At 45.0% G+C, this 144,179-nt stretch overlaps 3 protein-coding genes across 10 annotated transcripts; 2 read left to right on the top strand and 1 right to left on the bottom strand.

Moving 5' to 3' along the window:
* Positions 1–25,020: 25,020 nt before the first annotated feature.
* Positions 25,021–80,281, top strand: HAO2 (hydroxyacid oxidase 2). The gene is made up of 8 exons (XM_084832191.1): positions 25,021–25,069; positions 39,468–39,620; positions 44,476–44,627; positions 47,815–48,098; positions 56,458–56,673; positions 68,090–68,248; positions 75,930–75,999; positions 79,062–80,281. The coding sequence occupies exons 2-8, from the start codon at positions 39,490–39,492 to the stop codon at positions 79,115–79,117; spliced, it is 1,068 nt and encodes a 355-aa protein (XP_084688317.1). The 5' UTR covers positions 25,021–25,069; positions 39,468–39,489; the 3' UTR covers positions 79,118–80,281.
* Positions 80,282–106,814: 26,533 nt separating this feature from the next.
* Positions 106,815–123,665, top strand: LOC146352957 (3 beta-hydroxysteroid dehydrogenase/Delta 5-->4-isomerase-like). The gene is made up of 4 exons (XM_084835252.1): positions 106,815–106,887; positions 107,085–107,278; positions 111,767–111,931; positions 118,196–123,665. The coding sequence occupies exons 2-4, from the start codon at positions 107,125–107,127 to the stop codon at positions 119,008–119,010; spliced, it is 1,134 nt and encodes a 377-aa protein (XP_084691378.1). The 5' UTR covers positions 106,815–106,887; positions 107,085–107,124; the 3' UTR covers positions 119,011–123,665.
* Positions 122,467–143,925, bottom strand: ZNF697 (zinc finger protein 697). Of its 8 annotated transcripts, XM_084835256.1 has the most exons (5): positions 143,819–143,925; positions 138,958–139,047; positions 126,759–126,937; positions 126,030–126,129; positions 122,467–124,352 (listed from the first exon to the last, which is right to left on the bottom strand). In XM_084835256.1, the coding sequence occupies exons 4-5, from the start codon at positions 126,103–126,105 to the stop codon at positions 123,511–123,513; spliced, it is 918 nt and encodes a 305-aa protein (XP_084691382.1). In that variant the 5' UTR covers positions 126,106–126,129; positions 126,759–126,937; positions 138,958–139,047; positions 143,819–143,925; the 3' UTR covers positions 122,467–123,510. The 8 variants fall into 8 exon arrangements, with proteins under 8 accessions (XP_084691382.1, XP_084691380.1, XP_084691379.1 ...); XM_084835254.1 differs by lacking the exon at positions 138,958–139,047 and having other exon boundaries at positions 143,579–143,925; XM_084835253.1 differs by lacking the exon at positions 138,958–139,047.
* Between the last annotated feature and the right edge of the window lie 254 nt (positions 143,926–144,179).

Genomic DNA, 144,179 nt, shown 5'->3' with positions numbered 1-144,179 from the left:
CCCAAACAATACAAAGAAACTACAGAGGAGATTGATTCCTTATAGTAGCATAAACAATGGGTCGGGATGTACATCTTCTTTAGGTATATCATTCCAAAAAGTAATAAAAATTGACCACTTTCTTATGAATTGATATTCATACATTTGATTTTCATGAGTCTAAACATAGGATGTATGTTTATGCATTATAGCTATAGCCCAAATCCTAGGGAGCCCTTCTGAGAGAGCTGCTGCCACTTTCTTTTTCCAATACTTCGCAATTGACATTTTACCTGCTGTTAATAAGTTTGTAATCATCTCAACATCAGCTGTATCAATGTATCCTTCCAAATAATTTAGTAATACTCTTAATGGTTCCTTTGGAATATTATAGCTTGTAATTTGTTCAATATAATACAATGCTAAATGCCAAAGAAAAGAAAATCCGATGCTGTAAAGAACAATATTGTTTAGGAACCTGGAATGTCAGATCAATGAATCAAGGTAAGCTAGAGGTGGTCAAACATGAGATGGCAAGATTGAACATCGACATCTTGGGAATCAGCGAACTAAAATGGACAGGCATGGGCGAATTTAATTCAGGTGACCATCATATCTACTACTGTGGGCAAGAATCCCTTAGAAGAAATGGAGTAGCACTCATAGTCAACAAAAGGGTGGGAAAAGCAGTACTGGGGTACAATCTTAAAAACAATAGAATGATCTCAGTACGAATCCAAGGCAAACCATTCAACATCACAGTAATTCAAGTCTATGCCCCAACCACTGAGGCCGAAGAAGCTGAGGTTGATCGGTTCTATGAAGACCTACAACACCTTCTAGAACTAACACCAAAAAAAGATGTCCTCTTCATCATAGGGGATTGGAATGCTAAAGTAGGAAGTCACAAAATTACCGGGATAACAGGCAGGCATGGCCTTGGTGTACAAAATGAAGCAGGACAAAAGCTAATAGAGTTTTGCCAAGAGAACACGCTGATCATAGCAAACACTCTTTTCCAACAGCACAAGAGGCGACTCTACACATGGACGTCACCAGATGGTCAATATCGAAATCAGATTGATTATGTCCTTTGCAGCCAAAGATGGAGAAGCTCTATACAGTCAGTCAAAACAAGACCTGGAGCTGACTGTGGCTCAGATCATGAGCTTCTTGTTGCAAAATTTCAGCTTAAATTGAAGAACGTCGGGAAAACCACTAAACCATTCCGGTATGACCTAAATCATATCCCTGATGAATATACAGTGGAGGGAGGAATAGATTTCAGGGATTAGACCTGATAGACAGAGTGCCTGAGGAACTATGGACGGAGGTCCGTAACATTGTTCAGGAGGCAGCAACTCAATCCATCCCAAAGAAAAAGAAATGCAAGAAAGCCAAGTGTCTGTCTGATGAGGCTTTACAAGTAGCTCACGAAAGAAGGGAAGCGAAAAGCAAGGGAGAAAGGGGAAGATATACCCAACTGAATGCAGAGTTCCAGAGAATAGCAAGGAGAGACAAGAAGGCCTTCTTAAATGAACAATGCAAAGAAATCGAGGAAAACAACAGAATGGGAAAGACTAGAGATCTCTTCAAGAAAATTGGAGATCTCAAGGGAACGTTTTGTGCAAAGACGGGCATGATAAAGGACAAAGAAGGCAGGGACCTAACAGAAGCAGATGAGATTAAGAAGAGGAGGCAAGAATACACAGAAGAACTATACAGAAAAGAGCTTAATGTCCCTGATAGCCATGATAGTGCGGTCACTGAACTTGAGCCGGACATCCTCGAGAGTGAAGTCAAGTGGGCCTTAGGAAGCATTAGTAACAACAAAGCTAGCGGAGATGACAGTATTCCAGCTGAGCTATTTAAAATCCTAAAAGATGATGCTGTTAAAGTGCTGCATTCAATATGCCAACAAATTTGGAACACTCAACAATGGCCGCAAGACTGGAAAAGGTCAGTTTACATTCCAATTCCAAAGAAGGGCAATGCCAAAGAGTGTTCAAACTACCGCACAATTGCGCTCATTTCACATGCCAGCAAGGTTATGCTCAAAATCCTACAAGCTAGGCTTCAGCAGTATGCGAACCAAGAACTACCGGAAGTACAAGCTGGGTTTCGAAGAGGCAGAGGAACTAGAGATCAAATCGCCAATGTTCGCTGGATCATGGAGAAAGCAAGAGAATTCCAGAAAAACGTCTCTTTCTGCTTCATTGACTATGCGAAAGCCTTTGATTGTGTGGATCACAACAAACTGTGGCAAATTCTTAAAGTGATGGGAGTACCAGACCACCTTACCTGTCTCCTGAGAAACCTGTACGAGGGTCAAGAAGCAACAGTAAGAACCAGACATGGAACAACCGATTGGTTCAAAATTGGGAAAGGAGTACGACAAGGCTGCATATTGTCACCCTGCTTATTTAACTTATATGCAGAGTACATCATGAGAAACGCTGGGTTGGATGAATCAGAGGTCGGAATTAAGATTGCTGGGAGAATTATCAACAACCTCCGATATGCAGATGATACCACCCTAATGGCAGAAAGCGAAGAGGATCTAAAGAGCCTCTTGTTGAGGGTGAAAGAGGAGAGTGCAAAAGCTGGTTTGAAACTCAACATTAAAAAATCGAAGATCATGGCATCTGGCCCCATCACTTCCTGGCATATAGAATGGGAAGAAATGGAAGCAGTGACAGATTTTACTTTCTTGGGCTCCAAGATCACCGCAGACGGTGACTGTAGCCATGAAATTAAAAGACGCTTGCTCCTTGGGAGGAAAGCTATGGCAAACCTAGACAGCATAGTAAGAAGCAGAGACATCACCTTGCCGACAAAGGTCCGTCTAATCAAAGCTATGGTTTTCCCAGTAGTAATGTATGGCTGTGAGAGCTGGACTATAAGGAAGGCTGAGCGCCGAAGAATTGATGCTTTCGAACTGTGGTGCTGGAGAAGACTCTTACGAGTCCCCTGGACTGCAAGGAGGTCAAATCAGTCAATCCTAGAGGAAATAAACCCTGAGTGCTCATTGGAAGGACAGATACTGAAGCTCAAATATTTTGGCCACCTAATGCGAAGAGAAATCTCCCTGGAAAAGACCCTGATGCTGGGAAAGATTGAAGGCAAAAGGAGAAGGGGACGACAGAGGATGAGATGGCTAGATAGCATCACCGATGCAATGAATATGAACTTGAGCACACTCCGGGAGAGAGCGCAGGACAGGAAGGCCTGGCGTGCTATGGTCCATGGGGTCACGAAGAGTCAGACACGACTGAACGACTGAACAACAACAAAATGCCAAAAGCTTTTAATTTTATCTCAGCTCCAAAATATATGCATATACTTTGCATGAGCTTTTCTACATCTCCAGCAATTATCTTGGCATAAATTGTAAATCATCTTCAGTTTGGCAAGACAGAAGCCCTGTGGGTGAGTGGTTCCTGAGTCCAGGAAATAGGCTCTTTTCCTGTTCTGGATGGGGTTGCACTCCCCATAGTCTGGGGGTACTCCTAAATCCATCACTGTCACTGTGGAGGCCCAAGTGGCCATGGCAGCTCAGAGTGCCTTTACCAGCTTTGGCTGGTTTGCCAGCTATGGCCTTTCCTGGACAGGGACAGTTTGGCCACAGTGGTACAGGCACTAGGTCCACATGGACCTATGGCCTGATTGGAGTCCACCAGGAGAAAAGCTTTAGTGTGGTGGTGCCCTTCCTATGGAATTCTCTGCTTCTGGAGGTCAGGCTGGCGCCAATGTTATATTGCTTCTGGCGCCTCCTTGGAAACATTATTATTTAAGGAAGCCTTCTTTGAGTGACCAGTATCAGAACTCTTTTTCTTCTTAAAAATAGTAATAATTTTAACATAGTGTTTTAATTCTTTTATCCTATCTGCTATTCACCACTCCAAAATCTTTGAATGTACAGTGGTATACAAATATTGTAAATAAAATAAATAATACCATATTGGATTCTGGGCTTTCCCAGGAAACACTTTAAATGGTGGAACCACCAGCTTCCCTACTCTAAAGTAAATGAATCTCAAAATAGCCCATATTTTCTTCTGCACTGTTGTTTTAATGTTCTGGAGTTGAGTCTTCCAAAAACCTGTCTTTTCTAGGTATATACCAAGTCCCAGATATTTGAAGGAATAGACTTGCTCTATCGTATTTCCACCTAGCCTCCATATATACCTGCAGGGATGTCTACCAAAGACCATAATCTTTGGTCTGGCATAGTTGATTGTAAGCTGTTCCGCTTGACAAAAGTTGCATTAATATTGCAATTTTACAGTAGCCTATTGCAGGACTAAAGTTTTCTAGACAGGTTAACTCATTAACCATATTATTAATGTATAGACTGAACAAAAGGGGAGCTAACAAACAATCTTTTTTAACTCATCTGGTGATACAAATTTTCTTTGAGAATCTGTACTAACTCTGACTCTCATTTGTATTTGTATACAATTCCCAAATCAAAAATAGCAATCTCTTATTAATATTAGTCCCTGAAAACATGTCCCACAATTGGTTCCTGTTAATTGAATCAAAGACTGAAGATAAATTAATAAAAGCAGCAAATAACTGCTTAGAATGCCCAGTAGTATGTTTATGAATCAGATGGTGCATTACAAAAACCTGGTCCACCACTCTATAGCCTTTCCTAAACACAGCTTGCTCTTGATACAAGAAGTTATTTTCCTCCACTTCAGAGGCGTTGCTAGGTTCTTAAAAGATCCGGGGCACAGGCCCATGACACAAATTTGCATACACACACACCCACACACAAGTCTAAGCACACAACATATATATATGTGTGTGTGTGTGTGTGTTTGGTGTGTATGTGTGTGCGTGGTGTGTGTATAGATTACATACATACATACATACATACATAAAAAGTGTGCACTGACCCCCCACCCCACCCCACTTCAACTCAGACCCCAATTCAGCATTTTGGAAAACATCCCACTTCTGGTCTGGCCAATTTGTAGTTGGACCACTTCGGCTCAGCACCAAACTTGACTCAATGTTTGGAAAAATGAGTCTCTATGCTTCCTGTTAACTACCATGGGAAATTAGAAAAACAAAAACCAACTGTGACTTTTTTCCCTTGGTCAGAACTGGATGATAATTTCAGGCATAGTAGCCCCCTAGAAGGGGATTAAAAAGGTAAAGGTGTCCCCAACCAGTCGTGTCCGACTCTAGGGTGCGGTGCTCATCCCCATTTCTAAGCCGAAGAGCCAGCGCTGTCCGAAGACGCTTCCGTGGTCATGTGGCCGGCATGACTGAACACCGAGGTGCACGGAACGCTGTTACCTTTCCCGCCAAGGCGGTACCTATTTATCTACTTGCAATTTCTTGCTTTCGAACTGCTAGGTTGGCAGGAGCTGGGACTGAAGACGGGAGCTCACTCCGTCACGCGGCACTCGGGTCTTGAATTGCTGTCCTGCCGACCTTCCGGTCTGCAGTTCAGCATCTTAACCACTAAGCCACCGCGGCCCTTAGAAGGGGATTCAGGCATGTTCTTTGAAGCTTTGAAGTTGTGAAGCTTCACAACTTCGAATCTTCGAAGATCATGCCTCAATTAGAAAAAAAAACATCGCGGAGAAGCCCTGATTCTGCAAGGATAACGCCTTAATTTTTAAAAAAACATCCTGAGCGGGGGATAGGAGGGGGTAAAACTTAGTCTCATTTGAAGGGATACAACAACCCCCTGCTCAGTGCAGGAAGCCTGATTCCCAGACGGTTGCCCATCCAACTACTGACTGGGGCCGACCCCACTTAGCATCTGAGATCAGACAAGCACGCGCAGGAAAACAGCACAGCGCTCGAGTGTGAACCGAGCTCGCGCATTCAATGAAGCACTGCAACGGGGAAAATGGGTGAGTGTGAATAACCACGTTTTAATGCAAGAGTGTTTAACCCGACAGGACACCGAATTCATTGCGATGGCAAGCGCAATGTAGATCGGCCCTAAGTCTCTTTTCAAAACTAGAGCTAAATTATGGAGAAACTCTGAGCATGCACTAAGTGCCTTTCCCTCACCACTGAAGCTAGAGTTCATGCAACCCCCCCTCCCCCAAATGACAAAACATGCATAGGAGCTAAAAGGGTAGTCACTTCATTAGATGGAATTGGGTAGGCACTGTATTAAGCCTGCAGTACCATGCTCACAACTCCGGACTTATTTCTGAGTAAACATGCAGAACATCAGGGTGTAAACCCCCCTGCAAAAGTAACTTGTGCTGGAATCCTATGCACACTTTCCTGAGGGTAAGCTTCATTAAACATAACGGGACTTCTCAGTAGGCATACATAGGATTGCATAAATTAGCAATATTTATCTCTCCTCCACTTAAAAAACAAACCCCAAACTCCTACTTTTTTTAATTAAAGCTTTCTGTTCAGAGGAACATAGGAAGCTGCCGTGTACTGAGTCAGACCCTGGGTCCATCTAGCGCAGAATTGTTGACACTGACTGGCAGCAGCGGCTCTCCAGGGTTTCAGGCCAGATTCTTTCCTAGCCCTCCCTGGAGATGCCGGGGATCAAACCTGGGACCTTCTGCATGCAAAGCAGGGGCTCTACCACTGAGCTGCAGCCCTTCCTATTGCTGGATAATGGCAACTGACAAACAAAACAGCCCCAGATTTGTTTCTCTGCAACCATGTGAACCCACTCTTCTCAAAGACTTGTGTGAGGAGAAGGAGAAAAACCAACCCTTTTGTCTGTTTGTATAAAGTCAAATACAGTTCAGAACTTCTCTTGCCCACTGAAGAGAATTCTCTTTAAGAATCACCCAAGATATGCTCTGGGTGGAATAAAGAAGAGAAAGGAAGAAAGAACAGGATAGGGGAGGGAAGAAGAAAAGAAGAATGATGATTGGAAATGTGCACGAGGTGGGGGGTAGAGAGAATTCCCTAAGCCAAGTGGCTCCTTTCAGAGAGGTAGTACTTCAGAGGAATTTAGGAGGCTGTGCAGAGTTTGCAAGGATTGCACGTACTTAAATGAACTTTATGAGGTGAGGTGGCTGAGGGCTTTTTCTAGCTTTTTTAAAACTTCAGAACCTATTTAAAAGCCCCAGCAGTTTCTTGATAATGATGCCACATAGTCCTAACCCTCCCTTCGGGATTATTTGAGTCCTACAGCTATTTTGGAGAAATTAAAGTGGAGGGGGACAAAGAAGTTTGTGGAAGCTGACTGGATCCTTTGCTGTACTGAAGCTACTAAACGTCTGCAGAAGCCAAAGTTTCAAGTTCGGGGCAGTAAAATCAGATGCGGTGTGAAATACCAGTATTTCACATGGAGCTCTTTCTTCCCTTCCTTCTCCCTCTTCAAAATTTCATTGCAGGCAAGCTCCCAACAGTGGGCATGTAAGAGCAGAAAAGAAAAGTAGGGGGGGAGAGATTTTTTGCACCTCAAAAAAATCCTACACCAGAGATTAGGGATAGTGACCTCCTAATGGTCACCTTAAACACCTTCTGATTAAGATCTCTAATCCCCTGGGTGACTCGACAGTTTTTACTGTTTGTTTTAGACTTTGAGAAAAGGAAAATTTATGCATGGCTAGCGCAAAAGCCACTGGACCTAACTGTCTGAAATTTGGTAGGTTCAGTCAGCTCTATAGGGCCTGCTAGGTCCCCAAATTCCATGAATTTATGTGGAAGTCCCCCCAAATTACAGCTCTTTACTTTGACAGATTTTCTTGGAAAAAAGCAAATTTTACTTGTGGCTAGCACAAAAGCCATTAGACCTAACTGTCTGAACTTTGGCAGGCGCAGTCATCTTTATAGGGGCTGCCAGGTCCCCAAATTCCATGCACATATGTGGAAACACAAAATATATATATAGCTCTTTGCTCTGACGCATCTTCTTGAAAAAAGCAAACTTTTCCTGTGACTAGCACAAAAGTCACTGGACATAACTGCCTGAAATTTGGCAGGTTCCATCAGCTCCATGGGGGCTACCAGATTTCCAAATTCCATACACTTCTGTGGAAGAACAAAGAAAGTATAGCTCTTTGCTTTGACACATTTTCTTGAAAAAAGCAAATTTTACCTGTGGCTAGCACAAAAGTCACTAGGCCTACCTGTCTGAAATTTGGCAGGCTCAGTGAGCTCTATGGGTGCTGCCAGATCCCCAAATTCCATGCACATATGTGGAAGCACAAAAAAAATAGCTCTTTGCTTTGACAGATTTTCTTGAAAATAGCAAATGTTACCTGTGACTAGTACAAAAGCCACCGGACCTAACTGCCTGAAATTGGGCATATTCAATCAGCTCCATGGGGCTACCAAGCCTCCAAAGGTCATGTATGATTTGTAAATCATACAAATTAAAAAAAGTTATGGCCATTTTTGTTTTCCAATGCAAGTCAATGGGAAAATGTTAAAAAAAAAAAAAAAAAGGCAATTGGGACAGCTCAAAAGATCCGGGGCACAGCTCAAAAAAAGATCCGGGGCCCATGCCCACGTGGGCTGTGCTGTAACTATGCCCCTGCTCCACCTAATTAGACCTGAAGGAGAAAAAGCTAGAAATCTTAGTGCTGATATCCAATAGACTGATTGGCTGATAATTCTGAGACACAGATTTATCTCCCTTCTTATAAATTGGAAATATTATACTCAGCTTCTGTAAAAATACCACTATTATTGATATGAGTAAATAATTTTGCTTAAAAAGGTGCCTACCATTCTACTCTTAAAATCTTCCAGCAGAATCAAATCCTCCCCAGGTGCTTTACACACTGCTAAGAGATAGACAAGCTTACCCACTTCTTGTTCTGTAACTGGGGGCCATTCTGGCTGTGCCACCAGAACCTGGATGGAGATTGAACCTCTACTGGCGGGACTTGTCCCACTTCCAAAAAATGTTACTGAAGTAAGTATATCAAGTACTAGCTGGAATACGTGCCTCTAATGCAGGATTACTGTCTTTCACAGTAATCGTCCCAAAACATTCTCTCGTTCCATTCCATTGCTGCAAGACGCAGCTCCTTCCAGTGAGCCATAACAGACATTGCTTTTCTTCTTCCTGAGCAGACAGTGCTTTCCAATCCACTACCTTATCCTCCTACTGGTTAATTGAGCCAAGTTCTTTTTTTGCTTGTCTGTATTCTCTATCATACCACCTGACTTTGTGAAAATCCAAGCCACGTTTGTGACATCTGCTTGTTAGAAATGACCTTCAGACAGGAATGGGCAGAACGTACATCTCCAGATATTTGGGACTTCAAGTCCCAGAAGCCCCTGCCAACATTGCCAGTGGTGAGGAATGCTGGGGTCTGAAGTCCAAAACATCTGGAGATCTATTTTTTTTGCCCCTGCCTTAAGACATTGGGTATAATCAAGCAACTATCATTATGATCTAAGTGACTTTCAACAATAATTTGATGTCCCTAAAAGACTATTCAAATGATCCTGGATTCACCAGCTAGCCATCTTAAATGTTTACTGTTTATATGGGTGGGCCATCATTCAGAGCAAGGGGAAGAACCCCACTAGTATCCTCACGTCAAAAACTGCCCAGCCAGACCTCCAAACTGATGGGGGAGGGGCTAAAACAGACAAACAAACTGCTCCACTCTTCTTTCTTTGCACCACTGTACGTCAGCAGTTAGTGACTGCTCCATCTGAGTTGCCTTCTGGAACATGCGCAAAACAAACTGTGATAAGCTATTAAAAACAACGCCTCTTAGAGTTAGTTTAGTCTCTCTACCATCTTTGAGAAAGCTACATATTTTCCAGCTTGGCTTTAAACAACAGATAGCTGGCTCACCATAGAGGCCGGCACTTTTCTCATATATAGACCCAGGGCCAATTAGTCCGTCTCTAATTATAACCACCTCCTGCAATCTTTCAAAACAAAACTTGCCTGCTTGTTGTGCGGCTTCACACACAGGACTCCTTGTCTTCTCCTCCATTCACCACCACCTTCCTTATGCCCTTGGTCAGTTTATATTTTTCTCTTTGGGACTTGGGCTCATTAGCTGTATGTGACAACCGGCTCCAACCTCCTTCAGGAATGCCACGAAGGCAGAGTAGCGATGCTAGCCAAATTTCTATCAATGCACAGCCTCTCGCACAAACTTCCTCCTCCTCCACTCACTTTGGCAATTCTGGCAGTTCATTGGGTCCTCCCACACTGCCTGGATGCCATATACAGGCATATACTGCCCCCTCCGACACCCACAAGAGACCATAGAATTCAGGGAGGAAATAGGTAGGGGTGTACAAAACCCACTTACTGTTCCATCCGGGCGTTGGCAGGGCAGGGGGAGGCAATCCATCCCTCCCCCCGGAATCCTGCCCGGCCGGCTCTGCTCTGCAGTGAGTCTGCAGAGCCACAGGCCGGGCTGCCCACAGCCGGACTTCTGTCCGCTGCCGGGCTGTGGCCGCAAATGGCGTCCAGCGTAGAGGACACCATTTGCGTCCCTGCCCTTGGCCATGATTGGCTACGTAAATATTTACATAGCCTATCACGGCAAAGAGCAGGGACGCAAATGGCATAGCGGACACTGGACAGCATTTTGTTCCGCAGCCTGGCAGTGGATGGCTGCGGAACGAAGACAGCGACCTGGACCAGCCGCCACCAGGTAGGTTTTGTCCCGGGGGGATTTCAGGAGGTGGCGGGGGGGTAGTCCATTCCGCCATGGACTCTGAGGGGCCGGATTCTAAAGGACTTATTGGAGTCTGTGGCAGATTTCTCCACCATCCCTAGGAATAGGCCTCAAGAAGGATGCCCCCCAGCAAATCAGAAACAGGCAACTGGGTAGTGTTCTTCTTTTCCTCTTCCATGAACAGAATGAGCACAGGCAGAGCGCCACCCATTTTTTCTGAGCAGCAGTAGCATTTTGGTGGAGGAAAGGCATTTGCGTTTCTTCCCCTCTCTCTCTCTCTCTTACAATTTGCAGCAGGCTAGCAGCAGAATGTGTGAAAGGTATGTGTGAGAGAGAGACTGTGTGTGTGTGTGATTAATTGATTAAATGTGTGTGTGTGTGTATGTGTGAGCGAGAGAGCAAGGGGGAGAGAGAGAGAGAGAGGGAGGGAGAGGGAGAGAGAAACTTAGACTGCCAATGTAGCAGCCAGGCACCAGCTCTAGATACTGGAGGAACAAAGAAGATAGACTTTTAAATATTGTTTTGGTTATTGGAGTGAAGTGGTTATTTTAATCTTTTGGGATTTTTTTTTTTTTTTAAATCTCTGTGTGGCTTTGGTGTGTGTGCATGCATGTGTTTGTGATGTTAACGTTTGTCGCTAGTATGAGAGTGTGTGGTTCGTGGATTTCTGCCTGCACTGAGTGTGGGTTGTATGGATTTCTGCCCCACTGTATTGCACTCATGAACATAAACTCAATTAATTAAGTTTCCTTCTAAAGGAGTGTGTTTGTGTGGCTGTGTAGATGATGATGATATCATTATTATTGATGTTGTTGTTGTTGTTGTTGTTATATGCAAAGGGTGGATTTTGGATGCTCTCAGAACATGCTGCTGGGTTCCAAAGACTGGTTTTCTGTGTGGCCTTGAGAATGTTGTTGGTATTGTTGTGTGGCTTCGTGGATCATTTATTATTAATATTATTATCAATTTTGTGTGGCTGTGTGGATCATTGTTGCGGTTGTTGTCATTACTACAACTACATAAAAAGCATGAATTTTGGATGCTCAGCTGAGTAATCTGGTGTTTCTTACTTCTGAATAGACATGCATATGCTGTATTTTTGTACTGTGCTGTTTCTTACTGTTACTTCTGATGCAGAGGCCTGGTTGGGGGGATGCTTTTTGGTGGACATGCAAAGAGGTGGATTTTGGATGCTCTCAGAACTTGCTGCTGGCTTCTAAAGACTGATTTTCTGTGTGGGTCTGATCATCGTCATTGAGAATAATAATAATAATAATAATAATAATAATAATAATAATAATATCATCATCATCTTCATCCCATCCAATCATACTTAGCTTTGCAGGCATGATCTCTTAGTGTTCCCTTTTGCAATGGGTTGCAATGGGTTGTTGTTGTTCTTGTTGTTTTGTGACTATGTAGATTTTCTCTCCACCCCCCCCCCGCACTGTTTTACCCTCATGATTTTAAAGCCACTTGATTCTCTGTGCTGGAACTTGAGAATGTGGTTCCAAAGAAATCTTTTTGTGTGGTTGTGTGGATCCACACACACACACACTGCTTTGCACTCATGATCTTAAAGTTCATGTGCCTCGGTTTCTCCTTTCTGTGATATGGACTACTGGGATTCAAAAGACTACTCCACTTCTGGTGATCCCTTGATTCCTCTTCTGGTGACCTACCCTCTGCCCCAACAGCCCTCAGGGATACCAGCTGCCACAGACTGCTTACAATTGTTCTCTCTGTTATGTCCATCAAGTAAGGGACTCAAAGCTGTCTAAAGATGGACAAAAGTGTAAGTAGATTATCACTTTCTGGATAGTTTATAACATTAGCTCACTTCATGGGTGATCAAAATATATTATCAATAACACTACTTGATCTGCTATTAAGAAACATAAAATTCCCATTAAGACATATTCTGCCATGTCATGCAGACATATCAGCTGGAAACAAGACATTAACAGTGCAATTCAGTTGGAGTTACTCAGAAGTAACTCTAATGGAATTCAATGGCGTTTTCTCCCATGTATGTAGGTATAGGATTACAGCCTAACTCAAATAATCTCTGTCCATGTTCTTTAGTTGTTATATCCTATGGAAAGTGATCAAATGGGGAAACATTGCTAGAATTTTGAATAATGAAACATTTTCATTAGCTCCTGAGCCAAACCCAACACTTAAGTCAGCACAGACCACAGTGCTTGCTTCAGGGAACTGTGCTTCACAAAGATTCAATATCTCCACCAGTTCTTCCCATAAAACCTTTGCGTTCGATGAAGGTTTATCAGGTGGAAAATATATGTTAGGATCTTCCTTTCTCATAGCATTTCATTGCAGGAAGTAGAAAAGAACTGAACGTCTGCAGCAGAGGAGCTGAGATTTCTATTAATCAAGTTTGTTGAAAGCAAAGAATATCATGAGACAGAAGAAATTTACTAAACTCTTGGTCTATTAGCTTATTCTGCCACCCAGCAATACTCCACAATAAGATAGAAAAGGGAGGATATGCACCCAAGCCATCTAGTCAAGGTAGTGCCTGAAAATAATGCTGAGCTTCAGATGTAGTAAATTGTATTTTCTCCTTTTTTCTGGGCCAATGCCTGTCTCCCAAATTTACTTAATTATTTAATCTCTTACATGTATTTCTGTCCACATCATGCTTTACCTAGGTTCCTCTAACATAATTTCTGGGAGGAGCAGATACATTATGCGTAGCAAACAGAGGAGATAAACCTCCCCAATACTTAGAACAAGAACTTTGCCTGTGTTGTGAAATGGGGATGCTATTAGGGTATGTTACATACATGGGCATAGCTTCCTCTGTATCCTCCCACCCACTCCCTATTATATCTCAAGGATATCATTCTTCCAAATAATCTCTATTATCCAGATTTGAGCAGTGGAGGCAGGTGGCTCCAGTTTCAGAGGGGCGGTGATTCCATTCTGTATTTTACTTAGAACCACGAGAACTCTAACGGTGCTATCCAAGGTTCTGCACCCTATCCCCAAAATGGGTTCAGCACTGTGAATAGAACCTTTGGTGCTCTGGCTGGCTCTTAGTAAAAGCCAGAATGGAATCACTGCCCCTCCAAAACTGGAGCCACCTGCCTCCACTGGATTTGGGGGATGACTAATGGCCTTCTTTTGTTGTGCCACTTCTCAGCATGAATACATAAAGTTAGTGTCAGGGGCCAGCTTCAGCACTTCAGTGGGCCTTGTAAGTTATAGCTAATATTTGATTAGAAGTAGCCTGGAAGGATCTGGGCCTATTCAGCCTCTGGAATGTGAGAATCTGTGTGAGCTTATCCCTGTCAGTGTTCTCAGATCAGAGCCAGGGGGAGTCACCCAGCTGCCTGTCCACCTGCTGGTCTGACCTTGGCAGGCAGGGAGGCTGGAAGCTGTCCAGGACAGCCTGACAGAGGTGGGGTGGAGTTTGCAGAAGGGTTGCCCAGACTGAAGCATCAGTGCTGGAGAGCTGAGCAGTGGCATCCTGCTCAGACACGGGCCTTGCTGAAAGGCTCAAAGCCCTTGTCTGTCAAGGGATCCAGAGAGGGTGTCTTATAGTCACGCCTTCCCTTTTAAACTGATGCAAAGACAAAGAGCCTTTGCTAGGAACATCTTGTCATTATTGCCCAAAGCCTTCTCTGTTTGGATCCACCACCCTCTGGGCTTTTGGAGGCACTCTGCACATGGACTCTCCCGTAACTGGAACGTTGGATTGCTAAAGACTTGCCAAGAAAAGTACTGTGGGGCTTTTCATTGACTTGAACTCTCGTTTGCTGTGGACCGTGGGTCTTTGTTTGTCCTCAGCTCAGTGTACCGGCAGGCTGGGTTTTATCTATGACTTTTGGACTTTCTTCTGCCTGGACTCATGCAGCATGGAGTTACCACTGCAAAAGTGGTGGCACGGAACTCCCTGCGTGTCTGGGTTTACCCTTCCCTTGATCTTGATAGGCCTCAACCATATAGCCTGGAGTTGTCAACAAAAGATTCAAAGCTGGACTAACACTCTATGGGTGTGGCTTTGTTTAGGCCTTTCAAGAATTTATCCCTTGATTGCCTGAGGGATCATTCCAGGAATCATCCCCATTCCCTGTCCAGGGTTCAGAACTCTGGATATAGAGGGCTCCAAACCCTAGATATGCCAGGAATCCCAAGTCCCTTCCCTTGGAGATGGCAGTGGGGAAACCATGTTGATGAGGACCTCAGTCACAATGATAGTGTTTAGCTTTGGACTGTTCTGGAATTACACAGAGCCTATAGCTACTGAACATCAGGTATTTGATTTCTGAAGAGTGTAACCATCAAGCTTTTCCTGCAATAAAGAAATCTCACTGATTCAAAGTGTCCAGTGTCAGAATGCCTGAGCATGTGTGCTGGGGAGATTGGATAACCTGACAGTTAGGTCTCTGTGTCCATATCTGCTTACCCCATTTTAAGGATACTGTATGGTTCTCAAAATGGGAAAGCAAATCCAGAAAATTTGACAGTAGGGATATTGGTTGCCGGGAAATCCAGCCCTTTTTGGACTCGCAGGACTTCCGTGATGCCCCTGACTCAGCTTGCATTTGCAAGTCAAGCCACGATTTCCCCCCAAATTCTGGGGACTTTTTCCATCTTTTATATGGGTGAAAATAAACATTTGCATAATTTGCAGCTGCAATTTATGTAATTTGTGCAAATTGCAGTTGCAGTTTGCATAAATTATGCAAATTAGGGCCAAAATCGGCACAAATTATAGAAATTGTGGCCACAATTTGCGCGAATATCTATTTCCACAATTTAAAAAAAACAACGGAAAATCTGCTAGCTGGTCTGATTTGCTGTGAACTGAGTCGGGATGAAGTCTGGGGGGCTGAGCTGACAAAAACTTGTTGAGCTCCACTCTGCAACCGGATTCCTGCAACATCCCTACTTGCAAATAAGCAAATAAGCAAGTAAGACAGCAAATAAGTAAAAGTCAGTTCAATTATAGCTCTTGTTTTCTTATATCCCAAGGAGTATAAATACGTGCAGGTCAAATTCCCTTTATCCTCCCACAAAGACCCAACTGTGAATAGTAAATCTGGTAACACCTCCGCACCTTCTTTCCATGAACCATCTAGCCATTGCAATGCTAATTATATATGGAGCTGCAGAAATCAGAGCTCCCTAGAGAATGCACTATCTGGAGTGCCCTTTCCAAGTCTAATACATTATCTACATCTTTCAATTCCATCCCTGTTTTCCCTGCTCCCCTTCTAATCTTTTCAACCCCATAATGTTATTTGACACACTAATTTCTATAATTTAGGCCTCTTGCCATTCATCTAATATAATTCGGTCAGGGTCAGAAAAAGTAAGATTAGATATTACAGTAATATTCTCCTGGGTCTCTTTTTCTCCTGCACATCTGGCTGCTCCTCACACTGTTCTTCCCAGTCCAACAGAAAATCATTCATATAGCCCCTAAAATCCTGTCTAATGGTGAGAAGGACATCAGCCTGCATCTGTCCCAAGTCAGAAAAAACATTGGTTGTTCCTGACAAAATAGTTCTGGAGCAGGAGCTACTGTCAAAATCCCAGTCTCAGTTAGGGTCACTATGACTTGCACATTGGTCCTAAGACCAGAAAGCTCCTTTCTTGATAAATCTAGACTATTAAAAAAATCCTCATTAACTTGGGCTGTGTGAGGAGGAGGCACCGATCTCTAAAAAATGTACATACTTTTCTACTTGTTTGTCCATTGAATTATCATACTGTGCTTAAATATTCCTCCAAGAACAGCAAGAAAGATATTTCACAAAAAACTAAAAAGCATGTTAAAAATATAAAACTCTTACATTAACAACAAAAGCATGCATTGTAAACTAAACCAACAATGTAAACTAAGCCACCCAAACATTATAAACCAAGTCCAATAGACTCTTCAGCAGTCACCACCAGCCTTGATCCTTTGGCTGGGAGCTGCAGGATGAGTGATATTTTGCTCTTGCCCTATGGCTCAGCTCCTGCCAAAGCTCACATCTGTAGATTACTCTAGCCTGATATACTTGCAGGGGGGTGGGGCTAAACCCATTATGGTAATCATCACTGTCTTTACTGTTTGCATTTCAATTCTCTCTCACAACACAGTTTACATCTCCCCCCTCCCTGCCCTCGCATGTGTGTATAAAGTTTGAGGCTGACACTTCATGCATCTGATGAAGTGGATATTGTCCATGAAAGGTTATGCGAGAATAAATTTGTTAGTATTTAAGGTGCTGCAAGATTCATTGTTGTTTTTTCCTTCTGATAAGGGGAAAATCAGATTATCCCAACAGTGATAATAAGTGAGGGACTTATATGATCTGTTCCCAATCTCCTCCCATCCAGTAAATTAAGAACTAGGTTAGAGGCACATAGTGACAATTTCCATAGGTATAATTTATTTATTTATTTAAAATATTTCTTGGCCACCTTTCAGGAAAGGAGCCCTCCCAAGGCAGCATGACAATAAAAACGTAATAAAAACAGATATGGTAGGAAAAGCAGTAAAAACACAATAAAAACAGCAACAGCAGCAAACACTCTAAAAAACAGCAAACACCAGCATTAAAAAAAACCCTTACAACAGACAACTGGAGCTACAACCCAGTCTGATAAAACATCATCAAGGGAAGGCCAGAGTAAAATAGTAACTTTTCAGGGCCTTCGTAAAAGCCTGCAATGATGGACCCTGGTGGACCACCAATGGCAATTTATTCCAGAGATGTGGGGCCACTGCAGAAAAGCCCCTCTCTTGTGTAGTCACCCACCTAACTGTACTCACCAATGGGCAAATGAAAAGGGCTTCTCTTGCTGATCCTAAAGTGTAGGCAGGCTGCTATGGGCAAAGGCAATCTTTTGTAACTTGGTCCCAATCTGTTTAAGGCTCTGAAGGTCAAAACTAGCACTTTAAATTTGGCTTAGAAACACACTGGTAATCAGTGCAACATTATATGATCTAATCACCCTGCCCCCCAACACTTGGGTGGCCTTATTCTGCACCAGTTAAAGTTTCTGGACTGCCTTCAAAAGCAGCCCCACATACAGCACATTACAGTAGTCCAGACATCGCTAGTGCCTAGATAACCGAAGCAAGGTCCATCGTCTCCAACTAGGGCCGCAGCTGGCATACCGGCCTAAGCTGGTAAAATGCACCTCTGGACACCACAGCCACCTGGGCTTCCCCAGTTAGCAAAGAGTCCAGGAGGACTCCTAGACTGCGCGCCTGGTCTTTCACGGGGAGTGCATGTAAACCTCCTAAGACCAGCTGTAAACCTCCATCCAGAGTGGTTGGTTTCTCAGCCCACAGCCCTTCTGTCTTATGTGGATTAAGTTTCAACTTCTTTACCCTCATCCATCCCAAAACTGCCTCCAGACACTGGTTTGACAGCCTCCCTGGGATGTGTAGACATATACAAAAGGTATAGCTGAGTATCTCCCACATACTGATGACACTTCAGCCCAAACCTCCTGATGATTTCCACCAGCAATTTCATGTAGATGTTAAAAAGCATGGGGGACAGGATGGAGCCTTGGAGCACCCCATAGGCCATGGGGTGGAACACATGTCCCCCAGCACCACCTTCTGAGACATCTCCTCCAGGAAGGACAGGAACCAGTTTAAAACAATGCCTACCAAGCCCAAGCCAGATGAATGATCCAGAAAGATACAACGCTTGATGGAATCAAAAGCTGCTGAGAGGTCCAGAAGAACCAAGAGGGTTGCTCTCCCCCCATCCATTCCCCGGCGTAAGTCATCAGTCAGGGCGACCAAGGCTGTTTCCATCCCATGACCAGGCCTGAAACCTGATTGGAATGGATCTAAATAACCAGTATCATCCAGTACTGCTTGGAGTTGTGAGGCTTCGATATTAAGAGTCGTCCTGTTAGCTTCCGCAGGTACCCCCAGAACAAGGAGCGTTGTACCATGTGCTGTGCCTGCTGCGCTGCTGCTGCTGCTGCTGCACCAAAGGATTTGTGGGGCAATGCCGACATCTAGTGGGGAGGGAATGTCAACACTGAATTTTCCTAATCTTTCCTCTTTAACGATGTGGGAAATTAAACAAAGCTCTATCACAGACAAAAAGGCATGGACATCTGTGTGCGCCTCAAGCCAGGGCAAGAAAGAAAAACGCTGCAATTCCCTGAATGGTCGTCTTTGCAGCCACACAATATGGGTTCTGTGCCTGTGCAGGGCAGCACCTGGAAACCTCTGGAGTTCAGAAGAGCTTGCAGTTGCAGCCCTTTCCCTTGAGCAGGGAAATCCTATGCCACCACCTGCCTCAAGAGCCGAGGCTCTCTCCTCGTTACTTAGAGACTGCCGCAAGTCTAAGGGCTCTACACAAGGGTTTTGTGGTGCGGTTTTTATTCTTTAGTCACGGTATTTTCTGGGTGCTTTACACAACGTCGTTCTCCTCGAGCATTCATCCTGTGCCTCCTAACTGCTTTTCCTGAGTTTTCTCTGAATGGGGAAAGTGTGGTATTTTCTGCAGTTCTGGGATGATATTGTGACTGCCTGCCCGTGTGCTTCTGCCATTGCGTTATATCCGCTCTGTGATGTCAGCAATGAGGAGGCAGTGGGAGTCTCTCCCGCTGCCGCCTCCCCCATCAACCACTTCAGCTGCAGCTGCCTCTGCTTCACAGTAGCATTTGGAGATCGCTCCACTCTGCAGTTGCTTCTGAGAAAAGTTTTAACCCCTTTCCGCTCAGTCCCCACCTAGTCCCCATGTACACACAAATGAGCAAAGTGTAACTTGTTTGCTTGGGGAGGGGCAGACTTCTGAAGTTGTGAAAGTACTGTAGATACATGCAACCCCTTTCAGCTGCTTCCTCCTCCTTTCAGGGCTTTATAATGGGATGGTGGGGGCGTGAGATCATAGCTGGTGCTTCGTTCCACTCTGCATTTGCTGTCCAGAAAAGTTATAACCCTTTTCCACTCAGTCCCCGTGTACACACAAATGAGAAAAAGGTAATCACAGAATCATAGAATAGTAGGGTTGGAAGGGGCCTACAAGGCCATCGAGTCCAACCCCCTGCTCAGTGCAGGAATCCAAGTCAGCAATTGCTTGCTTTGTGGGAGGGGGGAGAGAGCAGACTTCTGAAGTTGCAGAAGTACTGTGGATTCTATGTGAAAGTGGTCAAGGTAGGGATTGGAGGCAGCAGAAATGAAAAGGGGAGGCAAGGAAGTTGAAATGGAAAAGTTCATGCCAAGAGGGGGGAGGAGCTACCCCAGAAGGGGTGGACAGATGGTGTACAATGCTGCTGACATCCAATAACATCCTGCCAATCTCCACCTGCCAGTGTAAATGGCAGGTAGCGTTATGCATATAAAGAAAATATGGCTGTGTAAAGAACTGAGCTTAATCCCGCAAAGAATCCAGAAGCAGAAGCTCCAGTAAGTTGCGGGAGAAAAAGCCTGGTGTGGAGAAGCCCCAAGTAAAAACTAGACTTGCAGCAGGGAAGGTGGGCAGGTCATGTGATTGCACAGATAACTACTCAAAGAACCACGGTTACAGGCAAGGAATGTGCACTTTTTTGTTGTCACTGTTGTAACATCTATGTGAGAATAGCAAGCTGGCCAACTTGGAGGTGGAACAGGCATCTCCCCCAAAGGTTCTGTGACAGGCAACATATCCATGAGATGGCCACTTTGTGCCCCCTGTATAGGGGCATCAAATTGCACAGGCCCAAGGGAGGAGACTGTCATGCAAACCAGGCAATGAGACCGTTTTCAAGAGTGATTGCAGAGAGCGACTGGCAGAGTGAGGCTCCAGAGAGACCAGATTTAGTGTGCCTGCAAATTAAGAAGGGACATCCAGCAGGCAAAGGCTATGAGGAGAGCCCCAGAATCCGAAGTGGGAGGGTCTTTTTGTATTCTCCCTAACTGCCATACAGGTGGAGGGGGGTTCAGGGAGCCATGGCTGGAGAGGGAAGGATTAAACCTCCCCTTCCCATGTGCTGTAGCCCCAATCTGAATTGACCCGTGCTTTTAAATAAGAACCCCATTTGGAACTGCACACTATGTATTAAACTTACCAGCCTCCAAGGGCATATCCATTGAGACAGGCATTGACTGAGCCAAGGGTAAAAGCTCACTGCTGAAGTTTACTTGAAGGTGGATTTAAAAAGTGTTTGGGAGAAGAGGGAAGGTGCAACTAGTGGTGGTGCCCCACAAATCTCATGGCCCCTCCACAAGCCCTCATGGCTCCCCCTTTACTCTCCCTCCATATCAGTGCCGTGATCCATTACTATGGCACATTTGACTGTTGCCGCAAGCTTGTTTTCTTTGCAGAGCTCTCTGGTGGCGGGCCTGGTGGGCCAGCACTCCACTTTGCAAATGGTGCACATGCAATCAGGCAACACTTGGCATGCGAAGTACCAGGGATGTGAACAGCCCCCCTGCTTCAACCCAAACGCAGAGTCAGTGCTTCAGAAAATGGCGCGCTTCTGCTTGGACCGATTCCGAGTTGGTCCACTTTAGCTTGGTACTGAACCCAAGCCGAGCTTTGGAAATTCAGTGCTTTGTGATTCCCATGAATCATGGGGAATCCAAAAATGACTATAACTTTTCATTCTCTTTTGCAGAACTGGATGATGTCTGCAGGCATTATAGCCCCTTTGGAGTTTGGAAGGAGAGATGCAGCTGTTCATGTGGAAGGGGAGCACTCCAATTTGGGGGGAGGAGATCGATTCACTTCTCTTTCCTTTCCTTTTTTGGAGGGAATTTATATGAAAAGGGCACATATCCTAGAGGTGCCCTCAGGCAAGAAACCAGCAAAGTGTCAGAAGAATGGGTGCAGGGGCTAGGGAGTTATGATGCTTGAAAACCACGTTGAGGCCTTTTTCATAATGAAGTTTAGTGGTGTTGGAAGAATGGCCATATGATCCCAGCCTTGCCCTCTTGCAAAGCACAGTGATTGGATTCCCTGGTAAACATGCCCTATGATTAGAAGGTGGACATGTCAGTCATCCAACTGCCCTCTGTCTGCCCTCCTCCTGCAGTGTTCAGAAAAATGAAAGCAAAAGATGCTGTTTGGAGACATAAAGTCAGGCACATCTCCAAAACATGAAATGGTGACAAAACTTCATTTGGGGGCAGCTTAGGGGTGTACGAAATACTCACCCCATTCTGTTTTCTGGTGTCCGCTGGGGAGGGGAGGCGATCGGTCCCTCCCCCCCAGAATCCTGGCTGGCCGGCTCCACTCCACAGCGATTCCATGGAGCTGCTGGCCAGCTCCAAAGCCCCAGTGATACGGCTGCCATTGCTGTATCACTGGCTGGACCAATGGACTGCGGACGCAAATGGCGTCCAGCGTAGCGGATGCCATTTGCGTTCCTGTTCTTTGATGTGATACGTCTTTACGTAGCCTATTGTGCGAAGGAACAGGGACGCAAATATGCCATTTGCATCCCTGTTTTTTCATGCAATGGACTACGTAAAGATTTACATAGCTTATCATATCAAAGAGCAGGGACGCAAATGGCGTAGCGGACGCCATTTGCGTCCGCAGTCCATCAGTCCAGCCAGCAATACGGCAATGGCGGCTGTATCGCTGGGGCTTTGGAGCTGGTGGCAGGCAGGATCCGGCCGGCGAGGGACTTCGCGGGGGGGCGGTGGTAGGAGATCCGATCCTCCACGGACTTCAGGGGGCCAGATTCTCATTGGGGTCCTTGGAGGATTTCTCCAACATCCCTAGGGCAGCTTCAATGCTGTTGGCTCTGGAGAGAAGCCCACTTCACCCTGGGGACCAACAGAACTGCAATGAAGCAGCCTGCTTCTGCTCAGGCTTCAAACTTCATCTAAATCTAATGCACATCCCTACTAGGTACTGAGGTTGGAACCAAGAACCTAAACTGTCAGTACTGAGGAACGGTAGGTACTGAAGCCTTAACTAGGTATCAAGACTGTCAGTTCCAAGAAATGCACTCGGTACGCAAACTGGAGCCAATATCAAGGAACTCTAGGTACCAAGACTTGAGCTGGGTCTCAAAGCCATTTGTACCAAGGAACTGTAGGTAGGCTTGAGATGGATATTGAAGGACTCTGCTACTGTGCAAGGAACTATGAGATTGGAATTGCATCTTGTGTCTGCATTATTAACATTTATCTGTTGATAACTTGCAGTAGGGGAAAACCATTCAAGGGATAGAAGGATAGTGATATTTGATGTCCAGAACTCCACAACAGCAATTTAGGAATTGTGTTTCTGTGTCCTTGCCTATACTTCCTTTACAGATAAAAGGCTTCCTACGCCTGGTGCATGCTCTAGACTTGGAAAAGTGGCACTTCTCCCACAGGATGGTGAAGAAGATCCTGTACACTCATTTTTTAAAAGACCAGACTATTGTTTTATCTATCTTCGGTCCTTACAGTAAGCAAGGTTCTACAGAAGAGAACAAGTTGTAGACTGAACTTCATAATTGTGTAACCGTTTGCTTGATGACCAGTCAATGGAAATCTGTGTTAATAAGTGTGTGAAACTTGGGGCCAAGTTTCCAGAGGCCAGAGCAACAAGTTACAGGAGAGTAGTGGTGCAATCACACTGCCTCATCTCGAGCAGCTTCGAGATGAGGCTTTTATTGTGCAATCACACTGCCTCATTCACAGAATTTTATGGGAGGGTTCAAACAGTGTTATCTTCCATTTGTATCCCTCCTGTGTTTTCCCACTGCTTCTTCCATCTTTTTATTACCACAAAAGATCCACCAAGGAGGAAAAAACAGAATAACTGCATAATGCCTTCTCCTTGGTAGCACTAGGAGCCATCAGTCTGGAAGCACCCCTCCTCTGCAAGAGCCCAAGGATCTATTTGTATGTTAATTGATGGACTCACAGAGACACAGTTATTTGTTCTGCAAACAAACATACTTGCAAAAAAAATATTTATAGACATAGCCCATATGTAATGAGAACTGAATCTCTGCCTAACAAGTATCTTAGGAAAAATAAGCTAATGCTTTATGACAAGTCTATGCACATCAATTTAAGAATTATCTTCCTACAATAATAGTGTTATAAGCATGCGCCCCACTTCCAAGTGGTGAGAAGTTTCAGTGTTTCCTGCACTTTCCCAGAATTCCATTTCTGTAGAATCCATACAGGCAAGCTTCATAGGATGTGGATTCACAGCATTTGCACTCCAGCAGATTCCTGTTCCCCATCCAGGAGAACCCATCGTGCCATAGGATTTCCTGCAGAGAGCAAAGCCAGTTCTCTGCCTCCTTTTCACATCCAGTTCTAGTACAGACTGCCTTCCTGCTACACAAGACACATCACTCACCTCCTTCCCTTTTCTAATGGTGTGAAAAAAGATGAATCATCTCCGTCCATCAGCTATGCCTTCTTGGGCCATGCTAGCTCCCATTGAAAAACATCTCCAGCGTATTACCCCTGCCACGTAAGAGGCATTGACCTGGTCTGCACGATCACCACAGCCACGGTGGGTTGCAGCACCTGCAGGCACAAAGTTACCAGTTCATGCCCCTGCTGCAGCTTTTCGTGTCATCTGAACCTGGCAAGGGTGGCTTTTTGGAGAGGTTAACAAACCACCCCACAAACCTACAACAAGCCATGGGTTCTGGGTGGTTTGTTAACGACACGAGCTGTGCCTGGCGAGGGTAATTGGGGAAATGAGCTGGTACATGTGGGGGTGGTTAACAAGCCACCCTGGCTTATTAACCACCCTCATGTCATGCAAACTGGGCCATTACTTCAAGGCACCCACACTGATAGCTCTACTTACAGAAATCTTATGGATTACATGGTTGGAAGGGATCTGGATCTCTTTGTATTACAGGCACTGGGCTGAAAAGGACCCCTGAAAAGTCATTTAGACCAACCCCCAAACACATAACAATCAAGCTGTTATGGAGCTGATCCTACAGTGATGCTTGCATATAAACAAGAGCTGTGTTTTGAAAACCAATTTCATATAGAACAATTTCATGTAAAAATAGTCTTCCTTTTGACTATTTGCCGTTTATCTTCTAAGAAAGTAGATTTACCAGATGCTAATAAATTTGCTTTACGGTGAATTTTGGAGAAATCCTACCCAGCTCCTAATGGATACTACTGTGGTTTTAAAGACTGTCATAAGGCACAAGATACCTGCCCAGGCCCCTTCAGACTGCTTTCTGACATGTTGATTTTATGTTCCCTGCTATGCTAAACCTTTCAGAGCTATGGAATGTGCAACTAGTGCATTGATTGGCAGGACTGTTTCATCATCAGACGACATTCAGAACAGCACAAACAGTACAAAGTTTACTGGAAAGTTAAGCTTTAATCTCTTGCAGTAATTTGTTACATTTCTAACAGTCATCTTCTCCCCCCCCCCGCCACCACCACCACCCCACCCACAACGCTAATTAAGGAGCAGAAGTTCTTACCAAGGGCTTGCCCTGCATTCATTTTGAAATCCACACTGAAGCAAAGTGTTTTAGCTGATGTTGCTCACTCTTCAGTACTAAAAGTAAGTTTGGATCCATTTGTTTTGTGGTGGCAGGGGTGGGCAGGTTAGGTGTTTGAAGTGGGTAAGTGCTAGTTGGGAAAGAGAGGAGTTAGAGTAGAGCATCATGTACCTGCCAAGGGCGGCATGGGGACATGCCTGGTGATTATGTGGCACTAATCACCTTAGAGGGCAGAGGAAGGGGGGAAGGCTGTGCTGAAGGCTGCAGTGGGGGGCGTGAGGTATGTGTTGAGCGGGCACACACCGACTCAGTCAGAGCTGCTTGCTGCTGTGAGTGCCTCTTCGTGATCACTTGTAACATCCCTAATAGAACATCTCAGTCAATAGAGAGTCCATGCACAGTATACATTTGGGCTGCTATCCTACAAGGCAAAAAGGGGTCATGAGTGTTTGCCCAGCGCAGGGTCATTGGGATGGATCCAGACTTAGTCATACTTCGAGCAGACCCACTGAAATCAATGGGACTTAAGTTTTATCATGATTAATTTAAGGTTGGGTCCAGCACAATAGTTGATCTGGAGTGCTTGTTGCTGACCCACGAAGGTGGCTGTGTTCCCTGTTGCATTCAGCAGTGCAGGATGAGAGTGTACCTGAATGTGAGGGTTCCTGGCCAATGGGGGCTTGTTCTGCACAGTGCATACTTATCATATAATAGCCGCTCCTCCTTCCAGTTCTCCTCTTAGCCCATTGCTTCCTTCATCCACAAGTATGAACTAACAATAGAGCTTAATTTGGGATTAGCTGAGCCAAAATTTCTGAGAGATTTTTCTTTGTTGAGTTTCCCAAAACTGTTGGAGAATTCCTCCTTCCCATGGTGAATATTTGTTGAAATGGTCCCCCAAATATGCACCTGTAATTAGACTGGAGAATTTCGGGAGGGCAAATTCACACAGCCCTATTTGACCCAGCATACAACTGGCAATAGTGCAATCTGGTGGGGGGAGACATGAGAGACATTTGTGGCAGTCATACTTAAAGCATGGCTTCCCACCTGCTTCAGTTGCCTGTGTGGGGTGCTTGGGGGTGCATTGGGATTCCTGTGTGGTGTTTGGTGTGGGGGTTGCCTGTAAAGTGTTTGAGGAGACAAGTGTAAGCAATCTGCTGAACGCTTCTGTATTTGTTCTGAGGCTATTCTGTGCAAAAGGGCACCCTTTGTGCCAAGTGCCCTTTCACCATGGGCCAATCTTCACATGCAATTTAACATGGAAGGGAAACAGATTGAGGTTGTTTGTGACACATGACATCGTCATCAATCCACAGCAACACCACTGCTTTCCTCTGTAAATTCCGCATTTTCACAGAGTAGTTTTACTTCATTTTTTAAAAATGAGGGCTCCCAAGCAGTTCAACTGCACTGAGCCTCATTGCTCTGGATTAAATCCAGTCTGATGGGCATGCCAGGGGTGTGTCTTCCACCTGGCTGTGACCTTGGTCAAGGGGTCCTTTCCCACTATTGTTTTGGTTTGCCACTGTTTCACAGTAGCGTGTGGAGGACACAGGTCTTGTTCCTTGCCCTGTAGTAATTATTTTCCCTACTGGTGTTTCTGCCTCTCAGTAGTGCTCTATGCTTTGCCATTCACTGTACTTCATGTCTTCTTTCTTCGGTAGTAGACCACAGTCCCAAGATAGTGTGGCTATCTTGGGACCCCTTTACTCTTTTTCTCCACTATCTTGCTATATCGCACCTCCGGCAGCTCATTTTGGAGGCTTCATTCTCTGCACCTTCCTTAAACTATTCCGTGCACACACACACACACACACACACACACTGGTTGATCCTTTTTTTTACCCCGTAATCCCCCGAAATACCAGAAAACCGCTAAATTGCTATTGCAACATGTTGCAAGGGCGAAATTGCTCTACCACAGCTTCTCCTTACTGGGAACTTGCCAACTGTATTCCCTCTTTCCCTTTTCTCCTTTTTGGGCTGTGGTGTGTCCTTTGGGGATCAAGGACAGTGGGATTTTCTCCTGCAGCTCTCTTCTCTGCTGTTCCCTTCTGTCTTGCAGTTTTTCCCATCTTAATCCCGCCCCCCCTCCAATCTCCTGAAAGCACTGAACCAGTAAATCACCCTTGAGCCATAGGGCAATGAAATCACACTACTTATCATTATAATTATAATGATAAAGGGTCATTATTATAAATATAAAGGGTCTCATTATAGTGTGCTTTGGGGAATCAGGGCTGCTGGTCCTTTCTCCATCTCACCACCTTGTCATTTCAGGGACATAAGAAGGCAGAGAAACAAAGGTCAAGAAAGATGGGAAACACTTAAGTACAACTGTAGAAAATACTAATGAAACCCTAAAGACAACCAAATTCACAGTTCCAAAGCCCTGTGATAGTGATTTCACGTACAGGGAATAGCTCTAAATCGCTATACCACTATAGCAATTTAGAGCTATTCCGTATAGGTGATATTGCGGTATTATTTTATTATTTATTTTATTTAAAACATTTCTATCCCACCCTATATCATTAAGATCTCAGGACAGCATACAAATAAAATCAATTTTAAAAGTATAAAACAGTAAATAATGTAAACACCTAAAAACATATTAAACTATTAAACAAACTAATACCAGTTAAAATCTAAAACAATAAAACAGTTAAAACAATGTGCTAGGGAATGCATTTAGCCATCAAAGGCTTTGGTAAAAAGCCATGTTTTTGCTTGGCGCCAAAACAAGTCCAATGTCTCTGCTCACAACCTCCTGCTTGTCTCTGCGCCTGCGCCTCACATCTAGAACCTTAAGTTGTCCCTCCCTCTCCATGCCAGGGTCACCGTCGCTCCCAGGAATGTGAGGGGGGGGCTCTCCCTCCAGCTGCACCTCTGAAAAGCGACCGGGTTCCTCTCCCACAAATTGTATCTCTTCCTCAGAATCAGAGCTGCTTTGGGACTCAGATCCAACCCTGACAGGTGCTCCCTCAAATATTGAGGTCCCAAGCCCCTTAGGGCTTTAAATGTCATTACCAAAACCTTGAATTCTGACCAGAAGCGTATCGGCAGCCAGTCCAATTCCTTCAAAACTGGTGTTATATGGTTTTTATGAGGTGTTCCAGTCAGCAGTGTAGCTGCTGCATTTTGCACTAGCTGCAGCTTCCGAGTCATCTTCAAGGGCAGCCTCATGTAAAGTGCATTGCAGTAGACTAATCAGGAAGTTACTAGCACATGCACTACTGTGGCTAGGTTATCCCTTTCCAGGAAAGGCCATAGCTGGCAGATCAGTCGAAGCTGGCCCCAAGTACTCTGGGCCACGGACTCCACCTGGGGCTCCAGTGACAGGGATGGATCTAGGAGTACTCCCAAGCTACGCACCTGCTCCTTCAGGGGGAGTGCAACCCCATCCAGGACAGGTCGCTTACCCAATTCCCAGACTCGGGAACCACCAATCCACAGAGCTTCCATCTTGTCAGGATTTAGCTTCAGTTTATTGGCCCTCATCCAGGCACTGCTCCAGCACCTTCACTGCCTCAGCCATCTCTGACAACAAGGAGAAATAGAGCTGAGTATCATCAGCGTACTGGTGACACCCCACCCCAAAATGACCTCTCCCAACAGCTTCATATAGATGTTGAACAGCATGGGGGATAGAATAGAACCCTGCGGTGCCCCACAGCTTAATCGTCATGTGGTAGAACAGGAATCCCCTAATACCACTCTCTGGAATTGGCCCTGCAGGTAGGAGTGTAGCACAGTGTTGCACAAAATGCTAGTTTCGCCCCCTGGAGGCTAGTCCAATTTGCCCCAAAGAGGAGAGTCAACTTCAGGCTGGGTCCAACTCGATTTTATTGTTTGCAAACAGTTCGACAAAGGAGCTCACGCTCAAAGCAGAGTCGACCCTGGGCAACCTCCGTGCTACAGCTTTATCACTTAGCTTGCATTCCTCAGCCAGCGTGTTACTTTTGATTGGTTGCCAGCGGTTTGCTTAGCAACCTTATCTTAGGGTTACTGTCTGCTCATTCCAGGCATGCGCAGCTCTTACAGTACTATGTGCTGCTTAAGACACATACAATGGCTTTTAGGTTACATTTTTACTACAATTCCCCCCTCAAAAGGCTTTTCTCAAATTTATACTCTCTTTGGTCCCGCGGTGGACTATGCACTTAAAGGCGCAAACTATTATTGCTGTGGCATTGATGGTTTTCTCTAAACAGCAAGTGAGGCCTAGGACGCCTTTGTTCTAGCTACTAGAATGTTGACAACAAAAACACTTTTTTTTTAACTTTTGGAACTCAGTTTTGTTCCGTTCATCAGGAACCCTTGAAACGAGAGCATCCTCTTTCTGTAGAGCTACTTGAGTCCTTTCAGGGGTTCATTATTCCAACGGTGACCTTCAGGTGGGTCAGCTTCCGGTGTGACCCTCTCTGGTGCAGGTGATGCCTTTATTCAGTGTGATGAATCCACTTCTTTTTTTTGGCGACTTTCATAGCAATGGGAGTGGTAAGTAGGATCTGAAACAGACCCTTCTGCTTCTTGGTAGGTGGTTCATCTTTCTAGGACTGGATTAGCACCCAATCGCTGGGATTGAGATTATGCACTGGAGCATCTAAAGGCCAGGATTGGTGCGGTGTCGCAAACCTGTGAAAACAAAACAGACTGCAAAGCAGTAACATAGCCCTGAATCTTAAAACTTTTACTTTTAAATTCACATTTAAGCTATCAGCCATAGGTAATATCCGAGGTGGGCACTTATGGAACGTTTAAAAGGTGTCAATTTAATACTTCCCTTGGGGGTGCACCATACTTGAGTCAAGGTGATTGGCAAGGCCTGTGGCCTTTCAACTTAATCTTTAAACAAATTTTAATGAGCATTGTCTTTAAGGTGCGGTTCATCTTCTCAACTTGACTTGTAGATTGAGGTTTCCAAGGGGGGTGTAGCTTCTAGTTAGTTTGTTATGCCTGGGCCACTACTTGCGTCACTTGTCCAACAAAATGGGGCCCCTGATTTGATTCACTCTCTTTAGGTAACAAGAGCTTAGGGATTACTTTTTAACAGGATCTGGGCTACTGTCTGAGCGGTGCAGTCAATTGCTTTTATCATTACTAGCAGGTACTGATAGCCATGAGTCTGGGGCAACTCTGAAAAGTCAATTTGAAATCTCTGAAAAGGATAGTAAGCGCATGGGCGACTTCTCATTTGAGCTGGGGGCTCAAACATCTTTGAATCATTTTTGAGGCACAAAGGGCAGTCAGCCACTGTTCTCAGGTCTTGGTCTAACCTGAAGGAGGTGCTATCTGCCTCGGGCGCACTCAAAATCGGGGTGTTAAAGGGGGATGATCCCTTTATTAACTAACCATAATTTTTGCACTTCTCAATGAGCGGCTTCAAGCCTGCACAGGTGGCTTTTTTCAGAGGATACTGCCTTACGCACACAGGGCTCTCCCTTTTTAAAGAAGATTTTAATTTGTGTTATGCATTTGGTCGGGCAAGGGTTCTGTCTGCCCACACACATGGATTAACATTCTCTAAAATCTCAGTCCCTTTGGCCTCTGACACAATCTTGATTGCTTGAAGGGCCATTCGATAATTTGAGCCCTGCATTGCTGGCAGCTGTACTACAATCTGATTATCACTGAAGAAGATTTTAGCTTGCAGTTTTGTTAACAAGTCCCGCCCCAAGAGGGCAACCAGGTATGCAGATGAAACTACAAAGGCATGTTCCAGTATGTTATTTCCAGTCTTCGTGAGGAGGGGCTTACACATGGGCAATTTAGTTTGTTTTTTTTCCCTTTAATTTCTTTTATAGTTACATGCTTTCCACTTTCTCTTGCCGGGGGGCTTCACAGGGATCATAGAAAATGTGGCTCCAGTATCTACTAGGGCTTTACAGTCCTCGCCACCAACCCTTACTTTTACCTTGGGATTCTCCCGAGCGTTTGTTCGTAGGGTGGTGGCCCTTCAGCTAGACTCCCCCCCACTGGAGGACCCTGCCAGCATTTGGCAGCCTTCAGGGTGAGTCTCTTTTCTCTTTTCTTTCAGCTCTGGACAATCTTTCTTCCAATGTCTCTTCTCTCGGCAATACGCACATTTATTGAGCCCGGTCGGACCTTTCCTTTTCTGCCCCCCCCCCCGGTTGCTTCTGTGCTCTCAAGCTGCTGTTTATATCTCCGCCCATGGTGGCTGCCAGCATTGCCTTTTCCTTTTTCCAGGAATGGCACTTTTTTATGTGCTCTCATGTGCACCATAGCTCTAAAAACTTCATGATCTGGGGTCTGATAAGGCTAAAGCAGGCGGTGATATTAAGGCTTGCTTCAATTTAAGAAAAGCCTTTTTTATTTTAATTGTCCACTTCTAGTGGGTAATATTTTTGTTAAAGCTTCATACGGGGGCTTCACCCCTTTTTATGGCTACTATAGCCTCCCTCTTGTAACAGGCACACTTATCTTTTGGCTTGCCTGTTCTGCAAATCATGTTTCAAATTCTCTGTGCCATGCACCAGTTTTAACTCTTTGTTTTCTCTGCAAGTTAGGCTGTTTGCCATTGCTTCGACAGAGACTCGCTTGCTTAGATCTTCTTACTAATCTCAACGACACACATTTGGGATAAGCTTTCTTTCTTTTTTTAAGCCTTTTTGTCTGCTACTTTCTTCTGCCTTCTTTTATACCTTTTTCATATCATTAAAATCTAACACCATGACTGGAAAACATTTGTTTTGTACAGTAGGGCATGGTGGAGCAGATCTAACCATTATACTGCTCCTCTGACTGCATGGTCAGGGCCCATCAAAATCAAGGGAAGGGCGTTCTCATATGTGGAAAGAGTTCCAAGCCACCATTTTTGCATCGGCAACTCCACACTGCATGAGTTTTGGCAGAGTGTCAGGTTTGCCTCTGAGCAAATGGAACGTCAGAACAGTTCAGATTTTGAGAAAGAGCTGGAACACATGGGGCAGGAACTTTCTTAGGCTTCAGAAACACAGCTGGGCTTAGAAGTATCACGGGAGAGTGGGGGACTCTCTCTCTCTCACCTCTTAAGTTAAGAGAATTTGCTGCCCCCCTTTTTAAAGGGAAACTAACTTTCATAGTTTCTCTTTGAACTTTTTGAAGGCTGTTTCCTTTGTAGTCTATGAATCTCTAGCAATTTGTATCTGTATGCTTCATTAGGGTAAATGAAATCAAAGCCTTGGAAATCATAGAATCATAGAATAGTAGGGTTGGAAGGGGCTTACAAGGCCATCGAGTCCAACCCCTTGCCCAGTGCAGGAATCTAAATCAGAGCATCCCTGACAGATGGCTGTCCAGCCTCGTCTTGAATGCCTCCAGGGTGGGAGAGCCCACCACCTCCCCAGGTAATTGGTTCCATTGTCGTATTGCTCTAACAGTTAGGACGTTTCTCCTGATGTTCAGCTGGAATCCAGCTTCCTGTCACTTGAGCCCATTATTCCGTGTCCTGCACTCTGGGATGATTGAGAAGAGATCCTGGCCTTCCTCTCTGGGACAACCTTTTAAGTACTTGAAGAGTGCTATCAGATCTCCTCTCAGTCTTCTCTTCTCAAGGCTAAATATACCCAGTTCTTTCAGTCAAATGCAGCTTTTTATCTGAGTGTTGAAATCACAAATCAAACTGTACACTGAGCTGATCACAAACAAACACACAATCTACAACAACGGGAGTTTAAGGCTATGACAAGCCTCACAGTACTTTTTATGGCAAGTCTTTAACTGTCTAAAGTTCCAGTCCATGTGCAGAGTGCCTCTAACAAAGAAGGCTTTGGGCCATAAAGAAGGGATGTTTTTAACAAAAGCTCTGTGTCTCTTCATCAGTTCTAATGGGGAAGGTGTAACCTTACACCTCTTCTAGATTCCTCCACAGATAAGAACAGAGCAGTGCTGCTCAGCTTTCCAGCTGTGATGCTTTTCTTGTGTGTGGTTTTTTTTTTTTTTTGCAAATCTCACTCTTTTGTCAGGTCCTCACAGACACCTTCCAGCCTCTCTGCTTGCTAAGGCTAAACCAGCCACGGCGAAGGGGGGTTAGGCAAGTCCCCCTTGGCTCTGCTCTGAGCAGGCTGACAGAGATAAGCTTACACAGACCCTGATATTTTAAGAACTTGCTCTGTCTTTGTTTCTTGATTTTGCCACAGTCTTTAAGTCGTCAAACAAATCTCTTTCTTCAGAAGTTGCAACTTTTTTAACTGCTTTTGCTTCTTCTAACAAACTTGGATACGGTGGCAGACAAACTGTCTCTGGAGGGCCCCCTCCCTCCCCCAACAACCTCTCCTCCCAACCTAACAGACCAAATCAGACCGGGGGGAGCTCAGGGCACCTTGGGCAGGGTCTCCCAGTCTTCAAGCTCCTTCTGTGGGGCTTGAATCAGGGAGAACAGGGGCTTTGGGCTTCACCTCAGAGCATACCATCATGACTTTACAATATTGAACTTTATATTCAACCTTTTCTCACCTTCAGTGGATTTTGGTTGGCACTCATCCAAATGCTGATAACCTCACCTTCCCTGAGGCAAATTTATCTCTTACTACTTGATTCAGACACCACCCGGGGTCTCTTGCCCCTGTGGTCCTTTGCCAGTAACACATTTACACATTTACACTTCTGTAACTAAGGGGGATTCTTTCCGCACCAATTCAACCAACCATCAATATAGGTGAATTGATCCCATTGCCCATTATTCACCACATTTTTATATACAGCATTTACAAGATTTACACCAAAGGATCCTATGTCTGGCCAACTAATTCCAAATGCTGGCCATTCCAATTGACAGAGTGTAACCAGCTTGCCTTTCGACATCTTAGTACACGAAGTCTGACAAACCTCAGACGCTTGACTTTGCTAAAGTTCTTTAGCATGCATCCCAAGGGAGTGGCAGAGCTTTCTAAACGGGAGCTACCCGCCCCCATTGTGCCTACCTCTATTTGAAACCATACACGGAGCCTGACAAACCTCCGACACTGACACGGAGTCTGACAAACCTCAGACGTTTACACAGAGTCTGACAAACCTCAGACGCTCCGAAGGCAACTCAAACAGAAAGACAGAAGGGAAATCAAGTACTTACTCTGCCCAACACCCTAGTGCCGTCTCTTCAGACCCATTCAGCCTGGTTGACTCAATCAATGGAGTCCACGCCTTTAACCTCCTGGGTGTCCCGACCCCCGTTCTCTGGTGCCATGGCAGACCTCAAAGGCGGTCCGGCGCGCCCCACAGGCACCTTTGCCGGTTCTGTCGTTTGACCCCAGGGTGGTCCAAGGGACTCCTGGCTGGCTCGCCAGTTTGTTGCACAAAATGCTAGTTTCGCCCCCTGGAGGCTAGTCCAATTTGCCCCAAAGAGGAGAGTCAACTTCAGGCTGGGTCCAACTCAATTTTATTGTTTGCAAACAGTTCGACAAAGGAGCTCACGCTCAAAGCAGAGTCGACCCTGGGCAACCTCCGCGCTACAGTTTTATCACTTAGCTTGCATTCCTCAGCCAGCGTGTTACTTTTGATTGGTTGCCAGCGGTTTGCTTAGCAATCTTATCTTAGGGTTACTGTCTGCTCATTCCAGGCATGCGCAGCTCTTACAGTACTATGTGCTGCTTAAGACACATACAATGGCTTTTAGGTTACATTTTTACTACAACAGTGCCCCCAACTCCCATCCTGCAGAGCCGATACAGTAAGATACCATGATCAATGGTGTCAAAAGCTGCTGAGAGATCCAGGAAGATCAACAGGGTAGCACTCCCCCATCTTTCACCCAGAGTAGGTCATCAGTCAGAGCAACCAAGGCCATTTCAGTGCCTGAAACCTTGGCCTGAAACCAAGACTTTGGCCTGAAACCAGACTGAAATGGTTTCAACCTAGAGGCAGACAAGTAGGCCTCTTGGTGACACACTTACACTGGATGGGAATGTAGGAAGTTTTGGGATCAGAATATTCTGCTGCTTTTTCTGGATGCACCCAGGGAGCAAGGGGGGGCAGGTAATATGCCTCTCACAGGTGGTTGTTGACATCATTTCAACTGGTGGGATTCTGCCCAACTGACCTCAAAGTAAGGCAGATAAAAGTGCAGTGTGACCTATGAAACCGGTTTGTTTGGGAAGTGTATAGTCCACTTTTTCTTGCTTCGTGTGCCCTTGATGGAGCTAAGCTGATTTCAGGAGAAAGTGGATACAAGCTGAAAACACATCTCAATGCATTGCCATGAAGACTGGCCCCATGGCGCCTCTTACAACCATCCCCACTTCTGTGCTCAAAGTGTGCATGCCATGAGGCCCAAGCTTATCATCTGAGTAATGGGCTTCCTGACAGGAGTCTACATAGTGATGCTCATCTGTATTGATATGACTGCACAGGGAGCTCTCTGATGAGGTGAGACTTAAAAGGTCATGTATAGGAGATGGAAAGAGGGACATATTGCCACAGAGGAGTACACTAGAGTTGCCCAAACTTGTAAGGATGGGATCAGGAGAGCAAAGGCCAAGCTGAGGCTGGCAAGGGATGCTAAAAACAACAAAAAAGTCTTCTTTAGCTATGTTAGGAGCAAGAAGAACAAGGAAGGGGTAGGTCATCTGCTTCGGGAATATGGTGAATTGTTAACAGGTGGTAACAGGGGGGATGATTTCACCAGATTTCTCCAGTGAGAGGAGAAATTCTCAAACAGTTTCTCGCAGGTAGGGCTTAATATTGGCAGGCATTGTAGTATAGCTGCAAGCAACAACTGTGTTACCAGCCTAGCCCAAATTTTGCATCCTCCATAACGTACCCTACAACACTAGGTATTTGGGGGAGGGGAGGACGCCATCCGCCCCAAAAAATGGTGAAGAAAATTTTGAGAGAATTCTGCAAAGTGGCTTTTTAAAGTGTAATAAAAAAGCTTACTATCTCAGAACATTTCTATGAAAAATGTATTCTGAGAAATTTTCACTTGGCCCTAGTTGTCAGCATCTTCTCCAGTGTCTTCCAGACATTAAGGGCATCTCCACATGGGGCTTTTATCCTGTGATTGAGATTGGTTACTCATGGAAGTTTGCAGGTGCTTTACATGATGTTGTCAGCCTCCAGGGCCTCTCCCATGGTTTCCGACCATTTCCATGGCTTAATTTGGAATGGAAATAATGAGCTAATAACAAGAATTGGTTTGAATTTCTCCATGTAAAGACGAAGTGGCACTATAACAACAGCACCATCTATTTGCTGTATAACTAAACATATAGAACTCACACATAAAGTGGGGGAAAGGGAGGAAGGGAAGTGCATGTAAATGGCCAAACTTAATCCTGCAAAGAATCCAGAACCTGAAGACCTGGTAAAATCACGGGATAAGCCTCAGTGTGGAGAAGCCCTAAATTTCTGAGAGATGAATGTGGATACACCTTGTCTCTAATGCAGATGCTTATAATACCACTACTTCCCTGAGAGACCTGTGTTGTGTCCAGCTCCAGGGAAGAGGTGTTCCAAAATCTGTCTTCCGATTTTCTGAATGTTTTCTTCCCCCATGAAAGAAGCTTCCATTTTTCTGCCTTATTCTCAGGGTGTTTTATAATTTATATTGACCTTACCTAATCATTGCTATGTGGCCAAAGGTGTGTGTGTATGTTTTCTTGCTATTACACATCTCTCCACTGCTCTGCAGCCTCCCAGGCTGCCTACGCTTCCTGATCTGAAAGAGCCCTAGGGGGGGGATTGCCTCATGATGTTTTCCTCTGGGCTTTAATTGAAGTGCTGGAAGCTGCTGGAGAGATGATTGTACAATGAAAGACAGGACTCCCGCACATGCCCCTCAGCTATCTGATAAGTAAAGTAAGCACAAGAAATCTGAACCCAACCCATGAGAATTTCTCTGAAATGTTCTTCTCCTTTGGATTTATTTTGGGAAGCAATTTCTTTGCTACGAAACTGAACTGAAAAAAAAGTGGAAGAAATTTTGGCACAGCACTAGTTTAAATTGCTATGCGCTGTGAAATTATCAATTTTTTCAGGATCTTTCCAGATGATTTAAAAACAACAGCTGCTGCAGTTTTGCTCTAAACATTGCATTCATACCAGCCCTAACAGCATGATGTCCTATCCCATGTAAAAGATGGAGGGTAGAAGAAAAGGAGGGGAAGGACAGAAAAGCCAAAAAAATCCACCCCACCTTATGCCTTATGAAGCATCAGCCTTACTGCTAGAGGAAGACTCACTGGCAGCTCATCCTGACTTATCCGGAGAGCTACTGATGTAAGCAACAAACTGGCATGAAGGATGCAAGAAACTCACAGGATGATTCGTCTACCAAAACAGTAAGGGCTCCTTCACACGGAGTTTTATCCTGCTACTGAGGTTGCTCACTCATGGAAGTTTGCAGGTCCTTTTCATGATGTCATCAACCTTCCAGGGCACATTCTGGTATTTCCTGGTTATTCCATCTAAAAAAGATCCAGAAATAATGAACTATTTATTTAAGTTGGATTGTTATGCTATTAAAACAGCCACTAGATGGTGCTGTTTCACTGAGTTCTATGGAACCTTGCAAATTAAAAGCTTCCCCTCTCAGCAATTATGTGGTTGCTGTCTGGGAGCCCACTGTAAACACGGAAAGGCTCGGCAATGGGAGGACTGTGCATTTTTACTTTAATGTAAAGGCAGCCTAAGGCTCAGATGTTTCATAAGGCAATACAGGATGAGGACAAAGTGGGGCTCTTTGCTGGTCCCAGGCACTCCATCCTCCCCACCTGGATTTGATCCTTAAAGACCAAGGAAAAGTGTGGGAGCATGACGGGTAAGTTGCAAGCAAGCACAGTTTGGGACATTGCACAACTTCATCACCTGATCATGGGGCACATCAGTTAAAGCTTCAGCCTTAGCTTCCAATTTCCTAGCTTTGTGGTGCTTGAGCCAACATGATCTTGAACTGTCAGGCCTTTTTAAATCATTGAATTATATTATATTTAACTAAGACGTTTTTGGCCATTAGAGTTATCAGTTGAAAACTTAAGTATCTCTGTGGAGCTCTTAGTGTAATGAACTTCATAGGTGAAATACAGTCATATTTTGGACAGGACATAGGAGGGAATCTCTCTGAAATTCATTTCATTTTTGCATTTTCAGCAAACTGTCCTGCATCATTCAACTTAGCTTTTATTATTTCTGATGCAAGAGTGCACTCCCATTGACAATGAACTCTTGCCATCAGAGGATAGCAACTTTACATACGTAACATCAGGGCCTTCCCATATATTTTCTCTTCTCCATCACTGCTCCTTATCAAATGGTTATTTCTTTGCCTCTGCCACTTTTGCAGTAAGACCTCTGTCCTTCCAACGACCGTAGAGATTCACAGGGTAGCTTGCCGCAAATTATTATTCTTAAAGAAAAGCCCTGCCTGCAACATTAGCAGGGAGAGTTTCCTCTAGCGTTCATTATGGAAGCAGTCTGCTGCTGGAGCAACCTAACTCCAGAGAAATTAGTGGAAAGCCTTTAAATAAGCTCTCTTGAACACAGTGGAACTTTCTTCTGAGTAAATAGGATATGATTATATCACTTACAATGCAATTCTATAAATTTCTACTTGGAAGAAAGTCCCATTAATTTCAATGGGCTTACTTACTCCCAGGTAAATGAAGATAGGACTGCAGCCTTCATATGTTTATCTGTGGGGTGGGAAGTAATATACATGACCAACTAAAGGGGGGCCCTCATAGGACCAGTAGGTCCAGGGTCTAAAATGACCTAGCTGCACCACTGGTAACACCATGCAATCCAGAAAGATAACCCTGGTCACTGGTATTGAAAGCTGGTCCTGAAGAACTGACAGAGTTGCATGTCCCCTGTCCACAACGTAGGTCCTCCACCAGGGCGCCCAAGGCTCCCTTTGTCCCAAAACCAAGTCTGAAATTGGATTAGAATGGATGTAAATGACTGTGAAAGCTAAAAGGTAATCTGCATATACTGGGTCAGCAAATTCTGTCCTTGGGATACAGCCTGCACAAAGGGATGCAAATAAGAAATCAAGGAGGTGATACTGAAGAAAATACTCCTCATGCTCTATATGAGGTATGAAACATAGCACCTATTAAAGTTGAGCATACATTTTCCACATGTCAGATATCATGCTGGAACAGGGGGCTTTTTCATATCTGGTGGTGGTTGGGTTGTGATCGTTTTACTTTTCTTGAAACCATTTTTGGGTGAAAAGTGGTATATAAATCTGTATAAGAATAACTATTCCAGGTAACTCTAGGAATTGTAGAGCTGAGTTCTGTTTAACTGACATTTCTGAAACGATCCGCATGAAATCCAAATGGTTTTGAGATGATCCTGTTTGATATGAAATATCTCGTTCAGCCCTTGGATGTTAGACTCCTGAGGAATCCCCTTCATTGCTGTAAAAACATTTCTCCATCAAGTCTTCTTCAGGACTCTCATCTGAAGTCTGCACTTGCCATGTTTAACCTGTCTCTCTCTATATATTCTTCCCAGGTTTCTTTCACTTTGCTCTGAAATGTCCCTGGTCTGTTTGTCAGACTTCGAGGCTTATGCTAAAAATCATCTTCCCAAGGCTATCTGGGATTATTTTGCAGCTGGTGCTGATGAAGGCTGTACCCGGGATGACAACCTCATGGCATATAAAAGGTATTATAGTCTTTGGAGCACAGATGGTTGGCATTCCTCTTAGGGTGGGCATTCACAATGTACTATAAGTTGGTCGAGTTGGGCCACATTGGAATAGAACATCAAGACCCTGGAAGTGGCGTCTACCAGGACAGAAATCTGATCTGGAAAAAGAAATATATTATAATAATGTGGGATAGGGCCTCTGTATCCCAAGAGTTTTGGTAGATGCTATCTGCCACTTCTCGCAGAAGCGTGACACAGTTCAACTATTACAACAGTGAGCAAAGTGTTGCTGCTGTGTGGGCACTCGCAGTTTTATCACAGTTGTTGCAGGCTCCAGTTCATGGCTAGCCAGGTTCAGATCCTCCTTCTACTACAACAAAAAGTGTCAACCTTTTAAAAATTCAGTTATCAAAAACCTGTCAGTTTAAGACTATCATTAAGGCTATGTTGTGTTGGTTCAAGCTCCAGAAAGCCAGGAAATGGGAAGCGTAGGCTGATGCCTTAAGAAGTGGCAGGGAGAAGGAGGAAATCCCAAGCTGGGGAAGGTGAGGGGAGAGTGGGAGGGACCACGAGGAGGACTGGCAGGCACACTCAGGGGCCCTGGTGGGCATCCATGTGCTTGCAGGCATCGCATTGCTGGTGTGGAGGATCAGGATTTATGTTTGAAAACCAAGACCATGTCTTCACGACAACGGAAGGAGAAGAGAATGGAGGAGTACCAGATTTTTTAAAAGGAATCAGCTTTGCTGCACTTTGATCCATGCAGGGCTCCATGAGCAAGTGCTCCGCACCAGTAAAAATCGCTTCACAGAACATACTTCCCGGTGGGGGAGGGGGTTGGAGTGGACATCATCTGGCTTTCCATCCCTCTCCTCTTTCCCCTGAAGGTCCAGATGCACCTGCATTTCAGGAACAAGCATCATTGACCACAATGGGAGTTACTTCCAAGTAGACACACATATGCTTGTGCTGGGAAAGAGGGGTGGGGGAGAACATAGGCATGGGAAACCAGCCCCCTTTCTAACCAAACCGATATTGCGCAGGATCTCTGTAATGAAGCTGTGAAGTAGTGACTTCCTCAGGCAATAAACCAAATAATGGAGAATTGGAGCCTCACACTTTAGAGCATTTAGGGAATGCACTTTAAACTGTGCCATTTCAATTGATGGGGACCTCTGTAAATTCTGATGTGGGCATTCAGGGGACAAGCCTCACTGAGCACAATGGGAGTTACTTCCGAGTAGACATTAATTGGTTTGTGCAAGGACAGGAAACACACAGGAAACACCCCTTGCCTGGGGTCACAGTGAAAGGCACACCCCTGGGCAGGGCTAGGACACCCGAGGTCAAAGTGGGGGTTGGGGCACTCAGCAACTGTACCGGGGAGAACCCAACTTGAGGAAAAGAATCGGACCTTAAGCAGTCTTGGGAAATCCAGTTTTTCTGTGATAAGCTCCATGGTGGCTGCTGGATGGCCACAACATCATGTATCCCTAACGACCTCAACAAGCAGCCGGCTCGGAGTAAATCTCTGGTGCAGACCCCCTCCCCCAAGTTAAGGCTTTTTCCATAGTGAAGCCTAATGGAACTGGGAGAATGGCCACCTCACAGCCCCATCCATCAAAGCACATGCCCTAGGATTAGGAAGTGGACCTGTCAGTCACTCAACCACACTCCCTCCCGCTGCTTGTACTCAGCATTTAGAAAAACAAAACTAAAAGACACTATCAGTAAGAGACAAAGTCTCAGTATTCGCCACTTCTCTGGAACATGAGTTGTTAACGAAGCCTCATTCAGCTCCAGCTTTGCTTCTGTTGGCTTTGGAGGTAAGCCCACTTCTCCACAGAAAGCAACAGAACCACGGTGAAGCAGCCCAATTCTGCTCAGGCTTTGGGCCTCATCCAAAACTGATGCACATCCCTACTATCCTGTACGTCTCTGCCACAAAATCACACCTGGCTCTTTCTAACTCTGTTACCAACTATTTCTCTTTCTCCACCCACACTGCCCATTAACCTCTTCTGCTCTCCAGCTCTTTGCACTTCTGTTCCAGCTCACGTTCCCTTTTGCACAGGCTCTCACATTTCTGCTTGCACTTGCTCAACTTTTCGTTCATATCAATGTATGTGTACCATGAAGCCCATGCTCCACACACATATCTTTCTTGCTTCCACATGGCTTTAGCATCCAGGGTACTAGGCCAAAGTGTATTGTAGGTCCCTGTCCCCGAATAGCTTAGTAACATTACCTAGTACAGTTTTCAATAGACCTCAGAGTGGCCAAAGGGGAGGGTGGACATAGTGCTATGAGGATAGCCTGCTATAACGGGGTAGGCAATGTGGTGCCTGCATGCTCCAGTGCACCCTCAGACACCTTTCTTCGTTCCTGCCAAGGTGCCCTATCCCTCCTGCTTAAAAAAAAGAAGAATTTTTCTTACTGTCAGCTGGGATCACTTCACAGCAAAGCGAGGGCTTCAGCTGCTCCCATCTTCATCCCCATGAATGCCGCTGGCCCACACATGGGGCTCAGAAACATCCTTAGGGAATGAAGGTGGTGGGCGGCTGCAGGCAGATTCTCTCCTCTGCAATGCGCCTATTGTGTGGGGTGCCCAGGACAGTTTCTCAAATTGGCAGATGCGCCCACAGGCCCCAAAAGACTCCACTACCATGACCAATGCACCAAATGTGAGCAGACTAACACATGTTTGCCCACATTCTCCACCAGAACTGTTAACGTACCTCCTCTCCTGATATGCGTGTATGCATACACACTATCAGAGATACACATGTAAAAGAGAGTTTTTATCCTGGACTGTAGCATGTCTTAGCCGTTCATCCCAGTGATATACACATGCAGAGATTCTGTTCCCAAGGGGCTTGGTTTATTAGTTACACAAGAATTAAAACGCACACAATGATCACATTGGGAATTCACTCATTGGTAGTAGGCACTGTATGAATTCTAATAGGGAATTAATTAGTTCAGGTATTACTGATAATCCTATGCACACTAAACCTATGTGGCAGAAGTTCAAATAAAAACCTGTTCTGCCTGGGCTGGACTATAGCTCTGGAGTGCTGTTGGGGTTGGAGCTAAGCAAATGCGGCTTCTAGGGCTTCTGGGAGAGTGAGAGAAAGACCATTATAAGATCAAGGGGAGGGAGTTCTGGATAACAAAGGTCTCTTCATGCACTCACAATAGAAAAGCAGGCACAGAGGGAGAGGCTACAATTTGTAGGTGAAAGAACTCCAGGGGATAAGACAGAATTCAAAAGATACCTTTCCAGAGATCCCAGTGAATCATCCTGAAGGCAAAGCTGTGGTGTGAAGTAGTTTCTGTGGAAGGGGCCTTGGGGAAGGCTCCTAGCTCCTTCATATTGGGCCTTTACTTTGGCAGAAGCCAGGCTCAGGTGGCCAGAACTGCGTGTTCCAGGGGAACGGAACCAGCGAGGCTCTCTGGCAAAAAGTGATCTCAACAAAAGTGATTTCAGCAATGAAGCAAGGGTCCAAAATGCCATAACCACCAGAACATAATGGAATGCCAGAACCAGCAGAACTGAGTGATGGAACAATGAGCCCTGAGTTTATATAGGAATTTTAGGCAAAGCCAAACAAAATGGACAAATACCATGGCCAGGATGGATACCAGCTGTAACAGGGTGGATTCCTGTACCAAATCTAATCGAAATGAGCTCATCCTGGAGTGCTGCACCTGAGGGTCGAGGATTTCCACCTGGTCATCACACTGAGTGATGTTCCTGCAACCCATTGGGGGCATGCAGTTCTTTGACTGGGGACAGTCGCCTGGTTAAGGTTCTTCCATTCCCACTGAGGGGCAGTCGTTTTAGTGTGGCTAACTGGGTTATATCACTGGATCTTGTCCTGTGTATGTGAACTGAAGTTCACAGCCTATGAAGCAATCGCTGTGTGGAACTTCTCACTCATTCCAGCAGAACTGCCGGCTCCCGTAGGGGGCCAGGCGAGCTTCTTGCAGCAGCCTTGTACAGTATCACAAAATACTGGAGCGAAGAGCCTCTCCCGCTCAGCAGTCTGCCAGCGCTGGGCCACCTCCTGCAGGGCACCGCGGATCCTCCCTAGCAGCATACTTGTGCATTGCAGGTTATTGTGGCATTTATACCATTGCCATATGTTGACCGGCAACTTTCATATGTGGCTACTGTAGGGATGTCATCAGTGTGCAATGCTGCTATTTGTCGGTGGCAGCAGAGTTGCCGGGGATTCTGTGGGAGTGGCTGCCAGTGTTACTACTTTGTATCTTGCTTCCACAGCTATTCTTGGCCTTTCTGTTTTGCTACTGAGAGTGCATTGCATTGGCATCACATTATGCCAGCCTAGTTTAGCAGCGGCTTTCAAAGTCAGGGGACCATGGGATTGGCCTGCTTTAGAAAAGGCTTTAGAAAAAAAAATCAAAGGCTTTAGAAAAAAATATATACAAGAAGTGGGTCCACTTCACATAACCTTATTAAAGCAAAGCACATTGTCAAAAGGTGCAGAAGTCATATTCTACATACCCTGGTGTTTTCCTTTAAACTTTCTGCTTTTAAATACTATACTATAATTACATATTATATTCTTCTGTCTTAGAAGTAATCAGAACTCCTAATGAGGTTGCTTTGGTGCTAGGCTTTTTTTTTATTATACAGAGAGAAAAAGAGAGATTGGTTTGAACTCTGTCTTTTTCCTTCAATCGGCTTAAAAAAAACCACCCAAATATAGTATGTTCCCCAGAAAAAGGCATCCCTGAGGAGGAGTCATAGATGAGTTTCCTTTGGAGCTTCATTGTGTTTTCAACAGAAATAGTGGCTACTGCCAGCAGCCCTGCTGTTTCAGCCATCTATTTCTTCCCACAGAATCTATTTCCGGCCACGCATGCTGCGGGATATGTCTGCAATGGATACAAAGACCACAATCCTTGGCACTGAGATCAGCTTCCCTGTGGGAATTGCTCCCACTGGCTTCCACAAGTTGGCTTGGCCTGATGGAGAGCAGAGCACAGCAAGAGGTATGCCAGAATCAATTTGCCATGAAAGAAACAAACAAAAAATAACATTTTAATGTATAGAAGAAACTTCAGGCAGTGACTGTGCAGGTTCGTGGGAAAATGAGGGTTTGAAATGAATACAGAATTGCTATAAATAGAGAACGAGATTTTTTGCACATGCACACACAACCCCTGCCACTTTCTCTTTCTCCTATGAAACCAACTCAACTGCCTGCCCATTCAGATTACTGCAATGTGTTATACATGGAGTTGCCTTTGAAAATGGTCCAGGAACTTAAACTAGTCAAAAACAGGGCACCAAGATTGTTAATGGCCATATACCAGATGCCAATACTTCACCATCTGCGCTGGCTACCAATCCATTTCTGGTCCCAGTTCAAAGTGCTGGTTTCAACTTTTAAAGCCAATTTACCTGAAGGAACACCTGCTCTCATATTTACCTACCTGGACCCTAAATCATTAACTGAAGCCCTTCTCCTGGAGCCCCTACGAAAGAGGGAGAGGTGGGTGGCTATGGGAGAGAGGGACTTCTCAGTGGTGGCACTCCATCAGTAGAATCTCCTCCCCAGAGAGGCTCACCTGGCACCTACATTATGCTCTTTTTGGACTTTTGATTTCCCAAGGAATTTTAGAAACTGTTTTTAGTGTTTTTACATCTTTGCTTCATTTTACCCATGTTGCTGGTTTAATTTTTGGCTGCTGCTGTCTATATACTCTTTTTATCTGGCTTGTTTTAGTATCGTTGTTCTACTGTTTCTTTGCATTTTTTTATGTCTTGAAGTTGTACAGCACCCAGACAACTTAGGTTATTGGGTGGTTTAAAAATGCAATAAGTAAATTAGCAAACAGAATCAGTCAGTCCTGTACCATTAGATGTCACTTCTCCCTCAGGGGTATCTCAGGACTCCTCCTAGTCTTTTCTAGTGAAAGACTATATCCATTCAGGGCTTGAAGTTGAAAATTCCTGCATGTACAACCTCTGACATTCCAAAGGAAAAGGGCTCACTATTTGATCCTGGGTACATAGCTAGGAGCTACCTTTATCTTTTACATAGCTAGGAGCTGGGGAATAACAAATGTCATGACGTGTCCTTCTTTGGACTGCTGCTGTAGCTGCTTTTTGGAGTGTGAAGTGTAAGTTCTAGTTCTGTCTTTTCTCTCTGCCACTTAGGTTGCTTGGTAGGCATGCAAAAGATGAGTTTGGCCTTAATTCTACCATTCCTCCTGACAAAGCTCAAACCTGCATTGCCTGTTTCCCATCCAAGTGCTTGATTTATCTATTCTAGAATGAAAAACAACAACAACCCTTTTGGTTTAAGAGGAGAGTTAAGGCACTTATAATTTTCACTCATGCTCCAAAAAGCATCAGGGACACATCTTAACATCCACTCCATGTAAGCAGTATGGACCACAGATTGCCTTGAACTTTGCAACAAAGATGATCAGGGGACTGGAACCAAAGCCCTATGAAGAGAGATGGAAAGAACTGGGCATGTTTAGCCTTGAGAAGAGAAGACTGAGGGGAGATATGATAGTGCTTTTCAAGTACTTGAAAGGATGTCACAGAGAGGAAGGCCAGGATCTCTTCTCGCTCATCCCAGAGTGCAGGACACGGAATAATGGGCTGAAGTGACAGGAAGCCAGATTCCAGCTGAACATCAGGAAAAACTTCCTGACTGTTAGAGCAATACGACGATGGAACCAATTTCCTAGGGCTCCCCCACACTGGAGGCGTTCAAGGCGAGGCTGGACAGCCATCTGTCAGGGGTGCTCTGACTTGGATTCCTGCATTGAGCAGGGGGTTGGACTTGATGGCCTTGTAGGCCCCTTCCAGCCCTACTATTCTATGATTCTATGAACTCATCGTTAGGCGCAAAGGGAGACATTCTACAGAAGCAGCTTTCTCAATCATGTGCTACAGCTACAACTAAGGAATTTCTGCTTGATGCATCTGCACAAGGCACAGTGCTCCTCCCACACATCAATAAGGGTACTTACTGCCTGTCCAGGCATACTGACATCACAGGGCACTCTCAAACTAAGTAGAAAAGATTAAGGAACTGGTGGTACAAGATGGCATTGAGTTGTATCCAGCTGCCCATCAGGCATACCCATGAATACCAAACATGTGAAGGGGGAAATGAGAGCATGTGGGACTAATCCTGCCCCCTTGATGTTACACACTCCCCAGCGATGCATTATCACCTCAGTTTGAAGAGGGCTGCCCCTACATGCATAGGGTCTCCAACATGGGGACAGGAGCCCTGGTCACTCAGGGTTCCCATCCCTGTGGAGGAATCCCTGTGCATGTCGAAAGCGGGCCCCCTTTAGACAGAGCTCATCACACGTCAGCCAGGAAGTGTGGCCAAGCATGCACAGCATCGCGGGGGGGGGGGGGGGCTAGCCCCCTGAAATTCCACTTGCCCCTTCACACATTCAGACTAAACACCTGAAGAGGGCCTGCCTTACCATAACAAGGGGCATGCAGGTCAGCAGAGCTCTGGCTGCTCTAATTATGTATATGTGTAGTATTCTAATCTCCCTTCCCCTTTACTCTGTCTAGGGCATGAAAGGCCCTGTTCTGTAAAGCAGGGGTTGGTAACCCAGTGCCCGCCAGGACCCCTGAGTGCATCCACCAGCCCCCCATTGTCTTCCCCCTACTCACCCCCACCCCAGCTTCCGCCTGTTTCTGTTTCTGTTTCACCCCTGTTTCCTAGCAGTAGCTAGGAAACAGGAAGTCAGCTGATTGTGAGACTTATCAGCCAGTCTGCTGACTTCCTGCTTCCTTGCTGCTGAGGTGAGCACGGAGGGAGGCAGAAGCAGTGGCAGAAGTGGCGGGGGGGGGCAGTGCGGGTGAACACGGAAGTAGCAGGGACAGGTATAAGAAAAGAGAGGAGGCAGGGGAAGGAAACCCTGAGCAGGAAGGAGAGTGAGGAGGTGGAAAAAAGCGGGGGCAAGGAGAGTGAGAATCCTTTAAGGGGAGGCAAGAAAATGTGCCCATGTGCCCCCCCCCAAATGTAAATAGTGCCCGCAACCCCAAAGAAACTGGTCACATCTGCCTGCAGGCTTGAAAAGGGTGCCTACCCCTGCTGTAAAGAAATAACAGGAATTAGCTATAGGCCCGAAACAGGCTTATGCCAGCGTATTGGGCTCAGACTTTTCTCCCCCCACCCCATATTTTCTGAAGCGGCAGAAGCCATGAACACCTGCTACATTGCCAGCACGTACTCCAATTGCTCTGTGGAAGAAATTGTTGCTGCTGCACCTTCTGGTTTCCGATGGTTCCAACTCTACATTCACCGGAAGAGGACATTCTCAGAGCAGCTGGTGCAACGGGTGGAATCACTGGGGTTCCAGGCCCTGGTGCTCACAGCTGATCTGCCATACAGTGGTAAGAGACGTGATGACATCCGCAACAACTTCCAATTCTTGTCTTCCATTACACTCAAGAACTTCGAAGGTGTCTTTGAGGTTAGTAAATTTTTAACAGTATTCCATACAAAAGTGTATGAGAGAATGGATGGAGTTACCATGGGCTGACTTGCCAAAATTTGCAACAGGAAACCACGATTTAGAGTTGCATGCCTATTTTCAGTGTTTGTCCTCTCAGCTTTCAGCTTTATAAGTTCACTCCCATCTCCATGGTGCATGCTGTCTGAAGGCTGAATGATGACCATAAATAACTATGGTTAGATAATTCAGACATCACACCAAGACACAGTTAGCACAAACCATGATTTGGAAACCCACATAGTTTCTGATTCTAGTTTGCCAGACAGTTGCAAACCATGGTTTATCATTTCAGACATCACACCAAATCATAGTTAAGCTTCTTTAAGTGTGGTTTGGTATAATGTCTGAACTGACCCAGTATATTTGTTCAGCACCATGTTCATACATGGCAGAGTTACCTTTTGGGAAACCATGCGTTGGATCATTGAAACAAAGTGTCAACAGTGGAGATGAGCCCAAGGCTAGGAAGGAAGAAGACATGACTGAATATCATCATCGTCATCATCATCACCACCATCATTATAATTAATTCAATTTATAAACTGCCTATATACAAGATACTTTAGGTAGTGTAAAAAGTTAAAAACAATTTAACAAGAAACTCAACAATAAAAACAATCCAGCATAAAAACAGTATGTAACAATCAACAAAGAAGGACAAGAATTCTAAAAAAGGAAGGCCTGCCAGAATAATAGAGTCTTTAATTCCCACTTAAAAACATTCAAAGAAGTCAGCAGGCGCATTTCAACTGGCAGCTCGTTCCACAACTGAGGGGCAACAAAGGAAAAGATCCTCCTGTGTGTGGCTGCTAATCTCACATTAGGCAGCCGCAGCAGATAGCCCTCAGAGGACTTTAAGTGGCGCACTGGGACATAGGCAAGAAGGCACTCCCTAAGGTACCTTGGACCTAGACCACGTAAGGCCTTAAAGGTAAGAACCAGCACTTTTTATGTTGCCCAGAAACACATTGGCAGCCAGTGTAAAGATTTTAAAACCAGTATAATATGGTCTCCACACAGTGTCCTGGAGACCAGCCTGGCTGCTATATTTTGTACCAGTCGGAGTTTCCAGAGTAGATGTACAGGCAGCCCCAAGTAAAGCATGTTACAGAAATCAAGCCTAGCGGTTACCAGCGCGTGCACCACCGTTACCAGGTCCACATGTTCCAGGAATGGGCGTAGCTGGCATATCAGCCGAAGCTGATAACAGGCACTTCTCACCGTTGCCTCCACCTGGGGTGCCAGGAGCAGGGCTGGGTCAAGATGCACCCCCAAACTACAAACTTGCTCCTTCAGGGGGAGTGCAACCCCATCCAGAACTGGTTGGCATACCTCAATACCTGAATTAGGACCCTTCACGATGAGCACTTCTGTCTTGCCTGGATTCAACTTCAGCTTGTTCTCCCTCATCCAGCCCATTGCCGACTTCAGTCAGTCATTCAGAGGAGTCATACCTTCCTTGAATAAAGATGTTAAGGAGAAATCGATTTGGGTGTCATCAGCATACTGATAACACCTGGCCCCAAATCTCCTGATGATCTCTCCCAGCGGTTTCATGCAGATATTAAAAAGCATTGGAGATAGGATGGAGCCCGAGGGATTCCACATAACTGCTCCTTTTTCAAGGAGCAATTCCCCCCAAGCAACACCATCTGGAACTGTCTAGAGAGGAAGGAGAGGAACCACTGCAGAGCAGTGCCCCCAACTCCCTCAGGCAATCCAAAAGGATACTATGGTGGATGGTACTGAATGCTGCTGAGAGGTCCAAAAGTACCAATAGGGATGCACTCTCCCTATCGATTGCCAGGCAAAGATCATCCATCAGGGCGACCATGGCAGTCTCAACTCTGTATCCTGCTCTGAAGCCAGTTTGAAATGGGTCCAGGTAATCAATTTCATCCAAGATTGCTTGGAGCTGAATGGACACTGCCTTCTTGATTTTTGTTGTTTATTTGTTCGATCGCTTCTGACTCTTCGTGACTTCATGGACCAGCCCATGCCAGAGCTTCCTGTCGGCCGTCGCCACCCCCAGCTCCCCCAGAGTCGAGTCCGTCACCTCCAGAATATCATCCATCCATCTTGCCCTTGGTCGGCCCCTCTTCCTTTTGCCTTTCACTTTCCCTAGCATCAGCATCTTCTCCAGGGTCTCCTGTCTTCTCATTATGTGGCCAAAGTACGTCAGTTTTGCCTTTAATATCACTCCCTCAAGTGAGCGGTCTGGCTTTATTGCCTGGAGGATGGACTGGTTTGATCTTCTTGCAGTCCAAGGCACTCTCAGAATTTTCCTCCAACACCACAGTTTAAAAGCATCTATCTTCCTTCACTCAGCCTTCCTTGTGGTCCAGCTCTCGCAGCCATAGGTTACTCCGGGGAATACCACTGCTTTCACTATGCGGACCTTTGTTGTCAGTGTGATGTCTCTGCTCTTAACTATTTTATCAAGATTTGTCATTGCTCTCCTCCCAAGAAGTAAACGTCTTCTGATTTCCTGGCTGCAGTCAGCGTCTGCAGTAATCTTTGTGCCTAGAAAGACAAAGTCTGTCACTGCCTCCACGTTTTCTCCCTCTATTTGCCAGTTATCAATCAAGCTGGTTGCCATAATCTTGGGGTTTTTTTAAGGTTTAACTGCAACCCAGCTTTTGCACTTTCTTCTTTCACCTTCATCATGAGGTTCCTCAGCTCCTCCTCGCTTTCAGCCATCAAAGTGGTATCATCTGCATATCTGAGACTGTTAATGTTTCTTCCAGAGATTTTAACTCCAGCCTTGGATTCATCAAACCCAGCATGTCGCATGATGTGTTCTGCGTACAGGTTGAATAGGTAGGGTGAGAGTATACAACCCTGCCGTACTCCTTTCCCAATCTTAAACCAGTCCGTTGTTCTGTGGTCTGTTCTTACCGTTGCTACTTGGTCGTTATACAGATTCCTCAGGAGGCAGACAAGATGACTTGGTATCCCCTTACCACCAAGAACTTGCCACAAGTTCTTGATTACCTTCTTGATTACCTTCTTGATTACCTTGCCCCAAAATGGTAAATTACTTACTGGCCTACAATTATTGAAGTTCAGGGGATCAAGGGAGGGCTTCTTCAGAAACAGTCTGATAATTGCTTCTTTCAGACAAGATGTAAAACTACCTTCCCTTAAGGAGGCATTAATAATATTCAGCAAAAATTGCTTTACCATCTCCCCTCCCTGGACTACAAGCCAGGATGGGCAAGGATTGAGAGGCCAAGTTGTCTTTTTGACCAAACCAAGCAGCTTGTCCACTTCTAGGGATGGACAGGTGCCCCCCTGTCTGGGTTCTCCCAGCACCTGTCCAGTCCCTGCCCCTGCTTGCACATCCCTGGACCCACGCTCAAACACACACACCCCGCTGCACTCACCAAGCCGCCCTCACTCATCTGGGCCCCGTCCTCTGGTGTCACGATCTTCATTTTGCAAAAAAATGGCAATCACGAATATACGCACATATAGCTATATGCAAAATGGTGCCGTGAATTGCGATACACGCAAGATTACAGGTGTAAATGGGCTATTTGCGCCTGTAATCTTGCATACAAGGGTGATTCACAGCACCATTTTGCGTATAGTTCTATGTGCATTTATGCACAATTGCCTTTTTTTTGGTAAAGTGGCAATCGCGACACTGGAGGACGGGGCCTGGGTCAGTGCAGGCAGCTCAGTGAGCATGGGGGGTGGGGCAGACAGGGGCTTGGCAGGAATGGCTTGGGGGTGTGGGCAGGGGGGAATCCACCAGACTCCCAGACCGAATTGGGCACCCGCACCATCCCTATCCACATCATCAGGAGTCACAAGCTGCAAATGATCTAATTTAATCATGCAGGCAGAGTTGCTGGACACTCCACTGTTGATCTCTATCCCCATGACAGCATCCAAGTTGGCTCATATCCGAGATATTTTATCTACAAAAAACTCATTAAAGGCATCACAGCAAGCTACTGAAAGATCTAAAATCGGATTCTGTGTGTGTGTGTGTGTGGGCGGCTGACTCAGCTCCCTAACCACCCTGAACAGCTGAGCTGAATGCGAGCTCGCGGATGCAATATGTGTATAGTGGAAAGCTCTCTTCACTGCACATATCGCCACCCTGTAGGCCTTCAAATGATCCCTATTGTCTTGTTGGATTCAAGTTGGGTTTTCCACCATCGGCGCTCTAGTTGTTGTCCTCGCTGCTTCAACTCCCTCAGTTCTTCGGTACACCATGGAGCTTGTTTGGGATCGGGTAGGAAAGGACATCTAGGAGCAACCGTGTCGATAACCCTGGTCAGATCTTCATTCCACACAGAGACAAGGGACTCGACAGGGGCAGATGCGGCACCAGCCGAGAAACCCCCTACGGCATTTTGGAATCACAATGGATCCATTAGCCTTTGGGGACAGATCATCTTAATTGGTGCACCACCCCTGCAGAGGTGGGTAGTAGCCATGATACTAGCCCTGACTAGACAGTGACCCATCCATGACAACATGGAGACAGATAAAACCCCCACCCACAGTTCATTCTCCTGATTGGAACATAAGATCAAATCGAGCATGTGACCAGCTTCATGTGTTGGCCCCTTGACCACCTGGGACAGGCCCATGGTTGTCATGGCCGTCATAAACTCCTGACTGACAAGCCAGACCCGAGGGGGATGTTGAAGTCACCCAAAACTAAAAGACTTGGCGACTCCAGCACCAGCTCTGAGACCAGCTCTGTGAGCTCAGTTAGAGACTCCATTAGGTAGTGGGGTGGCTGGTACACTAACAGAATTCTGTCCCTAGTCCTGAGGCTGTAGTATACACACTCAGTGTGAGCTAGTTCCTTCACAGTGAGTTTGGTCAGGGGGATGTTATCTTTATGGACCACCACTACATCGCCTCCCCATTCACTTCTCCTTAACCATTCTACCACAGAGTACTTGACACGGAGAAGCTGCGCCCATACAGGCCCATTTATCTCCCCCAGCCAAGTCTCCATAATGCATCTTTTTTACCCAAGATTAAATCATGGATAGTTTCGATCTTATTCCGGACTGACCTGGCATAGAAGCAGGCAAAGATTCTGCAGGTGGCTTCGCCCACTCCCCAAGGTACCTGGGCTGACAGGGCAACCAGAAGACCAGATAGGTGTCAGATACCTGCCCTCCCTTCTCCTATGGGTTTTTGCTCTGTCAGTGCCATATCTCCCCGTACCCCCACCACTGTTATTGCTGCCCCTATACACATAATGTTGACTTAGTCTCAAAAAGAATGTCAGACTGAACGACATTAGGCAGAATAACAGCACAGTCAAGCCCAACATCCTATCTCTCACCTGGAATGCACACCCGAACACTCCCCTCCCATCTCTCACCCAGGAGGGGCACAATTCAACACCAGCAGGCTCTCACCCTGGGGTATAAAATCACCTCCCTTTCACCTTCAATACTTAACCCATAAAAAATAATAAAGAGCCTAATTGGAAAAACAAACACATGAAATACATTCAAAAGGCCACAGACACCCAACCTCAGGACAGCCCTAGCCCACCCCCTCACTCCTCACAAGCAGAAGAGAAAGAAGGGGAAAACAGAGAGAAGAAAAACAAGGGATATGGCCCTCACTGTCCCCTGAAGCAGCTCCCCCAAAGGGACGACCCCCCCCCTTTGTTGTCGCCCATTTTGGAGCCACCACCATGCACATCAGCTTCCCTTAAGTCCAGGCTTCCTGGGGAGACAACCAATGACTGGATGCCAAACACTCCCAGGGAACCAGGCCCTCCGCTGTTTCAGAGAGCTGGAGATAACAGCCCTTCCCAAGGCCAGCGGACTACTGTAGCAGCAGTGAAGGAGCAGAGAGTTGATGCTGGTCAGGAGAAACTGACTCCCACCTGCCCCTTCACTGATTCTCCTGCTGCCACAGTACTTGCTCTGCTGGGATGTTGCTGATTCTGGAGGACTCACATCAGCTATCATTGACCAGAAACAAGTTTTCTTCCAAGTTCTCAAATTTCTACATAAATGTTGGAGCTAAGTATTCACCAGATACTCCTTACACATTTACCTGAATATTCACCAGATATCTGACATTCAATAGGTATTTGACATTCAATGATATTTGAATTTCACATTAGATATATCACATTTCCTATTTATTATTTGATAGTATGAGATAGCTAATATTCAGCAGTATTTAGTCTATGAAAGGTGATATGCAATGGTTTTAGAATCTGATTATATTTAAAAGATTGCATGCAATGATATTTAATATATAATTTTAGATTTCTTTATTATTACATTTATATCCCACCTTTTTTCCTCCAAGGAACCCAAGGTGACTTACATAACCTGCCTCCTCTCCATTTTCTCCTCACAACAACCCTGTGAGGTAGGTTAGGTTGAGAGGCAGTGACTGGCCAAAGTCACTCAGTGAGCTTCATGGCTAAGTGGGGACTAGAACCTGGATCTCCTGAGTCCCAGTCCAACACTCTAACCACTACACCACACTGGCTCTCTAATGAGATTTCATATATGACACCTGCCAACATTAAAACACTTAAGATATGATTTATTTATTTTTACACAAACAGCAAATCAGGCTTTGCCGAGGGCTGCCACCTTTTCCACTTAAGGACTGTTCCGGCATTCAAGAGCATGTGTAAGAGCTCACAGAGGGTACTGGGATGGGGCCTACACTTCTGGATGCTCTGGCCCCAGCCTCCCCAGTTCAGACTTTGCTGTGCTGAACTGGCAAGGTCTGAAAGGGAGTCCTACTCGCATCCACTAGTAACCCTGGTAAGGCAGTGTGTAGAGGCGTTTGTACCTGAGCCGAAATCCCACTGAAATTGCTTTTTCGGCGGGGCAAAAATCGGACTGACAATTAACGGGCATGCTTACTACACATCCCTAGAAGCTATTGATTTTAAGGGCCAACAATGCCCCTAAAGCTTTGGCTGCCTCACGGAGGGAACTTCATATCCATATCCATGGTTGCAGTACTGTTTTTCTTCTTCCACACCATGGTCTGAGGTGGCAGACAGAAAATCCCCCCCAAAGTCTAACACACCCTTACACATCGGATGGGCATCTTCCCCCTACTTGAGACCCTGCATTGGGAGATTCAAAATAAAATGTCCTCAGAATAAGTGTCAGGCAAGATTTCCAGAGTGCCAGTGAAAGCCAGAAGTGTGGATGTGGGGGAAGGTGCCTGTAGCCATACCCTTTCTGAGCTCAGGGTGCGAGAAGAGCCAGAGCATGGGGAACAAGGGCTTGTGAGTGCCCATTACTGGGTTCCTGACTCCCAGTAGCGAGAGCCTTTGCTGGGCCCTTCCTTAACAGAACTTTAAAGGTAAGGAAAAAAACAGTGGGTCAAGCAGTGGGAAAACATAGGATAGGTACAAACTGAAGACAACATCATCTAGACCCCATTTTGCTACTGGAAGCACCAGTAGCAAAATCAGGGCTTGCAGTTACTGCACTCCCATCAGTGTCCACTAGAGGACAAAGATGACAAAAACAAAGTGAGTCCTCTTTAATGGAGGAAAAAGGATCTGGAAAGACTGCTCTCCTAGGTCACAATCCTGCCCCTCTTCAACTCTCACCTCCACACCTTCCCACTTCCTTCCCAGTTTGGGCAGCTGCTAAAGACTGTCTCTGCTGCCCGGCACTCTCTGCCTACTCCTTCCACACACCCACAAAGAGAGTATGTTTAAATAGCTTTTTGTCCCCCCACCCATGCCCCACTTCTGACTGCAGCTGACTTTTTCCAGGTGAGAGTGTTGCCCAGGGAGGGGGTACTCTGTTCAGGAGCCTGAGGCAGGTCTGGAGGCCTTGCCTTACAGTGCCTACTGACACAACCTTCGGGATCTTTTCAGTGGTATTCAGACTGTGTTCTGCAGAGCCTTTGGGTTCCTTCAAGGTGTGTGAGGAGTTCCTCATGACAGAATCAGTCATGGCGAGCAGGTGCCCTTGAAAGACAGCTTGCCTGCCACTAGTCACTCCGCAACATGAATAGGCGAGTTCATGCACATTCCCAGTTCATGAGTCCTGGCCATCACTCCATCAAGTGGACCAATGGATGTGCAAAGCATCCCTGAAAGTAGCAGGTCTGGAAACCACTTCCCTGAGGGAGATGGAATTACTGTAATAATAGAGAAAAACAAATGAAGCCCCAAGAGGAAATAGAGAATTTATCCAAACCTGCCCTCACTACAGGAGAGATGATAGAGGGCAATGCAGAGAAAAGTTCCTTGCAGGTCCAATATACCAAACTTTAATGTTTAAGAGACATACTGTAAGCAGCAATACGTTCTCCTTTCACGCCTTTGCTTCAGGTTGAAGACTGCACAGAATATGGGTTGCCTTCTGGCTCCATAGACCCCTCTGTCAATTGGAATGATATCTCCTGGCTACAGAGCTTGACACGCCTGCCTCTCATCATCAAGGGTATTCTGACAAAGGAAGATGCTGAGCTGGCTGTGAGACATGGTGTTCAAGGGATTATAGTATCCAACCACGGAGGGAGACAGCTCGATGGGGTACCTGCCAGTGTAAGTGATGGGCCATTGTCTATCGTGCCTGCATGCATAGAAGTGGCCATGGCCACAGCTGTGGTTTATTTCCTTATGTGTGCACAAGCCGCTATAAAGAAGGCAAACTCCATGTTAGGCATAATTAGAAAAAAGAATTGAGAATAATACTGCCAACATCATACTGACCTCATACAAATCTATGGTGCAACCTTACTTGGAATACTGTGTCCAATTCTGGTCACCACACCTATTGTAGAGCTGGAAAAAGTGCAGAAAGGGGCAACTAAAATGATCAAGGGGCTGGAGCCCTAACAGAAGGTTACAACAACTGGGCTTGTTTAGCTTGGGAAAAAGGAGGGTAAGGGGAGACATGATAGAGGTCTACAAAATTATGCATGGTGTGCAGAATGTGGATAGGGAGACATTTTTCTCCCTCTCTCAAAATACTAGAACCTGGGGTCATCCCATGGAGCTGATTGGTGGGAGATCCAAGGCAGATAAAAGGAAGTACTTCTTCACACAGCACATAGTTAAACTATGGAATACACTACCACAGGATGTAGTGATGGCCACCAATTTGGATGGCTTTAAAAGGAGTTTGGACAAATTCCTGGAGGAAAAGGCTATCAATGGCTACTAGTCTTGATAGCTATGTGCTACCTCCAGTACCAGAGGCAGTGAGCTTATGTACACCAGTTATTGGGGAACATGGGCGGGAGGGTGCTGTTGCGCTCATGCCTTGCTTGGGGTTCCCTGTCGACAGCTGGTTGGCCACCGTGTGAACGGAGTGCTGGACTAGATGGACCCCTGGTCTGATCCAGCAGGGCCCTTCTTATGTTCTTAAAAGTCAGAATAGCTGCACAAAGCTTTTTGATTGTTAATGCTAGGAACTGTCCTTCGGGAAGCACCAATGGTGCATTTCCACTACTTTAAGGTATCTTCCTGCTTCCATTGTGTGTTCTGAGGTGTCTTTTTCAAAGGCTAAATAACAGAGTGGGTACATTATATCCTCATGTTGAACACACCCAAGATGCAGGAGCCCCTTTCCAGGGCCAAGCCGTGGAAACACTCTGTGTACTGTTGGTCAGCAATAATGTTTTCATGACCAAACAGTCCTAGGAAGTAAAAGGCGTCCAGGACAAAAATGGCTCATGCAAAGTCTTCCTGTAGCATGCTTATGCAAATACCTCATTGCCTGCCCTCTCCCGCAGCCAATGCCTGCCCAGGTTTTAGGTTCAAAGGTTTGTTTTGCTTTTAATCTCTCCCGTCCCCATCTAGTATGAACACTTGTCTGCTCAGCTTGACTGCTCCTCTTCAAACCCTTCATCTAACTTTACCCTTTCAGGATGTCCAGAGACCATTTTCACTCCCCAGATACTCCCTTCATGAGTTGTACCCACCCCCCAACCCCATGGATACTGGGGGTGGGAATGGTGTCCTGGTAGTTGTGGAGCACCAAAACAGTCAATGTTAGATTGCAAACAAGCTAATTTTGACCTTTGGGGCATTCTGTAGCCACTACAGATACCTTTTCCCCCAAAACAATGAAAAAAATGGGGGAGCAGCAGGGCGTGTGTGACGGGGCAGATGTGGCACGCAGGCCATGTGTTGCCCACCCCTGTTTTATTTAAACCTGCCATAAAAACAACTCTTATTAAAGAAATTAACAAGGCCCCTAAACTTGCAGGAAAGAGTGCTGGCTGGCACAGAATCATTATACAGGTGTGTTCTATGGCTAATCCAGCACTGATCTTGGTGAAAAAAGGAGTTTTATTATTACCCATTTCAATTTGCATGAAACACCTGCAGAATAGTTGATCTTGCTCTACAAAGTATTCTTAAGTCTTCAGGCATAGCCAACCTTCGTTCTGTTATGTGTGAACATGCTGTAAATGAGGATGTGGATATTGTTCACAATACCGAACATGCAAATGGCCTTTTAATTTTAAATGTATTATCTTGTACAGCTGATTGTTTTAGTTATGATGCATATTTATATCTTTATTATTGTACACTGCCTGGTTATGTTTTATGTGACGGTGGCACAGAAATATTTTAAAATTAAAATAAATGCAATGATGGCAAATGACCAAAGCTATCAAAATTGGAGAGAACAAAGAGTGTACACCACAGTTCCCTTTCTTAAAAGGAAAACTTTTATCATAAAATCATAGAATCATAGAATAGTAGGTTTGGACGGGGCCTAAAAGACCATCGAGTCCAACCCCCTGCTCAGTGTAGGAATCTAAGGTTCTTATCACACCTGGCATTTTATCTCACTACAAACCAGTCCTTTTGATTCCAGATCCTTTCTGGGATTTACACTGGCCCTGTAAACAGGCATCTCTCCTAGCGTGTCCCTCTGCATTATATCTTTGCATGGGTGGGTGGAGCTGCATGGAACAATCAGGACAGAAGGGGGTTGCTGGCTCCATACCCCCTCCTCTCCCCTGATCATTGGTTCCTGTAACATGATTGAAGGCTCTGCCCCATCCCACCACTCCTCCTCAGCAGGAGGGAAGTCAGATGCCCTTCTAATGACCGGGATAAAGGGCTAAGGGAGCTGGTCCCCTGCACCCCTCCTTCGACTTGGTGGTGAGGTAGAGAGAGTCTTCTCAGTGGCTTACCCCGAGGTTGCTGGCGCTGCTAGTCCTTCTCTGCTAAATATGCCAGTGTGTGATGGAATTAAATACAGTATATTGCTTGTACTACTGAGTTTGAAGGGTATACTGATTTCCAGGTTCCCAACTACAGAAGTAAGAAATCCACAAACAGACTTGTATATACTCAATGCACCAAGCCATCCCTAGCAGCCTCCCCCCTCCCCCGCCCAGTGACCACTTCACGGGGGACACCTTCTTCATTAGACCTGGCTTGCTCCCCACCCCCACTGTTGTTGCTCTTCCCCCTTATTCTGGCTTCCCAATGACCCTGCAAGGTGGGCTAGGAGAACAGAAAGTGGCTGGCTAGGTGGGAGGGAGTACTATGGAAAACCTCCTCAGCATTACTGCCTTATCTAAAACAACTCCACACCCCAAAAGGAAACCATTAAAAATGACCATTCCAAGCTCTGCATGATGAATTTATTCAGGTGAGGAGAAAAGGCACTTTTAATACCCATTGAAATCCTAACTGTCAAGCCTTTCTCCTGCATGGCTGAGAAGGGAAACTCCCCCTTCCACCCTGGGAAGAAAAAAGCCCATCAATCTGGTGAGCAAAAGGGAGAAGAAGCAGTCAGTGAAGTCAATGGGAGCGGGAGGTTCCAAGTAAATGCACTGAAGGGGATGGGAGAGCTTAAGACTGCTACTCTAAGTAGACTTACAATGCACTCCTATGCATACCTACTCAGAAGCAAGCCACACAGATTTCAATGGCACTTACTCCCAGGAAAGGAAAGCCTTACAGCCAATGAGTTTACTCAGAAGAAAGCATTACTGTCCTCAAGGGGATCTCTGAACCTGTAGTGGAATGAGAGAGAGGCAGAAACGGTCACTGGAAACACGGTCAGTGACCTTCCCCACTTCCCACCAATTTGTTGTCATGACAGTGTAATTCAACACTGCCCAGCAACACCCCCTAGCACATGCCCACACAAAGGGAAAGCACTGAAGGGAAATACATAGGGGGAAATGACTATTTCAATCACAAGCACAGAAAATGCAGGATTTTCCCCGTTCTCAGATAACACAGGAAAAGGGAAGAAAAGTTGTGAGATAGCTGCAGGAGAGCAGCAGCATTGTTTAAAGCCTCTGTGAAAACCTGTGATTAAAGAAGAACAATCCTGCTAAAAAAAAACTCAGGTGTGAAGCCAGCCTAAGTCAAACCATCCCTGACAGATGGCTGTCCAGCCTCGTCTTGAATGCCTCCAGCGTGGGAGAGTCCACAACTTCCCTAAGTAATTGGTTCCATTGTTGTATTACTCTAACAGTCAGGAAATTTTTCCTGATGTTCAGCCGGAATCTGGCTTCCTGTAACTTCAGCCCATTATTCCATGTCGTGCACTCTGGGATGATCAAGAAGCGATCCTGGCCTTCGTCTCTGTGACAACCTTTCAAGTACTTGATGAGCACTATCATATCTCCCCTCAGTCCTCTTCTCAAGGCTAAACGTGCTTAGTTATTTCAGTCTCTCCTGAAATTTGATTCCAGTCCCCTAATCATCTTCGTTGCCCTTCTCTGAACCCTCTCCAGTTTGTCTGCATCCTTCTTAAAGTGTGGTGCCCAGAACTGGACACAGTACTCCAGATGAGGCCTAACCAGTGCTGAGTACAGGGGAACTAGTACTTCACATGATTTGGAAGCTATACTTCTAGTAATGCAGCCCAAAATAGCATTTGCCTTTTTTGCAGCCACATCATGTTGTTGGCTCATATTCAGCTTGTGATCGACAACAATTCCAAGATCCTTCTCACTTGTAGTATTGTTGAGCCAAGTCTCCCCCATCTTGTAACTGTGCATTTGGTTTCTTTTTCCTAGGTGCAGAACTTGGCATTTATCCCTATTAAATTTCATTCTGTTGTTTTCTGCCCAGCACTCTAGTCTATCAAGATCAGTTTGGCTTTTGTTTCTGTCTTCCAGGGTATGAGCTAACCCATCCAATTTTGTGTCATCTGCAAATTTGATCAGTATTCCCTGCACGTCCTCATCCAAGTCATTAATAAAAATGTTGAAGAGCACTGGGCCCAGGACTGAGCCCTGCAGTACCCCACTCATTACCTCTCCCCAGTTTGAGAAGATCCCATTGATAAGTCCAATTCTGTAGCCAACTGTGGATCCCCCTGATCGGTGTTTCATCTAGCCCACTTTGAGCTAGTTTGCTCATCAGGATATCATAGGGCACTTTGTCGAAAGCTTTGCTGAAGTCAAGGTATATATGTCCACAGCATTCCCACAGTCCACAAGGGAGGTTACTTGATCAAAACATGAGATCAGATTCATGTGGCAGGATTTCTTCTTGACAAATCCATGTTGGCTTTGAGTAATCACCGCATTGTTTTCAAGGTGCTTCCAGATGGATTGCTGTATCATCTGCTCCAGAATTTTCCCAGGGATTGATGTTAGACTGACTGGACTGTAGTACCCAGGTTCCTCCTTTTTGCCCTTTTTGAAGATAGGGATAACATCAGCCCTCCTCCAGTCCTCTGGCACTTCACCTGTCCTCCATGATTTCTCAAAGATAATAGACAGCGGTTCTGAGAGTTCTTCTGCCAGTTCCTTTATTACTCTAGGATGCAGTTCATTTGGCCCTGCAGATTTGAACTCATTCAAAGTAAGTAGGTGTTCCTTGACCATATGCCTTTTAGTCTCAAGTTGCAATCCTGCCCCTTCAGCCTGTACTTCACCTTTGCCAGGGGATTCATAGACCCTCTTTCGAGAGAAGACTGAGCCAAAGTAGGAAGTGAGCACTTCTGCCTTTCCTTTGTGACCATTTTGCCATCCTTATTGAATAGTTGAACCACCATTTCTTTCCTCTGTCTTTTACTATTCATGTATCTGAAGAAAGCCTTTTTGTTGCTTTTAACATCCCTCACTAACCTCAGCTCCTTCTCAGCTTTAGCCTTCCTGACGCCATTCCTGCAATTCTGTGCTACCTGCCTGTATTCTTCCTTTGTAGCTCAGCCTTCCTTTGATTTCCTATATGTGTCCTTTTCTTTGTTTTCAGGTCATCTCTAAGCTTTTTGTGAAGCCACATTGGCTTCTTCTGTTGTCATCCACCTTTTATTCTTATTGGAATTGTTTGTTTAGAATTTCCTTTTTTAAAAACTCCCACCCATCTTGGATTCCTTTTCTTATTAGAGTCACTTGCCATGGGACCTCACTTATCATTGTTCTGAGTTTAATAAAATTGGCTTTCCTAAAATCTAGGGTACGTGTTTGGCTACACGCAGCTTTTGCTTCCTTTAGAACCAAGAGCTCAAGTATAACCTGGCCACTTTCCCCCAGAGTTCCCATAACTGTTACTTTATCCACTAAGTCATCTCTGTTGGTTAGGATCAAATCAAGGATACCCGATCTTCTAGTTCCTTCCTCCACTTTCTGTAGGAGGAAGTTATCAGCAACACAAGTCAGGAATTTCTTGGAGGGGCCATGTTTTGCAGAATTTGTCTCCCAACAAATATCGGGGAAATTGAAGTCCCCCGTCGCTACTACATCATGCTTCCTTGAAACATTGGCGATCTGCTTTTCAAAAGTTTCATCCTCATCTCCTTGATTGGGTGGCCGGTAGTAGACTCCGACCACCATGTTCCTTTTATTCTTTGCTCCATTTATTTTAACCCAGATGTTCTCGATGGGACTACCAAGTTCTTCCTCCTTTATTTCTCTTCAAAGATATGTATTTTTAACATACAGTGCAACTCCACCTCCCTTTCTGTTCCTTCTGTTCTTTTTGAACATGTTATATCCTTCAGTTGCTGTATTCCAGTCATGGGAGTCACTTGGTGACTTGGTGGTGAGACCCACCAAGTCTCAGTTACACCCATCAAGTCATAATTTCCCTCCCATATTAAGAGTTCAAGTTTGTTATGTTTGTTTCCCATACTCTGGGCATTAGTATATAGATATTGAAGACCATGTGCTTTATAGTCTGGCTTTCTTCCTACATGTTTTTGAAGACTATTATTGGGTGCTATTAGAGCTGTCCTCTCCTTTGTGGTGCATGAGCCTTCATCCATTGTTACCCCCAAAGTTACGTCTCCCCCCCCCCATAGGATTCAGTGTAAGGCCCTCCTCATGAAGTTCTTCATGCTGTGGCCAAACACATTCTTCCCAGCCCTTGTGAGGTGCAACCCATCCCTTGCCAACAATCCATCTTCCAGGAAGTATACCTCGTGGTCCCAGAATCCAACTCTCTGCGTCTGCACCACCTTCGTAGCCATTCACCTGGAGTATTTTTCTTTCCCTTTCTATCCCTCTTCTAACTACTGGAAGGATGGATGAGAAAACTATCTGGGCCCCAAAGTTCTTGAGTTTCCTGCCCAGAGTTTCAAAGTCTGACATGATGATTACAGGTCCGCTATGTAATCAACTTGCGCTTGTTGCACATGTAGGCCATGTTGATCTCAGGTAAGAAAACAAACGTTGCACAGACCTTGCAGATCACCACCACTGGAGAGTCTTTTCCTTCCATAGTCTCTATTCCATTTATGTTTCTAGCTTTCTGACTGTACTGGGATAGCCTGTGCTTTGTCCTCTATTCACTGGAGGTTAACAACAGAATCCCACTGGTATGGAAGTGTGTGTAACAAGAAAAAGAAATTTTAAAAAATTGTTAGGGACCTCGACCTTGACCTCTCTTGCCGAACTCCCCCGTTTGCTCTCCCTGTTTGCTCACTCTGATTGCTCGCTTTCTGAGAGCTTGCTTGCTTTTATAGCCCCTAGACCAGCTGAAGCAGCTTTCTCTGCTCTGTTCAGCTTGGAGACAGGAAACAGACTGAAACTCCCTCCCCACACAGCTGCTGAGACTAATCAGGCCACGCCCCCTCAATTCAATTGGAGCTCTCAGGAGCACATGGTGACTCAGAATGGAAAGTCCCTGGGCTTACTCCAGCCCACTTACCACTTTGCCTTTGTCTCCTCTTCCACTGCAACTCCCCCATCAAACTCCTGTTTGCTCTCCCTGTTTGCTCACTCTGATTGCTCACCCCCTGGGAGCTTGCTTGCTTTTATAGCCCCTAGACCAGCTGGAGCAGCTTCCTCTGCTCTGCTCAACTAGGAGACAGGAAATTAAAAATTACTTTTTCAATATATAAGCAAGTCATAAAATAACATATTGAGGGAAGTTGAAACTTCAACTGAAATATTTCTGATTATGGCAAATTACCAATGCTAGTCTATATATGTCTACTCCAAAGTAAGTCTGAATGAACTTTCAGGAGTCCCTTACTGTCATGTTCCTTTGTCCTCCCCCTTTGCAATCAACACACTCCAAGATACCAGGCTTCAGGCTCACTACTTTATTAGTTAATGACCAGGTTCCTTACAAATACAAATACTAGGCAACTCTCAGGCTACAAAGGAAACAGCTACTCCACACAATTATGAATACCAATAGAGGAGCCAAAGTGGAAGTTAGAGAAGTTGCCTGCAGTTTGAACAAGAACTTCCCGGCCAGACTAGCTTAGGGGAGATGCCCCTCCCTTACAGTGGCCCCCTCCTATGTAGTCTGTCACACATAGCCAACCTGGAGGAGCGTCTGAGCTCCACCTCTAACTTTTCCCGCTTCGCTCTGCGACGGACCCTCGCATCCCTCAAGTCACGCCCCTCACTCTCCTCCTCCCCTGAGACCTGGGTTCTCATGGAGGAGGAGAGGGGGGCCCTTCAGGCCGAGCCATCTGTGTGCCAAGATCTGGAGAAGAAGGCCTTGCCATATCTGAGCTCACTAGGGAGGGAGCCTCTCCCTGTTCTGGCTGTTCCCATTCTGAATCTGAGCTGCTAGCTATCTCCACACGCTCAGATACATTCCTGACACTTACAGCCCTGTGCCTATGACTGCAAAGAGATTCAGAATCCCTTCCAACTACGTAACCCTTAAGATTTCTGGAAGTAAAGCCACCAAAGGTAATGAGGTAATATCTCTGAAATAGCAGGGGCAATGTTCTGGTGATGTATTTCAGTAGGAGCTAAGATGGCTCAAGACAGCATGGCTGATGGGCAGAGAGGCTCATCGTTCTTTATTCCCCTTTACAGACAAGGGGAGGGGGGTGGGCAAGGTCTGCATGTGTAGCAGGAAGTCAGTCTGTATTCGAACTAGATCTGAAAAGGAGGCAGAGAGCTCGTTTTGCTCTTTGCAGGAAACCCTATGGCACGATGGGTTCTCTTGAACATCTGATGAGGAGCAAGAATCTGTCTGAGTGTTAGCATTGTGAACCTTCATCTTATGCTCAGTCTGTATATACGTCTAAATATCCTGTGTATCACAGAAACCCCATAAGTCTCCCATAACCTTGTTCTGTGGAAAATAATCCTGGGTAAATGCTGGAACTCCTCACCACTCAGAAGTGGGGTGCATGCCCATAACAATACTGTGGGTTGCATTATTACTTTTTGTGTTAGATGCATGTGCTGTTACAGATCATTTTACCTGAATGCTTCTATGAGTATGCTACCCAACACACCTATATTGGATTTATATCAATGTAACTGTCATGGTTTCTTCCAAAGAATACTGCCATTTTTGGGTGGCACATTTTAAGAAAAACATTGACAAACTGGAGGAGAGTGACCAGAGGAGAGTGAGCAATATGGTGAGGGATATGGAAACCCTCCTATGAGGAACAGTTGAATGCATTGTGTATGTTTCGTGTGGGACAGAAACAATTAAGGGGAGACATGATAGTGGTGTTCAGATATCGGAAGGGCTGTCATGCAGAAGATGCAACAGAGGGCAGGACTAGAACCAACGGGTGGAAATTGCAGGGAAACAGATTTTGGCTAAGCATTAGGAGAAACCTCCTAATGGTAAGAGCTGTTTGACACTAGAACAGACTTCCTAAATGGTGGACTCTCCTTTGCTGGAGGTATTTAAATAGGGGGCTGGATGGCCATCTGGGATACTGTAGTTGCACCCTACATTGCAGATTCCACATTGAGCCATGGGCTGGCCTAGAGGGCCTCCAAGGTTCCCTCCAACACTGAGATCCTGTGAACCTTATAAGGCAGCCTCCCCCAACCTGGTGCCCTCCAGATGTTCTTGACTAGAAGTCCCAACATCCCTGACATTGGCCATGCTGCCTGGGCCTAATGGGAGCTGTAGTACAAAACACCTGGAGAGCACCAGGTTGGGGAAGGCTGCTATTAGTAGGGATGTTGGGGAAATCCACAATGGATTCAAATGAATTCTGATTTCTATGAATCCAACCTGTGGATTCCGCAGCAGACCGGCTTCTTCCAAGTCACACAGCCTTGCAGACCTGTTGCTGGGGGGAATTGCACAAATTTGCATTTGTGCTAATGTGCATTAGTGCAACTGGAACAAAATTCTCATACATCACTAAAAAAATCCAATTCCATCAATGAGCAGATGATAGAACAGAAGATGCCTGGCAATCCACAAAACACAGACAGAATGGATTTAACAAAATCCAAACATCCCTAGGGCCGATCTACATTGCGCCCGCCATCACAACGAAGTCGGGATCTGGTCGGGTTAAACGCAGTCGCATTAAAACGTGATTATCCACACTCATCCATTTTCCCCGTTGCAGTTCTTGATTGAATGCGCGAGCTCAGTTCACACTCGAGAGCTGTGCTGTTTTCCTGCTCTTAAAGACGGCAGCTCTCATTGGAGGAGCAGAAACTCTCCCTGTTTCTGCTGATTCCCCACCCACTGTCCCTCTCTTCCTCTATCCCTGTGTGTGTGTGTGTGTGCGTGCGCGCGCGAGCATCCTATTGGGGCTCAAAAGCCCAGTGAGAGCTTGTGAAACATAAGGACTAAACGTTGGAGAACAAAGAAAAGGCACTACGCATGCTCAGAAACCAATTAGTACTCAGTCTTATCAGCACAGCGGCCTTCTTATCTTTTAGGGATGAGTTACTCTGGTGGATAGGAATTTTCTGCTTATGAGCAAGTTGCAATTACCTTCTCATGGTCAGACACATAGGTATTCTCTAAATCCCATCAGGTCAGGCACCTCGCCTGAACCAAACTACTTACAAGACCTAGTCAGGCCTACACACCCAATCCCCTCTCCAAGCATATACTTGAGCAAGAAAAGTGTTACTGCTTGCTTTTACAAAGACAATACTAACTTGCACACGTGGCGGGGCGACAGCAGACTTCTGAAGTTGCGAACATACTGTGGATTGTATATAAAAGTTGTCAAGGTAAGGATCGGAGGCAGCAGAAGTGAAAAGGGGAGGCAAGGAAGTTGAAATGGAAAAGTTCATGCTAAGAGCAGGGAGGGACTGCTATAGAGGGGGTGGACAGTGGGCATACAAAGCTGCTGACATCCAATAACATCCTGCCAGGCTCCACCCGCCAGTGTAAATGGCAGGTAACATTATGCTGTAAAGAAAAACTGGCTGTGTCAAGAACCAATTCAAATCCCGCAAAGAATCTGGAAGCAGAAGCCCCAGTAAGTAGTGGGATAAAAAGCCTGGCGTGGTGAAGCCCATAGGGAGAAAGGTCCTCTAGAGAACAAACTGTTGAAAACATATTATAGGACAATTATGTTTTTCTAGTATACTTTTACTAAAAAGAGTACACTCTTGGCTTTTAAATACGTGCATGGTAGGTTATTGCAGTGTAAATGGAAACAGTGTGCAGTAGGTGGAACAGAACCATCATTCATGTATAATGGTACGTTGGTATAGTAGGAGCTCAGACAGTGATCCATGTTACAAGTGTGATTGTGAAATGTTGGAGGGCATGTCTTTGTTCTCACTCACATTTATGCTCCTCTTTCCGTGAGTTTCTCATTTGTGACTTTTTACAGATTGATGCTCTGATTGAAGTGGCAGCTGCAGTGCAAGGCAAAGTTGAAGTTTACTTGGACGGTGGAATACGAACAGGAAGCGATGTATTGAAAGCATTGGCACTTGGGGCAAAATGTGTCTTCATTGGAAGGCCTGCCATCTGGGGTCTGGCCTATAAGGTGAATAAAGGTTCTGTTTTTTAAAGAATAATCTTAACATCATGCTTCTTTTTATCATTTGTTCATTTTATCTCGTTCGCTGCTCCGAAATCTGTTTAGATGTGGAGTGATATACAAATGTTGTAAATAAATAAATAAATATTGGGTCTGTGCGGGTTTGAGTAACTATGATGGGTGTATACATTGAAGTACGAAATTGGAAATGAACAGCAGTCCCTTGAGAGAAGCAGGCTTTCTCCACTTCCTTTACACTAAGCTCATTAGGCTGTGATCCATAGCTAAGATATGTGAGGGAGATATCATTTCATTTGCAAAGTGGTGGCTTTAAAACTAGCTTGCAACACAACACAGGAGGCGGAGCTTGTATTTGAAAAGCAAAGGCCTCACCATCTGCATGCCAGCCCTGGCATGGATGTAAAAGGGCTTGCTGGACTGTGAACTTAGTCTCTCAGGTGCCATTGCACATCCTTGCATTTTTCCAGAGCATTTCACTTTTCCCTCATAAAAAGAAGTAATAGTAACAATAATAACAGCAATAATAGGCTTTCGTTGATCCTTTCCACAGTTGGAGTTGTTGAAAGTATAACAAAATGTGGAGAAGAGGGGAATGTTGGCAAGCTGTTCTCAAGGTCAAGATAGCATTAGTGGGTCCATCAGTAAAGTGTGTGTAGCGTAACATATGAAAATCACTGTACTGGAGAAAATTAGACCCCTTGCACGCAGAGCCCATTGATAAGATGTTGTCTTTGTTCATCAGTTGCATTATAGTTGTATCCCATAACCTGGAATTCAATCTGCTCCCCGCTTAGTGGTTAAGATGCTGAACTGCAGACTGGAAGGTCAGAAGGTCAGCAGTTCGAGACCCGAGTGCTGCGTGATGGAGTGAGCTCCCGTCTTCAGTCCCAGCTTCTGCCAACCTAGCAGTTCGAAAGCAAGAAATTGCAAGTAGATAAATAGGTACTGCCTTGGTGGGAAAGGTAACAGCGCTCCGTGCACCTCAGTGTTCAGTCATGCCGGCCACATGACCACGGAAGCGTCTTCGGACAGCGCTGGCTCTTCGGCTTAGAAACGGGGATGAGCACCGCACCCTAGAGTCAGACACGACTGGTTGGGGACACCTTTACCTTTTTACTAACAAGCTTAGACTGAGAAAATAGCTCTTACAACTCTCCCTCCTAGGGGGCAGAGCATGTGAGCAAGCAGAAAGACATGGGTTGAGTGAGCTCCTCAACAATAAACAAACGAACAAACTAAAAAATTGGATTTCTAAATCTAAACATATCACAAATACAAGGCATAAACAGCAAACTGGCAAGTACATCTGAACTTAGAGGGGAAAAATTACTAGACTTCTTTAAAATTTAAGTTAAAGAAGCAGGCCTACCAGAAGAAGAAATAAAACAGCCTTGCAAGATGGCACCCGCAGCAAAAAAACTACAAACGGATCCCCAGTGGAGGAACTGCTAGAGTGGAAAGCAGAACTGGCTTCCCAATATACCAAGTTTAAAGAAGAAATGTTAGAAAACTGGAAAGACATTTTGGGACAAAAATTGGAAGACACTAATGTTAAAGTACAGGCAGTTGAAAGTACAGCCTCAGAAGCATTTAACCTAGCAGCCACAACAAAGAATAAAACTGAGCAATTACAACAAGAAAATATTCAGATTAAGATGAAATTAGGAGAAGAAAATCGGAACAGATGTATTAATGTGAGAATTTGGGGACTGATAGAATCAGCAGAAACGGGGAACTAAAATCCTTTTTAGCACAATGGATGTCAATTACTACCAGACTTCCAAGTAAAAGAAGATTTTAAAAGAGTACCCAGAGCGTTAAGACCAAAAAGTGTAAATGCTGACAGACCTTGTGGTATAATAATCTGCTTTGTCAGATATAAAAAGAAGGAAGAATTTATGCAAAAGATAAAATCTGTAAAAGAACAATTCAATGGAATGCCTGTCTTAATCTTACCAGACCTTGCTCCAGAAACTTTAAAAAAGTGACAGGCATTTCTTTCACCCATTTACTAGAAAGCTACAAGAAGCAGACATTACCTACCAGTGTGGCTTTCCTTTCAGCATTACAATTAATCACAAGTGCAGTCATTACGTGGCAATGGCTTTAAAAGAAATGGTGGAGACATTCAAAGCTCTGAAAATAGAATTGCCTACAGAATTTGCATCAGAAAGAATCCTGAGAGGAGGAAGCACAAGTACGGCACATGAGGGCTGGGAGTTACTTCAAAGACGGAAAACACTGAGAGGAAAACCAACAGCACCTGATAGAGGAGAAGAGCTGCTACCAACAAGATCACAAAAGCAATTCAGTATAAGAAGAAATAAACTCCTTAAAAAGTGTAAGAGGACTGTGTACTAGCAGAGGGACTGTAAGTAACATACACAGAAATCCAATTAGGTTTAGATGAGAAAGAAGAGAGAAAAGTTGTTATTAAACTTTATACTTTCAAGATCGAAGATGTCTCACGAAAGACCCAGATATAACCCCTGTTAATATCTAATAGCATTATATATCTTGCTCACTGTAACCTCAGATTAGGAAAGCTTAAAAAAGAAAACCTGGGTGAAATATGATCACCCAGGAAGAACTCTCCTGTGCTAAAACAGGAGGTTCAGGGGAAAAGCTATTCCGAAGCGGGTCTAGCAGCCCATGTTGGGGAAATATTGCAGAAGGATCCAGGGAGAGAAGGGGAGAGGGAATTGTGGGATTGTTCTCTCAAGGTTTCAGTAGTTTTGCTGTTGTTTAAGTTGCGAAAGATTCTATATTTGATGGTCAAGTATATATGACTTGTAGAAATATAAACGATAATATATGTAAGTTACAAATAAGTATCCTGAATATTAAAGGAAGAGGGACAATAATAAAATGAAATAGATTACATAAATTACTAAAAGACACCAATGCAAATATTATTTTCTTACAAGAAAGACATGAAATAACTGTTAGAGACACTTTCATGCCTGCAAAAAAAAAAGGGGGATAAACAGTTTTATGCACCAGGATGGGGTGTAACTATCTTAATTCGATCTGATACTGATTTTCAGTTACAAAAAATTCAAAAAGGCTAGTGTAACTGAAAATCAATATCAGACATCGCTATATCTTCATAGAAGGGAAACTGAACCAAAATGAAAATATACTTTAGCTTCTATATATACACCAAATGATGAGCAACGTAACTTTATAGACAACACACTTAATAAGCAATTTTTCTACAGTGACAACTAAAGTAGGGGGAGACCTGAATTGGCATCTCCAAGGGGTGGATTCCACATTCCAGATAATTGGAGGATAAGAAAAAAGGTATACTAAATTCATAAAGACAACTTGTAAAACAAGGAAATGCAAAGAAAGCTTCCAGGATATTTCAGAACCATGGACTAAGGGAAGTGTGGCGAGAATGTAATCCAAATGACTATAGTTTTACTTTTTATTCAAAAGTGCATGATACCTCCTCAAGAACTGATGCTACCCTAATATCTGAAGGAGAATTATCTAATGTGAGTAACACTACAATTAATATAATTAAGGTCATGGATCATACTACACTAAATGTACAAATAACTGAGAAGTCTAAAGAGATGCTTTTAGTGACATGGAAACTCCACCTGATCTTATTAGCAACCGAATCAAGTAGAAAAAAATACAGGAAAATTTAGAACTGTATATAAAAGAGAACACATTGGAAGGTATGTCTTCCACACTGAGATAGGAAACACTTCTGTGGAATATGCATACAAGAATTAAGTAGAATAAGAAAACAACGGAGAACACAAACAGCAAGTTTGGATTTAGAAATTCAAAAACTTACCAATAGATACAGATCAATCAAAATTAGGAAAGAATTAGAACAAAAATGCAAAGAATTGGATAAATTCGATATAAATAAGACAATGATTAACTTGTCATACCTTAAACAAAAATATTATGAATTTGATGGGAAAGGGTCCAAATTGTTAGCCAATAGGGTCAAAAACCGTAGAATGAAGAATAAAATTGTAGCCATAAAGAATTTAGAAGGCAATAGAATATTTGATTTACCCAAAATAAAAGATGAATTTGTAAATATATACATACAGACGGACGGACATACATATATAAACTATTAATATAGATCAGATAAAGTTAGAGGGATATTAGCAAAAAGCAAAAGTAAACCAAATGATTTTATAAGATAATTGAATGCTGGAGGAAAGAATCTCAGTTGATGAAATCAAAGATGTAATCTCAAACCTAAAAACAGAGAAATCAACAGGTGTAGATGGATATACTGCTGAATTTCCAAGCAATTCAAAGGCACCTTGATCTCACAACTACATGAATTATTTAATGAAATTCTGGAAGGAGCCCCACTCCCAGAAACATGGAAAAAGTCACACATAGCACTCTTACTCAAACCAGGGAAAGACCCATTAAAATCCAACTTTTATCAGCCAATCACCTTATTAAACACAAATTATAAAATGTTTGCCTCAGTGTTGAAGAATAGAATTAAAAATTATATAAAAAATTAATAAATGCAAATCAATTTGGTTTTATACCAAACAGACATATTTTTGATCCAGCTAGAAGGATTTTTAACTTGATGGGTTACTGTAAACATAACGAACTACCTCTGGATCTGGTGGCACTGGGTATATATGAAGCATTTGATAGCATCAACTGGAAATTTCTAAAAAATGCATTGATATTCTATAAATTTGGTCCCAAATTTTCCAGGGCCATTGGTGCCATATATTTCCCATCATGGGCCTGTATAAAAATAAATAATTCAGACTTGGTATACTTTGAAATAGGAAGTGGAAACAAACAAGGTTGCCCCTTTCCCCAACTTTATTTACCCTTGATATAGAATTTTTAGTTAACTATTTAAGAAATAATGATACAATAAATGGGATCACAATAGGAAAAACAGAACACCTAATCAATCTTTTTGGAAACGATACGCTGTTAACCTTACAAGATCCAATAAAAGCTACCCCATTCTTACAGAATGAATTAGATAACTTTAAAAATTTAGCAGGCTTACAAATTAATTATAATAAATCAGAATTATTGAATCTAAACATATCCCCCCAAAATCAACTTTTAATCTCTCAACAGCTTGGAATCCCCCTAATAAATAAACATTTATTTTATATAATAAAATAGAGCCAGCGTGATGTAGTGGTGAGACTGGGAGCCGGGAGATCTGGGTTCTAGTCGCCACTCAGCCATGGAAGCTCACTGGGTGACTTTGGGCCAATCTCAGCTCAACCTACCTCACAGGGTTGTTGTTGTGAGGATAAAATGGAGAGGAGGAGGATAATGTAAGTTGCCTTGGGTTCCTTGCAAGAGGGGAAAAGGCAGAATATAAATGCAATAAATCAAATAAATAAATTTCAGATATCTTGGAATAAATATAACAAAACATAATAAATTATTTCTCATTAATTACGGAGAATTAGGACTGACATTAAACAGAAAATAAAAAATGGAATAAATTAATCACTTTCTAGCCAAATTTCAGCAACAAAGATGATTCTTTTGCCCAAACTTACATATTTATTTTAAGGTTTACTACTGAAGACCCTAAAACAGTGCTAAAACAATGGCAAAGCAAATTGGAATACTTTATATTCAACTCGAAGAGACCCAGAACAGCTAAGAACTTGAGATATAGGCAATGTATGAATGGTGGATGGAGCATTCCTAACCTACCTTTATGTTATGAGACATTTCAGCTTAGCCATACACTTTAAATATTAGGGGAAAAAACAGGAAAAACATTGGATACAAATAGAAAGTAATTGGCTGAACATCAACAATTTGAAATCTATTCTGTCAGTTAAAAATGTGAACTTCTGAAAACGTCTATGTTAAATGGATTGCTTTCAATAATAAAAAATGGAAAAGAAAAGCTGTTTCCACAAATATCACACTAATACCGATATCCTGTCATCCAGATCTCAAAAGAAGTAACATTAATCTGAAAGGGTATTCAGAACAAGGTTTTCACTATGTAAGAGACTTTTGCAGCAATTCAAGACCAATGGAACGAAAATATTGGAAAGAAAAGTTGCAAAACACACAAATTAACTGGTACTCCTGGTTCCAACTGGGAAACTTTATCAGAAATAAAACAATAATGGAACAAGCTACTAGACAGTTATCCAGTTTTGAGAATATAATACTTCAACAAACATACCGAACTAGAGATGTTGTCTCTAAATATTATTAGAAATGGATATGGGAACATCTGAAAACCTGTACTCAGTTTGGGAACGAAACTGGAAAATTCAAATTACTGAAGAAGAATGGAATAAAATCTGGCGGACTTTCCCAGTCAGAACTCTATCCTCTAAAATCAGGGAACAAACTATTAAAAATGATACAAGGCTGGTATCTCACTCCACTATGCTTATCTTATATTAACTCAGACAACAATAAATTTTGCTGAAGGGGATGTAAAGAACTAGGCACCACACAACACATGTGGTGGGAATGTGGGGAAGTGAAGAAAATATCGGTGTTTTTTTTTCTAGAAGTTAGTATACTAACAGGACAAAGCATATCAAAAACATCAGAATTAGCATTATTGGGAATATTTCAAGGTAATAATGAGAAGTTATTATATAAAACACTTAAAAGATTTCTAACAACTGCAGTTAGATTGTTAATAATCAGCAAATGGAAATATCTAAAAGGAATCTTGCTTAAAGAATGATACAATAGAGTATGGCAGATTGCGTTATTAGAAAAATTGACAAATATAATTAAATTAGCAAAAGGACAAAGAAAAAAGGACAGTTTTACCAAAGAATGGTACAATATTATCGTTTATACAGATGCAGAGAAACGATGGAATGTTCCCTCTCACTATTTTATTTATTTATTTATTTATTTAATTTCATTTCTATACCGCCCAATAGCCGAAGCTCTCTGGGCAGTTCACTACAAAACTCTTTGGTTATCATAGCACACAAAAAGGTACTATATATGTTTAAAATAACAAATAAGAAGGTATATGTATTAACAAATTGTAATGTATGCTTTCAAATAAAAACAAACAAACAAAAGAGCCAAAACTTGCAGCAAAAGTTTAGTTTAGGTTACATATTTGTTCTTAAGAATAAAATATGTATATCTTATCATTGTTAATAGAGTAACGTGGATACTTGTAAATTGTTGTACAATTTATTATGCATTTGTTAAGCAAAGTTGTACAATGTACATGTATTATAATGGAAATGAAATAAAGAACTATTTAAAAAAATTAAAAACCACAATCCTTATGCCTGTTTTGATCCTTGGCAATGTGGCACATACAAGGCTTCCATGTTCCCTTGGCCATGATCCACCATTTAGGATTCATTTGCCCCTTGACATACTTTTCTGCCAGCCTATATACCTGGAGACAGGCAATCATGGTTTCAGAGAGTTAAAAGTAGAATGAAAGAGATGGTGGAATTGTTTGTATTCCACAGTCATCGTACTACCATCTTCCACAGACAGATTTTGTAGGTTTTCATGGTGCTTCAAAGGTTGGCAACGCCTGTTTGATCAGAGGTAACAGTGGGACAAAAGATGGGAACACAATTCTTTAAAAAAAAAAAAAAACCTATTGTCCATTTTCAGTTGATGCTGGCTTCATAATTTACAGTCTTACTCTTTGTTGGAGCAGGGTGAAGAAGGACTTCAAGATGTGCTGAAGATTTTAAAAGATGAATTTCGTTTGTCAATGGCTCTTGCTGGTAAACACCCCCCTCCCATTTACTACTATATTTCATTCTTTTTTGTTATTTTCAGTTCATTTTGGAGAACTGCATGTTAATCACTGAATGCTATGGAGGGATCAGGGAATGCAAATGCCGATGGTTCTCTTCCCGAGCCCTCCCCCCGGCTCCTAATCAGGGCAAAAGGAAGCCAGGAAGAAGTTGATCGAAGGAGAAAGAAGCCATTGTCTTGCCAGTCACCTCCAGAATCAAAACAAAGGTTTTCAAAGTCTACAAAAATCAATCCCCGCCACCACCACCGCAACCACCATTGATGGGGGGAAAGGGAATAAACTGCAGAAACCACTGGACGATCAGCAGGTGTGAAAGGGAAAATGGGGAAATCAGGGAAACATCTGGTGAGGGTGACCCAATGATGGATTAGATGAGCTAGATTAGGCCAGTGGGCTGGAGGTTCAGCACCCTTGGTTTAAATTAAAGTGTTAATTGTTTTTAAATGGGATATAATATCACCGCCATCACTGCTGTTATTAACCATTCACTGCATCAACCCCTTCCCAATATCCTTCCCCACTTATTTATAGTATCCCCAATCCTGCTAAAGTTAGTCAGGAGTCAAAATGCCACTGAAAGGAATGGAGCAGGTTGATGGTGACTCATTTCAGCCCCATTGCTTTTACAGGTAACTAACTAGGCTAGAGTCATGATGGCCCTTTATCATTGTTTGGGCTGAATGCAAACAATGACCTGGTTCACACGTAACAACAAATCATGGTTTGTTGTTACATATGAACCCAAAACTATGGGTTAACTATGGGTTGTGAACTATGATCAACTCACAAAGAGAACCCATGGTTTGTTGTTAGGTTGTGAACTGTGGGTTGTTTAAACCATGGATTGCCATTATGTGCAAACTCAGAATCATGGGTTGTTTGTCGGTTGTTTTGCCTAGGGATGTACGAAAGTCACTTACCTTTTCAAAGGGTGACATTCGCGGTGGGGGGGAGGCACTCCGTACCGCCCCCCGAAATCCTTCCCTGGCCGGCTCCGCTCCGCAGCGACTCCACCGAGTCGCCGGCCGGGTGCATCTGCATGGCAGGTCTGCGGACGCAAATGGCAGCCGGCACAGCAGCCGCCATTTGCGTCCCTTTGCTGAGCCGTGATAGGCTACGTAAATATTTACGTAGCCTATCACGGCTCAGCGAAGGGACGCAAATGCTGTAGTGGCTGCCATTTGCGTCCCCGCCTTTGCCGTAATAGGCTATGTAAATATTTACGTAGCCTATCATGGCAAAAGCGGGGACGCAAATGGCAGCTGCTACGCCATTTGCGTCCCTGCTCTGAGCTGTGATAGGCTACGTAGATATTACGTAGTCTATCACGGCTTGCCAGAGACGCAAATGGCGGCCAGCCTAGCGGCCGCCATTTACAACCACTACCCGGCAGCGGCTGGAGCCGCCGGAGCTGCTGCTGCCGCCGGAGCTGGAGCTGCAGCCAGGTAGGCTCCGTTTCGCGGGGCTTTCACGGGGTGGTGGGGCGGGTTGCTCCATTCTGCCACGGATTCCGGGGGGCCGAATTCACTGGAATTTGGCCTCCCTGGGATCCGTGGCGGAATTCTCTAACATCCCTAGTTTTGCCAGGCTACAGAGGCAGCAGGCAAAAGCGGCTCAAAAACTCAGTCTCTTTACGTGCCAGTACTGCAGCGTTACAAAGGCAGTTGGGATACAGGGAGGGAGTGGGCAAAGGAAGAGGGAAACAAGCAACCCAGGGACTGAGACATTTTCTCATGTAATGCCACAGAGACTATCCCACAGTTGTTGTTCTCACTTGATTTAATATCAGAAGAAATAAACCGTGGGTTAGCAATATGTGTGAACCAGGCCATTGTAATGCTGCTGAGTTTCAACAAATAATTTGTCAAATTCAAGTGTTTTATCTACTGCTGTGCCAAATCCTGACCCCGATTTTCAAGAACTTTTCTCCCTGTAAAAGAGGCATTGTCTTTTCTGCCTTTTTTGCAGGGAGGGGGGAGAATTTTGGAGCATATTCTCTTTGGGGAGGGGGATAGAGTTTCCACATACCTTATTTAAGTGTAGGCAATTCTCGAGAGGCCTTCTTTCTATTTATTTTTTTTAAAACCCGCACTTGCAGGAGCCCAGGACTCTTCTCCAGACAGGAGTTCTTCCTGAATGCCTATTGGAAGGGGAGAGGTCGCATGGTCTCCTCAGAGTTCAGAAAGAACTGCTGGGCTGGAGAAGAGTCCTGGGCTCCTGCAAGTGCAGGGGTGTTTTTAAAAAAATAAAAAATAGAAAGGAGAGCCCTCAAGAATTGCCTACACTTAAAAAGATGTGGAAACCCTGTCCTTCCTCCCCAAGGAGGAAATTCTCCGAAATTCTCACCTCTCCCAACCCCTTTCACCAGAGTTTTCATTTTGCCACACACACACACACACGAAATGCCGAAAATGGAAGAATCAAAATTTTCAGCACAGGATTCGTTTTATCAGTTCTCTCTCCATACCTGATAGTACACATAAGGCATTATTCATTCTCTGCAGCATAAGATTCCTGAAACTTCATTGCAAAAACATGTCTGAATTTTAGATATGAAAAGATCACCACAATAATTTCCAAAGCTCTCATCAAAGCTCCAGATTCTAACCCTGATTCTGCCATTAAGTAAACTTTTTTTTACTTTAAGTAACGGCCATCCATTTTGCTCTTTGTAAGACGGGGCCAAATGCTCCAACTTTATTCCTAATATTCACCTGAATTTTCAACAGCTAGCAAACATCTACATAGAAGTACCTATGCTCACAGAACTCAAAATCCATAGGATGAATTTATATGATCATTAATGTTCAATAGAGGAAAGTCTTTAATTTTCAGCTGTCCAAATCCATGAGTTTTCACTGTGTGAGGATGCCGTTAGGGAGAAATTACAGATTTCTGTTAAACGCTACTGTTGAAATTTACCTCAGTTCACCTGCCATAATGAGGAACTGTTTCCTAGATTTTTCCTTGAGGTATTGAATGGTTGTCCTTTGTTTTTGACAGTTTGCATATTTTCATTTCATTCAGGCTGCAGAAATGTCTCAGAAATTGGCCAGCACCTTGTTCAGTACTCCAAGTTGTAAAAAGCCCTCCTGCAGCAGAAAATGACCACAGAACGGTCAGGTGGTCAGAGTAACTGGGAAAGGAAAGAAACAACCAACTGCATGTCAGAAAGCAGGCTACAATTCCATGGTAACTTCCAGTCTGCTTATGTTTGTGGGACAAGCCAGGCTAGAGTTGACTTCCGCTTGGCCAACTGGTGAACTTCTTAAATCTGCACCTGTCAGTTGCTGAGACCCGGTCCTTGTTTGCTTGTCGACATTCATCATGCCCAGCTGTGAAACGCTACCAAAAACCTCTTAACCTGCCCCAGCCATATCTTCCCAAATAATACCACATACACTATCCCACAGTTGTTGTTCTCAGCTGATTTAATATCAGAAGGACCCTTATGAGCATCTGGTCAGCCAGTCATGCACCATCCCCCAGAGCCTAGCAGTTAATCCAGCAGTTCTTTCACAATTATTTTAGAAAACCCAATTGAAACATACTTCTAGACAGAAAGGAAGAACTGCACAGATTAGCATGCTCATTTATTCTCCAAATATATTGCTTTGCTCCTCCTAACCTTTTTATTCCATCTTGAATGTGTATGTGTGCCTGTGTTAATGGTGCGGGCATGTGGCATTCAGCCCAGAATGAGCCTCTAACACAGGTTCTTTCCACACTAAGACCCTTTAACACTGCTGCAACATTGCTCTTCCACAGTCAGCTGGAAAAGGAAGTAAAACTGTGGTTCCACCCAGCACTTAATATGATGTTATATTCCCAAATAACATTCTTGCAATGCCCACCCCCTCAAGCAAGATCCAAAGAGATGTTTACTCAGAAGTAACTCTATATTATCAACAAGATACAAAAGAAAACAGTACATCAGCTTAAATTAACAAAGAGATCATGTGCAGTTTTGATACAAAAATAGATAGTATGACCATGTAAGTTTAACAGTAAGGTATAAGCATGTAAAATATATGTTTCGCCACGTTTCCAAAATGATTGATGGGCAAAAGTCCCATTTCTCCTTGCCACCAGCCCTTTAATTAGCCTGCTCCCACTCCTCCATTTGGTATATTTTAAGGCAACTCCCTGAATTCTTTATCTTATTTCATGATTTATATGTTACAATTTCATCCCTAAAGAGAGCCTTCAGAACAGCAAACACTATACATAAAAACATATCATTGTCTAAAAATGGAAAATAAGAAGAAACAATAAGTCAAGTAAGTTCAGTAACGGCAAACCAGATAACTTAGAGCAGTACACTACAGACCAACAAAATACTAATAAATAATCATCACAGAGAAAAAGCATGCTTATTTCACACTCAGATTAAACTATTTACATTTCTAGGCAACTTTCTTTTAATTTTACATCTTTCAAATCTTTCTAATTTCCTTGAATAAGGTAAGATTCCAATTGAGTGACATGTTACTACTTCAAACATCTTGGTCTTTTCTGGATTTGGAAGATTGTTAACTAATTTGTACTGCTATCTTGTGAGATTCATTGCTCACTTGGTTTGCTCATTGCTCACTAGGTTTGATCATTCCTGCACTTTTCGCATTTCTCCATGTCTTCCTAGCCTTGCAAATCACTTTCTCACAGGTATCAACCCTCCGCCCCTCTCTCCCTATCTTAGGTTCATTGAAATTTGCCAGAGTCTTTAGACCTGGAACAAACCCTTATATTCTTGAATAAAGATTCTGCCATCGAAATCTCAATCTAATCTGTCTTCATCATAAGCCACAATTCTAGTTACAACTGCAGCTGTTTTTTTCCTCTAAAATGTATTCTTCTGGACTCTGATCTGAAAGTTGTTGAACCTGATAAAACTTCCCCGGGGTTAGAGGTCCTGCTACTAAATCTGCAAATTCCTTAAACCATGTATCTGGGTTCTCTTCACTCATAGTGAGAGCTAATATGGCAGAATTTGTCAGGTCTTTATTGCCACATGCCATAGCCAGCGAATTTAAGTCAGACACTGACAAGGTGTGGCTCTGCCATGCTCTTATAGCTCTAGCCAGCCATGAAAAGCAATTTTGCTCAACCAGTGGCCCAAATTGTTTCAACAATGCCAGTATTTCAGTGGCCGAAAGAGGTTTGTTCTGAATCACCTCTACTTGTTCTACTTCCAGTTCTCCCTGCCTATCTCTTAGCCTCCTTCTAGGGGCTGGGGCGGGATTTAAATCCACATTCTCTACAGATGGCCCTGCAGCTCCAGATCGGTTTCCTCTTTTCTTCACTCTCTCTTCCTCCAGCAACTCCCTGTATCTTCTTTCAGTAAACTCCTCAATACCCTTGGGGTTGATCCTCCCATGTCCCATCTCCTCTCCCATTCCTTTAACACCAGAACCTCCAGTCTCTAGGCTAGCTTCAATATACCTTCTCCATTCAGGACTTCCTTTTCGTCCTCTACCTCCTCCACCAAAGAACTGGATCCCAAAGAACTGAAGCCTCCACTGGTTTCCTATTTTCCTTCACTCCTTTCTTAACCTCCTCTTCTCCTAATGACATGTACCCCTTTTCTGTCTCTCGCTGGAACACATCATCAATCAAATCTCCAATTCTTCAGGAAATCCCTCTCCTGTGTATAGAGGTCGTGATGCACTTGGAGGTACTGTGCATTCTGACTGGATATTGTCATGTGGTCCACTCAAACCCACCGTGGCTATAACTGCTGTTTTCAATCTCAAAGTTTCTTTTAATGCCTGGATCTCCTCCTGGCACTTTGAATGGTCAACCTGACCTCTCTTTTCCCTACTCTTTGTCTGCATCAACATTTTAAATTTGTTTGTTTGTTTGTTTGTTTGTTTGTTTGTTTCTATACCGCCCAATAGCCGAAGCTCTCTGAGTGGTTCACAAAGTTAAAACCAAACAGCACACAATAAAACAATTTAAAATATATAGAACATTAAAACCACAATATAACAATACAACCACAATAAAACCTAGCAGCAGTGCAGGAGTTTAAAATACAGATTTAAAACAGCAAAGCTAAAAGTCTAGAAAGCTAAAATGTTAAAATGCCTGGGAAAATAAAAAGGTCTTCCCCTGGCGCTGAAAGGAAAACAATGTAGGTGCCAGGCAAACCTCACTAGGCAGCTCATTCCAGAGCCGGGGTGCCACAGCAGAAAAAGCCCTCCTCCTAGTAGCCACCCACCTCACTTCCTTTGGCAGGGACTCATGGAGAAGGGCCGCTGACGATGATCTTAAAGTCCGGGCAGGCACATATGGGAGGAGGCGATCCTTCAGGTAACGTGGCCCCAAGCCATTAAGGGCTTTAAATGTTAATACCAGCACTTTGAGTTGGGCCCGGAAATGGACTGGCAGCCAGTGTAGCTGAAAAAGTACTGGGGTAATATGAGCTCGCAGGCCAGCCCCTGTTAACAATCTTGCTGCCCTATTTTGGACCAGCTGAAGTTTCCCAACCGTTTTCAAAGGCAGCCCCACGTATAACGCATTGCAGTAATCCAGATGAGAGGTTATCAGAGCATGGATAACTGTAGTTAGGCTATCTCTGTCCAGATAAGGGCGTAGTTGGTATACCAGCCTAAGCTGATGAAAAGTGCTCCGTGCCACTGAGTTCACCTGTGCCTCAAGTGACAGTTCTGGATACAAGAGCACCCCCAAAATACGAACCTGATCCTTTAGGGGGAGTGCAACCCCCTCCAGAACAGGTTGAATATCACCTAGCCGGGCAGACGAACCACCCAGTAACAGTACCTCCGTCTTGTCTGGATTGAGTCTCAGTTTATTGGCCCTCATCCAGTCCATTACCGTGCCCAGGCACTGATTCAGAACAGCCACTGCCTCACCTGGTTTTGATGAGAAAGAGAGGTAGAGCTGGGTGTCATCCGCATATCGATGGCACCTCAGCCCACATCTCTGGATAACCTCCCCCAGCAGTTTCATGTAGATGTTAATCAGCATAGGGGATAAAATAGAGCCCTGTGGAACCCCGTGGCACAATTGCCATGGCACAGAACAATAATCCCCCAGCACCACCTTCTGGAGTCGGCCATCCAAGTAGGAGCGGATGCAGCTTCAGAGTCCCCTTTCTGCTTTTTTAACCTCTCCTTTTCTTCTTCAGCCTCCTCTAGATGTCTTCTATACTCATCCATCTGTACTCTTTCTTTCTTTAGCCCCTCCTCTCTCCTCACATTTTCCTGCACCATTTGGGCTAGCTGAGCACAGACAGCTTTGTTCTGTACTTTCAGGTGCTCATTTATTTCCACCAAATGTTTGTTCTGACTTCGCATCCTTTCCTTCCAGCCAAGGAAGGCATATATGTCATACACATGTGGTAGGCCTTATTGCTCCAAGGATCCTGTGTCCATGTCCTCAGGCTTTACAATCTAAAAAGTATCCAATAAAATCTGAGTAGATGGTTCCAGGATCTCAGCCAGAACCAGTCTATTGTCAATGTCGAGTCAAAACTGGAACAAATGCAAGCAATTTTATCTAGAAAATGTTTTGCAGATTGGTTACAGTGGGCTGTTGAGGGGTCTCCAGACCCATAATGGAGAGCAAAGCGTAATAAGACCCTAAGCAGTCACTGGCCAGCATTGCACATATGCAATGGAGGCAGAGAAATAACATGTATTTGCTGCCATCACCACAGGTTGACCCTTGTTTGGTTGGACTAGTCACGAATATTCTAGGACAGATATGTTATCCTTTCCCCTGCTGTTCATTGTCCTCATTTTCTCAAAATACCATGGAGTTAGCTAAGCTCTGCCAAGCCAGAGAGGTTTAGCAATCATGCCAATTAGTCTTTTCTTTATAGCCTAATTCCATAATTTGCTGGTTTATTTTGTGTTGTTTTTTATTATGTAGTATCAATGTAAACACCCCTGGTGTAAGAGACCTACAACACAGCACCGGATCAGTTGGTTACCAAATTTATAACAACAGCAGCAAGTACGGTTGTGCCAATGGTTTACAATTATACACCATCGGCCAGAACTTCAAAGTAACTATATCGGTTATGCTGGCCTATTTAACAACAACTCTAACTGCTATGTCTACAGAGTATCTCTGTTTTGTCTAAATGAGGTCTTCATCAGGCATACCTTTAGATCTAACAAGTTTGGTTATTTGGGGGCCTTGTCCTTTTTGTATTGTTTATTTTATTATTACAACTGCTCAATATTAATTGGTAATTGTTCAGCCTGCCAGTAGGAAATAAATGTTTAAAAGGCTAGTTGTAGATTAAACGGCTGGTTGTGGATGGAAGATACTAAGAAATTACAAATGGCCAGTAGCAGGGAGAGGCCTCAACAGTGCTTTGCCAGTCCACAGTGGATAGGCTGGTGCTGCAATGGTAAAAGTAAAATAAAACGGCCACAAATCAGGTCTGAAAAAAGCAGGAAGACAGCACATAAAACAACAGAATGCAACAGTTTGGCAGCAGTGGCATCAGGATTCTCTGTAAAAACTGAGTGGGCAAACAGTGCCTGTTCTGCAGAAAACAGCTAAGGTGGTTGTATCTTCGTAAAACAGAGGACTAGATAATACACGTGGTCCCTTAGGCTAAACCAATCTGGAAGAGCCCCTCTCCAAATTCATTTACATGGTCAATAGTGAAGCATTTAAAAAGTGGCAGAGGAGAAATCCACCGGGTTGCCATCTGGACAGTGTGAATAGAGGTGTGATTTCACTGACTTGACAGGCCTACCAGATTCCTTACTTTGATTTTAAGACTGATTCCTCCCCACTCACTCCACACACACATATCACTTTGAGCTTTGCTCTCTCTCTCTCTCTCTCTCTCCCCCCCCCTCTCGTTCTCTCTCTCTCTCTCCCCCCCCCCCTTTTCTTTTGCTCTTGCAGTTTTCAATTCAGGCAGACTTCTAGAGTTGAGCTTGTTATATCAGCACAAACACTTTCATAGAATCATAGAATAGTAGGGCTGGAAGGGGCCTACAAGGCCATCGAGTCCAACCCCCTGCTCAATGCAGGAATCCAAGTCAGAGCACCCCTGACAGATGGCTGTCCAGCCTCGCCTTGAACGCCTCCAGTGTGGGAGAGCCCACCACCTCCCTAGGGAATTGGTTCCATTGTCGTTTTGCTCTAACAGTCAGAAAGTTTTTCCTGATGTTCAGCCGGAATCTGGCTTCCTGCAACTTGAGCCCATTATTCCGTGTCCTGCACTCTGGGATGATCAAGAAGAGATCCTGACCTTCTTCTCTGTGACAACCTTTCAAGTACTTCAAGAGTGCTATCATATCTCCCCTCAGTCTTCTCTTCTCAAGGCTAAACATGCCCAGTTCTTTCCGTCTCTCTTCATAGGGCTTTGTTTCCAGCCCTCTGATCATCTTTGTTGCCCTCCTCTGAACCCCCTCCAGTTTGTCTGCATCCTTCTTAAAGTGTGGTGCCCAGAACTGGATACAGTACTCCAGATGAGGCCTAACCAGTGCTGAGTAGAGGAGAACTACTACTTCCTGGGATTTGGAAGCTATGCTTCTATTAATGCAGCCCAAAAGAGCATTGGCCTTTTTTGCAGCCACATCACATTGTTGGCTCATATTCATAGAATCATAGAATAGTAGGGTTGGAAGGGGCCTACAAGGCCATCGAGTCCAACCCCCTGCTCAATGCAGGAATCCAAGTCAGAGCATCCCTGACAAATGGCTGTCCAGCCTCGTCTTGAAGGCCTCCAGTGTGGGAGAGCCCACCACCTCCCCAGGTAATTGGTTCCATTGCCGTATTGCTCTGACACTCAGGAAGTTTTTCCTGATGTTCAGTCGGAATCTGGCTTCCTGTAACTTGAGCCCATTATTCCGTGTCCTGCACTCTGGGATGATCAAGAAGAGATCCTGGCCTTCTTCTCTGTGACAACCTTTCAAGTACTTGAAGAGTGCTATCATATCTCCCCTCAGTCTTCTCTTCTCAAGGCTAAACATGCCCAGTTCTTTCAGTCTCTCTTCATAGGGCTTTGTTTCCAGTCCCCTGATCATCTTTGTTGCCCTCCTTTGAACCCTCTCCAGCTTGTCTGCATCCTTCTTAAAGTGTGGTGCCCAGAACTGGACACAGTACTCCAGATGAGGCCTAACCAGTGCTGAGTAGAGGGGAACTAGTACTTCCCGGGATTTGGAAGCAATGCTTCTATGAATGCAGCCCAAAATAGCATTTGCCTTTTTTGCAGCCACATCACATTGTTGGCTCATATTCAGCTTGTGATCGACGACAATTCCAAGATCCTTCTCGCTCGTAGTGTGGTTGAGCCACGTATCCCCCATCTTGTAACTGTGCATTTGGTTTCTTTTTCCTAGGTGCAGAACTTGGCATTTGTCCCTATTAAATGCCATTCTGTTGTTTTCTGCCCAGCACTCCAGTCTATCCAGATCACTTTGAATTTTGTTTCTGTCTTCCAAAGTATTAGCTATCCCTCCCAATTTTGTGTCATCTGCAAATTTGATCAGCATTCCCTGCACCTCCTCCTCCAAGTCATTAATAAAAATATTGAAGAGCACTGGGCCCAGGACTGAGCCCTGCGGTACCCCACTCGTTACCTCTCCCCAGCTTGAGAAGGTCCCATTGATAAGCACTCTTTGAGTCCGATTCTGTAGCCAACTGTGGATCCACCAGATCGTTGTTTCATCTAGCCCACTTCGAGCTAGTTTGCTCATCAGGATATCATGGGGCACTTTGTCGAAAGCTTTGCTGAAGTCGAGGTATATGATGTCTACAGCATTCCCACGGTCTACAAGGGAGGTGACTTGATCAAAAAATGAGATCAGATTTGTCTGGCAGGACTTGTTTTTGACAAATCCATGTTGGCTTCGAGTAATCACGGCATTGTTGTCAAGGTGCTTCCAGATGGATTGCTTTATGATCTGCTCCAGAATTTTCCCAGGGATTGATGTCAGACTGACTGGTCTGTAGTTCCCAGGTTCCTCCTTTTTACCCTTTTTGAAGATAGGGACAACGTTAGCCCTCCTCCAGTCATCTGGCACTTCCCCGGTCCTCCATGATTTCTCAAAGAGAATAGACAGCGGTTCTGAGAGTTCTTCTGCCAGTTCCTTTATGACTCTAGGATGCAGTTCATCTGGCCCTGGAGATTTGAACTCATTCAAAGTAATGAGGTGTATTCAGCTTGTGATCGACAACAATTCCAAGATCTTTCTCACTTGTAGTGTTGTTGAGCCACGTATCCCCCATCTTGTAACTGTGCATTTGGTTTCTTTTTCCTAGGTGCAGAACTTGGCATTTATCCCTATTAAATGTCATTCTGTTGTTTTTTGCCCAGCGCTCCAGTCTATCCAGATCACTTCGAATTTTGTTTCTGTCTTCCAAAGTCTTAGCTATCCCACCCAATTTGGTGTCATTGCAAATTTGATCAGCATTCCCTGCACCTCCTCCTCCAAGTCATTAATAAAAATGTTGAAGAGCACTGGGCCCAGGACTGAGCCCTGCGGTACGTAGATCACCTGACAAAGGTGATCTTTGTCAGATCTCCTTTTCTAATTAAAATATAATTGGCATTGCAAAACTCCTGCTGGTGCCCACCCCCACGGCCTAGTCTTTTGAGTTCCCTTCCCAAAGAGACTCACTAGGCACTGACTTTGTTTTTGGTGCCGGGTGAAGACCTTTCAGTATTTGCACATGTTTCTTAAGTTGCTGCTATTATGTTTTTGTCCTCTTTGGCTCTGGGTTTATGTGATTTTAAGAACTGCCACTAGTTTTAATGTTCTGCTATTTTATGTGTAATAGTGACGATTATTTTAATTGATTGTTTTAATTCTTAACTGCCTTGAGAAGGCTTGGGAGTTGTAGGGTGGGATAGAAATATATTAAATAAATTAAGGCTGCAGTCCTATATCCATTTACCTGGGAGTAAGCCCCATGGAACTCAATGATGCTTACTTCTGAGTAGTCATGCATTGGTTTGCACTATAATTGAATGAAATCTGAACTGCAAGATCAGAAGGGAGCTATGAAAGTCTCAGCTCTTTTGTAAGTTAACTAACAGAGCACACAGTCCACTAAGAGGTTCTCTTCTGTGTGCCTTACTGACAAGAATGGGCACAGCACAAGGGCATAGCAATGCTCCTCTGCAGCTCTGTTCATATCAATGGGACTTGTGCAGGACAGTTTCCTGATGGACTGTGAGCATAAGCTTTGCCAGACCTTTGCTAAATTGCTCATTTGCCAGCAAGTGGTGCAAGGGATACCAATATTAGAATGTATAAGCAGAGTAGAAGATCTGAATATGTTGTTCAGCATCAAAGCATCTTAGTGTGTGTTTATTGCAGTGTGCTCTGAATAAATGAAAATATTAATCTATTTCAACCTCACTTGTTTTGTTTTTACTTTCATCATGGGTCAAAGTGGAGATCAAGGGAAGAAGCTGAAACCTCCCTCTTCAAGTTTCAAAAGATGGTTGGCAGGTCTGTGCTGCCATAGCCAGGCCTTACTCATTAGTTCTTAAGATGTTATGGAGAAGGCTGATAGTTGTTTTCATTTGATGTGCTACTTCAGTTTTAGTTGGCAGGAAGTCAAAATCCACCCACTGTTCTTGGAAGCTTGTCCTGTTTAGGCCGAGGTTCTCTCTGAGATAACTGTGTCTGTGCTGAGCCTCCCCATGTCCTTCACTTGGGGCCTTTTTGCATGTTCCAATGATAACAGACCTTGCTGGTAGAGTTATAGCTCCTTAGATAAGACATAAACACCACATCCATCAGAATGATAGATTTCAAGGGTGTTCACTCAGCAGTATAGCAGCAATATATCACAATGATAAAAACTTCTTGAAATGGCCCCACAGGGGTTATGTGGGTTAAGAACATAAGAAGAGCCATGCTGGATCAGACCAAGGGTCTGTCTGGTCCAGCATTCTGTTCTCACAGTGGCCAGCCAGCTGCCCACAGGAAACCCACAAACAGGACACAAGTGCAACAGCACCCTCCCACCCATGTTCCCCAGCAACTGGTGTACATAGGCTCACTGCCTCTGATTATGGGGGAATATGTTAGGCTCACTGAAAAGAAGCACAAACAACTGGTGGCTTGATTCTAATTTATCTAGTTTAATTTTGCTAGTTTGCAGGGCTACAATAATGCCAAAGGCCAAGCCCACATCTGTAAAGGGAACGTTGGAACTGAATGGATGGTCGCTTTCAGCTGCAATCCTAAACAACACACTTACTACAGGTGCTTCCAGATGAGGCTTTTATGGCACCATTGCCCTGCCTCATTCATGGAATTTTACCCTGGGTGGTGGGGGGCACATTATCCTCCACTCATAACCCTCCTGTGCTTTCCCACTGCTTCTTCCGTCCTTTGTCTTACCACAGATAAGCCTTTAAGAAATGCAAGACAGGACAGCTGCCTTTTCATTGGTAGTCCCTCCGTTTGAAAGCACCCTAGGTACTAAGCCCCAGGGAGCATAATGGCACTTACCTCAGAGTAAACTTCCACAGGCACCAGATTACACTGAAAATTTATTTTCCTTACCACATCTCCACTTTAGGACAAAAATACATGGCCAAACTGTGCATTTTGTATAGATATCTAAATTAGCAGAAATTAATAGACTTAGAAGGGGAATTTTTTAAACACAAGGTATCCATATACTGAAATTAACAGTGTTTTGGAGTTTTAATTGTTGTCATCTATTTTGTGAGGGTTCTTACCCTGGGAAGTGGGCTGGAAATCTACTAAATAAAACCTACTCATGCTCACTCAGAAGTATGTTTTAATGTGTTAGGTGGGGCTTGCTTCCAGGAAACGGTACACCAGAATGCAGCCTAAATTATAATACTGATATACATATCTATAATTGTTTCTCACTTTTGTAATAATATTGTTTTCCCTTATTTTGTATTTTTGTTGTATATGTATTGAAGTAACAGGAATTTATTTATTTTATTTAAAGTTATTTTTAGGCCACCTCTAAGGGTAGAACCTTCTCAAGGTGACATACAAGATAAAACAATACAAAACTATGCAAAACAAAAGAAAATGAAATAGAAAAGCAATACAGAAACATTCAGTAAAAATGCTGTTAACTGTAACCCATCCCATTGGTCTTGCTGTTGGGGCTTAGGGTGCAAAGTCTGGAAAAGGTGGGGAAATACAACTGATTTATATGAAAACTTAATCTGTTACTAAATATGGCTTTGTGGCTCACCATGAACATTTCAGATGGGGGTGGGCTATAAGCATAAACAAATGAGTTAGGATGAGAGAGAGTCCACCTCTCATCATGGGCAACTAATTGTACATAAGACATGCTGGCCTTGGATGATGGGAATGCATCCAGCAAGTTAGGGTTGCCAGGTCTCCTGAGCTTCAGACCCCATGAGCAAGGGGATGGCATCTGCTGTAGTAGGGGCCAAGTCAGGTAACATAAAGCAGAGGTGGGAGATCTTTGTCAGTGTAATGCATGTCCTGCTGTGTTTCCTTCGGGGGTGGGGTCTCACAACACATTTACACACATCTCCATTCACAAACACCTCTCTCTCTTTCCCTCCCCATTCTTCCCACCACCCCATTCTACTTGCTCCTTGTCCTGATGCTCCTTGGCCCTGCAAATCTTTTAAGGGTTTTATCAGAGCAGCAAACACCAGGAAATGTGGAAAAGAAACCCACACCAATGTTAATAACCACGCCTTAGCATTCACCAGTAGGAGGGAGGAGAAAGAGGAAGGGAGAGAAGGATAGAAACCCTGATGAGTGTCTCTGGGTCTTGTTTGATCACAAGAAAAAAAAATAGGCTGCAAATGGAGGGGAAGATTCTAGGCGTCAACAGGCAGACGCTGGCTGTACTTGGTGGTTCAGGGATGGAGCCTGGTGATCACAGTGTAGAGTTCCTAGCAAAGATACTGGAGCCAAGCAGAGAAGATCCTACTCCTTTTACTTCTGGCTACTTACCCTGAGATCTAACTCAGGTGATTCTGAGAAGGAGGCTAAGCCTCTGAGACCAGGGGACTGTCCACACAGGAGATGTGCTGCAAATTGGGACCATTTCGAGGTCTGTGGTGGCAGATGATGTCATGGCCAATCTGCAGCCACCCCAGAGATTTCCAGTGGAAAAGCTGGATTTTCTGAGACTACTTTTACTCTGATTTCTTTAATTCAGGTTCTCTGCACATCTGGTGCGGTGTCCTCCGCATTTACTTTGGCATGATAGCCCTGCCTGGGGTGGAGAGGGGTGTCTTTCACCTGGCTGTGACTTCTGAGCCTTTCCAGCCTTCAGAATCGCCCTGCACTCCCTTTTCGCCAGTAATTAGCCTCCATGATGATGCACTTCTCTGAGGGTTGCATTACTTCGGTTCTCCATTGTTGTGTTAAATCACATCTCCAATATTGTGCAACATCACTTCTTTGATATTATGTAAAGTCACTTCTTTGGTCTGGTGAGGTCTCGGGAGTCTGTCACTGCAAGAAGGGAGAAAGTGCCCAGAGAAGGAGAAAGGTGGGGCGGGGGCAATAATTCCACAACAGTTTGCTGGAATGGGGCAAAAGGGGGGAGGCTGCAATCAGGGGGAGCCTATTAGTTGCTCTCCATTCATAATAATGTAGTAGCATGGGGAGCCTGGACATGGACTGGGAAACAAGCCTCTCTCAATGGTTGAGCAGCCCCTGCCAGTTTGATGAGGTTCAGTTCTACTCCCCCCACACAGAAGTATGTTCCTTTCAAGCACTGTGTGACCCCTGAAAATCATATTTTAAAGGTATGGTACAGTCGGCTTTTCTTGCTTCGTGTGTCCCTGACGGACCAAAGCCGATTCCATGAAAATCTGGATGATACTCCAACACACTTCTCATTCCGTTGTCGTGAAGCTCCCAGCAATCCTGCAGCCAGTTCTCTCGGTCTGGATAAGTATTGTGATGCAGATGGAATCTGCACCTGCAACGGCATCAGCGACATTATGCTGCTTCCATTCATGGATCTCTCTTGCTAGATTGAACAACTGGCCCAAAGGCACACTGGATGACTCTCTGCTGAATGGAGATTCTAAGCCAAGTCTTCCAGTGCTGTATACACAGTACCACACCAGCTCACAGATTAATGGAGCACTTCAGTTGTGGAGGGATGACAGGAGGGACGACAGGAACAGAGGATGTGCCTTGTCCCATCAGACCATTGGTCCATCTAGCTCAGTATTGTCTATGCTGACTGTAGTGAAACGTGATCCTCAATAGTTTGGGAGATGTCTAATACGGAAAAGTGAAACTAAAAGCAGAAGAACAAGGAAATGAGGCCTGCACTAGTGAGTTTGTTGGGAACGTTCTCTAGTTCATAGACAATAAAAGCGTTCTTGTTAATACACTGCAGGCTCTGGCGGGCATTAAACGCTGACTGCAACAGCTCTCCTGGGTTTCAGGCAGGAGTCTTCCCCAGCCCTGCTTAGAAATGCCAGGGGTTGAACCTGGAACCTCTTGCATGCAACACATTTGCTCTGCCACAGAGCCATGGGCCCTCCCATGCTTGCACACACTCTCCAGATCAAGCCTCCCTGAAATGGATAAGCAACCACCATGCTCTTGTGCTGAACCAATTCATGTCAGCAAGGCTTGCTCAGGGTAACATCCGGTGCTTTGTGCCCTGCGTTTGCTTCTCTGCCTTTCCTTCCAGATTTCTGCCACTGGAACTTCAAGGAGATCAGACTTCATAGGATGAGCCAGTAAGCACATTCTGTTCCTCGTGATAAGCAAGCCTCTCATCTGCTGGGCAAACATATCATATGGGGGACAGAAATGCTCCCACTGAAGGACAATTGCTGAGGGACAAGAAGACCCCTTGAAATGAAGGACAGTTAAATCAAGCCATACTTTATGGAGAGATGTCCAAGATCAGAGGTTATCTCTAGGAGAATTGTGAGTTCAGAAGAGTCATGGTGTGGCTGTTCCCTGGAACGTTATAGAACCAGAAATGTCCATCCGGTGAAATGCAACAACTGCACACTTCTTTAAAAAGCCTCATAGGATTGCTTCTGGTGCCTGAAGATGTTTTCACTGGTATATTGGTGGCAGCACTGTAGTGTCTCCAGCAGCCATTACACTCAGCTGCAACAGGAAAGCCTAGAAGAACAATAGCACATGCTGAAAATCAGGAAGGGCCTGGCTTGTCTTGCTGCTGGGGCTTGCCAGGATGGGGCTTTTCTTCTGACAGAGCTCATATGCAACGCTGACCCCACTCACCTCTGTCCTCCACTTCCTCCTCCTTTCTTTCCCCTGCTGCTGGCTGGTGCCACTGTCTGTGCTGCTACTCTCACTTGTTTGCAAACTTGGGTCCCATCTAGCCTCCACCCAAGTCCCTGCTGTGGATCCCCGTCTTCACCATCATCCCCACTTAGCTTCTCCCTAACTTGACAAGGAATTTTTCTACGAGGCATTTACTGTGCACTCATAATTCCCTAATCACAGTTGTTTATGGGTTCCTGAGACGATGCCGTTACCCTCCAATTTTGCTTCTGTTTGTAAACAGCACTTCAGGTAGGTTTTTTAGAGCAGGGAAAATGGGGTACTATTTCTGAGGGTGAAGACAAGTGTGAGTTCCTCTTGTGTTTTTGCGCTATTCTGCTATACCACAGTGCCACCTAGAAGTTATGTAGCAGAAATGCAGGAAAGGAAACACTCCTCATGTAGTGCTCAGATCTCTGTTCTGCGACAAAACCAAAAGTAGATACAGCGGATTAACAGCCTCCTGTAGAAAAACCTCAGGTTTGCAGCCTGTCCCCCTCCTGCTTATGTCCCGCAAATGTTGCACATCACACTTTGCTTTTCACCCCTTTCTCATCTCCCCCCACCCACTCACCCCTGTAGCACCAGGAGACACGAACTGTATTCATACACACAGCTTTCCAATCCTAAACCTGTTTTTTTCAGCTCTATTGGAATCAATGGAGCTTACTTCCATGAAGGTTTGCTGGGGGACTGCAGCCTGGCACTTTGAACCTGTGCATAGCTATGAGGAAGCAAGTCCCACTGATGGTCCAAGCCTATGCATGGTCCGTCAGTGGACTTTTCTCGCAGGACTCGAGCCTGAGAGTGGCTGAGAGACAGACACACGGGCCCCAGGGAGAATAGGATTTTGGCAGAAAGACCAATACAAACAAAAAGGGGGTGGAAAGAAAAGAGAAATAGGAAGGAGAAGTGCTGGTGCGTGTGAAAATGAGAGAATCTGTGAGAGATCCCATAGGGAAGGGTCAAGAGAGGGGGACAAGCTGAGGAGCAGAGCCTCAGGGAACTGACTGGAAAGACAGGGCTCTGCCTGGCTCGGGCGTGGAGCGGCACAGAAGGGCTTTGGCGAGTCAGCGTTGCAGCATAATCCTATACTTGCCTACTCAGATGTAAAGCCCACTGAGTTCAATGGGGCTTACTGCCAGGTAAGTGCACATAGGATTGCAGCACTGGAATGCTGCAGGTGATGGGGCGAAAGAATCCTCTGTACTTGATTCCTTACACATCGTTGGGCCTTTCACTGATGCTCCACTGCTGTGATCTTCTGCTCATTGAGCCTGATTTACTTTGCTCACATTTCCTGTCAAAGGGATTTCTGTCTCAAACTTGGGATCACCCAGTGAATATGATGAGCAATGTAGCAGCATGAGGACGGACAAAAAGAAAGGCCTTCTTCACACACAACATATTAACTTATTGCAATATTATTGCAACCCCTCTGGAAATTATTGCAATCTCTTGCCACCAGATATGATGGCCATGCACATTCATGGAGGAGGGGAGGTTTAGCAGATATGAGCTACGACAGAGAAATGGAATCTCTGTTTATTTTGGCTTCCTCCCAGCCATGAGCTTACCTTTTCACCAGCCTCATATTTTGTGTGTAGTTTTTGTTAGTTAGTTTTGTTTATTTTTATTCTTTTGTAAACCACTTTGGGATTTGTTTCAAATAAGAGCCATATAAATATTGCAAATAAATAAATACAACCAGATATTGAGTATTAGATGATGGGAACATAGAACAGGGGAGGGCTGCTTGTCTCCCTGACTACTGTGGAAAGCAGCAGGAAGATGCCGAGATAAACGGACCCTTTGGTATGATCCAGCAGAGAAATGCTTCAGTTCCTAATGTATCCCTTCCTTTGCACACCTCAGCCAGTTTTAAGAGCCCCGAGCTGAGCTGAGCTTAGGAAAGGCATCAACTTGTAATAATAAGGAAAAGGCTGCCTCAGTGCATGTGCAGAGTGCAGATCCTACAACAACATACCTAGGGAGTGTTTTCTCAGTTTAACATCTGTGCTGTCTGAGGCTTGAATATTTTCTGTGGATGGCAGAAAATTGACTTACAACACAATCCTATGCATGTCTACTCCCAAGTACATGTGCAAAGGAGGATTGCAGCCTGACCAAAGCTGAAACCCTGAGAAGGGGAAGGGGAGAAGTTGACTTGACTGTTCCTTCCTTAGAAAAACGGTTTTCTCTGTATGGCAGGCATGTAATTTGGTGTGTTATTTTTAAATGCTGGCTGAGGTAGATTTGGGCCAACATGGTGCTTTATTTTTAATGGATGAAAATGGGTTGAGATTTCCTCCCCATTTGGTCTGAAGAATGGTGGGCAGGCCTTTCTCAAACCTGTGGGCCAAACTCTCCTTCCATTCACAGTGCAATCCCATGCATGTTCTCCTCCCTTTAGTGGCAAACAATCTAGACTGCCCCTTAGGGAGAAGGACCACACAGGGCTCTAGCTCTGTGGTGAGGCCAGGAAGCTACCTTTGGCCCCTTGTAGCAGAACCCCAAGGGTCGTTTCTATCCCGCTGGGGCCAGAAACTCTAGGAACACAGGAAGCTGCCCAAGGTGGAGTTCAGACCATCACTTCATCCAGCCCAGCACTGCTGAGACTGGCGGCTTCCCAAGGTTTCGGGCAGGAGTTTTTCCAGCCCCCCCACAGGTATCGGGAGTTAACCCTCGGACCTTCTGCCTGCAAAGCACTGAGCTGCGCCCCCCCCCCCAACTCTGAGCGAGGCAGAGATCAAAGGCTCATTGTTATTCTGCAGCTGTGGAATGGGCCTGGCTTCAGGGGGATGTCATGAAGAGCACCTGCACTTCAGATTGTACCACTACCCTACTGGGGAGGGGATAGTTAAGCCAAGCCCTGTTTGTTCCAAGGCAAGAGATTTAAGCCAGGTTTATCAATGGGACTATAATGTGCTTTAGGGTGCAATCCTATGGCCGCTAGACAGTGTCTAGACAGCCATAGGACTTTTTGATTTCTGGGAGCCTCACTCCCTGCCCCCTCCCCCGCCACCTCGTTGGCAGTGTGGTTTGTCTCCACACTTGCAGAGTGGGCGAAAAGGGGCCATTTCCCGGGGAGGGGAGGAGATCACAGAAGCGTCTTTATGACGCTTCCTATGCGCTGTTTGGCCTCTCCCCACACAAGCACCCTGCCCCGCTCTGATGTGCCCCAGCTAGACAGCCGAAATCAGCTGTCTAGCTTCAAATGCAGAGCGGCTGGAGCTAAGAGAGGATCCTCTCCACGCTCCACCCGCCTTGCATTGGACAGCTGTCCACCTCCGAGTCTGGGGGTGGCCTACTATCCCCATAGGATTGTGCCTTTAGCTGGATTGTGCATGAACATTGCAATGGTAATGAGGGGCACAACTGGGAAAACTCAGATCACGACTGTGACAGACTGTGGCACACAGAGGGATGCTGGGAAGTTTGGATGACAAGCCCTTACAGTGTGATGCCTTCATAATCCTCACAGCTACCCATTGGCCAGCCTTTAGTGATGCCGCAATCGGTTCCATTAATAACTGAAGCAGTTTCCTTGCCTGTAGCCTGTGTAATAACCAGAACCCTGCAGTCTTCTGATGCCTCTGTTGATTGACTGCTCATTACATTACTTCCTATGCCACTGACAGGTATACTTAATTTCAGCTCTGGGGTTGTATTAATGTGACTCCCACACACACACAGGTAAAACAGGTCTTCCAGTCTTGTTGTCCTATAGGTAAAATCTGCTATGATCTTGAAATGTGCAGTACAAGGGTTACTTTGCACTTTACACAGAGGCAAGCCTAGGTTTGCCATTGGAGATATATTCAACAGGGAGCTGCAGCCAGTCACAGTCACCTCACTTGCATAATACATGTTTGTCATATTCACACCCTGGGTTGGATTGAGGATCTGCCTTCCACTCACAGAGGCTGCCTCCATTCAGTCTTCTGGGACCCACAGCACAGCCTACCCCATTCAGCAGGGCCCCATAACCCAATGGTCCAGTTTATACGATTACAGAGAGGAAATAAGCCACGGTGGCTTATCATGTGTGAGCCCAGTACAGCATTTGGGGAATGCTGGAGGGGCTACTGCAGGGAGTAGGGAATCTGGATCAGCCAGCCCAGTTGCACACATCGAAATCTGATTTGCAGATGTACACTTGAGATGTTTTTAAGTGTATATCTAAGGGCCAAACTAGACCAGACGCCGTTGACATGATTAGCGACAGCATGAATGGCTTTTAGAAAGTAAATAGTAGGCATGGACCCCCAATCTGGGTTAGGATCTTAGCCTGGGAAGTCGGGTGCTGTAACTCTTGGCCGTCACTGTGGTCCCGTTCCAGATCAAGCATCGTGTTGGAAGGAAAGCTTTTCTTACAATACAAATAGCAGATGCCAGGGCCCAATCTGAACTGGCACTGCTGTGGGCAGGGGCAAAGGGTCAGAGGTCACTACTTCAGACACTGAGGTCCCAGGCTGGATTTGGGGCCTTGTACCTGCTCTTTACTTTTAAAAAGCCATTCCCGCAGTTGGCAGTTGCATTTTGTAGGGGCAAACTAGATGACATACTATTCATGCAATGAGCAACCCCAAATATTGTTAGCACTAATGCTATTATATGCAACAATTTCTCCCGGTGTGAACCTACCTGTATGCTACAATCGTCATCTGAGGCTCTCCTCCGAGGGAGGTTGGCAGGATAGCAACAAAGGAAAAGGCCTTCTCTGTGGTGGCCCCCCAATTGTAGAATGCTCTCCCTAATGAGGTCCACCTGCCACCCAATCCTTTTGACACCAGGTGAAGACTTTCCTCTACTCCCCGGTATTTGATAGCATATGATAAGATTTAAGATTTTAACGAGTCCTGGGATTTCTATTGTTGATTTTGTTTTTGTATGTAAATAGTTTTAATATTAGGTTTTATGCTGTATTTTTAAGGTTTTAATCTTGTAAACTGTTCAGAGAGCTTTGGCTATTGAGCAGTAAATAAATGAAATAAATAAATAAAATACCAATACCAACAGATAATGCTCCCCTGCTTTCTAGTGGCACATGCTTGCTAGGATCTTACAGGGGCTAGAATTGGACCAAATGTATTTCAGGAATTTTGTTTGGCTCTCAGTTACATATCTTTTGTAAGAATTTTCTTTATTTTGAATTCCACAAAGTTCCTTTCCTTCTGAAGGTCGAATGTCTGTAATAGTTGCTAAATTACATAGAAGCAATCTAAAGATAATCCTGGGGCAATGTTGAAGTTAGTTACCGGCTCCCAGTTCCTTATTTGTGTGAAAGTTTGAAATGGTGCTCAGTCAATAAGCTAAATAAGGACATAATGTCTATATGGCCCTGCACCCCATACTAAGCTTTGGACTACCCCATATCATATAACTCCATGATCAGAGGACTGTCACCTTCATGATAAACAATAATTCTCTGAAATCAAAACTGTTATTCTTGCATGATGACCCTGATAATGCATGATGACCCTGATAATATTTACAAATTAGTATGAACTCCAAATCATGGATCACTGCCTTGTTGTGGCGAAGGGGCTTGCGTAACTCAGTGAAGCCATAAGCTATGCCGTGCAGGGCCACCCAAGACGGACAGGTCATGGCAGAGAGTTCTGACAAAATGTGGTCCACTGGAGAAGGAAATGGCAACCCACTCCAGTATTCTTGCCAAGAAAACCCCATGGAACGTATCACAAGGCTAAAAGAGATGACGCCGGAAGATGAGCCCCTCAGGTCGGAAGGTGTCCAATATGCTACTGGGGAAGAGCAGAGGGTATTTCCAAGTAGCGCGAGAAAGAGTGAAGCGGCTGGGCCAAAGCCGAAAGGACACTCAGCTGTGGATGTGTCTGGGGGTGAAAAGAAAATCCGACGCTGTAAAGAACAATATTGTTTAGGAACCTGGAATGTCAGATCAATGAATCAAGGTAAGCTGGAGGTGGTCAAACATGAGATGGCAAGATTGAACATCGACATCTTGGGAATCAGCGAACTCAAATGGACAGGCATGGGCGAATTTAATTCAGGTGACCATCATATCTACTATTGTGGGCAAGAATCCCTTAGAAGAAATGGAGTAGCACTCATAGTCAACAAAAGGGTGGGAAAAGCAGTACTGGGGTACAATCTTAAAAATGATAGAATGATCTCAGTACGAATCCAAGGCAAACCATTCAACATCACAGTAATTCAAGTCTATGCCCCAACCACTGAGGCCAAAGAAGCTGAGGTTGATCGGTTCTATGAAGACCTACAACACCTTCTAGAACTAACACCAAAAAAAGATGTCCTCTTCATCATAGGGGATTGGAATGCTAAAGTAGGAAGTCAAGAAATCACCGGGAGAGCAGGCAGGCATGGCCTTGGTGTACAAAATGAAGCAGGACAAAAGCTAATAGAGTTTTGCCAAGAGAACATGCTGATCATAGCAAACACTCTTTTCCAACAGCACAAGAGGCGACTCTACACATGGACGTCACCAGATGGTCAATATCGAAATCAGATTGATTATGTCCTTTGCAGCCAAAGATGGAGAAGCTCCATACAGTCAGTAAAAACAAGACTTGGAGCTGACTGTGGCTCAGATCATGAGCTGCTTCTTGCAAAATTTCGGCTTAAATTGAAGAACGTCGGGAAAACCACTAAACCATTCAGGTATGACCTAAATCATATCCCTGATGAATATACAGTGGAGGGAGGAATAGATTTCAGGGATTAGACCTGATAGACAGAGTGCCTGAGGAACTATGGACGGAGGTCCGTAACATTGTTCAGGAGGCAGCAACTCAATCCATCCCAAAGAAAAAGAAATGCAAGAAAGCCAAGTGTCTGTCTGATGAGGCTTTACAAGTAGCTCACGAAAGAAGGGAAGCGAAAAGCAAGGGAGAAAGGGGAAGATATACCCAACTGAATGCAGAGTTCCAGAGAATAGCAAGGAGAGACAAGAAGGCCTTCTTAAATGAACAATGCAAAGAAATCGAGGAAAACAATAGAATGGGAAAGACTAGAGATCTCTTCAAGAAAATTGGAGATCTCAAGGGAACGTTTTGTGCAAAGACGGGCATGATAAAGGACAAAGAAGGCAGGGACCTAACAGAAGCAGATGAGATTAAGAAGAGGTGGCAAGAATACACAGAAGAACTATACAGGAAAGATCTGAATGTCCCTGATAGCCATGATAGTGCGGTCACTGAACTTGAGCCGGACATCCTAGAGAGTGAAGTCAAGTGGGCCTTAGGAAGCATTAGTAACAACAAAGCTAGCGGAGATGACAGTATTCCAGCCGAGCTATTTAAAATCCTAAAAGATGATGCTGTTAAAGTGCTGCATTCAATATGCCAACAAATCTGGAACACTCAACAGTGGCCACAAGACTGGAAAAGGTCAGTTTACATTCCAATTCCAAAGAAGGGCAACGCCAAAGAGTGTTCAAACTACTGCACAATTGCGCTCATTTCACATGCCAGCAAGGTGATGCTCAAAATCCTACAAGCTAGGCTTCAGCAGTATGCGAACCGAGAACTACCAGAAGTACAAGCTGGGTTTAGAAGAGGCAGAGGAACTAGAGATCAAATCGCCAACATTCGCTGCATCATGGAGAAAGCAAGAGAATTCCAGAAAAATGTCTCTTTCTGCTTCATTGACTACGCTAAAGCCTTTGATTGTGTGGATCACAACAAACTGTGGCAAATTCTGAAAGAGATGGGAGTACCAGACCACCTTACCTGTCTCCTGAGAAACCTGTACGAGGGTCAAGAAGCAACAGTAAGAACCAGACATGGAACAACCGATTGGTTCAAAATTGGGAAAGGAGTACGACAAGGCTGCATATTGTCACCCTGCTTATTTAACTTATATGCAGAGTACATCATGAGAAATGCCGGGTTGGATGAATCAGAGGTCGGAATTAAGATTGCTGGGAGAATTATCAACAACCTCCGATATGCAGACGATACCACCCTAATGGCAGAAAGCGAAGAGGATCTCAAGAGCCTCTTGTTGAGGGTGAAAGAGGAGAGTGCAAAAGCTGGTTTGAAACTCAACATTAAAAAAACCAGGTCATGGCATCTGGCCCCATCACTTCCTGGCATATAGAAGGGGAAGAAATGGAAGCAGTGACAGATTTTACTTTCTTGGGCTCCAAGATCACCGCAGACGGTGACTGTAGCCATGAAATTAAAAGACGCTTGGGAGGAAAGCTATGGCCAACCTAGACAGCATAGTAAGAAGCAGAGACATCACCTTGCCGACAAAGGTCCGTCTAATCAAAGCTATGGTTTTCCCAGTAGTAATGTATGGCTGTGAGAGCTGGACTATAAGGAAGGCTGAGCGCCGAAGAATTGATGCTTTTGAACTGTGGTGCTGGAGAAGACTCTTACGAGTCCCCTGGACTGCAAGGAGGTCAAATCAGTCCATCCTAAAGGAAATCAACCCTGAGTGCTCATTGGAAGGACAGATAATGAAGCTGAAGCTCCAATATTTTGGCCACCTAATGCGAAGAGAAAACTCCCTGGAAAAGACCCTGATGCTGGGAAAGACTGAAGGCAAAAGGAGAAGGGGACGGCAGAGGATGAGATGGCTAGATAGCATCACGGATGCAATGAATATGAACTTGAGCACACTCCGGGAGAGAGCGCAGGACAGGAAGGCCTGGCGTGCTATGGTCCATGGGGTCACGAAGAGTCGGACACGACTGAACGACTGAACAACAACAACAACAACAATGAACTCCAAAATGTGCTTTGGGTCTCAGCAAATCATATAACCATATGTCCAGGGGAGTGTCCCTAATGAGATGGCACTGAGTTACGTCCAGCCCAAAGGTTGTTTGAGGGCAGGACAGTCAAGCATGGCACCCACATGCCAATAATAGCCAAAATTTGTAGAATCTGGAACCTTGGGCTCAAGACACCATCCTGAGTGTCATGTTTCCCTTTGCCCCTGCTGTAAAACTTCAAAAGCCAAATCAAAACACAGACAAGAGACTTCACTTCCAAGGCTTTTTAATCCACTAAATTCAATGGGTCATTCAGATGCTAATTGTCAGTGACCCACAGTCTACAATGCCTTCAGGGAGTTCAAAGGAAAACTACAACACTGTTTGAACAACAGGCGCGCTCGCTGTCCTAACTTAAGGGGTGGGAGTGGGGATCTGCCTCTATCTCGTGAGGACTTTAAGCACAGCTGTTCCCGCTGGGCCAATCGGATCGATCGCTGAGCTCCACCCCTGCCATTTCTCTCTTGTCTCTGCGTCTAGTGTCTAAGAATTCAGGCTCTACCAGCCCCCCTTCTCCCTGTTCCCATTCTCTCACAGGGATGGGTGAAGAGGGGCCCTCTCCATCCAGCTGTGCCTTTGAAGCTTGAGGAGTAGGCCTATCCATCTCTGTCCAGGCCGGGGAAATTTCCTCCCCCATGTTTTGCGGTTCCTCTTCAGACTCTGAGCTACTCTGCCAATCGCTGCACTCAGGGGCAACCCTGACATAGAGTATGTGACATACATTTTGGCTGTTATTGGCATGGGTACACACACTTGTGTCCAAAGAAAGCGTTGGGCTGGATACAATTCAGTGCCATCTGGGAGAGGACATTTTGTTGGACATATGGGTGTATAATTGGCAGAGTCCCAAAGGTTATTATGGGGTGCACATACCCAGTTCCTTATTCTTTTCTACATTAGGTTGGCTATTATTGGCATGGGTATATGCCCATGACAGTATGTTGCACCCCAAAAACACTTTGGGGCAGATATAATTCAGTGCCATCCTGTAAAGGATACTCTGATGGATGTGCAAGCATATGGTTTGCAGACAGTGGCTCAAACTGCATTCCTTCTTCTTTTCTACATATTTTGGCTATTATTGGTACCGGGGCACCAGGCTTGATAGTGTCCCGTACCCAAAGGAATAGCTGGATTGGACAAGATTAAATGCCATCTCAGAGAGGACCTGGATATTGTGGGGTGCACATACCCTGTTCCCAATCCTTTACTTCATATTTTGCCTTGACAGTGCTTTTTGCCCAAATAAAGCTTTGGGCAGATGTGATTCAGTTCCATCTCATAGAGGACACCATTCTGGATGCATGGAGGTTTGATTTTGGATGGATCAAAGCTTATTGTAACGTTCCTACCCCCCAGTTCCATATTCTTTTCTACTTATTTTGGGTATGAATGACATAGGCAGACACAAATGGCAGTGTCTTGTGCCCAAAGAAAGCCATCTTATAGAGCAGGGGACCCAACTTTTTCAGCCTATAGGCACATTTGGAATCCTTAAAAGTGCCATGGGAACCAGCAACAAAATGTCTGCCATGGAGGGGGCTTGGCCACTCACCAAATGGCCACCATGGGGGGGGGTCAGGTCAGAGAGGAGTCGAGTGGGCAAGCAAGTAGAGAAAGCTTTGGATTCCCCCCTCCCCCATAAAAGGCCTCCACCACCACGCACCGCAAAAAACAAAAAAACAGGGCTGGGTGGGACAGCCAACGAGCCCAGAAATCTAGCATGCACAATGAACAAAAATAGCACAGGTATGTGAGTAAGTATGTGGCAATATCCTTAACTTTGCACGTGCTCTCCACATACACCAAACAACATCCAGAGCACCACAGCAAACACAAGGCAGGGGGAGAGCCATGGCCATGGGGGAGAATGGGAAATGCCCCCACATCACCACTACCTCAAACACAAATGCCTAGAGGTAAGGGCAGATGAATGAACGGGCTGGAAATTCCATTGCTTTACCTACCCACCCCCAGCAAACAAACAGAAGGGCACAGAGGACAAGCACTACACGTCCCAACACACAAAAATAAAGGGCTGGGGAACAAGCACAATCCCCCTCGCCCCCCCAAGTGCAGACAGGAGGGTGAATAAGCAGGCAGGAAATGCCCTCCCTTTGCCTGTGCTCCCTTCTCAGAGGGAAAAGACTCCAGCCCACTCAGTGCCATGCCATGCTGCCAGCTTGCATTCAAGGGGAACACTTGCTGTTCCCTTCCAACACAGCCACCCACTGCTCACCCCACCCCTAGCAGGCACAGAATGGGAACAGGGACACCGGTTTATAACCTATTACTTTGGCCAATCAGAGAGCAAGGGGGCACATCAAAATGGCAAGTAGAGGTCCATAGATTTAAAATAATAGAGAAACCAGGTGCATAGACTTAAAAAATAGAGCAACCAGGAAGTTAGCAGACATGCCTTGTGTGCAAAGAAATCACCGTGAGGGCGCAATTAAAGGCCTCAAGGGTGCACCTGCGGCCTTGGAAGCCCTGTTGGGTCCCCTGTTATAGAGCATACTCTCCTGGATGTGTGGGTGTCTGATTTGGGGTGGCCTCCAGCGCACAACCCCAGTTCCTTATTCTTTTCAACGTGTTTAGCCATGAGTTTGTCATTTGGGGTCATAATGCATTCATGTGCATTGTACAAAAATGACCGTTTCGACTGGAGAGACATATTCTTTATCTTGAAGGCAACTATACCCCAATCATAGCGATATATGGGACGGGGTAGTCCAAACTTATTTTGGGGGTTCAGGGTGTATACACTTTAGGCCCTTATTCAGTTTAGTTACAAAGCTCTGTTTCGAACTTTCACACAAATAAGGAACTGGAAATGAATAATCAACTTAAGCATTGTAGAATCATAGAGCTGGGAGGGATTTGGGGGAGGTTCTGCATGGCCGGGTACAGCTGCGGCACCCCTGACAAGTGGCCATGCAGCGTCTGCGTAAAGGCCTCCAGCCAAGGACAGCCCACCACCTCCTTGCAGTTCTGGGAAGCAGGGAAGTTTCAGTAAAACCTGTCACAGTCAACAGCACAGGAGCTGCAAATAACCAGGATGGAGAAAAAAAAGGAATGCTAATTTGGGGAGGGGAAAATAGAATAGCAATTTCAGTCCATTAATTTTGCGTGTGTGATCCAGCTCTAACAATACAATATCAACTTCCTAAGCATGTTCAGAACCAAATTCCTCATTTACCATGATGTACAATTAACATAGCCCTTGTCAGGTGGCACCTTCTCTACAAGGGAAGACTAAAGCCTTTTAAGTTTAGAAAAAATCATAAGGAAGTCATGATAAAGGTTTGTAAAATTATGAATGATTTGGAGAAAGTTGATACTGGTTTTTCTCCCTCTCTCATAATAGTAGAACCCAGGACCTTCAGTGACACTGATAATGAGGAGATTCAGGACAGATAAAAGGAAGGACTTCTTCATACAGTGCCGAATTAATTTGTGGAGTTTGCTGCCACAGTATGTGGGGATGGCAAGTAGATCAGATGGCTTGAATAAGATAAGACAAATTCATGGAGGATAAGGGTAGTAATGTCCACTAGTCATGGCACCTATATGCTGCCTCTAGGTTCAGAGACAATGAATGCCATTGAGGACCAGTTGGTTGGGTGTGTGTGTGTGTGTGTGTGAAGGCAGCAACAGTGGGGGAGGGAAATTGCCTTCATGCCACAGTGGTGGACTTCCTAGAGGCATCTGCTTGGCCAGTGTGGGGAGCGGGATCGACTTCTACTCTGATCTAGCACGTTCTTCTCATGTTCACAGTGAGATTGCTCAAGAAAACTCCCCAGGTCTCCCCTCCCCAGCAGTCCTTGAATTTCCCTAAACTATTCACAGACTACTCACGCAACATTGTTTTACATGGGTTAAACAATGTCAGGGACAAGCAAAAGAGAGCAGACGTGCTGCCCGCCACTTCCCCTTTTATTCTGCAGCCCATGATCAGCTTCTTCATAGGTTGCTGAGCAGGTCATCTGAACCCTGAGAATAAACAACCCAGCAGATAACCCAACAGCAAACCATGGGTCCACTCTCCCCTGCTCATCCCTGACAGCCCATGGGTTGTTTAACTCATGGTCTGTTGTGTCATGTGTACCAGGTCTGTGAAAAACTATACAATCTTCTTTGAAAAACTATACAATCTGCAGAACCAAGTGGTAACACTTTTCCTGTATTGTACTGTTTCAAGCAGCAGCTGTTGCCCATGGAGAAAAAACCTCCCATGTACATAGCAGGAGAAATATCAGGGCTAAAACTAGGATTAACTTTTCTATCTGACAGACTAGACCAGTTAGGGCTTTTTAAAGGCGGGGGCAGGGGTGGGGGTGGGGTGGGGTGGATTCCTGATACAAACTAGCTCTGGCTTTAGTTTAAAGGAGAAAGCACTTTTTTCCTGTTCATCCAGATGTATGGGCTCATTATCTGCTCTCAAGGGTGCAAAACCCCTTTTGGGGAACTCTGAAGCTATTTTACTCAGGACGTACTGCTTTTCCACAGATCCAACTAAACACCAAGTAATTTCTTAAAAGGAACAAAGTGTGTTGATTGTCTTCCAATATAGACCCAAGGGATACCGTTTATGCTTGCGTTCAGAAATCTATCGTTTCAAGGATGTTATCCCAATGGGTGGAGAACTGTCTATGTAGGGCGGGACTTCACTAGTGGACTGACCAATCCAAGGGAGAGGACAGGAGAGAGGAAAATAAAAGGAGGCCCAGATGGGAAGGCAGTAAGCAAACACCAAGCGCCCTCAGTTGCTGTCTCAGTCCCGAGGAATTTGAGCGAGGGCCAGAGGCAGAAAACAGTATGGCTCACTCATCCTTACTGCCTCGTTTATTTGTTACCTAGAGATTAGGGTTATTGTTTAACTGCAAAGTTTGTTAGTAATTGTGCAATGTTGGCAGGGAGAGAACAAGGCAGGCTTGACTATCAAAACTCCCTCACTTGACAAAGCAGGGTCTGCTGAAACCAACCAACCCTCCCTGTTTTCTTCTCTTTCAGAAGGAAGAGCTGCCCTCCCAAGCCATTTCTGCCTACCACCATGTCCTTGGCGGGAGTGAGGTGTCTGGTGACAGGAGCTGGTGGGTTTCTTGGTCAAAGGATGGTTTGCCAGTTGCTGGAGGAAGAAGAGAGCCTGGCCGAGGTCCGAGTTCTGGACAAAGCAGTTAGCTCTGAGGCACTCCAGAATTTTGGAAGTAAGCAAGCGCTTTGTGGTTCTTTCTGAAGGGAGGGGAACACCTGGGCCCTAGAGAAAAAGTGTTGCAGTCCACCGAGTAAGGGTTTCTCGTTAGAGGGATCCTTATTCTCAGGACAGTGACCTCATTATCACTGAGGAGGAAAACCTGTGTGAGGACTTCAGACAGAAGGTGGAGGCTCGCATGACAGAATGATCCTCTGTACAATAACTTTTCCTGCCCATTCTCCTCTGTTAGCGCTGGGGCTAACAGAACTGCTGCCGATCAAAGTTGAGCTCTTGCCCCAGCATTGAGGGAGGGGAAAAGACTTGGCTCTGCTCTGTTGTAGGTCAGAGATAAGCCCTTTCCCCTGCTCTAGCGCTGAGAGAGGGGGTGTTCGTGTGAATGGTGTGTGTGTGAGAGAGAGAGAGAGAGAAGGGGGGAGGTGTGGCCAAACTGCATGTAGGGGGCCTGTGGCCACACCCACTTTGGCATGTGGCCCCTGACATTTTGGCCAGTGGAGGCTGGTGGCTCCAATGTCAGTGAGGCAGTGAATCTGCTCCAGGTTTCAGTCCGAACCACTCACACCTTGGAGTTCCTTTAGAGTTCTGACTGAAACCTGGGGTGGATTCACCTGCCCACTGACATTGGAGCCACCAGCCTCCATTGATTTTGGCCATTGGGCTGAAAACGGTTCTCCACCTTTGTGGTGGAGCCCAGGCTCAGGTTTATCACTTCAGTTATAATAACCAGACATTATGCAGGAAATTTGTGATAAGCATGCCTGACACTTTAACCTGAAAAGCAGCCGTGTCTGTGTGTACGTGTACACATGCATAGTATTGGCTTAAATCCGGGGACTGGCTCCATGGAAAGGGGTATTTAACCTTTTCCTCACATTATTTTTCTAATCTAAATCAACACCCACCCAAGCTGCCTTTTGCCCTCTGCAAGCCAAAGGGTGTCATTCTGTTGTGGAGAACTGTGGAACATCAGAATGCCCGTGGGAGAGGAGGATGTGTCTGTTCGATGGAGCTCAGTTGATTTGGGGACATTCATTCTTTGAAGCAGGAATATTCCCAAATAAGGGAGCAATGGTTTCCCACAAGAGACAGGCCATCTGTAGCTTCTTGAGAAGTATTGCTCATGAGTTCATGAATGGGAGGAAGGAATGGGTTTGTGCCAGTGAGCCACACCGCTGGTGTTGCTGTGACCACCTGACTACACCTACATGGTATCCGTGCAATCAGCGGAACATGTGAAAAGGGCCCCTTTGCACATACAACTTTGTACATGTGGAGGCTCCTGTGTGTGTAGGGGCCCTTTCCACATGCATGTTCTGACACTGTGGTGGGTGGCGGTGGCCAGAGAGAGTGCCAGTGGCAGGGGCGTGGCTAGTGGTCTCTAGGAAATGATGCACAAATCCAGAGCAACAAAAAGGTGAAAATCAGGGACACTGCTTGCGAGGGCAATGGAGAAATGTTTAAAAGTGGGATTCAAATCTGGGACAATCTAAGCAATGAGGCATGTGTAGCTCATAAGCTAATAACATGACAGCCACCACATGCTCCTTTGCAGATTAACAAGCTTAAAAAGGGTAAAAGGCAGTATATGTTGATCCTATAAATAGCTGCTTGTAAACATGTTGAGAAGCTGCTAGTAATGTGCCACTTCTGGAAATGCAGAAGGAAAATCCAGGACAGCCATTTTTAAGTGGAATACATATTCTAGCCAACACAGCACCTCCAACTTCTCACATCTGAGAATAGGGTGATACTCAGAACACTTGAATTTTCATAGCCAGGATCACTGCATTAGTGCTCCCAGCCCCCACCTACCCCACACTAAGGCACAGGCCCCCTCTATGTTGTATTCATTGACTCTCCAATTGCCTGCCTCTCTTCTATGCATTTTGAAACCAGGAGAGTGTTGTGTGTTCTTTTGGTGAAAAATTTTCTAGAAAAGCACTGGTGCTTCAGTCTTTCCTTGGAAGCTCAAAATGAGCCTCACCAGCATTTAGGAATGAGCAGGGAGGACCTCCTGTGGTGGCCATTTGTACTTCTGAAGCGAGGCCACCACCTCACAGGCTAAATTACTGGTCAAGGCGACACTGCTGGAGCCCGTGAATTCATAGTCAAGCCATATCAGCAAGTAGCAGCTCAGACATGTCGAGATGGACAGTTCAGGAAATATGAAGGCCAAGGGGAACATTACAGCTTGAAAAGTAGCCAGCAGGGACGCAGGACACTCGTGGTGCACGAGTTTTGGCTGACACACAGAACAAGATGTTTTTAAACATTATGCCTGCCACATAAAGTATTGCTATGGGGAACATTTTTTGACTGCCACAAGAAGGAAGCTGTTAACTTAGAGCCAAACATTACATCAAACATATTGTTGCATTGAACATGACTAGATTGAAAACAGAAATAGCAGGCATTGCAGAGGCTATCAGAACTGAGCCAATGCAATTCAAATACAATACATAGCTACAATAAATACAGTCATTTATTAAATTATATCACTTACAATGGGGATGGGGAACCTCCAGCCTGTGGGACTAATCTAGCCCACAGAGGTTCCCCATCCAGTCTGTGGGGCCTCCTTGAATTCCTCTGGGGGGAGAGATAACAGTGGGGATTCCCCTACATGCCCCCCAGGTGAGTGATGCGCAAGGGAATCCCACCTGTTATCTCTGATTACAGATCGGAGATAACAATGGGGATGTGGGTGGCCAGGGGATTCAGATGGTACTAGGAGGAACTGTTCCTCCCGAAGCCAGTTGAGTCCACTTGATTGGGGATCAGAGGACGTCAGGGGTAGGGCCATGTCCCCTGTACCCCTACCCCTTAATGTACTGTTCCCTACCCCCAGTTTATAGCTCAGTCCTATGCATGTGTACGGATGCTTCTAGGTAAGGCTTTTATCATGCAATTGCTCTGCCTTGTTCACAGAATTTTACAGGGTGTGTGGGGGCCCCAGTCATTGTTGTCTTCATTGGTAGCCCTCCTGTGTTTCCCCACCACTTCTTCCATATTTTTTCTTACAAGAAAACAATCCATTAAAGAAGACAGAATAGCTAGCTGCACAATGCCTTTTGAGTGTTAGTGCTAGGAGCCCTCCATTTGGAAGTACCCTTACTCCCTATGGCAGCAATCCTATGGCCCACGGGACGGTGTCCTCTAAGGTTGGAGACGGAACCCTGACCGTGGAAGAGATCCAATCTCGGCTCCCCCTTCCAAGCCCCCCATGTCAGAGAGAGAGGAAAGGGGGAGGATTGGGGTCATGGTGTGGGTGGAGCAGGAGAAGCTCCAGATCCCTCCCAATCCCTTCCAGTTTCCCCAGTATGGGAAAACATTTAAGACAAGCCCTAAGGCTGATTTAAATTCTTTCCCTCCCATTTAGTTAAGAAAGAAAAACAGAGGGAGAGCAGCAAAGGCCTCTCATCCTTCACCTCCACCCTGCCTCTTAGAGCTTGCCAGGGTTTAGGCAACGTCGGCCCACTCTGACTGCAGTCTGTAAGTGCGTTTAGGATTGCAGCTGGTCTTAGTAATACAATGTGAAGAGCATGTTTACCCAGATGTAAATCCCATTAAGTTCAGTTGGTCCTATTCCTTAGTAAGTGTTCACAGGATCACAGCCTAAATTATATATTTCTAATTATGTCACTATAAATGGTACTGTTCTTTGCCACAGAGGCAGATTGCCCTTAAACAAAGTGTCACCCACAGCCCCCCCAGGTTCAGCAGAGCCCTGTTTCTCCTCTCCTTCACCTACCTTGGCAGAGGCACAGCAGGCACAGGCAGGCAGCACAGTGCACCATTGGGGCGAATGGGAGGACAGTGGGTGCTTCTCATCAGCCCCGCCAGCCCTCTCCCTCCCCAAGTGCTGAGAGCATGGGAGTTTGCAAAGGGGGAGGGCTGGAGGTGCCCACAGGCCTCCCCTTCCCTGCAAGGACTTCCCTGACCACTCTCTGGAAGACGGGCTAGTGGAGGGACATGGCCACCAGTTCTTTGGAACAGGTTGCATCAAGGTAGGGCTTGTCCTGCAAGGAGAGTGGGGTTTTCAGGGGAAAGCAGCTGTGTCTCTAAGACAGAACGTGTCTCCTTTGGCCCTCCTTCTGTCCATGTCCATCCTGGAAACAGGGGAGAGGCCTCATTGCTGCATGTGGCCCTTCTGTGGAGGCCTCAGGTCGTGCAGGGAAGCCTTCTCCAGAACTCACAGGTGGGGCCCGAGCTTCTGAGCTCTGACCTTGGGAGGGATGGGTCAGAAGAGGCTTCTCTCCCCTGGCCCCCGCCTCTCATGGAGCCTTGCCAGCTTTATCCTGCTGCTTCCTCCAGTGTCCAGTAGAGGGCACTAAGATCTAATAGACGAGTGGTTGAATACTGACCTGGTTCGTATGACATGACAACCCACAGTGGGTTGCCAGCCCTGTTTGTTTCAGAATGGCTTGTCATGACATCCAAAACCAGCACGGTGGCTTCAGAATGGTTTGTTAATTTGTTCCAGAAGTGAAAACTAAAGCTCTCTTGACAATCATGCAAGGGGATATCCGGGATGAGGCACTTCTTCACAAAGCTGTCCAAGGTGTCTCGCTTGTCATCCACGCAGCTTCTATCATTGACCCTGTGGGACGAGTAGACAAACAGACGCTCTGGGACGTCAATGTCAGAGGTAAGACTGGATTGCTTTGAGGCAAAGGGTGCTTGACACCCTTGTTAAGAGAAACGTGCAAGGGGTTTTACATCGCCTCCAGACGAGGGGCGGGCAAACCAAATTGGGTACGGGGCCAGATGACCCCCATGCAACTCCCTGTGGGCCGAATGCAAGCGCTCCATGCCATCAGTGGAGCCACTGCCGGCGTGTGAAGCACTGAGCCCGCACCTCAAGAAGCGCTCGCGCCGTGCCTCGCCTGCTTCCCTGGCCCCGTGCTTCCCCCTATCAGGGAGCGCGTGGGATGGGCAGGGCGCCGACTGAGCTGTGCCGAGGGGAGCGGCTCTGTCGTGGAGGATGTGAGGCAGGCGAAGCACTGCGTGCTCCTCAAGAACACATGGCTCCTTTGGGAGCCAGCCTCCCCTTTCCCCGCCCGTCTCGCGACTGGGAAAGGTGGGGGAAATGAAGCGCTGGCTGAGCCGTGCGGTCTAGTGGGAGCCCCCTTCCTTTCCATCTCCCTCTCAGCACAGAGCCAAGGGAGAGAGCAAAGATAAGGGGCATGGCTTGTGGAAGGAGGCCTCGTTGCCAGACTGGGGAGCTTGCGTGCAGATTAGACATGTGAACTTGAGGTTTGCCACCACTGCAATACAGTGCAGCCCCTGCTGCCTACCATGCTATGGCCCTGCAAAAGTGGATGTTCATATACTGAAGAATGACAACAAGGTGGTAGTGTCTGACCTACTTCACCCTGCAACGGCAATGGCAAATGGGTAGTGCATGTGATCAGTGCATTTAAATGTGGCTGAACACAGCGAGGCTCACATTACACAAAGTGAGGGAGTAGCCTGAAGAGGCAGAACTCTGGACTGGACTGTACCACTTCAGACTGCAAGTGGGAGATGGCATGTTCAAATACTTCCTCACTTAAAAAAACAAAAAAAACACCTCCTTGCATATAAAAAGCACATCAGGAGGAGGAATAGTTTAGCACTACCCTCTTCCTGATGTGTTTATTACATGCAAGGAACTTTGATGTAGAGACATATTCCACCACCTCATCTGCAAACCGTGTAGAATAGTTCTTAGGGAGCTGAACCACCACAACCCATGGCACCAATGGGTTACTCCTGCCTTACCTCAGGCCCATTAATCCTCACCGACATCCCTTGCAGCAGGAATCCCTTGACCCCTGTTAAACAGCCCTCTCTCTCTCTGCACTTTGGCTTCCAGCCCCCCCTTTGGGCTCCCCCAGGCAACCATTCAGCTTCACAGCATACCACAGGGCACTCTTGGCTTCTTGCTTCAGCACATCCGCCCAGCCTCAGGTTCAGCATAGACAGGGCACGTCATGATGGTGGCAGAGGGGAAGGGAAAGCCCACCATCTGCTGCTGCCCTGTGACATGCCTGCCCTGCCAGGCTCGCAGACATGTGTTGGTCTTCCAGCTTTCCCAGCTGGAAGTGACATCGTTTTCTGTACGTGCCATCTCTCTTCCGCTCAGCTGTAGAGGCAGCTCCAGGGACTGACAATACAATTAGGGCCAGCTATGTCCACTTGACAGTCTGCTCTGCAAGGCACATAGCAAAGGAAGAGTGACCCAATGCAAAGGAAGGCAACAGGACCTTTAAACCCTTGGTTTATCATGGAGGGATGAGAACCTGTCGTGTGTCCTTTCTTTCTTTCTTTCAAAGCTCCCTACACGACTATTGAAAGCGCCTGCTCTCCCCTCCTTTGCATCTGGTCTCCCTAACCATGAATAAGACTGACGTGGATCGTGTTGCAATAGCCCATGTTCTCTACTATCCATTATAGTCTGTTAAAGGAGGTTTTATCTTGCCTTAGTCCAGTGTGTTGGATTAGATTCCTGCATCAGTATAATCTAGGATGACTCCCACTTTCCCATAGTTCTGTGAGAAAGGTCATGAAGCAACTGCCCTAGTGGATGGCTTTGATCCATGCTGATCTGTAGCTTGTGATGCTATCGATACTGCGGCATAGCAGGCATTCATCATGGCCCTTTGGACCCGAGCTTGTCAGTGAAAACTATGTGAGCCAACTAAAATTGAACTAGAAGAGCTGCTGACCTCAAATATTCAACCTTTAGCAGAGGCCAACAGTCAGGCTGGCAGGGGCTCAGCAACACAACTGATTTGGCCCTGTATAAACATGACTAGGCTGGAAGTCTGCTGGTGCTCTGACATCCTACTACTGTCACTGTGAGAGCACAGGGGCAGAAGGAACCATTAGCAAAGCCTGAGTGGGCTGAGAGGAGTGGAGGAAATATGGCTCCCACCCCATGCCATCACACCTTGGGAACAATCCTGCGTCTCCCAGCTTCCATGTGGCTAGGCCAAACAGGAAGGCAGCCAGAAAGAAAAGAGGATTCATCCACAGGCTGCAATATGTGCAGCTGGGCACAGAGGGCACTCTGGTTTAGGGAATCACTCTGCAACTCAGGATTTGACATGACAAGACCACAGAAAAGGAGGGACACTAAGGGGCAGCTGGTGATTTCTCCCACCCCCACCCGGTTGGGTGTATGACGAAATCCTGAAGGCAGTTCCAATTATATAGAGAACACAGAAGCTATGCTGTGTAACAGACCCCCAGGCACAACCCTCACAGGTGAAATAACAACAACAATAGTAATACCACCACCACCATGTGTTCTTATGATTTCTAAGCTGCTAAAATGTTAAGAGTTCATACGGCAGGTGCACATTCAAATCCTGGGCCATTTTTGCCATTTATGTTGAAATCGGGTTTTGCGGTCACCAGATCTGTAGATCAACTGAAAAGGCCACATTGGCAAGAATGTACAGTTGAATGAAAAATTGCTCCCTTCCATTAACTGCACATTACCCTCATTCTGACTCTTTGAGGATTAAAGACATATGTTCAGTTGCTTGTGAAAACATCTCTGATGTAAATGAGGCAGGAACGTATCACGTATAACCTGGATTAGAGTTCCCCTCTCAGGAAATTTTGGCTCTTTCTTGACAAACTAATAATATTTACAATATATCTTCTCTACTTTAAATAACTCCTCTTTCTACAGCTCACTCATTTGCCAATAAATGTTAGCAGAAATCTTGACACCATATTTCCGCAAAAATATTTTTTTCCAAGTGGTGTTTAAATTTCTGTCTTTAGCTCCCCCTCCCTTTATAAGCAATGGTGGGCCATTGAGTTAGCTACTCCAGACTGCTTACAATACAGTTCTAGGGACATAAATCCTTCAAAAATAGAATAAGCTCTTTGGGTGAAAGAAAGGTATATGGGTGTCTGCAAAGGAACAAGGGAATGATCCCTGCCTTCCATGTGCAGACAAGAAGATGCTTGAATGTACGGACAAGAACATGCTTGAAACTCACATCAAAGTCCAATTTGCATGTTACAAGACCGACAGTCCCAGAGTTCTCACGGCAACCATGTTTTTCTGTAACTTGTGAAGGTAAAATACATGTACACAAGGATGCAAGAAGCCCTTGCTTGGGTGTGTTTCCCATGTATTCAGCTTGCCATGGAAATGTGAGGACCCACTGTGTCAAGGGGGAAACTCTATGCTTCTTGTTCATTCGTTTATTTTAAAATGTGTATACTATATTCTGTGCTACCAAAGGAGCACCTGAAGCATATTACATCATAATAAAACAACACTAAATCACAGCAGTAGGACAGTTTTAAAAATGCTAACCATTTCAATTAAAACAGAGCCATAAAAACACGCCCAGAACCGTACCTGAAAAAGAGAGTAAGTGCAATATGAGCCAATATGAAATTAAACAAATAAAGCTTTTCTCCACCAACATATTCTCCACTATGCCCAGGAAAATACACATTTCTGCATGTATGGCTGCTATTAAAGGCACACAAACAGAGTCAGTCAACAGGTGGCAACCGTAACTACATTAGATGAACATAACAGGGATGGGAAGAGGGATCATGAATAGTCAGAATACAGAAAGGGAGAAGCAGGTTAAACTGGAGATGATATCGTTTTCAAATTTGTGAAAAAGCCCTTGGGATGTATATTAATCCTGCTGTCAGCTTCGGTAAACAGCTTCTGTAGTTGTAACGCTTATAAAGCCTCCATCATCTGTTTAACCAAAGACTACAATGGGACAAAAGAGGCACCACAGGAACTGATGCATCTGTAATGCCACCTGTTTTCTTTCAAAACTATTGTTTTGAAAGAAAACTTGTTCTGGAGGGGGTTGCACTCCCCCTAAAGGATCAGGCTTGTGGTTTGGAGGTATTCTTGGATCCAGCACTGTCATTGGAGGCACAGGTGGCCTTGGTGGTACAGAGCATCTTTTATCAGCTTAGCCTGATAAACCAATTACGCTCTTATCTGGACAGAGATAGCCTAGCTACAGTTATCCATGCTCTGGTAACCTCTCATTTGGATTATTGCTACGCATTGTAGTATGTGGGGCTGCCTTTGAAAATGGTCCGGAAACTTCAGCTGGTCCAAAACAGGGCAGCGAGATTGTTAACAGGGACTGGCCTGATCATATTATGCTAGTGTGTTATGATCTGCACTGGCTGCCAGTCCATTTCCAGGCCAAATTCAAAGTGCTGGTGTTAATTTACAAAACCCTGACCTACATGGGGCTAGGTTACCTGAAAGATTGTAACCATGTATACCTGCCCAGACCCTCGGATCATCCTCAGAGGCCCTTCTCCAGGTGCCCCTGCTGAATGAGGTGGGGCAGGTAGCTACTAAGGAGACGGCTTTATCAGTGGAGGCACCCCAGTTGTGGAATGACCTCCCCAGAGGCTCCCTTGGTACCTGCATTGTGGTCTTTTTGATGTCAGGTGAAGGCCTTCTTATTTTCCTATGCTTTTTAGTTCTTCAGTTTTAAAAATTGTGTTAGTGCATTTTTAAATCTTTGTACTGCTGCTGGCTTTTATCCTGGGGCATTTCTACACCAGCCTAAAATCCTGCATTTAAAACAGGGCTTTCTGCTTCCATTTTAAATGCAGGATCACCATTGACTCCCTGTATCCTTCCTCCCACCCCTTCTCCCGTATCCGAGTCTTCCATTATCTTTCATTGATCTGGCTCCTCTTCTTGCCGCTCTAAGTCTTTCTTTTCACAGAGGAAACTGAAGCACAACACAGCAGGGTAATTTGATAGCTCATTGTCTGCGATCTATTTAAAAATGGAACAAAGTGCATTTAGTGCAGGAGACGCCCTGGAGGTTCATGCGTCATGTAAAGAGCCCGCAAACTTCTGTGAAGGAGCAATCTCAATCGCAAGATAAAAGCTCCGTGTGATGAAGCTCTTGGTTACTACTTTCGTTTTATTCTGTTTTAAACGTATGGTTTTATATTATGTTTTACTATTATATTTTCTGGTTTTAAGTTTTGTTTTGTAAACCACCCAGAGAGCCTTGGCTAATGAGCAGTATAGAAATGTAATAAATAAATGAACAATTATTCAGCCTTTGGAAAGACTTAAATAGGGTTTTTAAGTAGGAGAGAGAAGCTGTTCAGTGAACAGAGAGCAGGAAGCTATTTGAGACCAGTGGAGCATCCAGGGCTGGCCCTTGGGACCAAAGTCCAGGGCTCCACTGCCAAGGGGGCGGGGAATGACCACCCAGAGCGTGGCATGTGATGAGGGCATCAGAAGCAAATTCCACTGTATTCCTGTAGTTATGATGGTGCCATGATTTAAGTGAGCTAAAACTGCACATGCTCAGAGTTATTTGTGGCTGGCAAGCATTGTAGTATAAGGAATGCAGAAGCAGTTGTAAAGCATGTAGTGGTGGCTGAGGAGGAAGAGAGTCATAGAATCACAGGGTTGGAAGGGGCCTACATGACCATCGAGTCCAACCCCCCGCTCAATGCAGGAAGCCTGATCCCCAGGCGGTCACCCATCCAAGTACTAACCAGGGCTGACCCTGCTTAGCTTCCGAGATCAGACGAGATCAGGCACATCCAGCCCTTTGCTAGTTGTATGCTTCAGAATTGAAGTAATACACAAGGCCGTATAAAAGGAGCACCCATAAGGCCATGATGTCCAGGTCTAGAATTACCTAGCTGCACCAGTGTTTCAGACATCTGGAGTCCCATGGTAGAAGACCTCAAGGCAGCAGAGGGGGAGAGTCTCCTTTCAGCATTCCAAGACAATATCCTTAGAGGTTCTGGGGCAAAGCCCTACTGAGTCCTAGCTCAAATTAAGACTGAAGGGAAGGGGGGACCCGACTAACTGCATTGTCCATCTCTGGCAGCAAAATGTCTTGGGCCGCCTTGCCGACATATCCTTTTTTTTATGAAGGTACACAGCTGCTGCTGGAGACCTGCCTCCGCAATGATGTCTCATATTTTATCTATACCAGCACCCTTGAAGTGACAGGTCCAAACAATAGAGGTGACCCCATCTATGATGGCGATGAAGACACAGTGTATCAGATCACCAAAGGATTTCTCTATGCTGACAGTAAGAAAGAGGCAGAGAAATTTGTGCTAGAGATGGATAACCAATCGCTGAAGGATGGCAACACCTTTGTGACATGTGCTTTGAGGTCCATGTACATCTATGGAGAAGGGAGTACTTTCCTTCTGCAGCACCTTGACGAAAGCATCCTAAACAATCATGTCTTTTTGAGGATCTCTAGGAAAGAGGCTCTTGTAAATCCAGTCTATGTGGGGAACATTGCTTGGGCTCATATTCAAGTGGCTAAAGCCATGAGGGATCCCAAAAAAGTCAAGCAGATCCGAGGACACTTCTATTACATCTCCGACGATACTCCCCATCTAAGTTATTCAGACTTCAATTATGAGCTGACCAAGGAGCTGGGATTTGGCGTTGAATCCAAACTAGCTATGCCCCTGATGATGCTCTACTGTTATGCTCTGTTGCTGGAGATTGTAAGTTTCTTGCTCCGACCTTTTGTCAGATACATTCCCCCTGTCAATCGTCAGCTTCTGAACTTGCTCAATACCCCGTTCAGCTTTTCTTATAGGAAAGCCCAAAGGGATTTTGGCTACATGCCTAGGTACAAATGGGAAGAAGCCAAGCAGTATACCAGCCAGTGGATTGCTAAGATTACTCCACTGAGGACAGCCTTCCTGAAAAACAACACTATGTAAAACTGACCTCTGTGGCAACATAAACAGGCCATAAAAGCCAGAGCCAGATCCAAAGCCAAGGGGATGTGTGACAGGAGGCAATTGAGCACAGGCAGTAGGAAACCCATGTTCTGAAATGCCTGATTAAAAGAAAAGAAACATTTGGCTTGGTTGTGATAGGCTATTCTATTTACAATCAGAGAAGCTCACAAAGCTTCCTCTCTGATTCTTCACCATTTCTCATCTGCTCCTGTCGTCGTTCAACACCCCACTTCTAAGTACTGGAAGGATGGATGAGAAAACTGTCTGGGCCCCAAAGTTCTTGAGTTTCCTGCCCAGAGCTTCAAAGTCTGATGTGATTTCTTCGTAGCTCCGCTTGGCAGTATCATTTGTTCCCACATGGATGAGAAGAAAGGGATACCTGTCAGTGGGCTAATCTGTCCTCCTGGGAGACAGCATACCTGGCGAGTCCATGGGTCTTCGTGACATACTTGGGTTTCAATCCCACGCCACAAGGAGTCTCCCATAACTACTATTCTTCTTGTTGTAGGCCTTGGTTTCATTGCCTCTGCTTGACTGACCTTCAGCCTCTTGCTTGCTGTCGTGGGGGATCCCCTGTAATTCTTCATCTGCAGGCTGTTCTCCAGTCTCATTCTCAAGTACCTGGAAATGGTTCTGTAGTTCCGCTGCTTCCACTGGTGCACAGTGGCTTCTAGTTCTTCTGCTCCTGTCACCCTTTTCCAAGGAGTATCCTCTACTTCACTTTTCCTGGCCTCAGCATTTTCGTTTTCTGCCTCAGCTTGCTGTCACTCTTCTAGCTTCTGTACTTTGCTGCTGTAGTTCCACCATCCTGTCTAAGAACTCTTTGTCTTCCCTTATACCCTGGACGGTTGACACTCTCTGCTCCAGTCCTCTTACTTTTTCTTCCAACAGTGTAATCAACTTGCTTGCTTGTATAGCCCCTAGACCAGCTAGAGCAGCCTTCCTCTTCTTTGCTCAGCTAGGAGACATCTAGGCATAGGTCACCTGCAACCTTTTTCGAGCTAGCCTAATAGATAGTTTTACATATAAAGGCACACACACAACAAACCATTATGCAGTAATGGGTCTGGAGGTATCACATCTAGGATAAAGAGCCTTACAAAAATGAAGACTTGGACCCATATCTGAAAAAGAAGTAGTTTAGTTTCTGAAGGGGCAGGCTTCAAACCATCTGCTCTGTATTGCTCTTGCTGAACTCCTGTTAATTTAAGTAGACGATTATCACATTAGTTCATGAGCACATAATACACCTGCTTTCCTTTGCCTGGTAACATAATCCCCCTCCATTCTTGGAAGCCTCTCCATTGTTTTCAATGCAGCAACCTCAGCCATGAATAGATATTCCATCTTGTTAACTGTGAGAGAAACAGCTGACAATTGGAAGGCAATGGCTGTGTGTTCAATGACCTCTCAGAAATATAGCCCACCCCCTGGGCTGTGAGAATGGAAGGCCAACTGATCAAGAAGTGAGGGAAAAGAAGCTACTTTTTGAGCCAGCACCAACTACTGTAAAACAGGCATAGACATGGGGGATTGACAGAAAGCCTCATTTAATCCAGAAGGTTTGGGTTTTAAATTTTTTAATGATTGTTTGGGTTAATACTAAGCAACTGGTGACATCAGTTATAATATCAATTTAATGGTATAACTGAAGTCACTGCTTACTTCTACTGCCCAGCCCCTATATTGGGGGTAGACAATGCTGTGCCCACAAAAACACTGCACCAGTGGACACTTGCCCCTGTATCTGCAAAGTGCCCTGCTTATAACCTCTGATTTTTACATTTTTGATATTTAATTTTTTTAATGGGATGGCCAGGAGTGCTCCAAGGTCAAGGCTGGCCTCCTGCCATATTTATTCTCCTGAATGCCTCTGGGCCCCAAATACATTCTTGGGAAGATGGCAGGCAGCTAGAGGCCAGTGCTTCAGTTTGGAATGCTCCTGGGGAGGGGGGGACACCACTGACATTGCCCATAGGGGGGAAGCTTGGGGATAGCAATGGGAAACTGGGTGAGGGCTGGGTTTAATCTGATGGAGAGGAATCGGAGATCAGGGCTGGGCTGGGAGTGACTCACAGGAGTAGGGAGACCAAGGCTGGGGTGAGGGCTTGGGGAGTGCCCTGACATTGGGGAGGAGGAAGTAAGGAGGGTTGGGCTGTGGAAAGCAATGGGAGGAGTTAGGAAAGCCTGTGGAGTGAACCAATGGAGGGAGACAAAGTGGAGAAGGGATCTCGGTATGTGGCATGTGTGTACAACACAAGAGAAGGAAAGTGAGTTTGGAAGCAATTCTGAAAGTGAAATGAGTGACTGGGAAGAGTGGTTCTTGTGTGCTGCGAGTTTGTGAACAGGAAGGAGAGAGCTCTGAGTACAAAACAGTGTCTTTCTGTTCTGGGGCTCAGACCACATCTCTGCTATGTATTCAGGTTCTTGGGCAAACTACTTGTCTTTTAGCCACACCTGTTTGCCTTTCTGTGAAATTCGAATAATAGTGGGGTTGGAAGGGGCCTGTAAGACCACCAACCCCCTGCTCAGTGCAGGAATCCAAGTCAAAGCATCCCTGACAAGTGGCTGTCCAGCCTCATCTTGAATGCCTCCAGTGTGGGAGAGCCCACCACCTCCCTAGGTCATTGGTTCCATTGTCGTATTGCTCTAACAGTCAGGAAGTTTGTCCTGATGTTCAGCCGGAATCTGTCTTCCTGTAACTTGAGCCCATTATTCCATGTCCTGCACTCTGGGATGGTTGAGATCCTGGCCTTCCTCTCTGGGACCTTTCAAGTACTTGAAGGTACTTTGTGACTAGCCATGCTCACCTTGGCAGCCATGTGAACAGACACCTCACATGCCCATGACACTTTCTCAGAATTCCAGTTGTGTCCACTGACTCAAAACAGCTGGAGACCCATTCCCTTGATTTTCAAGTCAACAGTGTGCACCCCCCACCTTCTTTTTTTAGGCATCAGACTGTTTCTGCTGACCCCTGAACTATTAGGCTCCTGTATACACTTAAGCTTATACATTTTTTGTGACCTTTCAGTCATCCAATATGAATTATGGAATAATTCAACAGGCCATCCATGGTTTATGTAGCAATTGCGTGTGTTTGTTTAAATAGGTTTGAGGGCCATTTTATAGGACCAGTACAACCAAGTCGCAATTTTCCTAGAGTGGGACACTTCCTCATGCAGATGGGAGGGCGATGTGCTCGAATGCTCCCATGCTAAAAAAAACACCTCAAAAGAAAAATGTGACATGTGCATAAGGGGTATGGCAAGAAGTATTTGGCCTAGCTTTCTTTCCAATATACCATTTTTTTCTGTGTGGTAGGAGCAAAAGTGGTACAGTCCCAAAAATGTTTCACGTGATTTTGCTGATTCTATAAACTGAACCCTAAGTGATGTAAGCTAATAGAGCTGCTACCTATCTCTCTTCACCCTAGACTGCATAGGGTACAATCAGATTTTCATTGTCTGCTAAGTGCCTCTGAAAAGTTTCCAATTACTCATATGGAATTTCAACCAAAAAAACAGTCACAGGGATTAAAAATGGGATAACGGGTTTTTTCTTTTGTAAATGAGGTTTTTATTTCAAAGAAAAGGGTATTTAATGTATTATCATATCCCAAAACGGCTACATTTCAACCCACCCTCCTCACTGGTCCAGGTTTGGCTGAACTCCTGTAATAGCATCTATATGAGATTTTTTTTAATCCAATACAATAACTGGAGATTCTGTGTTAAAGAACAAGGGGAGTTCTCTACCTGCAGATAAAAAAGGCATTTCCAAAAACCATATTCAAGATAAATTACACAGCACACCTTTTGGCACCTGAATATAAAACACGTTTCACCAACTGTACTTCAGTCAATGTACTAGCAAGTTCCTATAAAACCCCATTCTTTGTCTATCCACTCCTTCCCCAACCCAAGTCATAAATCCACAAACTACATTCGCCCCCTCGCCCAGATGATCTGACCTGCAACTTGTAGCCTGCCTTCCTGTTGCTCAGGGAGTCACACAAGTGTTTCCTGCAGCATGCACATAAAGTGTACACAACATCCATAAGTGCATCTCTAAACACGCGTGTACGTGCATCTGGGAAGAATGTGGTCAGTGTTGCCAGACACATGCACATAGGTCTGTCATTCATAGTTTAAAACGGCGGTGGGAAACTTGTGGCTCTTCAGATATTTTGGCCTATAGTCCCCATCACTGGCTGTGCTGGCTAGGGCTGATGCAAGTTGCAGGCCAAAACACCTAGAGGGCCACAAGTTGCCCACCCTGTCGCTTTGGCAAATACTGTATTACACCAAGCCAACATGTTTGCTATGTAAAGCATGGAGCTGCCATCATCAGTACTGGGCTCTGTTCACTAGAGTGAAGGACACTTTACAATGAAGTTTCTTCTTTACTTCATTGGCCCACATAACTGTATCATTCATCAGCTCTTGTGGGCAAGGAAGCAATCCTCCTCCTGCTTTCCTATCCTATGTGAAGTCTGTGATGCTGTACAAGATGGGTTTTGTATCGGAAGCCTTTGCCACACTCAGCACACTTATATGGTTTCTCTCCCATGTGAGTTTTCCGATGCCTTATGAGATGTGAACTTTGTATAAAGCCTTTTCCACATTCAACACATTTATAGGGCTTTTCGCCTGTGTGGGTTCTCTGGTGCTGAGTAAGTGTTGAGAAATCACTAAAACGTTTCCCACACTCACTACATGCAAAGGGCTTCTCTCCCGTGTGGGTTCTCTGGTGATTAACAAGATGAGAGTTCCGACTGAAGCATTTCCCACACTCAGTACAAAGAAAAGGTTTCTCTCCTGTATGAATCCTCTTATGCGTAAAAAGGTGAGAGCTCACAGCAAAGTTTTCCCCACATTCACTACATATGTAGGGTTTCTCTCCTGTGTGAATTCTTTGATGTTTAATAAGGTCTGAGCGCCAGCTAAAGCTCTTGCTACATTCAGTACATTTATGAGGCTTCTCTCCCACTGGAGAGATCTCCGGCTGGACATTAAGGCTTGAATTCTTTTGGATAGTCTCTCCACATTCAGTGTAACTAAAAGCTTCTATTCCCACAGGAATCCCAGGTTGGGGAATGATGTCTTGAAGGATCCCCAAGCCACCTGCTGGATCAGTGGATTCATTCTGCTGCTGATTAGAGCAACTGTCTTGCCCTTTCTGATTCTCAAAGGCTTCTGTCTCACTGAGACTCTGAGAAGCATTTTGTTCAACTTGCAGGAAAATCTCATTCTGCTGCACATTCTCCAGATCACCTTGAGAAATCTCCTCCTCATACTCAATTGGAATCTCATAGTTTCCTAGAAGAGAGAGGTGTCAGACATGAGGGTTTAGACAAATAATATGAATCCCATTAAGTGCACCTGAAAGTTCTATTTATTCCCATTAGTTCCTCTAACTTGGAAATGTACATCTTTACCACAAGTACACAATCAATGTACAAAAACAATGGAAAGGATTACAGGAACAGTGTCAACTTGGCTATATTTTGAATTTTACTGTAGAGATCACCTTGAGAGATCAACAAACTGTCCCAGCAGTTGTGAGTTGAACATAGATGAGCTAGTGATGATAGTGGGAGAGATGATAGCACTCTTCAAGTATTTGAAAGGTTGTCACAGAGAGGAAGGCCTGGATGTCTTCTCGATCATCCCAGAATGCAGGACATGCAATAATGGGCTCAAGTTACAGGCATCCAGATTCTGGCTGAACATCCGGAAAAACTTCCTGACTGTTAGAGCAATACGACAATGGAACCAATGACCTAGGGAGGTGATGGGCTCTCCCACACTGGAGGCATTCAAGACAAGGCTGGACAGCCATCTGTCAGGGATGCTCTGACTTGGATTCCTGCATTGAGCAGGGGGTTGGACTCGAAGTCCTTATAGGTCCCTTCCAACCCTACTATTCTATGATTCTAGTTGTATTCGAAAAATACCTATCTGCCCATAAGGGAGGCATGCAGCTCCTTTTGGAACATGTAAAGGAAACTTTCCAGTCATAATAACCTTCCCCAGGTAAAGAGTGGTTTCAGCTCAAAATGTCTTGGGACTCACATGCTGAGACCTTGAATGGTTTTGTAGTGTAATAACGAATTATCCTGCACCCAGATGAATTGTTTTCTGCTGTGTTTAAGGAAGGCAACTCAAGAGATACTAGTTTTACTCCTTTTATAAACTCTGTCCCTTGACGGAAGAAAATGATATGGGTTTTTATCAGCCTTGTTTGAGTTTGACTTTAGATGAGGTGGAGAGGGACAAACATTCAGCGAAGACCTGGGTCTGGAAACCTGGGTCTCCACCAAATACCTGCAAAGTAATCAGGAAGGAGAAGGTGCAATTCGAAGCAAAGAAGCAGATGGTAGAAGTGGGTTTCTCAACCCTTTCCCTGCCTCTGCTTTTCCCTTATAACTCCCCACATAACCACTTTCCCCTGAATTGGGTCCCAGATGTATGCCACTACATAGAGAAAAGCAGGAGCGTGGGGAAAGATGGATGTAAGGGAAAAGTGGGGATTATATTTTATTAGACTACAGAATGCTGTATCTTTTTCAAATTGTTCATATTGTGGTTGACAGCAAGGTGGGTCTAAGGACCAGGGGTCCACAGTTTCTGGCTGGTCTTGCAGGTCAAGCCATAAATTGACGTTACCTCTTCCCTCCCCCACCCCCGTCAAGCTTTCCTGCCTAATAGAAAAACCGGCAGGGATCATGGATTGCTGGTTGCCACTGCCTGAAGGTGACCTAAGTGCCTTCAGGCAGCCATGTCCAACATTTTCACCACCATCCAGTACGGAAAATGCAATTGTTTGAGCAGAGGGGGAGAAAATGCTTACAAAGAGGACACATACAAACCTTAGTGATGAAAATTAGCAGAGACCTACAAGGAATGGTGATTCCAGACATGCCATGGATAAGGCAGGACCAGGAGTTATTTGACTGAAACCACCTTTGTGAACTGGTCAAATCTCTCTCTTACCTATGAAGTCAGAGGGGATTTCTCTTTCCGTAGAGTCTGGAAGCACAGATGCACACAATTCCTCTTCTGCTTCCATCCACAGATGTCAGATTCAGGAATCCTGCTCATTGCAAGATAGATAGTACAGTGAAATAAAACCTGAGTAAAAAGTACATATAGCTATTCAGTGATGGAAACTTCCTTCTGCTGGATGGCAGAAATTATCTCCCCAGCAGAAATTGCTGACCTGCCCCATTCTGGAAACTAGTGTTTCCATTCATTTCCAGTTGCTTTAAGAACGGCTAGCTCTCCACTGGACTAGTGGTAGGCCCACTGGCATGATAGGATATTGCCTCCTGAGTATGCCACTTCAAAATATCTTCCTTTTTGCCATGAAATCTATTTCAAACAAGATATGTGATTTAATTAGAAAAATATTTAATACATAGACAATGCACAATGTTATTATCCAGCACAAAATTCCATGGCAACAAGACGTCAGGAGTGCATTACATGAATCTCCCCAGAAGTACTTTTCACACTTCTCAACAAGAACTTTTTTTTTCTTTTAAAGTAGCTCAAGTGACATGAAAAGGCCTGTCAACTTAAATCCAAAGAATGCTTGATGCAATTGGTTCTACAATAAATATATACCATGGGCATCTGGAGGAACTCTTCCAGAGGGAGGCAAAGCTGCACAGCAGTTTGTGGTTGTAATTCGCCTGCAAAGCGTGCACAGCTATAACATACCTGTGTGCTTTCCTTGTGTGTGCTTTGTTGCTTAGCATCACATTCCACGATGAGAAGCCTGCACAGAGTGGCAGAAGATCCCATAAATTGAACAGCACTAATGTTGAAGGCTGTTATATTCCAGAAGCATCATGAATTCCAACAAAACTTTATTTGGAGTGAGGGATTTAAAAAGAACCCTAGGAACAAGAGAAAAAAAACCCAAATGCACAAACACAGTACAGCTGTCTTAAGAATTAACACTGTGCCGAATTTTTCGATCTATTTTCGACCATTTGTTGTGGGGTGGGGTGAAAAGAAATGGCACCCAAAAATTGTGGGAAGGGTTGAGAATTTCAGAGAAATTTCTCAGACTGCAGGGCTTCATTCAGTGCTTACCTTACTGTAAGGAGGTGGCAGGGCTCTTCCTTTTACCATTCCCACCGCGGTCTTTCTGTCCTTGCAGCTTCTCCAGCTGCCTGAACGTCTTAGAAACCACCCTAAAGGGCTTAGCCAGAACTTCCTCCGTTGGGGCTTCCTTGTGCTGCTGCCTGCACAGTGCCTGAAGGCTGAGAGAGGCATTTTGTTTTGCTTTGTTGTTATTAAAAGTCCTTTTAACAAGAAGACGAAGAAGAAGAACTCCTGGCTCAGCTTTCAGGCACTCAGCAGGCAGCTGCACTGGAAAGCCCTAAAGGAGGAAGTCCTGTTGAAGTCCGCTAGGGGGCTTTCAAAGAAGCTCAAGCAGCCAGAGAGGCTGTGAGGACAGAATAGGGGGAAAATGGTGAGAGCAGCACCCACAAAGCCCTTAGCCACCTCCTTACAGTATGATAAGCACTGAAGCCCTGTACAGAGAAGTGCTTGATCAGCATGTCTCCAAAATTCTCAGCATCCCAACGACAGAAAAACGACTGCCTCTTTGCAGGGAAACAAAGAGATTGCAATAGGGCAGGTGGGATTTCAGCACAGCACTATTAGGAATACCATATCGTATATTTTATGGCATCGCTGTCCATATCATAACACTGACAACTTCCCATGATTCGTCCTAGAATGATTTCCTTCATCTTAGAAACATTGGTGAACACTCCCTAGAACAGTCTCCCCCAAACTGGTGCTCTCCAGATGTTTTGGACTGCAACCCCAGCAATCCAGACCATTGGCCATGCTGGCCGGGGCTGATTAGAGTTGAAGTCCCAAACATCTGAAGGGCACAGGCTGGGGAAGGCAGCTCTAGAGAGTAACAGTGGAGTCTGTGGGCAGTGTCTTTAGCAGTGGAAGAAGAAATGAATCATAGAATAGGGTTGGAAGGGGCCTACAGGACCATCGAGTCCAAACCCCTGCTCAATGCAGGAATCCAAGTCAGAGCATCCCCAACAGATGGCTGTCCAGCCTCGTCTTGAATGCCTCCAGTGTGGGACAGCCCACTACCTCCCGAGGCAATGGGTTCCATTGTCATATTGCTCTAACAGTCAGGAAGTTTTTCCTGATGTTCAGCCGGAATCTGGCTTCCTCTAACTTGAGCCCATTATTCCATGTCCTGCATTCTGGGATGATCGAGAAGAGACCATGGCCTTCCTCTCTGTGACAACCATTCAAGTACTTGAAGAGCGCTGTCATATCTCCCCTCAGTCTTCTCTTCTCAAAGCTAAACATGCCCAGTTCTTTCAGTCTCTCTTCATAGGGCTTTGTTTCCAGTCCCCTGATCATCTTTGTTGCCCTCCTCTCAACCCTCTCCAGTTTGTCTGCATCCTTCTTAAAATGTGGTATCCAGAACTGGACACAGTACTCCAGATGAGGCCTAACCAGTGCTGAGTAGACGGGAACTAGTACTTCCCGGGATTTGGAAGCTATGCTTCTACTAATGCTGCCCAAAAGAGCATTTGCCTTTTTTGCAGCCACATCACATTGTTGGCTCATATTCAGCTTGTGATCGACAACAATTCCAAGATCCTTCTCACTTGTAGTGTTGTTGAGCCACATATCCCCCATCTTGTAACTGTGCATTTGGTTTCTTTTTCCTAGGTGCAGAACTTGGCATTTATCCCTATTAAATGTCATTCTGTTGTTTTCTGCCCAGTGCCCCAGTCTATCCAGATCACTTTGAATTTTGTTTCTGTCTTCCAAAGTATTAGCTATCCGGCCCAATTTTGTGTCATCTACAAATCTGAACAGCATTCCCTGCACTTCCTCCTCCAAGTCATTAATAAAAATGTTGAAGAGCACTGGGCCCAGGACTGAGCCCTGCAGTACCCCGCTCATTACCTCTCCCCAGTTTGAGAAGATCCCATTGATATGCACTGTTTCAGTCCGATTCTATAGCCAACTGTGGATCCACCGGATCGTTGTTTCCTCTAGCCCACTTTGAGCTAGTTTGCTCATCAGGATATCATGGGGCACTGTCGAAAGATTTGCTGAAGTCGAGGTATATTATGTCCACAACATTCCCACAGTCCACAAAGGAGGTTACTTGATCAAAAAATGAGATCAGATTCGTCTGGCAGGATCTGTTCTTGACAAATCCGTGTTGGCCTCGAGTAATCACTGCATTGTTGTCAAGGTGCTTACAGATAGATTGCTTTATCATCTGCTCCAGAATTTTTCTAGGGATTGATTTCAGAATTTTTCTAGGGATTGATGACTGGTCTGTAGTTCCCAGGTTCCTCCTTTTTACTGTTTTTGAAGATAGGGACAACATTAGCCGTCCTCTAGTCATCTGACACTTCACCTGTCCTCCATGATTTCTCAAACATAATTTAAGTTCTTCTGCCAGTTCCTTTATTACTCTAGAGTGCAGTTCATCTGGCCCTGGAGATTTGAACTCATTCAAAGTAATTAAGTGTTCCTTGACCATATGCCTATCAATCTCAAGCTGCAATCCTGCTCCTTCAGCCTATACTTTGCCTTTGCCAGGGGGGGTCATAGACCCTCTTTGGGGAGAAGACTGAGCCAAAGTACGAATTGAGCACTTCTGCCTTTTCTTTGTCATCTGTTATCATTTTGCCATCCTTATTTAATAGCTGAACCGCACTACTTTCCCTTAGTCTTCTTCTACAAACTGTGCTCAAACAGGTAAAAATAAATCAAATGATGATGGGAAGGAGTTGCAGCCCAAGATAGGTAAAGAGGTGGCATAGGAGCACATAGCCACTCTAAATGAATTCAAGTCTCCAGGGCCTGATGAATTGCATGCTAGGATACTAAAGGAACTTGCAGATGTAATCTCAGAGCCTCTGTTTATACTTTTTGAAAATTCTTAGAGAACAGATTAAGTGCTACAAGACTGGAGGTTGGCTAATGTTATACCTTTCTTCAAAAAGCAAGGGATGTGGGGAGAGGATCTAGGCAACTACCAATCAGTCAGCTTGACATCAATGCCTGGAAAGGTTCTAGAAGAAATCAAGCAGTCAGCCTGTGAACATTTAGAAAAAATGCTATGGACACAAAGAGCCAGCCCAAGTTTCACAGTAACAAATCATGCTAGATCAACTTTATTGCATTTTTGGATAGAGCTACTAGCCTTTGGATATGCTACAGATGTAGAATATCTTGATTTCATCAAAGCTTTTGACCATGTTTCCAATGATGTTCTCGATGACAAGCTGCTAAAATATGGCCTAGATGATACTACTGTTAGGTGGATCCTAGATGATTAATGGTCTGTACCCAAACAGTACAGCACCCCTTCATGGATCACTGCCTTGTTGGGGCGAAGGGGCTTGCATAACTCAGTGAAGCCATAAGCTATGCCGTGCAGGGCCACCCAAGACGGACAGGTCATGGCAGAGAGTTCTGACAAAATGTGGTCCACTGGAGAAGGAAATGGCAACCCACTCCAGTATTCTTGCCAAGAAAACCCCATGGAACGTATCACAAGGCTAAAAGAGATGACACCAGAAGATGAGCCCCTCAGGTCGGAAGGTGTCCAATATACTACTGGGGAAGAGCAGAGGGAATTTCCAAGTAGCGCCAGAAAGAGTGAAGTGGCTGGGCCAAAGCCGAAAGGATGCTCAGCTGTGGATGTGTCTGGGGGTGAAAAGAAAGTCCGATGTTGTAAAGAACAATATTGTTTAGGAACCTGGAATGTAAGATCAATGAATCAAGGTAAGCTGGAGGTGGTCAAACATGAGATGGCAAGACTGAACATCGACATCTTTGGAATCAGCGAACTAAAATGGACAGGCATGGGCAAATTTAATTCAGGTGACCATTATATCTACTACTGTGGGCAAGAATCCCTTAGAAGAAATGGAGTAGCACTCATAGTCAACAAAAGGGTGGGAAAAGCAGTACTGGGGTACTGTCTCAAAAATGACAGAATGATCTCAGTACAAATCCAAGGCAAACCATTCAACATTACAGTAATTCAAGTCTATGCCCCAACCACTGAGGCTGAAGAAGCCAAGGTTGATCAGTTCTATGAAGACCTACAACACCTTCTAGAACTAGCACCAAAAAAAGATGTCCTCTTCATCATAGGGGATTGGAATGCTAAAGTAGGAAGTCAAGAAATCACTGGGATAACAGGCAACCATGGCCTTGGTATACAAAATGAAGCAGGACAAAGGCTAATAGAGTTTTGCCAAGAGAACACGCTGATCATAGCAAACACTCTTTTCCAACAGCACAAGAGGCGACTCTACACATGGACATCACCAGATGGTCAATATCGAAATCAGACTGATTATGTACTTTGCAGCCAAAGATGGAGAAGCTCCATGCAGTCAGTAAAAACAAGACCTGGAGCTGACTGTGGCTCAGACCATGAGCTTCTTATTGCAAAATTTCGGCTTAAATTGAAGAACATAGGGAAAACCACTAAACCATTCAGGTATGACCTAAATCATATCCCTTATGAATATACAGTGGAGGTGAGGAATAGATTTACGGGATTAGACCTGATAGACAGAGTGCCTGAGGAACTCTGGACAGAGGTCCGTAACATTGTTCAGGAGGCAGCAACTCAATCCATCCCAAAGAAATAGAAATGCAAGAAAGCCAAGTGGCTGTCTGATGAGGCTTTACAAGTAGCTGAGGAAAAAAGGGAAGCGAAAAGCAAGGGAGAAAGGGGAAGATATACCCAACTGAATGCACATTTCCAGAGAATACCAAGGAGTGACAAGAAGGCCTTCTTAAATGAACAATGCAAAGATCGAGGAAAACAATCATGGCATCTGGCCCCAGCACTTCCTGGCATTTAGAAGGGGAAGAAATGGAAGCAGTGACAGATTTTATTTTCTTGGGCTCCAAGATCACCGCAGACGGTGACTGTAGCCATGAAATTAAAAGACGCTTGCTCCTTGGGAGGAAAGCTATGGCAAACCTAGACAGCATAGTAAGAAGCACAGACATCACCTTGCCAACAAAGGTCCGTATAATCAAAGCTATAGTTTTCCCAGTAGCAACGTATGGCTGTGAGAGCTGGACTATAAGGAAGGCTGAGCACCGAAGAATTGATGCTTTTGAACTGTGCTGCTGGAGAAGACTCTTACGAGTCCCCTGGACTGCAAGGAGGTCAAATCAGACAATCCTAAAGGAAATCAACCCTGAGTGCTCATTGGAAGGACAGATACTGAAGCTGAAGCTCAAATATTTTGGCCACCTAATGTGAAGAGAAAAGTCACTGGAAAAGACCCTGATGCTGGGAAAGATTGAAGGCAAAAGGAGAAGGGGATGGCAGAGGATGAGATGGCTAGATAGCATCACCGATGCAATGAATATGGGCTTGAGCACACTCCGGGAAAGAGCGCAGGACAGGAAGGCCTGGCGTGCTATGGTCCGTGGGGTCACGAAGAGTCGGACACGACTGAACGACTGAACAACAACCCAAAGAGTGCTCATCAATGGCTTATCAACCTGGACAGAAGTGACAAGTGAGCTGCTGCAGGGTTCTGTCCTGGGCCTAGTGTTGTTCACCCTGATTTGAGCAAAGGAGCTGAGGGGATACGTATCAAATCTGCAGATGACACTGAACTGGGTGGGGTGGTTAATAAGGCAGAAGCAGGATTCTAAATGGTTTGACAGGATGGAGAACTGGATCAAAACCATCAACATTCATTTCAACAGAGATAAATGTAAAGTTCTGCATTTAGGCTGGAAGAAGCAGTTGCACAAGTCCAAGATAGGTGATACCTGGCTTGACAGCAGTACATGTGAAAAGGATCAAGGGGTAGACCGCAAGCTAAACATGAGCCAGCAGTGTGATGCAGCAACTAAAAAAGCTAATGCAATTCTAGATTGTATCAACAGAAGTATAGTGTCCAGTTCACAAGAAGTAATGGTGCCACTCTGTTCTGCTTTGGTCAGATCTCACCTGCACTACTGTGTCCAGTTTGGGGCAGCACAGTTCAAAATGGGTGTCAACAAATATTAACATATCCTGAGGAGGACAACAAACATGGCAAAGGTCTCTACACCCAGTTCTATGAGGACAAACTGAAGAAGTTGGCAGTGTTTAGCCTGGAGAAAAGATTATTAAGAAGCAACATGATGGCCACCTTCCAATATCTGAATGGCTGTCACATAGACAGTGAAGCTAATTTGTTTTCTGTTGCTGCAGAGGGTAAAACCCAAACCAGTGGGTTCAAATGAGAAAGGATTTAGACTAAATATCAGGAAGAACTTCCTTATTCAGTAGTGGAACAGCCTGCCTCAGAAGGTGGTACACAAAGAAGGTGGTACACAAAGAAGGTGGTACCCTCTCCTTTGTTACTTTTTTTTTTTAAGCAGAGGCTGCACAGACACCTAGCAGGGATGCTGCAGTAATGGATTTCTGGCACTGGCAGAGGATTAGACTAGATGACCTTTAAGGTCCTTTCCAACTCTACGCTTTTGCCATTTTCCTGGCCACTGTGTCTGCTATAAGACCACAAAATCCTTTCAAAGTTGCAGCTTCCAAGAGAGCTTTGGGTTAACCACAGGACAATGCTGCCTAAATTATTTATTTGTTGATAACAGACATACTAAATGACAGGATGGTACTCAAATGATGTTTGGATGAGTCCATCTTACATGGCAGTGCCAAGGAGCTCCAAGTCCTGTAGTCTCATTTATGATGCTATCAGCTTTTGCTATCTGCAGATGTATAAACCATGTTTTAGTCTTTTTCTGGACCACTAAGAAAGACTTTGAAGAAAAAACAAGCATAGAACAAGATGGTCCTAGGAAGCCACCACATCTCGCATTTGATAATTGTGTATGTGCGTACTTTTAAAATATTAGTATCCATCTTGAGCTCTTGGGAAGGGGTAGGATAGAAATGGAACCAACTAATTAAACACAAGTTTTCCTGTTTAACATGTCAAGTTGTAATCAGAATGCAATGCAATGTTAAACCGAGAACTGCATTACCTGAATTACGTATGTTCTTACTGGCTTGGAACAAAAGACAACTAAGGGGGAATATGGTGACAGTACATAAACTTATGGATAGCATGGTGAAAGTGGGTAGAAAGAGATATTTCTTCCTCTCTCATAACACTAGAACTTGGGTTACCAAACTGTGTGCATTCAGCACAAAATAAAGTATTCTTCAAACAATACGTAACTAACTGTTGGAATCTGCTGCTGCAAGATGCAATAGTGGTCATTGGTTTAGATGACTTTAAAAGGAGACTATTATCTATTTGCTACATTTATACCCCAAGGTGCCCAAGGTGGCAAGCATGATTTTCCTCCTCTCCATTTTGTCCTCAAAACAACCCTGTGAGGTAGGATAGGCTGAGAGTCAGTGAGTAGACCAAAGTCACCCAGTGAGCATCAAGACTGAGTCTGGACTAAAACCCGGATCTCCCCAGCCCCAGTCCAGCACTCTGATCACTACACCACACTGGCTCTCCAGTGAGACAAATGCATGGAGGAGGACATTGCCTATTAATAGCTAGTAGGCATGACAGCTAAACAGAACCTCCAGGGTCAGAGGCAGGGTGCTAGGTTCAAACCATGTGGGAGGACTGTTGCCTTCATCCTCTGCTTTTGGGCTTCCATCAAGAATTTAGTTGGCCACCTTGGGAAGAGGAATGCTGGACTAGATGGACCTTTGGTCTGATCCATCAGGGCTCTTATAGTTTTAGTAACAATCAGCTCAGCTCCTTCATGGCCGAGGGATGAGGAGTCCAAAAGAAGGGCTTAACATCTTGTGGCCTGATTTGCAAACAGCTGAGATAAAAAGAAGCTCCCACCATACATCTTGCCAAACACAAAGCATTCTGTCATTATCTAGACACAAAGAGAAACCAAAAAGAAATGGCCAGCTGCCCCAGACATTGATGTTTAAAAGGATGAGCTAAAATGAAAGACAATGACCTGGCTCACACATAATGACAACCATGCTTTAATCAACAACCAGTTTAATTAACCATGATTTATTGAATCATGGGTTGTCATTACGTACAGTACCAGAACTATGGGTTAACTATGAACAACCCAAGAAGAGAAGCCATAGTTTATTACTGGGTTGTGAACTCTGCATTATTTAAACCATGGGTTGTTGTTACATGTGAACCCAGAATAATGGGATGTTCATGGGTTGTTTTGCCAGGCTACAGAGCCAGCAGGTAAGAGTGGTAAAAAAAACTCAGCCTCTTTACATGCCAGCACTGCAGTGCTGCAAAGGCAGTTGGAATACAGAATGGGAGATGGCAAAGGAGGAGGGAAATAACCCAGGGACTGAGAAAAGTAACCATGGTTTGTTCAATCGTCTGCCAGACAAACTCTGGATAGGGCAACAAACCATGGTTTAAGTAAGCCATGGGTTATTGTTACATGTGAACCAGACAATTCAGTTTCTAAATGGGAAGTAACAATGCATTGTGGAGCAATTTAAACATGAAAGGCATGATCTGGAGAAGCCTAAAGGTGCCTATAGCTGCAATCCTACACACACTTTCCTGGGAGTAAGCTCCAGCACTTCACTCTCCCACTGAAATGAATGGGACTTAACAGTATTTACTTTAACTTACATGTACAAGCTCTTACTATCGCCAAAGGTTATACAATTTTGGATGTTTGTTTTGGACTATCAAATAAAGCAAGATCTGTCAGGGCAAGGAAATTGAATTGATATTGTCTTGCTCTTTTCTGCACCTTTTCCAACTGTACAATATCCTTTCTGAGGTGCAGTGACCAGAACTGTACACAGTATCCCAAGTGCAGCTGCACCACAGATTTGTATAAGGGCAGCATGATATTGGCAGTTTTGTTTTTAATTCCTTTTCTAATTATGCCCAACTGCACTACCAAATGGCAGAAACCTGTCTGTATAGGCTGCTAACTGATCCGTTTCACTCTCCATCTTATTTTGATTAGCAAAAATACATCATTGTATTCAACAGCCGAGGTTCAACAGTGATCAACCCAACTTGGAACACCACACTGAATGATGTACAACAATAGAACTAGGGATTTTGATCACTCAGATGCTATGTACTAAGCAGGAGTTGTTAAGTGGTGAGCTGAGCAAAGATGATGAATCTTCCAACCAGCAGGGGGAACCAGCAGCCCATGTATTACTGACCCTCAAAAGTAGGGATGGCAGAGAATTCCGCCATGGATTCCAGTGAGGCCGGATTCTTTCGAATCCGGCCCCCATGGAATCCATGGCGGAACAGCCTCCTGTCCCCCTGCGGAATCCCCCTGGGACGGCACTTACCTGGGGCGGATGCAGCAGTTTCAGCGGCGGCGGCTGGTCTCCTGGCCGGCTGCGGCTGGGCTGCTACCGCCGCCATTGCCGTCCTTGCAGCCATGATAGGCTACGTAAGAATTTACGTAGCTTATCACGGCTAACCCCCCCCCCCAAAACCCAGCGTACACAAATGGCGGCGGCTACAGCGGCCGCCATTTGCATTCCCTATTTTTCGCCGTTCTAGCCTACGTAAATATTTATGTAGGCAATTACGGCGAAAAAAAGGGGAACACAAATAGCATAGTGGGCGCAATTTGCGTTCCTTTATTTTTCACCGTTCTAGCCTATGTAAATATTTACATAGGCTAGAACGGCGAAAAATAAAGGAACACAAATAGCGCCCACTACGCTATTTGCGTTCCCCTTTTTTTCGCCGTTCTGTCTTATGTAAATATTTACGTAAGATAAATCGGCGAAAAATAGGGAACGCAAATGGCGGCCGCCGTAGCCACCGCCATTTGCGTATGCTGGGTTTTTTTTTGGGGGGGTAGCCATGATAGGCTACATAAATTCTTATGTAGCCTATCATGGCTGCCTGGCTGGATGCAAATGGCGGCCGCTACAGCGGCCGCCATTTGTGTCCGCAGTAGTCTGTCCATGGCTGGAAATCCGGCTGCGGACGGCCCTGGCCGGCTGCTCCACGGCCTGGCCACGGAGCGGAGCTGGCCATCGAGGATTCTGAGGGGGAGGACCAGGATCGCCTCCCCCCCCATCGAGGATTCTGGGGGGAGGGGCGGAGTGCCTCCCCCCCATCCCCTCCCCACCACGAAAGATTCCGCGAAAAGGTATGTGAGTTTCGTACATCCCTACTCAAAAGGTGTTGGCTTTGGGTTTTTTTTTTAATCAACCCCACCAAATCATGAGAATAATAAAAAAGTGAGATGTTAAACATCTTTTTTTTCTCTTGGCCTCTAGTTCTTGAACCTCTCTAGCTTAAGTCTGAACTACAGCTCACCAGGAGATTCATAGCTCTGCTCCTGGGACATATTTGTAATGGCAGAACTAAAACCTGGAGCATGAGAAGCAATAAAGAACAGAGTGCCTTTTCCTCACTGTGAATAACCACATCCAGGCCTCACACATCTTGAAGCAGAGAAAAGGAATAAATTGACAGTTTTCAGAGGAGACAGACCTAAAACGTAGTGTCCTCACCAAGGATCTACATTGGGACCAGTGCTTTTTAACTGGATCATAAATTATGTGGAATTAGTGAATGGTCTGGAACAGTAAAATGGTAAACTTTGCTAATTACACCAAAGTATTTATTTATAAATTTATTTGTAATTAATTAATTGATTGATAAAATTATTCAGAATGGTGACAAAACAGGACTGCAAAGGGCTCCAAATGGGTATCTCCAAATTGAGAGAATGGGCAACTATATGTAAGTATAAAGGGCAAAACAAACCAAAACCCTAGCTTCAGATATGATGGGGTCTGAACTGGCAGGCACTAGCGGGAAAGATCTTGGGGGTGGGTAACTCAATGAAAACGTTAACCCAGTGTGCAACAGCTGTGGGGGGAAAAAATCTATGCTAGAAATGGTTAGACACAAAGTAGTTCTTCCACTATGAGAAACAGGGTATTGGTCTAGATAGACCTTTGACTTGAACCAGCAGAGCGCTTCTTATGTTTTTATGAAATCAGAAATAATAGTTTCCACCTCAGAAGTATGATTTCCAAGAAGGCTGGAGCACTTGCAACTCTGTTCAAATATCAAGCACTGCCTCATAGAGGAAATGCCTTCCTGAGAGTGGTTAGCAAGGGAGGAAGGCGCCCACTGGAAGGCACTACCTCTCAGTCCCCAGTGGAGAAAAAGACTGTGGTGAGGAGGAAGCCAGCCAAAGTAAGATGCAGTGGGCTTGGCTTAAACAAGAACCTTGTGCTCCCTGTCCTCCCCTCCATCCAGACCCCACTGCCCTCCTGTACCCTGTTATTCACATCTTGGAGTAGCAGCTTGGCTGAACAGAAATCTGGCCCTATGAGGAGCCCCATGTTTAACTGGGGGGAAGTGAATGCCGCAACTGGTCTGACTCAGTGTAAGGCAGCTTCATACGATCAGGTCCCCTGAACCTCTAATCAAATATCTCTTGGTTGAATATTTGGTTCCAAGCAGTATGGTGTGAAGGGAAAAATATCACTAACAGTGAAAGACAATGGCCACATTAGACTGATAGTGTGAAACAGTATTTGGACCTCATTTCCTTACACAACAGACAGCCATCTCCTATCCCAAATAATCAATGTAACTGACAACAAGGCCATTCAGACAACATGCTAACCCACATTCAGTTGTTGAGTGTGGGTCGTTTGTTGAACAGTGGGTTAGCGTGTTGTCTAAACGTCTGCAGGTTGGCTTGTTAACCATGCAGTGTGGCTAGTTAACCACCCAGAACAACCCAACAACAAACCATGGGTTCTCAAGGTGGCTTGTTCAAGAAAATAAGCCACCTTGCATGGTTAACAAGCCACCCTGCAAATGTTCAGACAACACGCTAACCCATGGTTCAACCAACAACCCACAGTTCAACAACAACTCACACTCAACCACTGAGTCTGGGTGAGCTTCTTGTCCAAGCAGCCCCAATGTTCTGATTGTAGCTCATTTTGACAGCTTTTGCTGCAGATTTTCTGAAATGAATGAATGATAACAAAGTCAACTGATCACATTTTAGTTGAATAGCCAAATACCCAACAGTACCTTCAGAAGTTGTACCCATGTGTGAAAGGTTTTTATACATTTCTTATATTTCAGATAGAATATCTTAGTTTACATGGAACTTTACACAAGAGTCTAACTCCAATGAGCATACCTTGATCTTTCAAATCTAATGTGAGAAATGGCTCCAAGCCTCAGTGTGGGCAAGCCAAAATCTTTGCAGTCCTATTGTTGTGAAATAAGTTCATGTGTCGGTCCCCTGAATGGTTCAGTTCAGGGACCCCACACAAGTTTGGCAGACACAATTGCTTGACCTAGCCAACCCCTGTGCAACCTGAACACATTGATCTATTCACAAAAATAAAGGTTCATGTGGATGTCCTCCACAAGGTAACTAACAACATTACTTTGTGAAAATACCAAGTCAAATAAAATAAGGTTGTATGAATCCACCTGCTGAAGTTCACAGCCTTAAATCACCAAGGTGTGTGCAGTTCAAACATATATTTGTATGCACAGTAAGAAAACAATGGACTTCTTACACATTATTTAATGTGTAATTAATGTGTAAGAAGTGTGGGGCCCTTCTCCGTGAGCCCCTGCCAAAGGAAGTGAGGCGGGTGGCTACAAGGAGGAGGGCTTTTTCTGCTGTGGCACCCGGCTCTGGAATGAGCTCCCTAGTGAGGTTCGCCTGGCACCTGCATTGTATTCCTTTCGGCACCAGGTGAAGACCTTTTTATTTTCCCAGGCATTTTAGCATTTTAGCTTTCTAAATTTTTAGCTTTGCTGTTTTAAATCTGTATTTTAAACTCCTGCACTGCTGCTAGGTTTTATTGTGGTTGTATTGTTATATTGTGGATTTAATGTTCTATATATTTTAAATTGTTTTATTGTGTGTTGTTTGGTTTTAATTTTTGTGAACCGCCCAGAGAGCTTCGGCTATTGGGCGGTATAGAAATGAAATAAATAAATAAATAAATAAATAACCACAGGTTATTTTATTCATTAATTCAAACCTGGATTCCCCACCACCACACCACATAGTTTTTCTCTGTCAGAGAGAGCGATCCTATGCCCCTAGACAGGGTGTAGATGGCATCTTCCTCCTGTCTGTCCTGAAATATAATGCATTACGGTGATCAGGATAGGCATGGCCTGAATCGAGATAACGGGCTTTCATCCCACTACTAATGTTAATTAATTTACCAGTGCCAGGATGCTTGTGTTATTATCAGCACTGCTTTGAGAATATCCGCTGTGCTTATTTTACATACACTTATGCTTTACTGTAATTCTCAGTCAGTATGTTTTACATTTCATTTCAGTCTGACCTCACTGTTAACATCTCCCTTTCTACAATCATTATTTATTTTATTTTTTAATTACATTTATATCCAGCCTTCTTTCCTCTTGAGGTACCCAAGGCAGTGTACATAATCCTCCATTTTATCCTCACAACCCACCTGTGAGGTAGTTTGGGCTAACAGTCTGTGACTGGCCCAGAATTACCCAGTGAGCTTCAATAGCCAAGTGGGACTAGAACCCGGATCTTCCAACTCCTAGTCCAACACTTTAGCCACTACAACACACCACCACACTGGCTCTCTCTACAATCATGCATATATACCTGCCAACGTATGATAACACTTCATGCATCTGATGAAGTGGACTCTAGTCCATGAAAGTTTATGCTGTAACAAGTGTTAGTTTTTAAGTGAATGCACTGGCACAATTGTGCAAATCCAGCATTAAGAAAATCATCATTGCCACCCACCACCTCTCTTCCCTGTAGTTCATTGGAGGAGTAATGGTACACATACAAGGAACCTATAAAGCAATAGCTTTGGTATGGTGTACGCCAGAAGTAGCAAGATTTGTGATGTGGGTTTTCCAGAAAATTTTGAATTGGGCTAATTTATACAGGGTAATTTGCACTGGAAAATTTTCTGATGCTCTAGAACAAGCCTTCCCCAACCTGGTACCCTGCAGAGGTTTTGGACTTTATCTTCTGTTAGTGCTAGCTAGTATGGTCAGAGGTCAAGGATGCTGAGAGTTGTAGTCCAAAACATCTAGAGCACACCATGTTAAGAAAGGCTGCCCTAGAGAGTGATCCAATTTAGCATGTTTATTTTATTTTTGTTTAGTAAAAAAAAAAAAGTGAAAAAGTACTCCATGTTAAGTTTTTGTTCATACACCAGGGGTGGGCAGAAGGTAGAACTCCAAACATTTTGGACTTCAACCCCCAGAAGCTCCTGCCAGCACATCTCTCAATATGAACCCACCATTATGACACTGAAAGATAAGGTTCATAGTTTGTGATGCAGCGGATTGAAGATTTAATAATACCTGCAATGTTTGGAAGAGTGCTGTGTAGGTATAATCCGCAATTGGATTTATATTTGGATATTTGGTTTGCTTTTAGATATAATCCTTTTTTTCTTTTCTTCTTCTTTTGCTATCCTCTCTCTTTTTTCTCCTCAGAAAACTGTATTGTTGGAAACTAAAGATTCTGATTATGTTGTTGGTATTGTTTATTTCATTTATAAAAATAAAATAAAAATAGATTAAAAAAATGAACCTACCCAAACACTACAATCAACATCTCAGGCCCTCCTTCAAGTACCTCTTACGAGGGAGGCTCAAAGGATGGCAACAAAGGGAAGAGCCTTGTTGGTGGTAGCTCCCCAATTGTGGAACGCTCTCCCCGCTGAGGTCTGCCTAGTACCAACATTGTCAAATTTTCAACACCAGGTTAAGACTTTCCTCTACTCCTAGGCATTTGATGGCATACGAAGGGTTTTTTTTTTAATGACCATTGTTTTATCAGGTCTTATTGTAACTGCTGTGTAGCTGTTTTAAATTGTTTTTAAATTCTGTATGTTAAAGATTTTATATTATGTTTTTCGTATGTTGTATTTGGGGAGTGTAATATTTGTGAACCGCCCAGAGAGTTTTGGCTATTGGGTGGTATAGAAATGAAATAAATAAGCTGAAGTCCAAAACATCTGGAGATCTACTTTCTGCTCTCCTACAAAACACCACACCATATGTATTTGACCTGAAATACTGGAGGGTAAAAATTAAAGCATACTATGTGATTTAAGTGTTATAGTTATGTAGAAATTGTACTGGAGAATACTTGTAGAACTTTAAAACAATGGCATATACCCTTTCATTTAGATTTAAGAAAAAAACCAAAGGTACTGGGAAGTGTTGACACCCTAATACATTTTAGCAACCCAAAGAACTGTGTATAATATACTAATAACCACTCATCTATTTCAACTTGTACATGTACAACCATTAAAAAACAATACAATACATAATCATTCCTGATGAACTGTTTGTGGTTTTTATTCCCCACCCCCACTACTAAATCACAGGAACAGGAAGCTGCCTTACCCTAAGTTAGACCACTGGTCCCTCTAGCCCAAAGTTATCTACACCGAATAGCAGCAGCTCTCCATGGTTTCCGGCAGGAGTTTTCCCAGCCCTACCTGGAGGATTCTGGGGACTGAACCTGGGACCGTCTTCAAGCAACGCATGTGCTCTGCACGGCCCCTTCCCTTTTCATTTGCGGGAGCACTGCCGTCGTTGCCACTCTGTCGGATTCCACAGGAATACATGGAGATGCCTTATAGCGAGTCAGACCCAGTACTGGGGGCGCTGACTAGCAGCGGCTCTGCGGGGGTTTAGGCAGGAGTTTTTCCAGCCCAAGCTGGATCACACCTGGGAACTTCGACATGAAGAACATTAATTACAGCTTCCTAACTACCAAGCTCACCTAATATTGTACTTTCAAATAAAGCACCGGAAAATTCCCCAGAACAAATCCTTTTCTGTGGGGGGAAACTGCCCCATATCACTGGACAAGATTGGCTTGTTGGACGAAAGATGACTGATCAGAGGCCGGCCGGTGCTGGACCTCCTCTGGCCCATATGACTAACCCCAAGGTATTGTATGGCATTCGGGGCAGGGTACCAGCCGGGGTTGCCGGGTCTCCTACGGTTCTGATCCTGAAAGGCTGGGGAGGAGCCTGAGAGCTACTGGGGCGGGGGGGCTGGAAGATCAGGGCAGCTAAGTGGAATGGTGCCTCAGGCTGGCTGCCGGTGAAAAAGGGTGGGCAGGAGCGAGTATAGCAAAAGCTCGCCGATGCCGGCCACGAACAGCCCGTCCCTTTGGCTCTGCCCCCTCGCCCCGACACTTCATCCCCGCTCCTGGAGACCCAGAGCCCGCTGAAGTCCTGCTGACACCTCCCAGCCACGGGGGAGCGCGCGTGTGGCGTTCCTCCCCGTCTGGAAATGCTGCGGTCCGGTCTCCCGCCCCTCCATGCCATTTACGAGTCCCGGGTGAGCCCTGCTGGAAGCCGCTCAGCCCCAGCGGAGGACGAGAAGCCGCCCGCCGCTCCCCAAGCCGCTGTCTTTGGGGGGGCCACGCGCGGGCAGCCTACGAAGGGCGGAGAGCGGCACAGGGGCCTCCTGCCACGAACATCTGAGAACCACCTGTGTGGGCAGGCGCCCGGCAGCTCTGCCCCGGAGCGGCAACCCGCGGCAGGCAGTTCCGCTCGTCCCGAGGGCAGCAGCCCCCGCCGCCGGGCCCGGTCGCGCGGCGGGACTGCCGGCTTCAGCCGCCGAGGCGCTGTCCGCGTGCCAAAGCGGAGCTTCCCGGCGCTCCAGCGCGGCCGCCCCGGCCCAAGAGCGGCCGCCTGCCAGCCCCGTGAGCAGCCCGGGACGCCCTCCTACCTCTTCCTCCTCGGCTCCGCCCCGCCGCCGCAGGCCCGGAGGAGAGACAAAGGCCGGGTCGGCCGAGGGGATTCGTCCTCAGCGCCGCGCCGCGCCCGCCCCGCCCCGCCCCGTCGCGCGCGTGCCGCCTCGCCCTCCGCCAGCCCCGAGGAAATGCCCCCGCCCTCCAGGGAACCCGAGGAGCCGCTCGCCCGGGGAGGCTTTCTCAGGCGCCCGCCGACGCCCCTTGGCAGCGTAACGCAAGCGCGAAGAAAAGCCGCCCGTCCCGATGCTGGCGTTAGTACAGCGCGTTTTGCATTCTAAGCGCTCGCCTCCGGCAGCGAGCGGCAGCCAGAGACGGCTGCGAAGGTGAGAGAAATAA

This window comes from Heloderma suspectum, chromosome 2, assembly GCF_057233095.1.
Source record: "Heloderma suspectum isolate Gila_16-S chromosome 2, 16-S_ref, whole genome shotgun sequence".
NCBI lineage: Eukaryota > Metazoa > Chordata > Lepidosauria > Squamata > Helodermatidae > Heloderma > Heloderma suspectum.
The sequence above is the reverse complement of the archived record's forward strand: the minus strand, read 5'-3'. Positions and strand labels throughout refer to the sequence as shown.

Bases quoted from the DNA above. Each gene is read 5' to 3' on its own strand.
- ZNF697 (XM_084835254.1), bottom strand. From the start codon at position 126,105: ATGGAAGCAGAAGAGGAATTGTGTGCATCTGTGCTTCCAGACTCTACG. The intron at 124,353-126,029 runs GTAAGAGAGAGA...TCTCTCTTCTAG, and splicing joins AATCCCCTCTGACTTCATAG to GAAACTATGAGATTCCAATT.
- LOC146352957 (XM_084835252.1), top strand. From the start codon at position 107,125: ATGTCCTTGGCGGGAGTGAGGTGTCTGGTGACAGGAGCTGGTGGGTTT. The intron at 107,279-111,766 runs GTAAGCAAGCGC...AATTTGTTCCAG, and splicing joins GGCACTCCAGAATTTTGGAA to AAGTGAAAACTAAAGCTCTC. The intron at 111,932-118,195 runs GTAAGACTGGAT...TTTTTTATGAAG, and splicing joins CTGGGACGTCAATGTCAGAG to GTACACAGCTGCTGCTGGAG.
- HAO2 (XM_084832191.1), top strand. From the start codon at position 39,490: ATGTCCCTGGTCTGTTTGTCAGACTTCGAGGCTTATGCTAAAAATCAT. The intron at 39,621-44,475 runs GTATTATAGTCT...TTCTTCCCACAG, and splicing joins AACCTCATGGCATATAAAAG to AATCTATTTCCGGCCACGCA. The intron at 68,249-75,929 runs GTGAATAAAGGT...TTGTTGGAGCAG, and splicing joins TCTGGGGTCTGGCCTATAAG to GGTGAAGAAGGACTTCAAGA.